The sequence below is a fragment of the Suncus etruscus genome, chromosome 20, assembly GCF_024139225.1.
Source record: "Suncus etruscus isolate mSunEtr1 chromosome 20, mSunEtr1.pri.cur, whole genome shotgun sequence".
NCBI classification, from domain to species: Eukaryota; Metazoa; Chordata; class Mammalia; order Eulipotyphla; family Soricidae; genus Suncus; species Suncus etruscus.
In genome coordinates this window covers 7,091,589-7,235,767 of record NC_064867.1, presented here as the reverse complement: position 1 = coordinate 7,235,767, position 144,179 = coordinate 7,091,589, and the positions used below count along the sequence as shown (strand labels likewise).

The 144,179-nt window shown below is 44.1% G+C and overlaps 3 protein-coding genes across 4 annotated transcripts; 1 reads left to right on the top strand and 2 right to left on the bottom strand.

The window, feature by feature from the left end:
* Nucleotides 1-12,483: 12,483 nt before the first annotated feature.
* TMPPE (transmembrane protein with metallophosphoesterase domain) lies at nt 12,484-17,507 on the bottom strand. 2 transcript variants are annotated; one of them, XM_049766422.1, is made up of 2 exons: nt 17,487-17,507; nt 12,484-14,063 (listed from the first exon to the last, which is right to left on the bottom strand). In XM_049766422.1, the coding sequence occupies exon 2, from the start codon at nt 14,000-14,002 to the stop codon at nt 12,638-12,640; it is 1,365 nt and encodes a 454-aa protein (XP_049622379.1). In that variant the 5' UTR covers nt 14,003-14,063; nt 17,487-17,507; the 3' UTR covers nt 12,484-12,637. The 2 variants fall into 2 exon arrangements, with proteins under 2 accessions (XP_049622379.1, XP_049622378.1); XM_049766421.1 differs by lacking the exon at nt 17,487-17,507 and adding an exon at nt 14,226-14,275.
* A 25,409-nt stretch (nt 17,508-42,916) lies between these two features.
* CRTAP (cartilage associated protein) lies at nt 42,917-68,554 on the top strand. The gene is made up of 7 exons (XM_049766429.1): nt 42,917-43,384; nt 49,071-49,220; nt 52,179-52,350; nt 57,141-57,269; nt 63,119-63,264; nt 63,980-64,063; nt 68,425-68,554. The coding sequence occupies exons 1-7, from the start codon at nt 42,917-42,919 to the stop codon at nt 68,476-68,478; spliced, it is 1,203 nt and encodes a 400-aa protein (XP_049622386.1). The 3' UTR covers nt 68,479-68,554.
* Nucleotides 68,555-78,367: 9,813 nt separating this feature from the next.
* On the bottom strand, nt 78,368-133,799 carry SUSD5 (sushi domain containing 5). The gene is made up of 5 exons (XM_049766401.1): nt 133,606-133,799; nt 118,321-118,498; nt 113,584-113,702; nt 98,151-98,339; nt 78,368-79,914 (listed from the first exon to the last, which is right to left on the bottom strand). Exons 1-5 carry the CDS (start codon nt 133,694-133,696, stop codon nt 78,611-78,613), a joined length of 1,881 nt encoding a protein of 626 aa, XP_049622358.1. The 5' UTR covers nt 133,697-133,799; the 3' UTR covers nt 78,368-78,610.
* Nucleotides 133,800-144,179: the final 10,380 nt, after the last annotated feature.

Below are 144,179 nucleotides of genomic sequence, written 5' to 3'. Positions count from 1 at the left end.
GATCCAGAACCAAAGGTGGTTGGTTCGAATCTCAGTGTCCCATATAGTCCCCCGAGCCTGCCAGGAGCTATTTCTGAGTAGACAGCCAGGAGTAAGCCCTGAGCACCGCCGGTGTGGCCCAAAAACCAAAAAAAAAAAAAAAAAAGATATCAGCAAGGGAACTTCTTCTGAGAATTATGTTATGGGTGATAGTCCTTCCACTGTAACTTTACCTTGTCCTCTTTCTTTGCATCTTTGTTCTCATAATTAAAAATAAAAAATTAAAAAATTAAAAAAATAAAAATAAAAAAGAAACCATGGTACATCTACACAATGGAATAGTATGCAGCTGTCATGAGAAATGAAGTCATGAAATTTTTCTATACATAGATGGACATGGAAACTATAATGCTGAATGAAATAAGTTTGAGGGAGACAAACATAGAATAGTCTCACTCATCTGTGGGATTTAAGAAAAATAAAAGATAGTATGGTAATAATACCCAGAGACAATAGAGATAAGGGCTGGAAGGACCAGCTCACGATATGAAGCTTACCACAAAGGAGTAGTGAGTGCAGTTAGAGAAATAACTACACCAACAACTATCATGACAATGGTAGTGAGAGAGAGAAGTAGAATGCCTGTCTTGAATACAGGCAGGGGTTGGGGGAGGAGAAAGATGGGGGCATTGGTGATGGGAAGGTTGCATTGATGAAGGAGGTGTTCTTTTTATGACTGAAACCTAACTACAAAGATGTTTGTAATCATGGTGCTTAAATAAAGATATTAATTTTAAAAAATAAAGAAAATTCTCAGTGGAGGCTGGAGAGGTAATTCAGTGGATAAAGCATTTTCCTTGCATACTGTGGACCTCCATATACCCCAGCCCTCACTCCCATCCCTTTTACTGCCTATGGTCCCCCACAACCAGCAGTCACTTTTAAGCACAGAACCAGGAGTAGCCCCTGAGCACGGCTGGGTGCGCCACCCCACCCTAAAACAATCCCAAGTAGTGTAACATGCAAACTCAAAGCCCAGAACCCTTTGGCCGGGTGTCTCTCATAATGGCGGGACTCTCACACCTGCACCCCTTGCCTATCAATATGCAGAACAGACTCTGGAGCAGCTACAAGGCAATAATTTTTCTGGCTGTGACTGTGGCTTGGGGCAGGTTTTTGAACAAGGAAATCAACATGGGTGTTGATTCTTTTTGAATGACAGAGGAGAAATCAGGGTATTTGCACAACAATAGAGACATTATTTTATGAAACTTGTTATGGAGAGCTACCTATGTATTTGTGTTTCCATGAGGCTGCAATCTAAGGCATATCTAGCAGTCAACTTAAGCTTCAAGAAATGCTCTTTCGGAGTGACTTCAGGAGCTAGTCAGAGCAGAATACTGCTCTCTGGTGGATAAGAAAGGTAGCCATGGGCAAAGGTATGTGTAGGACAGGACCACATGAAGCCATTTCATTTAGAAAGGTTCCTTTTTTTCCTTTTTTTTTTTTTTTGGCTTTTGGGCCACACCTGGTGACACTTAGGGGTTACTCCTGGCTATGTGATCAGAAATCACTCCTGGCTTGGGGAATCATGGAATGCTGGGGATTGAATCATGGTCCATTCTAGGCTAGCATGTGCAAGGGAGACACTTATGGCTTGTGCCACCGCTCCGGTAATTTCACAGTCTGTGAGATCTTGGGGCTGCTATGAGGTCTTTTTTGTTTTTGCTTTTGTTTTTGTTTTTGGGTCACACCGGCAGTGCTCAGGGGTTACTCCTGGCTCTACACTAGAAATCACTCCTGGCAGGCTCAGGGGACCATATGGGATGCCGGGATTCGAACCACCGTCTTTCTGCATGCAAGGCAAATGCCCTACCTTCATGCTATCTCTCCAGCCCCTGCTATGAAGTAGAAGCAACTATCACAACCAGAGTCCTGGGTCAGACCAGACCTGAAATCCAGAAAAAGCATAGCATATATGTAAGGCTTTTGCCTTGCATACGGCCAACTCAGGACAGATCTGGGTTTGATTGCCAGCATCCCACATGGTCCCCCAAGCCTGCCAAGAGCAATTTCTGAGCACAGAGCCAGGAGTAACTCCTGAGTACCACCGGGTCTGGCCCAAAAACCTAAATAAATAAATAAATGAAAAAAAAAAAAAGATTTGTGCATTCTGGGTTGGATAGAAGAGATTAAAGCATTTGCCTTACACATGATTGATAGTGGTTTGATCCCCAAAATAGCATGTGGTCTCCTGAATACTCTCAGAAGTGACCCCCAAGCACAGGCCAGGAGTAAGGCCAGAGCACAGCTGAGTGTGGCCCTAAACAAAAAAAAATAGTCTGCATTTCATTGTACATAAACTTCACTTTATAAGCAAATAACTAGGAGCCCTATGCATATATTGACCTCTAGCTAATAAAATGAATGGACCAACTGGGAAGACTGTCATGGAAGAATCTAGATGATCACTTTTATTTTTGGTTTTTGGGCCACACTCGGCACACTCAGGGCTTACTCCTGGCAGGCTTGGAGGACCATAGGGGATGCTGGGAATCAAACCCTGGTTCGTCCTGGGTCAGCCATGTACAAGGCAAAGGCCCTACCACTATGCCATCTCTCTGGCCCTGGGTGGTCACTTTTAAAATGCTTCAAATACTCAGCTTTCTTAAAGGTTTCTCTTGGGGCCCAGAGAGAAAGCACAGCGGTAAGGCGTTTGCCTTGCATGCAGAAGGACAGTGGTTCAAATCCCGGCATCCCATAGGATCCCCTGAGCCTGCTGGGGCAATTTCTGAGTGTAGAGCCATGAGTGCTGCTGGGTGTGACCCAAAAACCAAAAACCAAAAAAAAAAAAGGTTTCTCTTAATTAAATGTGGGAAAGATTGAAAGAGGATGATGAGATAAACGAGATGTCTATGATATGCAGATCAAACATGCATTACATACCTATCCCTGGACATGTGATGACATATTATATAGTTCCTGAGAGTAGCAAAGTGATCTCCTAAACCTAGCTGGGGCAAGATCTCAGACACATAGTGTGAAAAGAAAATGCAGAAGTGTTTCCCCAAACCTCCCCACATCTGCTCAGCCTGAGTTCAGCTGGAGTTTCATCATCTGAAGATTCTTGGTGTCCATGACAGTGTCTTAGTGTAAATTCACACCACCAGGCTTTGAGACCTGCTGTGACATATCCTGGAAATCTACAAGCCCAGAGAAGCCTCGACCAACTAGGATGGAGAAACCATGTCATCCCCCCTGGGGCAGACAGTTGTGGAGACCTTTCGCAATTTCCCAGGAGATCTTGTGGAATGACAGCTCTGGTATTCAAAAACTGAGATCTTGGTTTCACTGTTCTTAGTTCCTGTGCTCCTAGATCACTTCTCAGTCGACCTGCACTCAAGCTCTTTTTCACACTCTGCTTCCAGAGTATCTCAGGGCATGAAACGCTGCTTCTCCTGTGAGTCTTACCTGGAATTTTCCTAGAAGTTAAACAGTAACCCCATGGTGACATGCAGATATTCAGTATGGGTATGGACAGAGAGGAAGAAGTTGGCATCTGCAGTAGTCCCACCCTGGAATGGGGCAGATCATTTGTCCAGAATGAGTTTGCTGGCTTTTTTTTTTTTTAACAGATTTAGAAGCTCTGCAGAAAGAGGTTGGTTAACAGTTGGAGATAGTACAAAAGGTAAGGCATATGGTAGAGTCAGGTTTGATTATTGGTATCCTGTATGGTCCCCCAGTCAGTACCACCAAAAATGATCCCAGGAATAAGTCCTGAGCACAATTGGGTATGGCAGAAGAATGAAAGGTAGGCCGAGTTTGCTTCCAGAAACTGCTTATACCAGCTGCTGACATGAGGGGGAGATAACAGGGTGCTGCCAAGAGGACCAGGCAGGGAACATAAAAGTGGGAGCCCCACAACCACGCATCTGACTGCATTTCTCTGCACAGCCCAGAGAAAATGTTGCAGTAGATCAGGCAAGGACCAGCTCCCCCAGAGCTGTTTGGATGGGCAAAGGAGGGCAGAGGAAACATGGTGACCCAGAGCAGGGACACTAAAATCCTGACAAAATTCAGGAGGCTGGGATACCTATAGGTGGTTCTCAATATGTCCTATGAGAATCATCAAGAATTTATGGACATGGGGCTGGAGCGATTGCAAAGTGGTAGGGTAAATACCTTGCATGCCTTGCATGCAGCTATCGGGATGGACCTGGGTTCCATCCAGAGTCCCATATGGTCTCCTGAGTCAGGAGCAATTTCTGAGTGCATAGCCAGGAGTAACCCGAGTGTCACCGGATGTGACCCAAAAACCAAAAAAATAATAAAAAAAATGATGGGTCAGAGCCAATGTGACAGTACAGTGGGTAAGGTGTTTTGCCTTGCACACAGCTGACCCAAGCTCAGTCCCAGCATTCCAAATGGTCCCCCCCTCCAGTCTGCTAGGAGTTGATTCCAGAGGCAGGAATAAGGCCTGAGCACTGCCAGTTGTGGCCTCCAAAAACAAAACTATGTGTGGTATCGAAGCTTCAAAGAAAAGCCACTCCTTTCTTCAGCTCTGGTTCCAAGGCAGTCCCCTACACACAGTCCAATGATGAGAAAGAGGATCTTGGGCCAGGGACAGAGCTCAAAGGGCAGCAGTGCAAGTAGAAGGCCCTGAGTTGGATTCCACACTGATGGCCACCTATGTAGCACCACATCGTCACATCACAGCTGAGCACCTCACCTTCAAGCCTACAGAGCTGGAGTCGCCATATCCCCACAACTCCTGGCTTCCTGCTTGGGGGCTCCCCACCCTGAAAGATAAAGCGAAAGAACAGGGGGGTGGCTGGGTTTTCTCATGGACAGAACCTACGATGACACCCCAGGGACACACACTGAACAGTCCCCTGATCCTTGGACCAGAGAGATGAGATGGGATTGAGGTGCTTGCCTTGTATGTGGCTCATCTAGGTTCAATCCCAGCCTCTGAGATCACCAGGAGTGTGACCTGGGAATCACTAGACATGGCCTCCAAACCAAGGAAAACATAGGAGCCCAATTCCTGCCCAGTGGGACTTGGAATGTGTCCTAAGGGAAGTGGTCAACAATTGCATTGCTGGGTTGTATCAGAGTCCTCCTGATGTGCTCATCATCAGGGGATCCATTACCACTGCTTGGCTACACCCAGATGTGAATGGACTGGCTGATGTGAGTCATTCATCGTGGGAAAGAGTCATTGCAGAGAGAAAGATCCATCCCCTCCCTTTAAAGTGAGGCACAGTCTGCTGGAACTGCAGAAATTCCTGCTCCCTGTGATTCCCAGCCTATTCCCCAGCGAGTCTCAACTCTTTTCCAAGTGGCAGCCTCCATGCCTGCCAGGATGTTCCTGGAAGAAGTATCCGGAGTCCTGTAGGCATGTTCTATTTTGTTGTGTTTTGGGGCCACACCCGGCAGCACTCAGGGGTTACTGCTGGCTCTGCTTTCAGAAATCTCTCCTGGCAGGCTCAGGGGATCATATGGAATGCTGGGGATTGAACCTGTGTCTGCTCCTCCCCGCCCCCCACACCATCAGAGTACCTTACCACTGTGCTATCACTTCAGCCTCAGGCAGGATGTTCTAAATATTTCAAAACTATTTAAAAGGATCAGAGTATGTAAAAGGCAAGGCCACCACCTACAGTCTCTACGTTGCCCTAGGCTAGGGCTTTATTACCCAAGACTGAACTATTATTGGTCATTCTATTGGCCCTAGGCACTCATTCTGTTGAGACACAGATATAAAAACAGGTTTTCTGGGCCTAGAGGTACAGCAACAAGTCTCTGAACCCCACATTTGATAGAAGGAAGGGAGACAGCAAGCTAGAGGCAGGATCACTGGAATATGCTTCTTTTTTTTAAATTTTTTTATTTTTAATTATGAGAACAAAGATGCAAAGAAAGAGGACAAGGTAAAGTTACAGTGGAAAGACAATCACCCATAACTTAATTCTCAGAAGAAGTCCCCTTGCTGATATCTTAACTTTGAACTTTCAGCCAAAGAACATTAAGATAAATAAAACAGAATCCATGTACAATTACTTTGTCCCTCAAGTCCCCAGATTGTAACACATTATAATATTTCTTAACAGCACACAGGCAATCTAAAGCCATAAAACTTACGTAACTCCTTAAACATTAGAGGCATAGTATTTTTTACATTTCCATGTACATGCATATTAGCTTAAGTTAACCTCAAATTTTAAGTGTTTTTTTTTTTTTTTTTAAGGATTAGAGTCAAAGGAGCACAGTAAAAACGGTGTTAGAGTGGCAATTGTTGTTTGCATAGGCCCACCAAAATATGAGGGGCATGGAAAGGAATAACCTTGGCCTAAATACAAAGAGACCCTACCCCTGAAGTTTCCTGGCATAAGACCAACTCTAGGCTCCAGGCAAGTTAGATCGTCCAATCCAAACATTGTCCATAGTGCCAACACACTTTTCACACAGTCTCTGTTGTTGGTATCATGTTTCTGTATTAAAGATCCTGGAATCTGCATATCCTACATTGAAGTCAGGATGTGGAGTGTCCTCTCGTTTCACCTCACCATTAAAGGGCAATGCAGGAAACCCTGTCCTATAAGCAGGTCGTTATTGTTAAGTCTTCTCAGTGTTAAGGGAAGTCTCTTTTGAGCAGGTCGATGTCTGAGCAATGATAGGATCTTCTGTGGTAGAGGATTGCTCCCAGGTGATGTTATAGACAAACCTAGATGTTTCGTGGATGGTTTCCCTGGTTCAGGGGTGAATGGAAAATGCCCTTTCTTCTGAGGCCTGTGCCAGGTCATTATGTCAATGTTCAGGGTGTAAGGTCCCTTTGCACTACAAGATTTGTGTATTCCAATCTCTATTAGATAGGATCTTATTTGTATATATAGTATTTTCCCATTTTAATGTGCCTATGCAAAAAAGGAGCAATGCCACGTGGCATTATTGGTGCATGTGGGGGCCATAAGAACAAGTCCAACAATCCCCATGACATGGTTCAATCATAAGCATTAAACTGGGGGACTCTTTCACCAAAATTCCTTGTTGAACAGCTCATAAAGAGAAGATAAAAAGTGGTTAGAATTGTCACTGTATAAGAGAATATTTAGTAAGACTTATAGTTGTCAGAGAAAAAACACAAAATATTTTAAAGAAATACGTGTCCATTTTATGTCTTTTGAAACAGTTTGGGGTTGTCACACACAATGCACGGCTTTGGTCTGTGATTAGGATGTGCAATACTGAAGTTAAAAGGAGTAATGTGGGTTAGTGATGTTTGGGGCGGGGTCAGAGAGTTAAGGAGTAAAAATGAGCTTTGTAGGGGTGTGGGAAAGGGCAGAATACAAAATGGACATTCTGGATACGCAAAACATAACATAAAGATAAGGAATACTCTTAATACATGCAGTGCATGCGGGGGGGGGGGGGGCGGCGAGGTTTTCCATATGCAAAGTGGTCAGAAATTGCCAGTGACAAACAGCGCAACCGAGCAAATCTCAGCACACTCCAAGTTAGGACCAACCATTTCTGGCCGCCTGGGCTGCCACCCCCGAAGGCCTGGAGGCTGGGGGCAGAAGAGGGGAAGGCTGGGGGCCTATCAAGGCTCCCAGCGCACCCAAGTTAGGGAGAAAGGCCTTCCACATGGGGTCTCCCCCAACCCCATGCCGGCTAGAGCTAGCCTCCAGCTCAAGAGAGGATGGATAGAGAGCCGGAAGCCAGGATCTGCCGTCCTACACCCTGTGCCCTTCCCACCCTAGAGCTGAGGGAAGGGCAGGGAAAGCTTGGGACCCCATCCAGGAGGGACCCCCGACACCCACCTTGTCTGGCCACCTGGGCTGCCACCCCAGAAGGCCTGGAGGCTGGGGGCAGAAGAGGGGAAGGCTGGGGGCCTATCAAGGTTCCCAGTGCACCCAAGTTAGGGAGAAGGCCTTCCACATGGGGTCTCCCCCAACCCCATGCCGGCTAGAGCTAGCCTCCAGCACAAGAGCGGAATATGCTGTTTATTGGGACAGTGCTGGTCAGGGAAACTTCTCCAAGTGGGAAATCCACTTACTAGTTCTAAACTGACCCGTCTGGACATTTTAAGACCCCAGTGGTCCCAGTCTTCAACCCCCAAATTCCTTAACACCTCTGCGGGGGGGGGGGGGGGGGGAGTGTCCCCTATGAGAGAAGTCACCCCATGCCAGGAGGCTTTCCGAATCCTGGATTCCTTACACATGTAAATGATGCTGAAACAACTTGGCATGCGAACTGCCCCTTCTGAATGAACTGGTACAGCGGCAGCAGAGTGAAGCAGTCACAAGTTTATTTCAGACATATGGAAGTCCAGCATAGTATTTACAATGAATGGGGTCATAAAAAACTTATAAAATAAAAACCCAATTCCCATCGAGGCAAATTTCACCTCCCACCCCTCCCCATCTACATACTACATATGGTATAGCAGCAGCATAAACTTGGACCAAATACACACCAGGACCTAACACAGTTCAATAGAGCATCTTTAATAATTGGCTTAGATGATTTCAGTGGTAAAGAAGCATTTCTTGAATAACAAAACATTGAATTTAACACTGATATGCATATAACCAGGTAATGGAACATTCCACATGCTTCTAAATCCTTAGGACAAAAGAGCATAGAGGGGTCAGAGTGCTAGTACAGTAGATAGGGCTTTTGTCTTGCATGTGACCAACCCAGGTTCAATCTCCAGTACTCCTTATAATTCCCTGAGCACTACCAGGTATGTATCCTGAGTGCAGAGCCAGGAGTAAGCCCTGAGCATCACGAGGTATGGCCCCAAAATAAACACACACACCCCAAAGCAAATGAAACAAAAAGAGCATTGTATTTACAATTTTGGGGCAAATTTCTCAACTAAAATGACTAAGAGGAGCTCAGTGCGATATCGGATTCTAGTGTCTTCGAATCCTTCCCTAGAACTCCCAGAAGCTCATATTCTATGAGGAGTCTGTATTTCTATTGTTGGAATGGATATTTTTGATATAGTATGTTCTTATATAATTTTATAATGTTTCTCAAGTAGTTTTTAATAGGAATAGTGATTTCCTAGTAATAGATGAGATTGCAAGTTTAGTCACAGGCTGCTATTAAGTGGCAGAGAGCCCATTCTTTAGGTTGTTAGTCCTCTCAATAGAGAGGAAGGAATGGAGAAGGGGAGAAGAACTGGGAAAGTGGACCCAAACGGTCCATTCAGACAGAGAAAGGGGAGGAATATTTCAGAGAACATGAAAACAACTTTCATTACTCCAGGGCCAAGCAGCTTTCAAACCTCCCAATGTCACTGAAAGGTCATTAAATCAGACTGGAGAAACAAGGTTGGCATAGGAAATGGGGATAATCAATAATCTGGAGGAATCTATAGCCTAGTGGGCTATAGATTAGGCTCTACTGGTGACAAATGACATATCATAAGTGTTATGGAAAACAGTACGAAGCTTCCTCAAATATCAAGCTCCAGGGTTGCAGCAATAGTATAACAGGTAGGGCATTTGCCTTGCATGTATGTGGTGAACCAAGGTTTGATCTCAGGCATCCCATACGGTCCTCTGTGCACTGCCAGAAAGAGTTTCCGAGTGCAGAGCCAGGAGTAACCCCTGGGCATTGCTGGTATAGCCCCAAATCAACCAACCAACCAAAAACCTACAATAAAACTATGATCCCTCAAGCCAATCTTCTAAGTATAAATTCACAAGAATAGGAAACGTGTTAAAGTGGCATTTGTATACCCCTATACTAAGCAGCACTATTCATCATAAATATGCACACACATACGCACACACCTACAAAAAACAAGCAATAAAACAAGTGGAAGCAAATCAAATATCTACTGATGAATGAATGGATAGATAAACAAAAGTGATCCATGCCTAGAAAATTATTCAGTTGTAAACAGAAAAAAAAATGTAACCATGTGTCAGTTACAACATGGATGAAGGCAAGGGGCATTAACTGAAAAGAATCACACGTGATAATACTGTATGATTCCACTTAAATGAGATACCATTAGTAGTGCAATGCACAGAAGCAGAAACTAGAAAAGAGACAAAGATGTAAGTTAAAAAAAAAAAAAAAAAAACTTGGGAGGTCAGAGAGATAGTAAAGTGGATAAGGTGCTTGCACTGCAGGTGGCTGACCAGCATCTGATCTCTGCTACCACATATGATCCCCTGAGCACTGCCAGGAGTGATCCCTGAGGACTGCCAGAAGCGATCCCTGAGCACAGCTGGGTGTGACCCCAAAAAACAGAAATAGGAGTTAAGGGACAAGGTTAAGCTAGCTGACACAAGTTTAATCCCTGGCACCACAAACAGTCCCCTAAGTACTATCAGGAGGGACCCCTGAGCACAGAGCCAGGAAAAGTTCTCAAGCATCATCTGATTTGGCCTAAAACTGCTTCCCTCCAAAATCAAATGACCTCTCCCCAAATGAGGTAGGGTTACAGCAAAGGAAGAGGGATAGGAGAGCAACTTCACTGGGGTCAGGTGCACTAGGTATGAAGTCATGGAGAAATTGGGGAACCAGGGATCCAGGAGAGGTGTCCTGGCTTTGCTGGAGGCCCCCATCTGCAAACATATGTGGAAAAAGGCCTATGGGTTCCTCTCTTGGTTTTCAGTGCATCTGTTTTTCTCCAAACAGACTCCTGGCTTGAAGGGTGCATGCAGATGAGGAGGGAGACCCTGCAGAGCACTGAGGCTTCAAAGACACATTTCATTTCTCCTGAGCATCAAGTTTGGGAGCACATGGTGCTGAGGACTTAGCCCCAGGCTCCCTCTTGTTTCCAGTCCTTGGAGCTCTTTCCCCAGGTCCAATGATAATACTTGCTGCTCACGACTGCTATCAAGACCTCCTCGGTGGCCTGGGAATGAGAAAGGGAACACTAGGATTCTGTGACATGCTGGGTGGACTGGGAGGGGAAGGAAGACAGCCATTCTGGATATGCACCAGGAGAATCTGTGGGGCAGAGGAAAACTAGGTCACGGCTGCAGGTGGGGTCGCTCAGGAGCTGAAAACAAATTAGAGCAAGCCAGGGAGATCTGAGTCTTCTCTTTCAAGGGAGGTTAACTGAGGTTGGATCATGTCAGCAAGAGGCAGGGTGAGGCTCTCCCATCAAAGTGCTTCCTTCCTTTTTCCACTTGCAAGTCAAATGCCCCTTTTGCATATTTAGGCATCCAAACAAAAAACTTTTAAAGAAGGAAGAAAAATCTTAAACCAGCCTTGAGAAGAAGCCATGAATTAAACACACCATAGGTCCAGATATGGCTCAAAGGACTGGGCAGATGTTCTGTATGTGGGAGCTCCAGGTTCCATCCTTGGCACCATACTGGGCACTACTAGGAGCTGCCCCTTGCCCCTTGATCCCAAACACAAAATCAAGCAAAACCCCACAAAGCAAACAAGCATCAGTAGTTCAATCTCAGTGAGTCTGAAAGTAGGAGTCACTTCTAACAACGTTGGGATAAGACACTGAGGGGACAGGAAAGGAGCAGGCTGTGAGTCTGAATTTTCAAGACCTTGTCCAGCTGCCCTTACTTTTGATCTCTCTGTCTTCTCTCCAAGTCTCCAACTAGGGAAGAACTGTTGCCCCAAACAGCCTCCCCTGTCCTCCACCCACTTTCTGACAGCAGAGCTCTTTGCATCACCTAACACTGGCCTCAAGTTTCCACTTAGACCCCAAGGCCCAAGAACAAAGGCAATTATGAACATTGCCGAAGGCATGGAAAGGACAAGCCTCAGATTTCAAAAGGTTTTGTGAGGCCTGAAACATAGGTGAGTGACAGAAATCAAGAAAGCATTCTCCTTGCTATTCTCTCAGATCACCTAGCTCAGTGATCGGCAACCTGCGGCTCCCGAGCCACAAGTGGCTCTATACACTTTTTTTTTTGTTTGTTTTTGGGCCACACCTGGTGGTGCTCAGGGGTTACTCCTGGCTGTCTGCTCAGAAATAGCTCCTGGCAGGCACGGGGGACCATATGGGACACCGGGATTCGAACCAACCACCTTTGGTCCTGGATCGGCTGCTTGCAAGGCAAACGCCGCTGTGCTATCTCTCTGGGCCCCTCTTTACACTTTAATTTGGCTCTTCTGTGTGCCGGGCGGCCGCTCCAGGAGTCAGGACTCTGCTCCTAGCCTCTGTCAGTGTGCACCCTGTGTGGCTCTCAAAATAAATTTCAATTGTGGTTTTGGCGAGATTTGGCTCAGTTGAAAGAAAAGGTTGCCGACCACTGACCTAGCTCCAATGCCCCGTCCCCATAAAGATTCAGATGGGTGATTTGGCAAAGTCCTAAGGAGAGTTGGAAAACACTGAGTCTCACTCCAACACAGAATTCTAGAGGTACTGGGTGCCTCCATTGAGGTTCCCCTCAAAAGAACTCTGCAGAGAGCAGGGATTCATTCCACAGGGGCTACAAAGCCCATGTGTGTCTTCACATGTGGAACTCTCAGTGGCCTCTCAAATGCATAGAACAAAGCAACTGGTTTTTATAGTTGAAGCCCATCCCAGTCATCATTCCCAAAGGCATATGACAGGCATGTATTGGAAGGTCTTTGGAGAAACCTGGAAGCAGGTGAAGACAGGGAGGGTGAAGAGCAGCAGGGGCCGGGAAGAGGTGGACAGGGCAGTGGGGTGAGTTCAGGCCGCCCGCTGCAAGATCAGCTCTGTGATCTCCGCCCTGCTCCCCAGTCTCATGGGGATCCCATAATAGGCCGTGCCTGGGCTGACATAGACAAAGGTGGTCTGTGCCACTTGATAGAGTCCAGCAAAAAAGGGGTTCAGGAGATAAGCTGCCACATTCAAGGGGAAGATCTGCCCAGCATGCGTGTGCCCAGAGAGAATCAGGTTGATATCAGGCCGAGCCTGGAGCGCTCTCTTGGCAGCCAGAGGCTGGTGGGCCAGCAGGATAGTCGTGTGGTCGGCACTGCAGCCAGCCAGGGCCTTCTCCAGATCCATGCCATGGCCAGAGTAGCGCAGGAGGTCCGCTTCGATGTCGTCCACCCCTGCCAAGCAGATCCAGTCGCGATCCTCACTGCCAATGCCACCATCACCATCACTGCCACGTTGGGCCCGGCTGGCAGAAATCTTCACGTTTTCGTTGTGGAGGGGCTGGACCTTTAGGGATTCCAGCAGTGCAAACCAGTTACTGACATCTGATGTGTAGTACTCGTGATTGCCCGTGACAAAGTAGGTGCCCAGGCGGGAACGAAGCCGGCTCAAAGGAGTGACCGCAGTCTGGAGGATGGAGGCTTCTGAATCGCAGAGATCTCCCACAATCACCGTGACATCCGGTTGCAGCCCATTCACCATCCTCACAAACATCTCCATCTTGGTCCTGCCCACCGTGGGGCCCAAGTGAATGTCGGAGAGGAGCACGATCTTGAGGTGGTCCATTGAGGGGGGCAACTGGTGAACAGGTAATGCCACCGTCTTCACAGCAGGGGGCTGGGCCGCATTCAAAAGCCCAGCCACGCTCAGTATGGCGGTCACCGCCACTGCCAGGGCTGGCCTGAGGATCAGTTTCCTGCTCTTGTCCAGGCTGCCCATGACCTTAGTGCTGCGCCAAGCCAGGAGCTGGTAGGCCTGCTCCATGCCACTGAGGGTACAGAGGAAGAAGACCATGATGATGTATGCCCCAAGACACGAATAGGCTACCAAGGAAAAGAGATAGGGCTCCTCAGCCACCAGAAAGAGCGAGGTGAAGAAACTGGAATGGGCCAGAACCAGAAAGGCCACGACAGCCATCTTCCAAAGTTGAAAGTACAAGGACTCTGCAGCTGGGGTATGGCTGAGGTTGCCCACTGTGCCCCGCCAGATGTACAGAGAGCCAATGAGCATGAGCGAGTTGGTGAACAGGGCCAGCTGCAGGCGGAACAGCCAACGCCAGGCCCTGAGTTCGAGACTCTCTGCGAGATAGGAGCGGGAGATGATCATGGAAACGAAGACAGTGCTGGCTGCCAGGGCGGCCTTCACACCCAGGGACAGCTGCCTGAAGATGGCCATTTCCTCTGCTGCTAAGAGGTCCCCCCTGCCAGTCCAGGAGAGGTTTCCAGGTCAGCTCCGCCTGCAACCAGGAACTGGCATCAGCTTTGTGGTGATATCAGAGCCGTGCTGCCCCACTGAAACCTTTGGTTCAACCCACCTAGAATCCAAGCCACTCCCATGCCAAACAGGTACTAACAACTTCCTTTTAGAAAACATTCAACTACAATGAATCACAACTCACTTCCGGTTTGCTGGATGCTTTAAGTGTGGCTCCAATGCAGAGGTAGCTGCTTTATAACAAAAACAACAACATAAATTAATCAGGGACGGAGTGATAGTATAGGAGTAAAGGGATTTGCCTCGTAGGAGGCCAACCCCAGTTTGAACTCCAGCATTAGGCAGGGTTCTCTGAGTGCCTGCCATCAGGAGAGATTCCCAAGCACAGAGCTAGGAATGACCCCTGAGTGGCACCAATGTGGACAATTCCCCTCCTGCAGTCCCCAATTATTTCAAAAGACTAGTTCTTCTAAATATCCAAGCCAAAGTCAACGATAATAGAATCAAGGGACCTAAACTTTAACAATCTAAGGGGCCTGTTACACTGGCAGGCCAGGGGATAAAGGGTGGTGGGATAGGATGCATTCTGGGTCCATTGGTGGTTGACACTGATCATGGGAAGGGTCCTGACTCTGGTATATCTAAAATTCAACTATGAAGGACTCTGTAGATCACAATTGTTTCAATAAAATGAAATTAATTTTAAAAAACACTAGTTCTCAAAGTGTGCTCTGGAGAAACCCTTCCAGGGATTCCTTTTATTTTTTATTTTTTGTTTTTTGGGCCACATCCTGCGACACTCAAGGGTTACTCCTGCCTATGTGCTCAGAAATTGCTTCTGGCTTGGGGGACCATCTGGGACACCAGGAGATTGAATTGAGGTCTGTCCTAGGTCAGCCGCATGAAAGGCAAAAGCACTACTACTGAGCTATTGCTCCAGCCCCTGGGGGTTACATTTTAATCAAAAATCTGTTTTTATTAATGCCAAACAGTGACCACCCATCCTGTTTATTCTTTCATGAAACGACTGTAGAGTTTTTCTGGAAGCTAAGTGACATGAGAAAGGGCAATAGTATAAGGCTAGGAGAATCTGGCTCATTAAGATAGACATGAAAGAATTTTATCAAAATTTGAAACAATGTCACCCTGTACCCCAAAATCCTTTTTTTGGGGGGAGGGACGATTGTTATTTTTCAAAATACATTCAGATTTAAAGATGTTTTTCTTTTTTTTTTTTTTTAGTTTTTGGGCCACCCGGTAATGCTCAGGGGTTACTCCTGGCTATGCGCTCAGAAGTCGCTCCTGGCTTGGGTGACCATATGGGACACCGGTGGATAGAACAGCAGTCCTATGCTAGCACTGGCAAGGCAGACCCCTTACCTCTAGCGCCACCACACCGGCCCCAGATTTTTTTCTTAAATAAGTTACTGTCTTTTTTTTTTTTCGGGCCACACCCGTTTGATGCTCAGGGGTTATTCCTGGCTATGCGCTCAGAAATTACCCCTGGCTTGGGGGGACCATATGGGACGCCGGGGGATTGAACCGTGGTCCTTTCCTTGGCTTGCAAGGCAGACACCTTACCTCTAGCGCCACCTCGCCAGCCCCATAAGTTACTGTCTTAAAGTTTTCTGTCCTTGACTGGAGACAGTACTTGGGGTAATAAGCATTTGCCCTGTAGTCAGTCAGTCAACTAGGGTTCTCTTTCCCGCACCCCTATGGTTCCCTGAGACAGGCTTGGAGTGATTGCTAAGCACAGAAGCAGAACGAAAACTTGAGCAACACTGAATAAAACACAGACACAACAAATAAAATTTGTCTGGCTCCATAACGAGGGCAGTTAAAGTTTGGGAAACCTTGTTCTAAGACAGTGCTTCTCAATAGTGGGGTGTGTCCCCCAGGGGGGCACGAGGCTCCATAAAGGGAGGCGCGTTTGACCTCAGCAAACACTGTCATAACAAGCTAAGCCCCGTGTTTAAGTCTCTGTATGTCTCTGGAGTCGAGAGTTGCTGTGTCCTGCTTTAAACCCCGCTTCGAAAGCTATGCATTGCAAAACGTGCTAATTGTAGCCACTCATCCAGATATCACCTCTGATTAAAAAAATCAGCTCAAATTATTTTATATATTTTTTACAGGTTAAAGTTTTTTTTGTTTTTGTTTTTAAATAGGGCTGGAGAGATAGCATGGAAATAAGGCATTTGCCTTGCATGCAGAAGGACAGTGGTTCGAATTCCGGCATCCCATATGGTCCCTCGAGGCTGCCAGTAGCGATTTCTGAGCATAGAGCCAGGAGTAACCCCTAAGCGCTGCTGGGTGTGACCCCCCCCAAAAAAAAGTTTTTTAAATAAAGATACTATTTATAGTCACGCGGGGGGGGGGGCGCAAAAATGTTTTCTTCTTCCTAGGGGGGCATGACAGAAAATAATTGAGAAGCACTGTTCTAAGAAGTCATGGGGACCAGTCTGCTTCAGAGGGTCTTCAGGTTCAAGCCTGAGAAAGACACAGAGACAGCGGGTGTAAGAATTCCAGGGGTGAGGCCAGCCTCTGGTGTTGGGGGGCCTGGGCAAGGCAATCAGAGTGATCCCTGCACAAATGATAAGAAACATTCACCCAAAATGCTCCTCACCCAAAAACCCCCCAGAGGTGGCCCTCATCTCCTTCCTACTTCACTGCCACCATTCCTTCCAGGTATTCCTCAAGAGAGCAAATAGTTCCACTAACCAGGGGTTCTCAAATCTAGCTAGCCCTCGTGGAGTTCCTCCAGGCCTCCCAGAACTCCTTTCCCCCAAAACTGAAACTAAGGTCATGCATGGGTCAGCAAATAGTTACTGAAATACAAGGACCCGTTTTCCTTCAAGAACACACGAAAAAAAATATTCTCAGCAGCTGCTTTTCAGACACCAGTCATGCTCAGCTTATTATTTCGATGGAGGTGATTGCAAGATATACAATAACTCCGCCTTCTGCACACAGTGACAAGACACTCAACCCATCCATCAAAGTATGTCGCAGTCGGGTCAACCGACCCCAAAGCCACCAGCTACAGCATAGAACACGTTGCAGATTCACCTCCAATCCGCCCCAACTCGAAAAAGCACCGGGGACGCGCCGTAAGGGGATGCGAGGGTCCCCAACTGGGGTCCCCAACTTCTGGGCGCGTCTCTCCACCAGTGCTGGCCAACCCCGGAGCTGAGGGCGCCAGAGTTTGGAAAGCAAGCTCGCCTGGAAAAGCCATCCACACCTCCAAGTTCCTATGGGCAGCGGCGTTTGAGGGGGGCCCTCTCCCGACCCCGAATTTCTCCTCCCGGACGCTCCGCAGAGCGCACGCCGGGCCGGGGAGCCTCTCCAAGTCGGAGCCCCTGGCGCACCCCAAAACCCCGCACTCCTTTAGACCCTTCCCCGTCCCCCTTATCTGGGACCTCCCCGCTGCAAAGCTCTGGGGGTGCACCTGCTCTCTCGGTCCTCTCCGCGCCCCGCAAGTCCCCGGGAAAAGGCACAGCCGGAGCGTCACCCCCGATTGCGCAGCGCAAGGCGGGCAGGGCGCGCGCGCGCTCCGCCCTGCCCCTGCCCCGGACACTGCCTGCAAGTCGCTGGCCGGATCGGGGGGCATCCTGGCACGGTCCCCCGGGGCTCCAGCGCTCCGCAGAGCGGCTCTGCAAGCAAGCCCGGGGCCCTGGTGAGTCCCCAGCCCGAGCCTGGAGATGGGGGGACTTACTTGCAGCAGGTCCGCCGCGCCCGTCTGCAGAGGGCCCAGGAGCACGGGCACCAGGAGCACGGGCCCCAGGAGAGGGAAGAGCCTGGCCATGGTGCACCGCAACCTCTGGCCCGCCACCGGCACCCACGCCGGGCGCTCGGCCTCCCCGGCCTAAGGACCCGCGCCTGGCACCGCCCCGCGCGCGCTCTGCTCCGCTCCGCCCAGCCTCGGGCGGGGACCCGGGGCCCGGCCAGGCGTCACATCGGGAGGGGACACTCTGCGGAGGGCCAGGGCCTAGGGAGCGACCTCTGTCTGTCTGTCTGTCCGCCCCCACCCCCCCGGCTGGGCTGTCAGCACCTTGATTTTTATTTTTGTAACTCTTTTATTCCCCCCTCAGTTACATTTGTACCTTTATTGTTTTTATTTTTGGTTTTGTATTCTTTTAGTTTTGGGGTGACACCCGGCAGCGCTCAGAGGTTCCTCCTGGCTCTACGCTCAGAAATCGCTCCTGGCAGGCTCAAGGTGGGAGGCCCTACCTATAGGAGGCCATATGGGATTCGAACCATGTCCTTCTGCATGCAACGCAAATGCCCTACCTCCATGCTATCTCTCCGGCTCCATTGATTTTTTTTTAAAGTTTTTTGATATCTTTATTTAAGCACCATGATTACATGTTTGTAGTCGGGTTTTAGTTATTTAAAAAAAAAAGCTATCAGGGGCCTTGCAAGCAGCCGATCCAGGACCAAAGGTGGTTGGTTCGAATCCCGGTGTCCCATATGGTCCCCCGTGCCTGCCAGGAGGTATTTCTGAGTAGACAGCCAGGAGTAAACCCTGAGCACCGCCGGGTGTGGCCCAAAAACCAAAAAACCAAAACAAAACAAAACAAAACAAAAACTATCGGGACCATATGTGGCAGGACCAGGACCTGAGGACTTTGGATGTCATTGTTGGGTTCTGAGAGATAAGAGTCAGATCTCTTGGTTTCGCCCTTTAACCTCTCCAAGCTGGTGAGCAGTGCTGTTCCTTCTAGGAAAACTCCTACCTCTGTGGACAGACACCTGGGGGATGCTGTTAGATGAAAAGTTAGTATTAATTAAAACCAGAGCCTGAGAGAGAGAACAGCAGGGAAGGTGCTTGCCTGGCACATGGCTACCTTCCTTCCATCCCTAGTATGGGAATATGGTTCCCCCGAGCTTTGCCAGGAGTGATCCCAAAGTACAGAGTTAAGGGACCCTGAGCATAGTTAACTATGCACCCCCTTGCTAAAGAAAAAAATATCCCAACACATAAAAAATCTGCTTCAGGAGGTGAAGAAGATAGGTTCCATAGGGGCCCAAGCCTTGTCTATTGCTCCAACCCTCAGCAATGTGACAGGGCCTCCAAACCCTCCGGGGGCCCAGGAAGCACATCCATGATACTACAGAACAAATGTAAAGTTGTTTATCCCCACAGAGATAGGGAGCTAACTGACCCACTTTAACACCTCTTTAATCACCACTAGATCTTTAAAAGAACTGAATTTAGCTTACTATGAGAAAGCTTTCCTTGTAAACATGAGTTTCGTTCTCTGTACTGTTGCAAGTCAGCCCTTGATGGGGCTGACTAATGGAGGGATGGAGGACGAGGTCTTTCTCCTCCAGCTCAGAGCAGCGTCTGTCACCCCGTTCAGCCGGGGGTTCTGAGGTGAATGCAACGGGTATAAAGCTAACAGGCAGTCGGGCTTCAGACGATATGAGCGTTATTCAGTGGACATGGCTGAAGTCAAAAGCCCCAGAATCAGCCCTCGAAAAAAAAACCCTGCCTTCCACAGACCCTTGGTTTTATCATTGTTGTGTATGTAAATACTGTCCTACCACCTTCCATATACTACAGGCATGGATGGCATGGCCATAATAAAGGGTTCCTCATGCAGAGAGATAGTACAACACATTCATAAACATATTACAAGAGAAAAAGAGAAAAACAAAACCAATGATAAAATGAAGGGGCTCCTAGGGCAGATATATTCAGTTCCACCAATGGGAAAAAGCTCCTAAGAGACCAAAAGAGGGAAACTCTATCCTTGTCTTCCCTCTATCCTTGGCTGAATCTTTTCACACTTGTGTTCTCTGCAGCACTGTGGCCTAGCAGACTCAACTGCATAGGTATGGGATGTTGGCCTCCCAGGGGTTCAGGAAGAACCCGAGTTTGTCTGAAAATATTTTTGATCCCTCAAACCTCAATGATTCCTTGAAGATTTTCTTCCTTCAGTACTTTGAATTTAAACATTTTATTCCCTTCCTGCCTGTAATGTTTCCTGTAATGTTTGTTGTAGATTATGTGTTGTTTGTGGAAATTTACTTCCTTAGAAGGGCGAGGGAGCAATAGCATGGCTGGTAGGGTATTTGCCTTACACTCAGCTGACCCCTGGCATCCCATATGGTTCCCAGAGCCTGCCAGCAGTAATTTCTGAGCACAAAGCCAGATGAGACCTCTGAGTGAGGCTGAGCGTTGCCCCCAAATAGAGACAACAACAACAACAATAACACAACTGTTGATTACATATAAATTAATGAGTCCCGGTGTTGTTAGGGGGATGGTGAGGCATTTCTCAGACCCTTGGGCCCCAGCCAGTGGGTTTCTGGGGTGTAGAGTGACAACGGAGAAATTCTCCAGGCAGGGAGGTGAAGTTTCAAAGAAATCCAGCAGATTTATCAGGTGCTAAACAACATGTGCCACATGACTTCTGAGCTAAGCAGCCTCTTCCCTGCTGCTCAGCTGCCATCCTCGGTGCATCTGCTCTCTTTCAGCTGCTCTCCATCCTTTCTTGTTGCCTCTCTCTTCTCTCTCTAGTTCTTCTTCTTATCCCCTCTCTCCTCTGGCCCAGGAAGACTCCTCTACTGGCCCATTCTAGGTGTGGGCAGTTCTGATCATTCAGGTGGGATAAACAGGCAGTTGGGGGAGGAATACTCACAAACAACAACAACAACAAATTTATCTCCTTAGATACTCTGAAACCATGAATCTGAGTACAGGTCAACCTCAGACAAGGGAGTTTGCAATTATCATCTTTTTCCCCACCCATTATTCTTTCCTGTCTTTCTGATATTCTTATTATTTGGAGATTATTCCTCTTGCTAATATCCACTCAATATTTGCCTTTGTTGTTGTTGTTATTTACTTTACTTAAAGAAATGCCATCACGGGGCCGGTGAGGTGGCGCTAGAGGTAAGGTGTCTGCCTTGCAAGCGCTAGCCAAAGAAGGATTGTGGTTCGACCCCCCCCCCCCAGCATCCCATATGGTCCCCCCAAGCCAGGGGCAATTTCTGAGCGCTTAGCCAGGAATAACCCTGAGCGTCAAACAGGTGTGGCCCAAAAAAAGAAAAAAAGAAAAAGAAAAAAAGAAAAAGAAATGCCATCACCTACTTGGTAATAAAACATTTGTTTCCAGGTAAATGATAGCAAAGTTATTTTTAAAAAATAAAAATCTCTGGCGGGGCCAGAGAGATGTCATGAAGGTAAGGCATTTGCCTTGCATGCAGAAGGACAGTGGTTCGAATCCCAGCATCCCATATGGTCCCTCAAGCCTGCCAGGAGCAATTTTTGAGCATAGAGCCAGGAGTAACCCAGGAGTGCTGCCGGGTGTGACCCAAAAACCAAAAAAAAAAAAAAAAGAAGGAAAAAAGAAAATGTAGCAAGCACATTTGTGAGAATTATTGCATCTCCAATAAAGTTAATGGCAGAAGGTTTAGTAAGTTCTTGTTAACTGTCCATTCTGGTAAATTGGTGTGTTTCTATAGGGATGACAGAATCAAACAAATGAAGTTGGCCAGAAATTCCAAGCACTATTACTGATCGTGAAGGCTGTGTATATAGCAGTTAGGCTGCTTGCCTTGAATGTGGCCAACCTGAGCTTGATCCTTGGCATCACATCCAAGTCCTGCCAGGAGTCAGGAGTAACTCCTGAAAATCCCCAGGTGAGCCCACCCCCCAAAAAAAGATTAGTGCACATACTTTGCAAGCAGGAGGACTGAGCACTGCTGGGAATGAGTCGCATTCCCAGCATTCTGCTGGGAGTAGACCTGAGAGCAATAGATGTGGCCTCAAAATGGAGCAAAAGTGCCATTAAACCTCTACCCAGCCCACTCCCCTTTTCCCTATTGGAAAGGAAAGTTTAAAAACTCCACGGGTTGATGAGCCTGCCCCAGGCACCTTGTTTCTAACCCTTCAGGTGGACCGGTCTGATGAGGCAGGGTAGTGGCGAAGAAATAATACAGCAAGCCAGTGAGTTCAAGTTTCATTGAGATTGGTCTGCTTTGTGCCTCAAGCCTTTCTCTGCCACGTGCTTCTTTGCCAAGCCCAAAGACAAACTCCTCTCTCTTTTCCACCAGCACCCAATGCCAGGTGGCAGAAAGTCAAATCAGATACACAAGTATCTGTCCTGGTCTTTCTGTCTCAAAGGAAGAGGTTGGGGGAAAAAGGAAGTTGGGAAGGGTTCACCTACCTCCTATGAGTTGCTTTTTGTTTGTAAACAGGGGGCCTACTCCTGGATAGAACTGGGTTTTACCGGCTATAGGTGCATTGTTCAGTGCTCAGGTCAGTGGTGCTGGATTTTCAGTGCCACACCTTGCCTTTGGTGGAAAGGTAGGGGAATTGGTGGCCTCCTACACGCAGAGGGCACACTCCATACTTTAAAAAGCAAGCTTGCGGAGAGAAAGGAACTCTTACTCACTGCTGATGGGAATGCCGTCTAGTCCAACCTTTATGGAAAGTGATAGGGAGATTCCTCCAAAACCTGGAAATTGAGCTCCCATACGATCCAGCTATACCACTCCCAGGGGTGTATCCTAGGAACACAGAAATGCAATACAAAAATCTTTTCCTCACACCTATATTAATTGTCGCACTATTTACCATAACCAGAATCTGGAAACAACCCAGATGTCTGACAACAGATGAGTGGCTAATGAAATGGTGGTACATATACACAATGGAATAGTATGCAGCCGTCAAGAGAGATGAAGTCATGAAATTTTCCTATACATGGATGTACATGGTATCTATAATGCTTAGTGAAAAAAATCATAGGGAGAGAGATAGATGCAGAATAGTCTCACTCATCTATGGGTTTTATGAAAAATAAAAGACATTTTTGCAATAATCCTCAGAGACCAAGAGAGGAGGACTGGAAGGTCCAGCTCACGACATGAAGCTCACCACAAAGAGTGATGAGCGCAGTTAGATAAATAACTACACTGAGAACTATCATAACAATGTGAATGAATGAGGGAAGTGAAAAGCCTGTCTAGAGTACAGGTGGGGGTGGTTTGGGGAGGAGGGAGATTTGGGACATTGGTGGTGGGAATGTTGCACTGGTGAAGGGGGGTGTTCTTTACATGACTGAAACCCAACTACAATTATATTTGTAATCAAGGTGTTTAAATAAAGATATTAATAAAAAAAATAGCAAGCTGAGGGTCAGAGCGATAGGACAGCAGTAGGGTGCTTGCCTTCTACGTGGCTGATCCAGACAGAAGTGGGCTTCATACCAGGTGCTCCTTATGATTTTTGAGAGCATAGCCAGGAGTAACCCTGAGCGTCACCAGGATGGACCCTCCAAAAACAACAGCTCTTTTAATTTGGGGGGACACTTTCTGCAGTGCCTAAGGGTTACTGGAAGCTCCCACTAGCAAAACATGTGCTCCAGTCCTTTCAGCCATCGCCTTGGCTCCAGGGAATTCATAAGGTGGACATATTAGGAGAGAGAAAGAGGACCTTTGCACAATGAACAAAACTGAACATAGGTTAGAAAAGAATAATGGAAGTATGTTAAATGCCCTACGTTTAATAATGGTACTAGGATAATAATACTCAAGTAAAAAAAGCTTAATTCATTTTTTAAAAATAAAATTGTTTCATTTAGGTAATCTGAAAAGAGAGGGAAGAAGAGAACCATAGCCCAATGGATAGGACCTTGCCTTGCATATGGCTGACCTGGGTTTGATACCTGGCATCCTAGAAGATCTCCCACACCCACAGGAATAAGCTTAACATTGTTGGGGGTCTCTCTCTCTCTCTCTCTCTCTCTCTCTCTCTCTCTCTCTCTCTCTCTCTCTCTCTCACACACACACACACACACACACACACACACACCAAAACAGAAGAAATAGGGTAGATAGCCAGGATAATTAGCCAGGGTAGCCTAGTAAAAAAAGAAATTATGGGGCCAGAGAGATAGCATGGAGGTAAGGTGTTTGCCTTGCATGCAGAAGGTCCATGGTTCGAATCCCGGCATCCATTTTGGTCCCCCGAGCCTGTCAGGGGTGATTTCTGAGTGTAGAGTCAGGAGTGATCCCTGAGCGCTGCCGGGTGTGATCCAAAAATAAATAAATAAATAAATAAAAAAGAAGAAAAGGAAAAAGGAAAAAGAGGGCCCGGAGATATAGCACAGAGGTGTTTGCCTTGCAAGCAGCCGATCCAGGACCTAAGGTGGTTGGTTCGAATCCTGGTGTCCCATATGGTTCCCCATGCCTGCCAGGAGCTATTTCTCAGCAGACAGCCAGGAGTAACCCCTGAGCACTGCCGGGTATGGCCCAAAAACAAAAACAAAAAACAAACAAAAAAAAGAATAAAAATAAATAAAAAATAAAAGAAAAAAAGAAAGAAATTATGAACCCCTGAAATACTTAGGGATACAGGGGATAATGTTTGCAACTTACTCTCATATGATATACATATACTCTCATAATGATATACACATACATTCATTGTTTGTGAAACCTGTATATGAGAGTAGGACACAGAGCAATGAGGCAAATTTTAACAGTTGATGGATTAAACCAAGAGCACGCTCTAATTTAGACATCAAATAAAAACTTATTATAAGAACTAAAATGATAATGTCATTCACGTACAGATAAGGGCAGTTCTGCTCTCTAGTGACTTTTTTTGTCCTTTATCCTCATGTCGTCAAGCTGTGCAACCAACGGATGGTGGGTTGTAAAACACTGGGAAGATAAAACTGTGAAATGATTAGCAATAGCTTCCCTGAAGTTCCAGTGGGATGGCTGCTGAGTATCAGGAAGTGGATCATACCATGTGGTGGTCACCTGGGAAGTGGCCATGCTTTGCCTCCATGTCTTTCAAGTTTCTTTTGGGAGTTTGAGATATCTAAAAATACAAACCACACATGTGATTCCACCCAGGAAAAGGAAAGATGACTCTGTTGAAACTCCCTGTGTTGGGCACCAGAAAAATAGTACAACAAGCTTGTACTATTGTACACATGTACCTGGCACATGGCTGACCTGGGTTCAATCCTCAGCACCCTATATAGTTCCCTGAGCCACATCAGGGTGATTCTTGAGCCAGGAGCAATACCTGAGCACCACTGAGTAGAACCCCCCCCCCCCAAAATATTTTTTTTAAATGAGGCTGGGTTTATAGCTTAAAATAGAACACTTGTATATGTGAAGATCTGTGTTTGGCATTGCAACAGAATAAAATGTGGGGGCCTGAGAGATAGCACAGTGGTAAGGCATTTGCCTTAAACACAGGATGGTGGTTCAAATCCCGACATCCCATATGGTCCCCCAAGCTGCCAGGAGCAATTTCTGAACATAGAGCCAGGAGTAATCCCTGAGTGCTGCCAGGTGTGACCCAAAAACCCAAAAGCAATCAACAAACAAAAAGAATAAAATGTGAAATCATAAAAATAAGAGAAAATAAAAAGAAAATATGTGATATCATATAACCCAGAAATACTATTCTTTTTTGGGGGGGGGGTTGGGTCACACCCAATGGCACTCAGGGGCTACTCCTGGCTATCTGCTCAGAAATCGCTCCTGGCAGGGGGACCAAATGGGACACCGGGTTTCCAACCATCTTTGGTCTTGGGCTGGCTGGTTGCAAGTTTAAACGCTCTACTGCTGTGCTATCTCTCCGACCCCAGAAATACTATTCTTAAGCATTTGCCCAACTTATGTGAAGATACAATTCAAGCAAATAATTTCACACCTATGCTCATAGCAGCATTATTCACAATAGTCAAAACATGAAATCAAACTTTATGTCTATCGAGAGATGACTGTATAAAGTGCCTGGGTAAATGTAGTCAGCAGAATTACTGTGGTGAGTATAGTCAGTGGAACTAATTGGCCACTCAAAAGAGATGAAATGATGTCTTTTTTGATAAAATGAGTGGAAGGCAAAGTGTTTATGATAAATGAATTAGCTAAGGAGGACCCACCTGTTACCCCCCACTTAAAGAAAGCACACACCAGACATGGCTTTTTGCCTTCCTGATGCCTTGCCTTCCTCCCAAAGAATTACTTGCCAAAAGGCCCGTTCAGAGAAGTCAATCATTTGACCCTTTACGTGGATTATTGGCTGTAATTCCAACATGGCTGTGACATTACATTTTCTCTTTATTTGGTCACTATAGAAATCCGGCCTCAGCTTTCCTACAGACAAAGAAATGTCAGTACCAAACCCCGCCAAAAGCTCCCCGCTGGCTAGTCTATTTGTGAATCGTATTTCTAGTATAAACTGGCGCCAGCAGCTTGTTTTTCTGAGTCTAGCTCTATAATGGTAAACAATTATTTCTGTCTCCCCAAAAATCTATTTTCCTGCAACTAGATAAACATCATAAATATTTCTATCTCTTTCCTCCTGTTTCCTTGTTAAAGCTGTTTTTCTGCTTACCCAAAAACAATTCCATCACCAACCTCCAACAGGGGTCTTTCTCACCTATAGGATAGTCATTTGATATGTAGATTCTAGGCCTGTTTCTCTATTGTACTGCTCTCCTACTCTTTGTTCTCTCTGACTACACCCTGCATACCAGAGCTTGTGCTTAAAAATGTCATCAGCTGAAAAATAAATCGGTCTCTCGTCCCTTGGACATGGGTCCCCATACAATTCATTTTGTGTGGTCTCATTTATTTCATTTTCATCTTTCATATTCATCCACTTTGTGTACCCACTTATTCCTAGTGAGATTTATCTAACCCACTAAGTTTTTGCTTAGGGACGCTAACACATCTGCAGCACCCGCCAATTACTAGGAGGTTCCACTTATATGTGGAATATAAATAAGTTAATGGCTGGACTGGAGAATCAGGGGTTAAGGCACTTAACTTGCACATAACCAACTCTGGTTTGATCCCCTGGCACTACATACGTTCCCCCCCTCTCCCCCCAGCACTTAAAGCAGTGATCTGCTTTAAGTATTCCCTGAGCACTACCAGGTGTGGCTCAAAAGCAAAAACCAAGAAACCAAAAAGAAAATATAAAATAAAGACTATTGCAGTTTCTGGAGGGAAATGGAAATGATAGTTATTTTGGGGAGTGGAAGGACAGGACAGTAGAACCTTTTTTTTTAATTTTTGGGCCATATCTGGTGACATTCAGGGGTTACTCCTGGCTCTGCACTCAGAAATCGCTCCCGGCTCTGGGGACTATATGGGACACTGGAGATCAAACCCAAGTCCGTCCTGGGCAGCTGTGTGCAAGTCAAATGCCCTATTGCTGTATTATCGCTCCAACTCCGACAGTAGAATTTGGGTGGTGGCTGTGGCGTGTCACATTCAGGGCTATCAAAATCAATGATAACATTTAGATGCCCCCAGGGCAGATAAATTCAGCCCCACCATGGGAAAAAAGCACCTAATAAAGATTAAAGGAGGGAAAATATGTCTATCCTTAGGTGAATCTTTTTGTTGTTGTTGTGGTTTTTGGGTCACACCCGGCAGTGCTCAGAGGTTATTCCTGGCTCCAGGCTCAGAAATTGCTCCTGGCAGGCATGGGGGACCATATGGGACGCTGGGATTCGAACAGATGACCTCCTGCATGTAAGGCAACCGCCTTACCTCCATGCTATCTCTCTGGCCCCTGGATAAATCTTTTCACGCATGTGCTCTCTGCTTCACTGTGGGCCAAGCAGGCTCTACTGCTTAGAAATGGGATGTTGGTCTTCAGAGGTTCAGGAAAAACCTGAGTTTGTCTGGGAATATTTTAAGCTCTCAAACCTGAATGATACCTTGAAGATTTTCTTCCTTCAGAACTTTGAATTTAACATTCTGTTCCCTTCTTGCCTGAAGGGTTTCATGCAAGGTTTGTTGTGGATTTTATGGTTTTGTTTCTCTCTTGCAATGCTATGCAATCTATTCCTCTCTTTGATGCTTTCTTTTTGTTTTTGTTTTTGGGCCACACCAGGCAGCACTCAGGGGTTACTCCTGGCTCTGTGCTCAGAAATCACTCCTGGAAGGCTGGGGGACCATATGGGATGCCGGGGATCAAACCTGGGTCTGTCCCAGATGGGCTGCACGCAAGGCAAACGCTCTACTGCTGTGCTATCTCTCCAGTCTGGTTTATATCTCTTTTGAGAAAAGAGTCAGTTTATGGAGCTAGCCTGACTCGAACATGACTACTGCCTTTTCTAGTTTCTTTAAAAAAAAAATTACAGGGGCCAGAGAGATAGCATGGAGATAAGGTGTTTGCCTTGCATGCAAGGTTCAAATTCCGGCATTCCATAAGGTCCTCTGAGCCTACCAGGAGCGATTTCTGAGCGTAGAGCCATGAGCGCTGCCGGCTGTGACCCAAAAGCAAAGAAATAAAATTGCATATCCGTGTGTGTGTGTGTGTGTGTGTGTGTGTGTGTGTGTGTGTGTGTGTGTGTTCCGTACCCAGTAGTGCTCAGGGTTTATTCTTTTTTTTTTTTTTTTTTTTTTTTTTTGGTTTTTGGGCCACACCTGGCGGTGCTCAGGGGTGACTCCTGGCTATCTGCTCAGAAATAGCTCCTGGCAGGCACAGGGGATCATATGGGACACCGGGATTCGGGATTCGAAGCAACCACCTTTGGTCCTGGATCAACTGCTTGCAAGTCAAACGCTGCTGTGCTATCTCTCCGGGCCCTCAGGGGTTATTCTTGGTTCGGTTCTTATAGATTACTTCTGATGGGGTGATGGGCTTAAGAGATCCCACGTGCAAGGAATTGTAAATACCTTAATCCTATCTTATTTTCCCAGCCTTTACATCTCCTTTCTATAGCCTCTTCTTTCTGATGTCTTCTGTCTTGTTATCAAGTACACCAATTTAAATTTCAGCTTCCTCAATTCTGCTGCTATGACTCACTACTGCATTTCTTAGTTCCTTCAACCCTAACTGAATGAGAAAATGTCTTGCAATAATTTTTCTTCAATCTAAGTGACTCTCATCCAATGCTTAAAAAAAACACCTCTATTTAAACACCATAGCTTACAAAGTTGTCCATAATACAGTTGGTTAGGGCATTTGATTTCCAATACCAGTTCCACCATCAATATAACTTTCCATCATTGTCCCCAGGCATCCCACCCCCACCCTAGGCAAGCACAGAGGGAACTGCAAGTTTCAGATGGTCTGAGAGAATTTGCTATTAAAAGCTCCTTCAATGAGGAACAAATACTCTGAGACATAGCTCTGTAAGCTTGGAGAGCTTTCCTTTGATTAATATGGAAAGCTGGTTCTTTTGTCTATACCTGTCTTTCTACCATCTTGCTCCTTAAAGTCAAGCATTGTTGGCCATCCCCATGCCTTCCATCTCCATCCCTCCAGACTGCAGCCTCACTCACCTGCCCTGGAACACCAGAAATTTTTATATCTTCTCTTTTAGAATGGTAGAAATGGGAAGGGATGGGGCTTTACTTGTGGAGGTGAGAGCCAAGCAATAATACTAGATTTTCCAAACTCTCCTGTCAAAGAAAGGCTGTTTGGAGATGGCTTAGAGCCTGCTAGACCTGGATGGTCTGAATCAAGGGGAATGAGGAATGATTTTTTGTTTGTTTTGGGGCCACACTCGGGTTGCTCAGGGGTTATTCCTGGCTATTTGCTCAGAAATAGCTCCTGGCAGGCACTTGGGACCATATGGGACGCTGAGATTCGAACTAACCACCTTAGGTCCTGGATGGGCTGCTTGCAAGGCAAACGCCACTAACCTATCTCTCCGGCCCCGAGGAATGATTTTTTTTTATTAATGACTGATCATAGTCAGATATGTCAGCAGAGGTCACAGTGGGGTTACGGGGTGAACTCAAACTGATATAGACAAGGGGCAAGATTGAAGAAAAATAAAAAGGTCTCTTTCTTGATCTTGAGGTCAATGTCTCCATTTAGCTAGCTCTATCGAATAAACCTGGAGTTTGAAAACAATATTTATTGAGCTCATGACTGTAGGTCAGCTGAGTGGTGTCATGAGTGTAAGCCTATTATTTCCCCATGCATCTGTGCTTTGCTTGTTAATCTCCTGATAATAGATGATACCAGTGGCCTTGCTCATATCTGTGTAGGTGGCTGACACTTGGGGCCTCTCATTCTCTCCTCCTTGGGCTTGTCACATGAACAGAGAGTTTCCGGTAGCACAAGAGGAGGTGAGTCCCAATGCAAATGAGATATTTGCTACTGTTTCCCTGGCTAGAGCAAATCCTAGGGACAAGCCTAGATTCTAAGGCAAAGAATTAATGTAGTCTCTTTTTGTTTGTTTGTTTGTTTGTTTTTGGACCATACCCAGTGGTGTTTGTAGCTCATGGGTCTGAGAGCAGGGATCACTCGTGAATCACGTGGGGTGCCAGGTTAGCCATGTGCTAGGTAAACAGTTCTGTTCCGAAAAGAGGACACGTGGATAAAATTACTGGTATGCATTTCTTTAAAGAATGGACTCTTTATTTCTAGAGCAGCTGTAGAATTGCAGTATCAGTGGCCACAAGATGTTAAGATTGTTTATTTATTCCATGCCACTGTTAACATCTTCCATAAGAAGATGATAAAGAGTTAAAGAAATTCAATGAAAAAATTTGGTTGTGAATGGCTGTCTTTAACGTTGACTGCCTAATGTATATAACTCAATTAAAGCATACCAAATAACACCACAAGATTTATTTTTTGGTTTAATTTGGGGGGTCACACATACCCTGACATACTCAGAAGGCCACATGGTTTGGGGTGTCAAACTACGTTCTCCCATAGGCAAAGTATGTGCCCCAGTCCTGTAACTAATCTACCTGGCTAAAGCACATTTATTTTTTATTTTATTATTATTATTATTATTATTATTATTATTATTATTATTGGTTCCCCAGGCAGTGCTCAGAAATAGCTTCTGGCAGACTCAAGGATGGAATGCCAGAATGCCAGATGTATGGGAGAATCCGGTTCATCCGGGGTCGGCCTCGTGCAAGGCAAATGCCCTGCTGCTGTGCTATTGCTCCGGCCCCTACAGCACATTTAGTATAATCATGATCCAATGACACAGCATAGTGGTAGAATTTCTGTGGTTAACATCAGGGTTATCTTAGTGCTATACATTTTGTAGCTCTGTCAAATGTGAACCGACAGTTTCTCACACAAGGGGAAATGTCAGCTGTCAACCTCTGAATCTTTAGCCATTTTTTTTTGGTTCTGCTTTTTTCAAAATGTTGCACAGCATGTAGTCTTTTCAAATTGTCCCTGGCACTTTAACATATATATATTTTTTTGGGGGGGGGGTGGGGGGTCACACCCGGCAGCGCTCAGGGGCTACTCCTGGCTCTAGGCTCAGAAATTGTTCCTGGCAGGCTCGGGGGACCATATGGGATGCTGGGATTCAAACCACTGCCCTTCTGCATGCAAGGCAAATGCCCTACCTACCTCCATGCTATCTCTCCAGCACCTTTAACATATATTTTATTATTCGTGCCTTTGGGGCATGGTAACTCAAATCATGGCACTAAATAATAGCATTCCATTGTCTGAAAACATTCCATGTATCCTTGTTTAGTTATTCATTCACCAACCAAAGGACATGTTGCTTGTTTTCAGTTTGGAAAAATTCTGTATATATTCATGAATGGGTTTTGTAGAGACATAACTTTCTTTTTTTTTTTTTTTTTTTTTTTTTTTTTGGTTTTTGGGCCACACCCGTTTGATGCTCAGGGGTTACTCCTGGCTATGTGCTCAGAAATCGCCCCTGGCTTGGGGGGACCATATGGGACGCCGGGGGATCGAACCGTGGTCCTTCCTTGGCTAGCGCTTGCAAGGCAGACACCTTACCTCCAGCGCCACCTACCCGGCCCGAGACATAACTTTCTGAATAAAGCTACTGTACAAATACATGAAAGGTTTTGTTTTGGTTTTTGTTTTGGGCCATACCTGGAAGTGCTCAGGGGTTACTCCTGATTCTGTGCTCAGAAATCACTCCGGGTATGTTGGAGGCCCTTTAACTAGAGAGCAATATGGAGTCCCTGATGCCTGAGAAATCAAAAAGCCTGTTATGTGACAGGTTGCTGGTGGCGCTTCCCCCATGAACCTAAAAAAGAAAAAGCTGACCATAAAAAGAGCCATTACCAGAGGTCAATGGATAAGCAAGAACAAACATGCTATGTAAAGGCTACAAGTTAAGATTAGATCTGTAGCACTGTTAACAGAACAGAGCACCCCAGGACCACTTATAGTAAATGTATAACTCGCTAAAAAAAACCCTGACATATTTGATGTATGGGAATGTTACGGTGGAAAAGTACTGAACCACCCCTTCCCCTCTTTTGTCTGAAAACGTGCTCATGCTTGCTATAAAAAGTAGCCCCCTTTTAATAAACTTTGACTCTTGACGGGAATCTCGCCTTGAGTCCATCAATTTTCCCAGCCCTCTTTTATTTTTCAGGTCGAATCCTCTTCGTGACTCACGAATAACTTTGTGACCCTCATCCACCCTGCGGGCTGGGGTCCCCGGGAGTCGTACTGGCAGGCTTGGGGGACCATATAGAATGCCTAGATCAAACCTGGGTCTGTCACGGATCGGCCGTGTGCAGGGCAAATGCCCTACTGCTGTGCTATTTCTCCAGCCCCATGAAAGGGCCTTTGTATAAATATAACTTTATAGCTACTTAGGTTGGTTTGCTTTTTTGTTTTGTTTTGTTTTAGGATAACACCTGACAGTACTTAGGGGTTATTCCTGGATCTGCACTTAGGAATCATTCCTGGCGGACTTAGTGGACCTTATGGGATGCCAGGGATCAAACCCGGGTTGGCCGCATACAAGGCAGGAGCTCTACCTGCTATATTATCATTCCAGCCCTTGTTTGCTTGTTTAAAAAAAATTACATTTGGGGCCTGGAGAGATAGCACAGCGGTGTTTGCCTTGCAAGCAGCCGATCCAGGACCAAAGGTGGTTGGTTCGAATCCCGGTGTCCCATATGGTCCCCCGTGCCTGCCAGGAGCTATTTCTGAGCAGACAGCCAGGAGTAAACCCTGAGCACCGCTGGGTGTGGCCCAAAAACCAAAAAAAAAAAAAAAAAATTACATTTTAACACCATGATTTACCAAGTTTTTCATAGTACAGTTGTTTCAGGCAATATTATAACTCCAGTTCCACCATTTGTGTGACCTTCCCTCCACTGATGTCCTTAATTTTCCATCCACCACCCACCCATAAATTTGTTTGTGCCATGGGGCCGGGCGGTGGCGCTAGAGGTAAGGTGCCTGCCTTACCTGCGCTAGCCTTGGACAGACCGCGGTTCGATCCCCCAGCATCCCATATGGTCCCCCAAGCCAGGAGCGACTTCTGAGCACATAGCCAGGAGTAACCCCTGAGCGTCACCGGGTGTGGCCCAAAAACCAAAAAAAAAAAAAATTTGTTTGTGCCCCCCCTTAGCAGTTTGTCATTGCTAGGTGGCACAAATAAATTTATATTGTTTATAAGTTTATATTGTTACAACACAAAGGCAAAGTGAGTTATGAAAAAAGCCAATCAAAGTCAATGTGTGAAAATTGCTTTATCTCACATTGGTGTTACTAAAGTCATTACTGATGATTTATTGGGCTGGTTGGTGCGAGCTGAACATTTTCTGTTATTATTTTTAGCATTGAGGCTTGGTGTTCTTCTTTGCACCTTTCCCATTAAATTTAATGTGGCCTTATGTAAAATAAAACTAAAAATTCTACAAGTTGCTGAGTCTGTCCCAGGCACCATGTTTCTAATTCCTTAGGCAGATGGGTCTGATGAAGCAAGGTAGTGGCAGAGAAATAATACCAAGCCAGTTAAAAGATTCAATGGAGTTAGCCTGCTTTTACTTCATGGCCTCTCTCTGCCAATTGCTGCCTGTTTACTATGTGCCCTCACTGCGAAGCCCCAAGCCAGACTCCTTCCTTCCTTCCTTCCTTCCTTCCTTCCTTCCTTCCTTCCTTCCTTCCTTCCTTCCTTCCTTCCTTCCTTCCTTCCTTCCTTCCTTCCTTCCTTCCTTCCTTCCTTCCTCCCTTCCTCCCTCCCTCCCTCCCTCCCTCCCTCCCTCCCTCCCTCCCTCCCTCCCTTCCTTCCTTCCTTCCTTCCTTCCTTCCTTCCTTTCTTCCTTCCTCCTTCCTCCTTCCTTCCTTCCTTCCTTCCTTTCTTCCTCCTTCCTCCTTCCTTCCTTCCTTCCTTCCTTCCTTCCTTCCTTCCTTCCTTCCTTCCTTCTTCCCTCCCTCCCTTCCTTCCTCCCTCCCTCCCCTCCTTCCTCCCTCCCTTCCTTCCTTTCTCTCTTCTTCTTCTTCTTCTTCTTCTTCTTCTTCTTCTTCTTCTTCTTCTTCTTCTTCTTCTTCTTCTTCTTCTTCTTCTTCTTCTTCTTCTTCCTCCTCCTCCTCCTCCTCTTTTGCAGGGGGGGTTTGGTTCACACCTGGTGGCGCTCAGGAGTTATTCCTGGCTCTCAGCTCAGAAATCACTCCTGGCAAGCTCAGGGGACCATATAGGAGGCCAGGGATCAAACCATCCTGGTCAGCCACGTGCAAGGCAAACACCCTACTGCTGTGCTATCGCTACACCCACAGCCTCCTTTCTTTATTCAAACCAACTCCCAAATCCAGGGAGGGGAAAGGTCATGTCAGATGCAAAAGCAACTATCTAGTGGACTTTTATGTACCAGAAGAAGAAGTTAGAGAAATATTCACCTTACCGTCCTACTGCACTGACAGCACTATGAAATTTGCAGTTGTCGCATGCTTACATATGTGACCATGTGCTCCAGGAACTATTGAGTTGATTGATTTGGTGGTTTTGGGGTTTGATGAGGTTCAGTTGTGGTGTTGGGACATTTTTATGTTGGAGGGTATCATGGCTGTTGTTCTCTTTTCTTCAGGCAGAAAGGGGAACCTGCCAGCCTGCAATTGCAAAGGCCCCAGAGTTTTCAGCCCCTTAACCTGGCCACATTTAGGAAGTTTCAGTCACTTGTCTTCAAGATTAACTGCGAAGCTTGGTTGTTTTTATGCTGGAGACTGTCATGTGTGGCTGGGGGCTGTTGTGCAGTCAGATAGAAAAGGGAATCTGCTTGTGCTTTTGGTTTTTGGGGCCACACACTGGCAAGTAAACTCAGAGCTTACTTCCTGTTTTGTGCTGGGGGTTACTCTTGGTAATGCTTGGAGGACTATATGTAGTGTCAGGTACCTAACTAGGTTTGGCTACATGCAAGGTGAGTGAGTGCCTTAACCTGTACTATTTATCTATGCCCACTTTTCAACTAATTTGGATAAATATTGGAAAGATTGGGGATGTTTGATTATATGGTAAAAAGTTCAGTTTGGTTCTCAAACTATCTTTCAATTTTGCATTCCTCACTACGAATAAATGAAAATACCTGTTTTGTCACATTCTTGTCAGCATTTGTTGGTATCAGTGTCTGGATTCTGACCATTCTGATAGTTGTGTACTGGGGTTGTTTTGACCCGTGTTCTTAAAAAAAAAAAAAAAGCCAATGAGGGTCAGAGGGATAGCTCAAAAGGTTGAGCATATGCTTTATTTACATGCAGAAGGCCTGGGTTCAATTCCTGGCACACACAGTCCTGAGTAGCTCCAGAAGTGAGCCAAGAAGAGGGCCAAAGTAGTTCTAGGTGTGGGCCAAAAACCATAAATATCAATGGCATGAAAAGAGAAGCCGAAGTCCAGGTTAGGGTCTTGGAGATAGCACAGGAATATGATCCATAGCATCATGTGGTTCTTGAGCTCTGAGGGCCTCCAAGCACTCCTTGGGGCTGCTGTGTGAGAAGTGGCAGCCTGCCCAGCCCAGAAGGTGGGGCTTCTTGGGGGAGAGAACATTCACAGGCAACTTGTGTTCCTCTTTTCTATGGGAATGGGGGAGTCCCGACCTCCATTGCAGGCAGGGCCAGGAGAGCCGGGCCAGAATTGAGGCTGGGCCTTGGAGGAGAGCTTGTGCCCAAAAAGTATCAGACCTCACTCCTCTACTCTCTAAGCAAGTTGCTGTAAATGTCTCCAAGGGAACATAGGTAGTGAAGCTAGACAACAAAGGAACAAAGGTGGGATATTGACCCCTGACCACTGTGGGGCTCTGGGTGGTAAAAAGTAATTATTAAGACATTGGGAATTGGGAAACTTTTTAAGTTCAGACCTGTAATAGTTAAAATCCTCCAGGGGGGGGGGGAGAAAAAGAGCTGGAACTTTGAGCAAGAACAATGATTTAAATTGATTTATTGTCTGTATGTCAAAGAGGAAACAAATAACTAAGAAAAGTTAGTCATTTTAGGGGCCGGGCAGTGGCGCTAAAGGTAAGGTGCCTGCCTTGCCTGCGCTAGCCTCGGACGGACCGCGGTTCGATTCCCCCGGTGTCCCATATGGTCCCCCAAGCCAGGAGTGACTTCTGAGCGCATAGCCAGGAGTAACCCCTGAGCATTACCGGGTGTGGCCCAAAAACCAAAAAAAAAAAAAGAAAAAAAGAAAAGTTAGTCATTTTAAAAGTTGGTCATTTTATGGTTGTTACAACCATGACTGGACAGTACGCATCCTGGGACCAACAACAACAACAAAAAAAGCTCTAGCCTAGATTTTGGTCTACGACCTTTCAACTAACAAGATCTCCAATTCCAGAGGTCTGACTGAGACAATCGCAACTGAACGGGTCTTCCGGAAACAACGAAAGACTGTATCCCAGGCTCCATCCTAGGAGCAACATAATGACCAAGACCACCACTACAGAAAAGGGATTAAAATGATACTGAAGAAGCAGATCTGCTAGAACCATAAAGAAAGACTTCATCATAAGCTCCATTCCTTGAGCTGTACAGACACCAAGATCTCTAGATACAGAGGTTTGATTTTACCATCCATGACAAAGCAGAAATCTTCCATACACCACAAAAGCACTGAGGGGAGAGTAAATGATCATGCAAGGAGTCTATAGTTAATCCCATGACAGTATACTTCAAGGGTGGAGAAACCCTGTATCTCTTAGGCCAAGGGAATTCCCTCTATAATGTCCCCAATAGTTACTGTGCCTATGCAGGGGGGAAAAAATAATAACCCTTTTACCCACATATATATATATATATATATATATATATATATATATTGATTTTTTGACTTATTTATTTTGGTGTAGATATTGAAGTTGATGTCTCCAATTTTATTTTATTTTATTTTATCTTTCTCTTTTTTCTTGCACTCAACATGGTTTGATTTCAGGACTGAGACTATTGTGTGGTGCTTGTCTTTATTGCTGTAATGCTCACTGGATATTTTATTTGATATTTCTTTCTGTATGGTTGCGGTTTTTCAATTACCTTTTTCCTGTCCTCTCTCAAACTGAGGCTGAAAGCCTCTAGAAGGACTCCGCCCACTTTCAGCTTATTTGATGTTTTACTCCATTCTATTCCTTTTCTTTCCTTCAAACAAAACCACATAACTCGAACTAGCTTCGCCTCTCAAACTGAGGGGGGAAACAAGGGAGGGTACCAGGACCAAACAGATATATGATTACTAGTAGTTAGCTAGACACAGAGGGGACCACTTACTCTAGCAGCCCCCCCGGGGGGGGGGGATGATGGTTGGGGATATGGGTTGCAGGAAGGCAATGGGGGTGAAGGGAAGATAAATTTGGTGATGGGTATCCCCCTGATTCAATGTTAATATGTACCTAAAATACTACTGTGAAAGATATGTAAGCCAATATGGTCAAAATAAAAATTAAAAAAAAAAGTTGGTCATTTTAGAGACCTGAGAGATAGCATGGAGGTAGGGCATTTGCCTTGCATGCAGAAGGACAGTGGTTCAAATCCCGGAATCCCATATGGTCTCCCGAGCCTGCCAGGAGCAATTTCTGAGCATAGTGCCAGGAGTAACCCACACTGCCGGTGTGACCCTCCCACAAAAAAAAGTTGGTCATTTTATTTTATTTTATTTTTTTTTGTGGTTTTTGGGTCACACCCGGCAGTGCTCAGGGGTTATTCCTGGCTCCAGGCTCAGAAATTGCTCCTGGCAGGCACGGGGGACCATATGGGGCGCCGGGATTCGAACCGATGACCTCCTGCATGAAAGGCAAATGCCTTACCTCCATGCTATCTCTCCGGCCCCCAAAGTTGGTCATTTTAAATTCAAGCCAATTGAGCTACAAAAAAGAAGTTTTAAATTTTTTGACTTTAAAGGTATCTAAAAATTAAAAAAATAGTGTGAAAAATGTGTGGTTAGCCTTTTTAGATAATATTGTTAATTTTGTGAGTGTTTATTTCATAACAGTATTGTCAGCAGGTATTACATTTAATATTGGTCATAAGATCTAAAATGTGAAAATGATTTACATACCTTAATAAGTATAATAAAGGACAATTTGGTCCTTTAAGAAAGTCTAGAAACTTGTTTTCTTTTTTTTTTTGGGGGGGGTCACACCTAGCAGCGCTCAGGGGTTCCTCCTGGCTCTACACTCAGAAATCGCTCCAGGCAGGCTCGGGGGACCATATGGGATGCCGATATTTGAACCACCATTCTTCTGCATGCAAGGCAAATGTCTTACCTCCATGCTATCTCTCCAGCCCCAAAGATAAAGGCTTTGATGGGGCCCAAGCGGTTGTGCAAGCAGTAGGGTGTTTGCCTTGCACCTGCTAACCTAGGAAGGACTGCAGTTTGATCCCCAGCATCCCATATGGTCTCCCAAGCCAAGAGTGATTTCTGTTTTTTTTTTTTTTTAGAAAATAAATATTTTAATAAAAACAAAAACAGAATGTAAACATTTTAACAAATCATTTTAATTTAACTGAAGGAAATAAATAAATAAAAATTATATGATTTCCTGAGTAGTAGATCAGAAGAGGGCAGAAGAAACTTAGCATCAATATAATGATATGATGCTCAATAATATTTTATGATTGACATGAAAATTTAATAAAAGATATATTATATATATTCATTACCATGAAACAAAGTAATGAGTAATCTTAAAAGATATTTTATGAATTTCATAATTTTTGTTTGTTTGTTTTTGGGCCACACCCGGTGGTGCTCAGGAGTTACTCCTGGCTGTCTGCTCAGAAATAGCTCCTGGCAGGCACGTGGGACCATCTGGGACACTGGGATTCGAACCAACCACCTTTGGTCCTGGATCGGCTTCTTGCAAGGCAAACGCCACTGTGCCATCTCTCCGGGCCCTTCATATCTGTATTTATAATTAGTTTTTCCTATTCTTTTTTTTAAATAGGTACAAAATTTATTGTTTAGCATTTTATATAAAAAAAAGACCCTTCGGGGCCGAAGAGATAGCACAGCGGTGTTTGCCTTGCAAGCAGCTGATCCAGGACCAAAGGTGGTTGGTTCGAATCCCAGTGTCCCAGATGGTCCCCCGTGCCTGCCAGGAGCTATTTCTGAGCAGACAGCCAGGAGTAACCCCTGAGCACCGCTGGGTGTGGCCCAAAAACCAAAAAAAAAAAAAAAAAAGACCCTTCACCAGTGCAACATTTCCATCACCAATGTCCCAAGTGTCCCTCTCCGTACCCCACACCGGCCTGTACTCTAGATAGGCTTTCTATTTCCCTCATTCAATCACATTTTGTTATGATGGTTCTCAGTGTAATTATTTCTGTAACTGCACCATCACTCTCTGTGGTGAGCTTCATGTCAGGAGCGATTTCTGAGTGCACAGCCAGGAATAATGCCTGAGCGTCACTGTGTGGGCCCCCCCCCAAAAAAAAAAGATAAAGGTGTTAAAAAGAACTATTAAGGGTAAAGCAATTAAACATCAATGAAGGAGGCAGTTCTCTTGAATCTAGAGCAGAAAAAAGCCCCGGATTAACAGCTATTTAAATTACAGAAACCTTCTTTACAAAAAACCTCCCCTCTCTCCACAGTGCAAAATTATAAGGACCCCTGACTCAACCTCCAGGACAAGGGAAGAATAAAGATCATCCTGAAACACTGGCTGACAGCTGTGGCTGTGGGATGACTGGAAAGAAGGAACATCTGATTTATTTGTGGACTGTACTTAGACTATTTCCCAGACTGTGAATTGAGGGTTTGTGGGTTAAACTGTCAGAACCCCTAGACCCTTGCACGAGGGAGGATGATTCATCCTTGTGGCAAGGATAGAGGGGGGAAATATAAGAACCAAGATCCTCCCTACGTCCATGATAAGGACTAAGACAAGCCCAAATCCTAGTAAAGTGTACTTTTTCCACTCCTAGCTGAAGGCAGAGAAAGAGTTAACTCAGAAATCAAATCAAAGTTGGTGTCCTCCAGGAATAAGGAAGTAGGGGTTGAGTGAGCTTGGAAAAAGGCGCCCTTGGCAACCAAAGTTTGAATCAGAGTAACCTTTGACAGCCAGGGTTCAAATCAGAGTACCCCCAGACAACCAAAGTTGAGCCAGAAAAATCTGTGATTAATTAAGACATCTATACACTGAAATGATTGTACTGTTACTGCTTGTGATTTCTATATGAACTGCTTGAAGATCTGAGTCAGGGGTCCTTGCCAAGACCGCCTTAGTTGGATGAGGCTCGGATCTTGGTTAACCCATTAAACTCCCTTTTGCATCTTGCGTTATTGGAGGTGATCTCTGACTCTGACTCGGGTGTCAACTCGAACCCTAACAAACCTAGCTAAAACCCTAAACAAAGGTGTTCCCCCACTTTCCTCTTCCCAGTAAATTCTTCCTTTGATATGTAAAAGCGCACCTGGATTACAGTACCTGGTGGAACTGATTCTGTATGATAAACAAAGAGCAGTTCTGATTTTGAGGGCCACAGAGAGAGCACATGGCAGAGAGGTCATGAGGAAAAAAGCAAACTGACTCCCATCCTAACCCTGGCTTCATCAGACCTGATCATCGAAGGGTTTAGAAACACGGTGCCTGGGACGGTCTCACCACTCGTGGATATTTTTATTTTTAAATGGGAAGTTTCTTGAATTAGACCACAGTCTCCTAGGCTCTTAGAAAAGGCTTAAGGGACTTCCAGGCCTAATGAATGAGTTCATCGCAAATGACTCAGATCTGGGTAGGAAGGATAAAGAGAAAAATGGCCTAAGGTTAGCATTTGAATCAGGATTTATATATCTTTGCAACTTCTCCTAAGTGACTTCACAGTAAAAAACAAAACAAAACAAAACACAAAACCCTCAAGTATTCAAAGCTGCCTTAAAATTTCACGTTGTAAAAAAAAATTTTTTTTTTTTTTTTTTTGGTTTTTGGGCCACACCCGGCAGTGCTCAGGGGTTACTCCTGGCTGTCTGCTCAGAAATAGCTCCTGGCAGGCACGGGGGACCATATGGGACATATGGATTTGAACCAACCACCTTTGGTCCTGGATCGGCTGCTTGCAAGGCAAACACCACTGTGCTATCTCTCCGGGCCCTTTTTTTGGTTTTTCGGACCACACCCGTTTGATGCTCAGGGGTTACTCCTGGCTAAGCGCTCAGAAATTGCCCTTGGCTGGGGGGACCATATGGGATGCCGGGGGATCGAACTGCGGTCCTTCCTTGGCTAGCGCTTGCAAGGCAGACACCTTACCTCAAGCGCCTCCTCGCCGGCCCCAGGTCGTAAAATTTTAATTGAGATTCTGTATTTGACAATAATGGTTCCTCGTGCAAGTAATTCATGCACATACCCATCTCCAAGGTGCCCTCTTTCCTCTTCCAAGGACCCCCAAACCGCTCCCTTTCACAGACCCGTCCCTAACTGGGTGGATTAGTTTTCTCTCTAAATTGCTTTTGAATCTTGGAAGAACGACCCAAGGGTCTTCGGGACTGTCCTGGAGAGAGCTGAACCAGAGTCCAAAGGCTTTCCAGTCCAACAGTTTGCAAAACTCAATCTGAGGGTCCGGGGAGATAGCACAGTAGAGCGTTTGCTTGTCTTGCACGCAGCCGACCCAGGACAGACGGTGGTTCAAATCCTGGCATCCCATATGGTTCTCTAAGCCTGCTAGGGGCAATTTCTGAGCTTAGAGCCAGGAGTAACCCCTGAGCATCACCAGGTGTGAGTCTCTCCAAAAAAAAAAAAAAAATCAACAAAACAAACAAACAAAACAGTCAATGTGACATCAGATTAACTTGATTTCTACCATCGCCTTTCCCATTCAACTGTGAAGTTCTAGCCAGTGGTGTCCAAGTGTGTCCTGCAAACTGGCAGCTTGAGCTGATGGAGACCCTGATATGAGGACCCTGGATTGAGGGGTCTTGGGCTTCCTTCCTTCCTTCCTTCCTTCCTTCCTTCCTTCCTTCCTTCCTTCCTTCCTTCCTTCCTTCCTTCCTTCCTTCCTTCGTTCTTCTCTTTCTCCTTCCTTCCTCTCTTTCTTCTTCCTTCTCCTCTTTCTTTCTCCTTCCTTCCTTCCTCCCTCCCTCCTTCCTTCTTCTCTTTCTTTCTCCTTCCTTCCTTCCTTCCTTCCTTCCTTCCTTCCTTCCTTCCTTCCTTCCTTCCTTCCTTCCTTCCTTCCTTCCTTCCTTCCTTCCTCCCTCCCTCCTCCCTCCCTCCCTTCCTCCCTTCCTTCCTTCCTTCCTCCCTCCCTTTCTTCCTCCCTTCCTCCCTCCCTCCCTCCCTCCCTACCTTCCTTCCTTCCTTCCTCCCTCCCTCTCTCCCTCCCTCCCTCCCTCCCTTTCGCTCTTTGGGTCACATCCAGCTGCGCTCACTTCTTAGCCACCCCTGGCTCTGCACTCAGAAATCACCCCATGGCCGGGCTCGGGTCGGGGGGAACCATGCCCGGCCTAAGCCGAAGAAGACCAAACCCGGGTTCGATCAGATCCGGGTCGCTGAAACCGAAACGAGGGTGCCCTCTGTCCAGGGGGGCGCGCGCGGTGCGGATGTCCAAGGGAGCCCGGTCGCCACCCACCCAGGGGCGGGCCGGGCTGGAGGCCGGGCTCCCCGCCTCCGACGGCGGTCCTCCTCCCCTTCCTCCCCGGGGACCCCGGTGCCCGTTCCGTCCTCCCGATCCGCGGCGCTCCCTCCCTGCCACGGGGCGCGATGGGTCCCGGGGCGCCGCTGCCCGCGCTGCCGCTGCTGCTGGCGCTGCTGTGCTGGCGCTGGCCGGGGGCGCGGGCGCAGTTCGAGCGCTACAGCTTCCGCAGCTTCCCGCGGGACGAGCTGATGCCCCTGGAGGCGGCCTACCGCCACGCGCTGGACCAGTACGGCGGCGAGCGCTGGGCGGAGAGCGTGGGCTACCTGGAGGTCAGCCTGCGGCTGCACCGCCTGCTGCGCGACAGCGAGGCCTTCTGCCGCCGCAACTGCAGCGCGGCGCCCGGCCCGCCGCTCGCCCCCGCGGCCGCCCCGCCCGAGCTGCGCCTCTTCGGGGCCCTGCTGCGCCGCGCCGGCTGCCTCAAGCGCTGCCAGCAGGGCCTGCCCGCCTTCCGCCAGTCGCAGCCCAGCCGCGACGTGCTGGCCGACTTCCAGCGGCGCGAGCCCTACAAGTTCCTGCAGTTCGCCTACTTCAAGGCAAGTCCGGGCCCGGCCCGACTGCCCGTCGCAGGCCCCAGGCCTACCCGCCGCCCAAAGGCCCATGATGCCTGCTGGCCGTTCTCTGCTAGGCCCTTCCTTCCTTTCGTCCTCCCTTCCCGAGGATTTCTCCAAGTCCTGCCTCTCCTCCCCATGCCCGCCCGCCCCGCCTTCATCGAGATGAAGCGCTTTTCCTGAGACAGCATCTATCTATCTATCTATCTATCTATCTATCTATCTATCTATCTATCTATCTATCTATCTATCTATCTATCTATCATCTATCTACCTACCTATCTATCAATCATCAACCTACCTACCTACCTATCTATCATCTATCTACCTACCTATCAATCATCTACCTACCTACCTACCTACCTATCTATCTATCTACCTATCTATCAACCTACCTACCTACCTACCTATCTATCTATCTATCTATCTATCTATCTATCTATCTATCTATCTATCTATCTATCTATCTATCTATCTATCTATCTATCTACCTATCTATCTATCATCTATCTATCTATCTATCTATCTATCTGTCTATCTACCTACCTACCTATTTTCTATCTACCTACCTATCTATCATCTACCTACCTATCTATCAATCAATCATCTACCTATCTATCTATCTATCTATCTATCTATCTATCTATCTATCTATCTATCTATCTGTCAATCATCTATCTACCTACCTACCTATCTATCAATCATCTACCTACCTATCATCTATCTACCTACCTATCTACTTACCTATCTATCTATCTATCTATCTATCATCTATCTATCTATCAATCAATCATCTACCTACCTACCCACCTATCTATATCTATCATCTCTCATTCATCTATCAATCTATCATCAATCCGTCCATCTATTCATTCATTCATTCATTCATCTATCCATCTTTAACCTATTTATAAACCTAAACATCCATCATCTATGTATATATATTTTTGTTTTGTTTTGTTTTTTTGGGAACCCAGCAGGGGTTCCGCCTAGCTCTACGCTCAGAAATCGCTCCTGGCAAGCTCGGGGACCATATGGGATGCCGGGATTCGAACCACTGTCCTTCTGCATGCCTTACCTCCATGCTATCTCTCCAGCCCCCCATCATCTATATCCTTAATCTATATATCCATTCATCTATCTATTTCCTCTATCTTTCTACCTTTATCTATATACCTATCCATCCATCTGTCATCTATCTTTAATCTATCTATATACCTATCCATTTATCTATCACTATCATCTATCTGTCATTCATCTATCTAGATACCCATCCATCGATCTATTCATCCATCCATCTATCTATCTATCTATCTATCTATCTATCTATCTATCTATCTTTAATCTATCTATATACCTACCCATCTATCAATCTATCATCTATCTATATCATTCAGCTATCTATCTATCTATATATATATCCATCCGTCCGTCTGTCCATCTGTCCGTCCGTCTGTCCATCTGTCCGTCTGTCCGTCCATCTGTCTGTCTGTCTGTCTGTCTGTCTGTCTATCTGTCTGTCTATCTAATATATCTCCGTCATCTACCTACCTACCTATCATCTATTTATTCATTCTATCATTCTATCTATCATTCATCTATCTATTTATATACCTATCCATCCATCCATTCATCTGTAGAGTGTTTAGCTTTGTGTCTGGCTACCACGAAGTGCCACTTGGCATCTGAGCGCACAGGCGAGCGAGCTACGTGGAGCGCACAGTTCTCCAGCTGCCGCCAACGCTCTGCTCTCCGCTCTGCCCACAAGCAGTTGGCTGGCTGCCACCTCCTTGGTTCCTGAGAGGGCGACTTTCAGTACTACCAGGGTCAAAGAAAGAAAGAAAGAAAGAAAGAAAGAGAGAGAGAGAGAAAGAGAGAAGGAAGGAAGGAAGGAAGGAAGAAAGGAAGGAAGGAAGGAAAGGAAGGAAGGAAGGAAAGAAGGAAGGAAGAAAGAAAGAAAGAAAGAAAGAAAGAAAGAAGAAAGAAAGGAAAGAAAGGAAGGAAGGAAGGAAAGGAAGGAAGAAAGGAAGGAAGGAAGGAAGGAAGAAAGGAAGGAAGGAAGGAAGGAAGGAAGGAAGGAAGGAAGGAAGGAAGGAAGGAAAGAAAGAAAGAAAGAGCTGCAGTGTTACAAAACCTTTGGCTGTCACCTCCTTGGTTCCTGAGAGGGCGACTTTCAGTAATACCAGAGTGGGTGGGTGGGTGGGTGGGTGGGTGGAAGGAAGGAAGGAAGGAAGGAAGGAAGCTGCAGTGTTATAAAACCTTCAGTACTACCAGGGTGGGTGAAAGGAAGGAAGGAAGGAAGGAAGGAAGGAAGGAAGGAAGGAAGGAAGGAAGGAAGGAAGGAAGGAAGGAAGAAAGAAAGAAAGAGAGAGCTGCAGTGTTACAAAACCTTTGGCCCTTATTTTGGGGACCCACAGGTTAGAAACATGGAATGAATTTAGGATAAAGTTCAGCTTTTGTCTTCAAGAGAAAGTCCTTTCACAGAATTAATTGCTGCTGGGGCCGGAGAGATAGCATGGAGGTAAGGCGTTTTCCTTTCATGCAGGAGGTCATCGGTTCGAATCCCGGCGTCCCATATGGTCCCCCGTGCCTGCCAGGAGCCATTTCTGAGCCTGGAGCCAGGAATAACCCCTGAGCACTGCCGGGTGTTAGGAAATGTAGTGCATGTACTTTTATTTCAATTAAAAATTAAACCTTAAGTAATGAAATGAAATTAATTAAATTAAGATGTTTAAACCTCAGTAAGACCCTCAACTGATATAGTCACAAACTATAATCCCAACCACCCACCAAACAGAAACTGCCAAGGACACCAAAAAGGACCAAGTCCAATTTTATCCAGGATAGGATAGTCTTCTATATTAAGATCCCCAATTTTTAACATTTAGAAAAAGTCATTTTTTTTTTTTTTTTTTTTGGTTTTTCGGGCCACACCCGTTTGATGCTCAGGGGTTACTCCTGGCTAAGCACTCAGATTGCCCCTGGCTTGGGGGGACTATATGGGATGCCGGGGGATCGAACTGTGGTCCTGATCCTTGGCTAGCACTTACAAGGCAGGCACCTTACCTCTAGCGCCACCTCGCCGGCCCCGAAAAAGTCATTTTTAAATTAAATTAAATTAAAATCACATTAATTAAAAATTAAAAATTTTGATTTGGGCCACACCCAGTGATGCTCAGGGCTTATTGTTGGCTTTGCACTCAGTTATTACTTTTGGATGTATTTTTTTGATGCTCAGAGGATCCTATGGGAAGCTAGAATCCAACTCACATCAGCCATGTGCAAAGCAAATGCTCTACCTGCTGTCTACTGTCTCTAGTCTCTGTATTTTAATGACTATAAAAAAAGAGATTCATGGCATAGGTTAGAGTCTGGAGGTAGAAGTGGAAGTGGGGTGATATTTACATAGAACTTTTTTGTTAGGGGCCACATCCAGCAATGCTCAGGGATTACTCCTGGCTCTGCGCTCAGGAATTACTCCTGGTGGTGTTGGGGGAACCAGTGGGATGCCAGGGATTGAACCTGGCTCAGCTGGGTTCAGGGCAAGCACCCTGTTTGCTATACTATTGCTCTGACCCCTCCAGTCTCAACTCTTGAGTAGAAAGAAAGAGGCTGGTAAGACCCCATAGGTTCTACCTGGCCCCTGCTCCTTAGACCAGGTGGTGGTGGTGGGCCTGGGGCAGCGGCTGTGTCCTCTCATTCTAGTGATGGAGGCCAGAGGCCTGAGCTGAATACAGGAGAGGAAGTGGTGCTTTGTTTGGAATAGTGAGTAGAGGAGATAGTGAGTAGAGGAGTAGGTGCAGACAGAAGCCTGACTCCTAGAGTGTAGACCCTCATTGGCAGTGGTTCCTGCCGCCAGTCTGCCTGCCTGTGACTGGTGTCTGGCTGTGAGTTCCCTTGCACTACTCCTGCTTCTGTTTTTCTTTCCTGCTCCCAGGGTCCTGTGGGCCCCAACCCCTTATCAGAGCTTCAGTGGCTTTGAACTTCAAGCTTTGACACTCTAGCTGTGACATGCACACCTTTCCCTCACCCCTTGTTCCTGGCCATGAACTCTACTCTCCCTCACACTCTAGCACCTGCCCCACACAGAACTGACTTTGCAGAGACTTATGGGGCTGGGCCCTTGCTGGGGCCTTCTCGGGCATCTTTTACCTGCGACCTTCTCCTAACCGTGCCTGGGGTTATAGCCCACTGTTTCCCTGATCCTGAGTTGAAAGGGCTAAAATCAAACCTGCCTCCTCAGAAAGTTCTTCCTTGTTGTAAAACTCAAGTCCCTACAATGTTAGCGTCCTGTTTGTTGCCCTGAGCGCCGCCAGGAAGATCCCTGAGCCAGGTGTAAGCCCTGCTGCACAGATCGATATGGTCCAAACAAACCAAACCAAAAAAATAAAAAAACTGTCCCAGAACCACAAACAAAAAGCTCAGGTCCCAAGTCAGAGGCTGTGAAATTCTCACTCTGAGCTCCTCTGAGAATGCTTCTCTGATTTCATTGGCACCTGCTTCACTAGTCCTGCATTCATGACTCTTCCTGTCCTCGATGCTGGGCTGGACGAAACTTTGCAGTCAGTAGTGGAAAGTTTTCTGTAGGGCTTCTTCGAAGGCAACACAATGACAACCCCAAGTCAGCGTGACAACTCAGTGACATTTGGGCATCTGTTTTTCTCTAGCTCAGATTCAGCCTGGATCCATGTCACTTGACTTCCTCTCTGGGCTGCTCACGCGTCACCAGACTGTGCTAGGATTCCAGGTGACGGCATAGCCAGGATGTCACTGGGAACTGGGGGACACAGCTCAGTGACTTAGCACATCTTCCTCTCAGGAGGAAGGTCTTAGGTTAAATCCCCAGCGCTGCCACATGGTCCTTCCTCAGTCCTGACAGTGATATTGTCAGTGAGCATGGCGCTAGAGACAGATTCCAAGCACACTGCAGCCAGGTGTGTCGAAGAGCATCATTGCAGGTGTTTAAGCACTGAGGCAGTACATGTGACCTCAGCAAGCTTAATTCAGTTATGAGGACAATGGAAGGATGATGGTGAGTAGAGAGAAAATGGAGTGGGCCCCTGTGGTAGTTGGGGATATAGACAGGTCTTGTCCTTTTCTGCTTGTCTTTGTTAAGTTCCTAACCCTTAGTATACAGTTTTTCCTCCAGCATTGAAGCTCAGGCCCACAGCCTTGACTGCTCTCACAGGATCTGCAGGGATTCTTGTCACTTTCTTCCTCTCTGCTCACACACCAATCGGCATCCTTCACTTCCCTCTTCTCCTCGCCCCTAAGGATTTTTGTCCTGTGCTCAGTCACTTCAGTGTTTGGGTCTGACACATCCCTTGTTTCACCAGATTCAGAAGTTCTGGTCACCACCTTCATGGTGGAAAGAGAGGAAGGTGTGAATTCATGGTAGGAGAATGTCATTGTGTTTGTGTCATGTAAATGAGATTGTCACTTTGTTTTCGGACGGTCCAAAAGTAGGTGACAGGTAGAAACCTGCTCTATGTTCTAGGGGACAGTGTTTGATCAGAGCACTAGGTTAGTGCTTGACTAGGTGATTTCCAGGAGGAAAAATCAGAATCAGAAACTGGAACTTTCTTGCAAAGGGATGCAAGGGTCACTCATTCTTGTTTTGCAAAACTGCTCCTCCATTGAATGCCTTTTCTTTTTCTTCTTTGCACTTTAGGCAAATAATCTTCCAAAAGCTATTGCTGCGGCTCACACCTTCCTCCTGAAGCATCCGGAAGATGAGATGATGAAGAGGAACATGGCTTATTACAAGAGCTTGCCTGATGCTGAGGATTACATCAAAGATCTGGAGACCAAGCCCTACGAGGTCGGTGTGCATTTTTGCAGTCCGAATTAAGGTTGTTATTTTGGGGGGATTTGGTGACCATACCCAGCAGTGCTCAGGTCTTATATAGTTTTTTTTTGGCCACACCTGGCAATGCTCAGGGCTTACGCCTGGCTCTTTATAAGAACCACTCTTAGTGGTTAGGGGTGACTGGGAACCATATGGGAAGCTGGGGATTGAACCCAGGTCAACTGGGCGCAAGGCAAGTTCTCTCCCTGCTGTACTATTACTTTGGCTCTTCTACTTCTGACTCTGTGCTCAGGGATCAGTCCTGATGATGCTCCAGGAATCACATGGAGCTTGGGATTGACTTGGTTGGCTCTGTGCAAGGCAAATACTTTATTTGTTGTACTGTCTCTCTGGCTCATACTTTATTTTATTTTATTTTTAAAAGCAGCTTCAGGGAGCTGGGATGATAGTACAGTGGGCAGGGCATTTTCCTTGCTGATCTGAGGTTGATCCCCAGTACGCTATATGGTATGTGAGCCCACCAGAAATGATTCCTGAGTGCAGAGAAAGGAGTTAGTTCTATATATAGCTAGGTAGTTGCCAAACACGAAAGTAAAAACAGAAACAAACAAACAAAAAGCAGCTTCATGGAATTAAAATTAATTTTTTGAGTTACAATTTAAGAATTAATTTACAACTTGGTGAATTTGGGGAGTATATGTAATTGCCTCCATTACCATAAGAATCTTTTCATCCCATTTAGGGTGTTTCTTCAAGCTGCTTTGCAGTGAGGCCATTTTAATCTTATTTAATGAACTAATTTACTTTTTTTTTTTTTTTTAAAATTGAGACCAATGTGAATTCCAAGTCTTTCACAGTTGTGTTTCAGTTACATGGTGACAGTGAATTAGGGCTGTTCCCACCACTAGTGTTGACCTCCTTTCGCCATAGTTCCCAGCATCCCTCCGGTACCTCCACCTTTGTCCTCTAGACTGCTAGTGTAGCAGGTCCATTTTGTGTTCAGCTTGTTATAATTTGGGTCTCTGTCTTTCTTTTTTTCTTGGTTTTTGGGTCACACCTGGCAGCACTCAGGGGTTTCTCTTGGCTCCACGCTCAGAAATTGCTCCTGGCAGACTCAGGGGACCATATGGGATGCCGGGATTCAAACCAATGATCTTCTGCATGAAAGGCAAACACCTTACCTCCATGCTGTCTCTCCGGCCCCAGTTTGGGTCTCTTAATTCTACAGTCATTGTCATTGGCTTGGGTATTTAGGGCTGACCATTTTTTTTTTTTCGGGCCACACCTGTTTGATGCTCAGGGGTTACTCCTGGCTAAGCGCTCAGAAATCGCCCCTGGCTTGGGGGGATCATATGGGACGCTGGGGGATCGAACCGCGGTCCTTCCTTGGCTAGCGCTTGCAAGGCAGACACCTTACCTCTAGCGCCACCTCGCCGGCCTCAGGGCTGACCATTTTTATTTCCACTCTATACTCCTGGGACCATTTGGACCTTGGGTTCCATCCTTTTTTTCTTTCTCATTTTCTCAGTTTGTAAGGAGACATATAAATACGAGACAGACCCAGATGATTCATGTTCTATGGTTCTATAAAAAAACAAAACAAAACAAAAACCGGGGCCCTTATCTAGAAGCTATAAATATAAATAAAATTATAAAAGGGAGGGCAGATGTGGCAAGTTTTTTTTTTTTTTTTGCATAAGTGCAGTAAACATTGGGGAAATTAAAAAGAAAAAAAATTTTTTTTTTTGGTTTTTGGGCCACACCCGGCGGTGCTCAGGGGTTACTCCTGGCTGTCTGCTCAGAAATAGCTCCTGGCAGGCACGGGGGACATATGGGACGCCGGGATTTGAACCAACCACCTTTGGTCCTGGATTGGCTGCTTGCAAGGCAAATGCCGCTGTGCCATCTCTCCAGGCCCTATGTTTAATTTTTTAAGTTTACTTTTTTGGTATTTGAATCCTACCTGATGCTCATTGCTCTGCAGTCACTCCTACCGGTGCTTGGAGGATTCTCCAGTGCTGGGATCAAACACAGGCCCCTTGAATACAAAGTATGTGCTACTGGCCTCTTCAGTCTGATACAATTATCAAATACCTGCTACTTCTGGAATTAAACTAAGCAGTAAGTGTTTCCTTGTAAACAAAATAGAAAAAGCTGGAGCAATAGAACAGCGTAGAGGTGTTTGATGTGCATGGAGCCCACCCAGATTTGATCCCTGGTACCATATATCGTGCGTCTCCCCCCCCCCCCCAAGCATTGCCATGTTTGATGTGCATGGAGCCCACCCAGATTTGATCCCTGGTATCATATATCGTGCCCCCCCCCCCCCCAAGCATTGCCAGGAATGATCCCTGAGTACAGAGCCTGGAGTTAAGCCATGAGCACCTCCGAGTGTGGCCCCTAAACAAAACAAAACAAAGGGCCCGGAGACATAGCATGGAGGTAAGGCATTTGCCTTGCGTGCAGAAGGAAGGTGGTTCGAATCCCAGCATCCCATATGGTCTCCTGAGCCTGCCAGGAGCGATTTCTGAGCATAGAGCCAGGAGTAACCTCTGAATGCTGCCAGGTGTGACCCAAAAACCAAAAATCAACAAAACAAAACAAAACAAAACAAAACAGCAGAACTAAAGGAAAATGCTGGAGAGAAGTAGGCCACTGTTGGAATGTGCATTTTTTTCCTTTTTTTTTTTTTTTTTTGGTGTTTGGGCCACACCCAGTGACATTCAGGGATTACTCCTGGCCGTGTGCTCAGAATTTGCTCCTGGTTTGAGGGACCATATGGGATGCCAGGGATCAAACTCAGGTCCGTTCTGGGTTAGCTGTGTGCAAAGCAAATGCCCTACTGCTGTGCCACCACTCTGGCCCCGGGATGTGTATTTTCTTCAACACTGGCCCAAGTGGCCCCTGTGGGGAGGACAGGGCTGTCCCCTCCACACCAGAAACCTCACAGGCCTCTCCCTTGATTTCCAGAACCTGTTCATTCGTGCCGTGAAGGCCTATAATGGCGAGAACTGGCGGACCTCCATCACTGACATGGAGCTGGCCCTGCCCGATTTCTTTAAGGCCTTTTATGAGTGTCTGGCGGCCTGCGAGGGCTCCAGGGAGATCAAGGACTTTAAGGACTTCTACCTGTCCATAGCAGGTATGTATGTAGTGTGTGTTTAATCCCTGATGGGTATGGTAGAGCTGCCGTGTGGGGTATGTGTGTGTTTCCGTGTGTCCATGTGTCTGTCTGTCCTGACAGGACTGGTAGATCTGCCCTATGGACCTAAGTGCCTTCGGGGTGATTAGTTGGTGTTTAGGGTTCCTATGTAGACCCCTTGTGATGTGGCAGAGGCTATGAGCTGCGAACAATGTTAGCTCAATGTTCCTGCCCTGGCCTTAGACCTGTGCTGTATGTGTTGTTCATCACAGATTTCCTCACAGGCATTGGAAAACCTGAAGGGGCCCCACTGAGGGGCTGGGGCTGTGGTGCCAGTGGTGAGGCACATGACACTGAGTCCATCCCAGTCCAGCAGGGTCCCTTGATCACTGTGCCTGAGTGCAGCTCATGACTTTTGCCACTGAGACAGCTTCCTATGTGGGAGCTTTCCAGAACAAAGGTTTAAGAAAAAAAACTCTGACAAACCTTTAAGTCACTGTACCTAAAGAAACTCCTGGAAAGGAAAAACTTCTGATGATTATAAAATCATGTTTTCTGATCTGGGAAGATAGTCCAAGCGCATGTCTCAGCCCCCCTTTGTTTTTTTTTGTTTTGTTTTTGTTTTGTTTTGTTTTTGGGCCACACCCGGCTGTGCTCAGGGGTTACTCCTGCTGTCTGCTCAGAAATAGCTCCTGGCAGGCACGGGGGACCATATGGGACACCAGGATTCGAACCAACCACCTTTGGTCCTGGATCAGCTGCTTGCAAGGCAAACACCACTGTGCTATCTCTCTGGGCCCTCAGCCCCCCTTTGTGTCAGCAGTGTTACAGCAGGCCAGAGCATTGACCCTTTAAGCTTGCACAGCCTGGCTGAATGTGGCCTGTAGTGGCCCTGGAACCCCCTGAACATTGTTTGGGAGTCTCCCACATTCCCTAAAAGAATGCATACTGGACAGTTAGAAAATATAGAAGAGTTAAGAAAGAAAGAAACAAAGGGCTCAGAGATGGCTCAGGGGCAAAGCACCTGCATTGTAGGAGGCCTGAGTGGTTCTCTGGTACCACCTAGGACGGTCTTGGTGGTTTTGTATCTGAAGCTTCAGCTGCTCCAGAGTGCTTCTGATCACACTGCTAGATGTGGGCAAGCCCTGGGCTCCCAAATATGATTCTTGTCAAGCCCTGAAGCTGAAGAAAGATGTGTGAGCACCACAACCAGAAGGTGTGAGCACTACCTGCATTTGTGTGGGAATGTGTGTAAGTATGTGACCCTGAGCAGCACAGTATGAAAGGGCAGGAGGGAGGGGTGAAAGAAAAGAAAACCCACAGTACTCCAAAAGGGTCGGGAGAAGGCTGGAGTGATAGCACAGTGGGTAGGGCATTTGCCTTGCATGCAGCAGACCTGGAACTGACCTGGGTTTGATCCCTGGCATCCCCGAACCTGCCAGGAGTAATTTCTGAGTGCAGAGCCAGGAGTAACCCCTGAGCACTACCAGTGTGGCCCAAAAAACAAAATAAATAGATATAAAAGTCTTTGAAAAAACAAAACAAAACAAAAGGGTCAACAGAGAGTATAGTAGGCTGAGTTTAGACTGCATGCAGGATGTCTGGGTTCGATCTTCAGCACCGCACAGTAACCCCAGCACTGTCGGGAGAGACCCCAGAGTACTGACCCAGGAGTAGTTTCTAAATACTGCCAGTTACAACCCCAAGAAAAAAAATAACAACAAAAAAGCCCTACCTGTTTTGTTTGTCAAGTTTTTGGTTTTTGAGCCACACCTGTCAGTTCTCAATGTTTGCTCCTGGCTTTGTTTTCAGGGACCATTTCTAGAGGGACTCAGGGCACTATGTACAGTGTAGGGGATTTGAACTAGGGCTAGCTGCATGCAAGGTGGGGCTTTTACCCTCTAAACTATCTCTCTGGTTCCTGTATTCCTCCGTTTTGGGGAGGGAGAGAGGAAGCCTCCCACTCATGCTCAGGTCCAGAGGCAGTTCTCACCTAAATGACACAATGTTAAGCATGGAGCTAGTTTGACTTGAGGTGCTGGGTTTACGGGGTCACCTTAGGTTTGACTTAAAATATAAAATAAAAGGGCTGGAGAGATAGCATGGAGGTAAAGCGTTTGCCTTTCATGCAAGAGGTCATCGGTTCGAATCCCAGCATCCCATATGGTCCCCTGTGCCTGCCAGGAGCAATTTCTGAGCATGGAGCCAGGAGTAACCCCTGAGCACTGCCGGGTGTGACCCAAAAACCACAAAAAAAAAAAAAAAAAAAAATATATATATAAAATAAAAGTCCATTTGTTGGGTGAAGCTGCCCCAAGGACTGTGTTTCTTTTCTTTTCTTTTCTTTCTTTTTTGATTTTTGGGTCACACCCAGCAGTGCTCAGGGGTTACTCATGGCTCTATGCTCAGAAATCGCTCCTGGTAGGCTCAGGGAACCCTGTGGGATGCTGGGATTTGAACCACCGTCCTTCTGCATGCAAGGCAAACTTCCTACCTCCATGCCATCTCTCTGACCCTTTTTTTTTTGGGGGGTCACACCCGGTGGCACTCAGGGGTTATTCCTCACTCTGTGCTCAAAAATCACTCCTGGCAGGCATATGGGATGCCGGCAGGATTCAAACCACCTTCTGTCCTGGATCAGCTGTGTGCAAAGCAAATACCCTAGTGCTGTGCTATCTCTCTGGCACCATGTCCCTAGGCCAGTAGGTCTCAAGTTAGAGGGTAACTTCGGAGAAATAATTTACAAGCAGCCAGTTAAACTTCCATCAGAATTAGCTTGCTTTTATTCATGACCCTGCCTGTCATGTGCTTTACCTCACATGTCTTTCTCTGCTAAGCTTCGTGCTGCCCTGCTTTCTTCTCTCCTCCCCACCAGCCAGACTTTTTTTTTTTTTATTATTCTTTATTTAATATAGCCTGCCCCACTCCAGGTGTGGGTAAGTCTGATCATCTAGGTGGGATTAACATCTCAGAAGAAAGCTTAGGTGAAAGGGTGTTGGGGAAAGAATGACATTCAGCAGTGCTCAAAAGGCTATCTAATGTACGTGGGAAGGAACGCTGGTCTTTATCTCCTACCCTACTGCTACCATTACATCTCCTACCCTTGTGCTATTTTCACATTCCAGGGGGGTTATTTCTTGATTATAGAATTAATATTTGCACAGTGTTTTGAACCACTATTATTGTTTTGGAGGGGGCTCCCACACCTGGTGATTCTCACAGGTTATTCCTGGCTCTGCACTCAGGAATCACTCCTGGAGGTGCTCAGGAGACCATATTAGAATGCTGAGGATCGGGCTGGAGCGATAGCATGGAGGTAAGGCATTTGCCTTGCATGCAGAAGGACAGTGATTCGAATCCCAGCATCCCATATGGTTCCCCTGAGCCCGCCAGGAGCGATTTCTGAGAGTAAAGCCCGGAGTAACTCCTGGGCGCTGCCAGGTGTGACCCCCCCCAAAGAAAACAAAACAAACAAACAAACAAACAAAAAAGAATGCTGAGGATCAAACTGGGGTTGGCTGCATGCAAGGCAAATACCTTACCTGCTGTACTATTGCTTTGGCCCCTGTGAATCACTTTTATAAATCCTACAGTTAATATCCAATTTTTTTAATATCCCCCCCCTTTTTTTTTTTTTTTTTTAAAATAATTGATTGCTCTTACTTGCCACATCAGGTTGGCAATGGATCTTGTGTTACCTCCACTTGTGGCTTTTCTTCTGTAAACACACAGCTTTGATTTTCTGGCCTCCTTTAAAATGCTGGTTTCTTTGCTTTATTATATCTTGGAGCTACATTCGGTGCTTCTCATCGTTACTCTTGGTTCTGTGCTCAGGCATCATTTCTGGCTGGGCTTGGAGGACCACATGGAATACTGGGAATAGAAAGCCAGTGTGCTGCATGCAAGGCAAGATCTTACCTGCTTATACTATTGCTTGGGCTCCTGGTTGTTTTCACACCTTCTTCTTGTCTCCCTCTCTCCATCCTCCTGTCAGGTAACTTCAGTTTTGATCAATGTTCACTGATTTGTCTTCTTTTTTTTTTTTTTTTTTTTTTGGTTTTTGGGCCACACCCTGTGAGGCTCAGGGGTTACTCCTGGCTATGCGCTCAGAAGTTGCTCCTGGCTTCTTGGGGGACCATATGGGACGCCGGGGGATCGAACCGCGGTCCGTCCTAGGTTAGCGCAGGCAAGGCAGGCACCTTACCTCCAGCGCCACCGCCCGGCCCCTGATTTGTCTTCTTATTGTGTTTGTCTGTTGATCAATTTTATATACTTATTCTGCTCACATAGGTGAAGTCATCTAATATTTTTCTTTTCCTTTCTGACTAATTTAGCTTTGCATAATTGTCTTAAATTCCTTACATTTTGTTTCAAATAGAAAAAATTTCGCCTAATAAAGAACTAAATAGTATTCCATAAAAAAAAAATTGGTTGCAAAAATAATTTGCTTTTTTTTCTTATTGATTTTAAGGAACTTTTTTTTTCTTTTTTTTTTTTTTTTTTGGTTTTTGGGCCACACCCAGCGGTGCTCAGGAGTGACTCCTGGCTGTCTGCTCAGAAATAGCTCCTGGCAGGCATGGGGGCACCGAGATTCGAACCAACCACCTTAGGTCCTGGATCGGCTGCTTGCAAGGCAAACGCCACTGTGCTATCCAGGCCCAAGAACTTTGTGTTTTAAAGATCAAGTCTTAAGGGACAAGTATTTCATCTGGGGAAATATTTTTGTGTGGCGAGTCAGAAGTATTATGAAAGTGAAGGAAAAGATGGAACAATGATGCCTGTCCTTTCAGATCATTACATAGAAGTTCTGGAATGCAAAATACAGTGTGAAGAGAGTCTCACGCCAGTGGTCGGGGGATACCCAGTAGAGAAATTCGTGGCCACCATGTACCACTATTTGCAGTTTGCGTATTATAAGTGTAAGTAACCCTTTTCTCTGAGCTCTTGGCTGAGGACCTGGGGAGGAACCCGAGGAGGCTTGGGGTGGAAGGGGAGGAACCTGCCTGAGACTGTTGTCAAGAACTAGTTGCTGAGTGAGCGCAAAATGCCGGACAGCTGACTCAGGGTGCAGACTGGGACTCTGGGGCCTCCAGGTAAGGGTTCAGGTTCCAGCTTCCCCCCTGCCCCCGACGAAAGCAAACATACAAACAGATACCATCTCTCTGCTACTGGGTTCTGTATCTCCGCTTCCTCCTCTGTCAGGCAGAGATAAGGAGAGTTAAGAGGACTAAGATCCTAGGATTGTGGAGGATTCAGTGCCAGCTGCTCCTGGTGGACATGCAGCTATCTCCAGCCAGGATGTTGCTCTGTTTCTCATGACTTCTCACATTCCATCTTTCCACTTACTCTGGAGTCCTGCCTTGATTGGAGGGTGGGGTTTATCCATCAGAACATTCAAGTGGACAACAGAAACAACCAGGAGGGAGCCAAACCAGAGTTTAGCTCTGCGCAGATTGGGGCTCTGGTGTGGCTGGCATTTTTGTGCAGCCACAAAGGCAAGGGCAGGAGGGAAGGTCACTGTAGGAACCATGCTCGTCTGCCTTGGTTCCCTGGTTCCAGCTTCATTTCCAGCTACTACTCTGAGAATTGCAGAGGTGGGGTGTGGGGAAGAGGGATGTGGGAGATGACCTCAGCCACCGCAGTCCTGAGTCCTACTGTTGCCATTTTATTCTTGGGCGGGTCCCACCTCCTGTCATAGTGGCCTGCCTTTAATTTGGAGGGGCTCTGTGTGTGTGTGTGTGTGTGTGTGTGTGTGTTGTATTTGAGTCACACCCATCAAAGCTCAGGGCTTACTCCCGGCTCTGAGCTCAGGGATCGCACCTAGCAGTGCTTGGTAGCATAAGGGGTGTCGGGAATCGAACCTGTACTGCTTGCAAATGTTCTACTGGCTGTACTATTGTTCAGATCACCTTCTGTCTTTTCATTCTCTCTTCTGTCCTTTTCTGAGATCCCTGAAAGCGATGCCTGCTAAATTGAAAAGATTAAAAAAAAAAGTATGTATATATTTATTAAATGTTTTTGTTTTTATTGATAGGCAACTTTTTTTTTATAATTTTTTATTTTTCATTATGAGAACAAAGATGCAAAGAAAGAGGACAAGGTAAAGTTACAGTGGAAGGACAATCACCCATAACATAATTCTCAGAAGTCCCCTTGCTGATATCTTAACTTTGAAATTTCAGCCAAAGAACATTAAGATAAATAAGACAGAATCCATGTACAATTACTTTGTCCCTCAAGTCCTCAGATTGTAACACATTATAATATTTCTTAACAGCACACAAGGCGATCTAAAGCCATAAAACTTACGTAACTCCTTAAACATTAGAGGCATAGTATTTTCTACATCTCCATGTACATGCATATTAGCTTAAGTTAACCTCAAATTTTAAGTGGGTTCTTTTTAAGGATTAGAGTCAAAGGAGCACAGTAAAAATGGTGTTAGAGTGGCAATTGTTGTTTGCATAGGCCCACCAAAATATGAGGGACATGGAAAGGAATAACCTTGGCCTAAATACAAAGAGACCCTACCCCTGAAGTTTCCTGGCACAAGATCAACTCTAAGCTCCAGGCAAGCTGGATCGTCCAGTCCAAGACATTGCCTGTAGTCCGAACACACTTTTATTTTTCACACAGTATCTGTTGTTGGTATCATGTTTCTGTATTAAAGATCCTAGAATCTGCATATCCTACATTGAAGTCAGGATGTGGAGCGTCCTCTCCTTTCACCTCACAATCAAAGGGCAATGCAGGGAGCCCTGTCCTATAAGCAGGTCGTTGTTGTTGTTAAGTCTTCTCAGCGTTAAGGGAAGTCTCTTTTGAGCAGGTCAATGTCTGAGCAGTGTAGGGTCTTCCGTGGTAGAGGATTACTTCCAGGTGGTGTTATAGACAAGCCTGGATGTTTTGTGGATGGCTTCCCTGGTTCAGGGGTGAATGGAAAATGCCCTTTCTTCTGAGGTCTGTGCCAGGTCATTATGTCAATGTTCAGGGTGTAAGGTCCCTTTGCACTACAAGATTTGTGTGTTCCAATCTCTATTAGATAGGATCTTATTTGTATGTATAGTACTTTCCCATTTTAATGTGCCTATGCAACTTTTTAAATTAAATATTTCTTACCCATACCTGCCGGTGCTTAGGGCCTCTCTCAACTGGATGTTGGGGATTCGATGTGAGGGATTGAGTCTTGGCTCTGGGATCCACAGCCTAGCTCCAGCCCTCTGAACAGTCTCCCTGACCTTTCATCAAAATGGTCTTTACATGACTGAAACCCAACTACAATCATATTTGTAATCAAGGTGTTTAAAGATTTTTTTTGGGGGGTCACACTTGGCTGCACTCAGGATTACTCCTTGCTCTACACCCAGAAATCACTCCTGGCAGGCTCTGGGGACTATATGGGATGCCAGGATTTGAACCACCATCCTTCTGCATGCAAGGCAAACACCCTACCTCCACACTATCTCTTTGGCCCCTAAATAAAGATATTAATATAAAAATTATCCAAGAGTAGGGCCAGAGAGATAACGCAGCAGTAGAGCGTTTGCCTTGTATGTAGCCGACCCGGGATGGACCTGGGTTCAATCCCTGGTATCCCATATGGTCCCCCGAGCCTTCCAGGAGAGATTTCTTTCCTTAATGATTTTTTTTGGAGGGGCACACCCAGTGATACTCAGGGGTTACTCTGGCTATTCGCTCAGAAATCACTTCTGGCTTGGGGGACCATATGGGATGCTGGGGAATCGAACTGTGGTTCGTCCTAGGTCAGACATGTGTAAAGCAAATACCCTACTGCTAATGTCACTGCTCTGGCCCCTCTTTTTTTTTTTAAACCTCATTGATTGATTTACTGTTTGGTTTTGGGGCCACACCAAAGCACTCAGGAGTTACTCCTGGCTCTGCACTCAGAAATCAATCCTGGCAGGCTGGGGGACCATATGGGATGCCAGGAATCGAACTGGGTCCCTTCTGGGTTGGTCACATGCAGGCAAATGCCCTCCTACTGTGCTATCTCTTGGGCCCCACTAGGAGAGATTTCTGAGCCCAGAGCCAGGACTAACCCTGAGCGCTGATGAGTGTGGCCCAAAAATAAAAAAAAAAGAAGCAAAATTGTCCATGAGCTGACATTTGGAACTGACATTCACACCAGGTCTCCTTGAGGAAGGGAAACATAAGCTTAGTACCAAGATCAAGTTTAACACAGTTGTAGAGATAGTAGGTGGGTAGGGGACTTGCCTTGCATGTGGCCATCTCAGGTTCAGCCCCAGCATCCCTATGGTCCTCTGATCATTACAAGGAGTGATCCCTGAGCATCGCTGGGCAAAGGTCAAAACCCAAAACAAACGTTTTACAGAGATGCCCTTCCCAGAAGTTTTCTTTCACAGCCCCTCAAAGGAGGTTTGCCAAACTATGGTAACACTGGCTCCAGCTTGTTTGGTGTTATTGAGGAAGAACAAGATGGGGCTGGAGCAATAGCAGAGCAGTAAGGTGTTTGCCTTGCACACGGCCAACACAGGATAGATCCCGGTTCGAATCCAAGCATCCCATATGGTCCCCCCAGCCTACCAGGGGCGACTTCTTAGTGCAGAGCCAGGAATAGTAATCCCTGAGAGCTGCTGGATGTGACCCATAAAACCCAAAACAAACAAACAAATTAATTAATTAATTAAAAGAACAGGAGTTCAGTTCTCAAATGTTTACATATATGCCTTTCAGAGGCACTGAAGGCCTACCCAATTTTCATAACTTCATTGTAGTTTTGAGGGGATAGCTTTCTCCTAGGCAACATTTTTTTTTGTAAGTAGTTCTATTTTTTAAAAAAATATGAGTAACTGTTCAGTTAGATGTTTCAAAAAGGCTTCTTGTAGCTCACCAAAAAACTCAGAGCAGTGTAGAGAAAATATCTGAAACCTCTCTTTGTCTCCGTACCTCCCTTTCATCCCATCTGAATGTTTTGCTTCTTATTCATTCATACTCGGAAGAACGCTCTTTCAACGAGAATGTAGAAATTCTATAAAACATTTATTATGGGAGATTTAAATAGTAGAATTAGTTCTTTGAGGCCCATTAGTTCAGTTCAACATTCATCTGCATTTTATGCAATTTGGGCTCATAGAGGAAAGACTCACAGAGGGATTAAAAACACAAGATAGTGTTTTAATTTCATGTGCATGAAACTCTGTGGAGTTTGGCTGAGCTGACCCACCCTCAGGCTTTCCAACCCTCTGGCCATGGCTAAAAAAACAGTATGCTTTTAGCTGGAGCTGTAGGTCATGCATGAAATAATCCAAACCAGTTCTGAGGATGAAACAGTATAGTCTTGCAGTTTTCTACCTCATATCTCCCCCAAACTGCCTGCCAGAATTGTTTTTATTGAGTTCAGAGACTACCCCTGGGTGGGGCAGTAAGTATATAATAAGGGCAGATAGCTCAGACTAACTTGGGTGAAACCAAGTTGTAAACAAACAGATACAAAGAAACCAGGGGGCCCAGAGCAGTGGTGCAAATGGTAAGGTGTTTGCCTTGCATGCACTAGCCTAGGATGGATCGCAGTTTGATCCCCTGGCATCCCATATGGTCCCCCAAGCCAGGAGTGATTTCTGAGCACATAGCCAAGAGTAACCTCTGAGTGTCACTGGATGTGGCCCCAAAAAACAAAAGAACCAAAGAAGCCAGGTATGATCTTGTTTTGGGTAAAATAAGGTGTAACCTAACAGTAGATAAATTCCTTTTGCTCGACATAGTACTTTTTTTTTTTAATTTTTTTAATCATTTTTATTGTGACCAAAGTGAATTACGAATGTTTCACAGTAATATTTAAGGTACATAGTAGATATGGTCCTTTTCTGAACATCCGCTTCCTGGAATTACAGGCAAACCCCGTGAGTCAAGTTCCATTCTTGGAATTGGCTTAAAATTGTGGCTGGTTTTGGTTTTTTGTAGATTCTATAGACAGAGGCTAATAAAATGAATGCTGTCGTTACAGAAGATGACCACCAGGTGGCACGCTTTAGTCATATGCGCACTTCCATTCCCTGTGCCACTTTGGGCAAAGATGATGTTTCTGGAATGGGTTGTTGGGATGGGATATGCCAGAATGCCAGAAAATAATATCACCTTTTCCTCTCCTCACCCTATACAATCTTTTCTGAAGGTGCTTCTTCAGATTGAGGGGGGACCCAAGGGAAGTTTTGTGTGGAAAGAGCAGCCTCCAGGGTATAAAAGGGCAGAGGTGTGTTTTTATCGCTTTAGTCCACAGTCCTGTACTCTTTGGGTTTTCTGGGTTTGGTGGAGCTTAGATCTGAGATCATTGTCTCTAAGCTACTATAAAGTCTCCTGTATTCCCTCCTAGATCCCAGTTTGGGTAGGGATGCGGGGTGGTTTCATGCCAAGGGGTTAAATAGGTCTTTCTCCGGAGGAAATGCTGTCACTTCAACCTGGGCATCAGGCTGCTGTGGAGACACTGCTTGCCCTTTGCTTGTCCCCTCAAGGTGTACTTGGGCTTGGGGCAGTTTTATTTTTAATATATTGATTTAAACAACTTGATTACTAATATGATCGTAGTTGGGTTTCAGTCATGTAAAGAACACCCCCCTTCACCTGTGCAACATTCCCATCACCAATGTTTGGGGGAGTCTTGAGGGAGATTCTGTAGAGACTTAAGACAGGAGAGGGTCTTATGACTGGGTCATAGCCTTTGGCATGACGAAGGTTCTCTTCCAAGTGGGATGGCCTTTGTGGCCAGGGTGACTTCCAGTTCTTCTCTCCCCAGTGAACGACCTCCAGAATGCAGCCCCCTGTGCTGTGAGCTTCCTGCTCTTTGACCCCCATGACAAGGTCATGAAGCAGAATCTAGTGTATTACCAATACCACCGTGACAAGTGGGGCCTTGCTGACGAGCACTTCCAGCCCCGACCGGTAAGAACTTGGCCCCTCTGGAGAAAAGTTTCCCCCTCTCCTGTGGTTTTTCTTTTGGCCTCCACCATGTTCCTGCTTTCTTCAACCTCAGGGAAAATGGAGGTATGATTCAATGTACGACACAAATCACCTTCTCAAGAATACAGTTTATTTTTGGTTTTTGGGCAACACTTGGCAGTGCTCAAGGGCTATTCCTGGTGCACTTGGCGCCTGGGAGTTGTTTCCAGTGGAGCTCAGGAAGTCCTGGGGATCAAACCCAAACTTCTTCTGTGCAAAGAAAGCATGTACTCAGCTCTATGAGCCATTAGCCCAGTTCTTGACATGTGTAAATCATTGTGTATGTGTGTGTGTTTGCCTTTTTATTTTTAATTATTATTATTATTATTATTATTATTATTATTTTTGGCTTTTGGGCCACACTGGTGATACTTAGGAGTTACTCCTGGCTCTGCACTCAGAAATTGCTACTGGCTTGGGGACCATATGGGATGCCGGCGGATCAAACCAAGGTTCTTCCTAGGTTAGTCGTGTGCAAGGCAAACGTCCTACCTCTGCGCCACCGCTCCGGCCCCTGTCTTTTTATTTTCTTGGCACAAAGTCGTGCAAGAAATACCACTGGGTGGTATATTCATCACTCCCCCCCCCAGATAAATCCAGAGACTCTATTTCCCCTCTCCTCAGTGTTGGTCATCTCAGCTCTTCTTTGTCTGAACAGGAAGCAGTTCAGTTCTTCAATGTGACAACACTCCAGAAAGAGTTATATGATTTTGCCAAAGAGAACCTCATGGATGACGATGAGGTGAGTGTCTGTGCCCAGTACAAGGGGATGCGTGGCTCCAGTCTCGGCTGAAATCATGGCCCATGCAGTTGTCTTTGACCTGTAAAACAGTACCTTGAGAAACACAGTTTCTGGGGTGTTTTCTGAGACACAGAACCCAGCTGGGATGAACAGACAGAAGTGGCAGGCTCCTCAGCGAGGATGGAGCTGCCAGGGACTCCCAGTAATCACCCATTTTTTGGGGTCTGTTACTGGGTGGTCCTAGAGAAACTACTGGGTCAGTGTTTGTGGGTCTCTCTCTGGCAGTGCTCAGGCCTATATGGTGTGGGGTCTTGAACGGGTCTCCCATATGCAAAATCTGGACTCCAGCTCTTTGTATCTTTGTACTCTTTCAATGGGCCCAATCATTACGTTTTTTGTTTTGTTTTGGAGGGAGAGGGCTTCCCAGACAGTGTTCAGGGGTCTAGGGGCCCCACCCATGATTTTCCTGTGAGAGTGATTTTCCTGTGAAACTGATGGTGCTGGGGATTTTTAGGGCCACACCTAGTGGTACTCAGAGGTTTATCTGGCACCAGATATCAAATCAGGATCGGGCACAGGTAAGATCTGCATCTTTACAGCTTTCCATCAGCAAGCCCCTGAACATCATTGGGTATGGCCCCCAAACCAACCAAACAACCAACCAACCAACCAACCAACCAACCAAATCATCCAGTCAGTGTCCGGAAGACATCCAGGATGCCTTACCTGTCTTTCTGATTCTTTATGGGCAATTGAGTCGCTTTTGCTGGCTGTGACTCATTTTTATCATTCTCTGGTCTTGCTGGAAATTCCCAAGTCTCACTCAGCTCATTTCCTTTGGACAAAGACCTCTCTGGCTTGGGTGTGATCATTTGGGGAAAGGCAGCCATGGTTGGTGAAAGTACTGAGAAGCATTTGGAACAAAACAGAAAATGCTTTCTGAGATGGCAGGAACTTGCCTGCTGGGGAGCTGGAGGTGAGCTGGGATCTATTTCTGTCCTGGCCCCTCCCTCTAGATGAGGATCTGGGAGATGAGGCAGGTCTGTGAGCTGCTGCCTGATCCCAGAGTCTCTGAGCTTCCCTGTTAGTGCTTTCCACTGCTCTAGTTTTTAGTGGACCCTCTTTCCTCGGGGACTTTATTTTCTTTTTGGTTTGTTTTTCGGGCCACATTTTTGTTTTTGTTTTTGTTTTGTTTTGGTTTTTGGTTTTTGGGCCACACCAGGTAACGCTCAGGGGTTACTCCTGGCTATGTGCTCAGAAGTTGCTCCTGGCTTGGGGGACCATATGGGACACCGGGGGATCAAACCGCGGTCCGTCCAAGGCTAGCGCAGGCAAGGCAGGCACCTTACCTTTAGCGCCACCGCCTGGCCCCATCAGGCCACATTTGGTGACGCTCAGGAGTTACTCCTGGCTATGCACTCAGAAATCGTTCCTGGCTCGGGGGACCATATAGGATGCTGGGGATCATACTTGCGTCCGTCTTGGGTCACTGGCATGCAAGGCAAATGCCCTACTGCTGTGCTACCACTCTGGCCCCATGTACTTTGCTTTCTATGTATCTGTTTGCCTGGAGTGGATCCATTACATATTTTTGTTTACCTTGCCTGAATATTGGGTCTCTCTCTCTCAAACAGTTTAATGTTGTCCTGAGACACTCCATGTGGTATGCTGGGTTGATTCCTAGTACCACACAGGGTCCCCGAACACTGCCAAGAGTGACTCCCAAGTGACAAGCTGGGAGTAGCCCTTGAGCATCACCTGGTTAAAAAAAACTATAAACAAGACAAGTTTGGGTTTAAGTGGAAGAAGTACTTTTAAGGGGGCTGCAGTGATAGCACAGTAGGAGGGCCTTTGCCATGCATGTGGCCAACTCAGGACAGACCCAGGTTAGGTTCCCGGTGTCCCATATGGTCCCCAAGCCTGCCAGGAGCAATTTCTGAGCACTGAGCCAGAAGTAATCTCTGAGCGCCACCAAGTGTGACCCAAAAAATCAATAAAGTAAAATAAATAAAATAAAAATAAAAATAGGGGCCAGAGAGATAGCATGCAGGTAGGGTGTTTGCCTTGCATGCAGAAGGATGGTGGTTCGAATCCCAGCATCCCATATGGTCCCCCGAGCCTGCCAGGAGCGATTTCTGAGTGTAGAGCCAGGAGTAACCCCTGAGCGCTGCCGGTGTGACCCAAAAACCAAAAATAAAGAGTTCTTTATATGGTCTGGTAATGTTACTTGTCACTTAGATGAATTGCAGATATTTTCTTGAAATCTGTGTTTTACCTTTCCCCCCTCCCCCTCTTCTTCCTCTTCTTCCTCTTCTCTGCGTTTTGGGCCACACCTAGCAATGCTTTGGGGAACTCTGTTCTTGAGGGTTGCTCCTGTCAGTGCATGGGGACCAAGCAATACTGGGGATTGAGTTTGGACCTCTTGTATTTAGAGTATACTCAAGTATTTACTTATATATAAGTAAACTGGTCTAACTTTCTTTTCTCAGAGACTGGATTTGAGTTTCACTCAATGCTGCTAAAACCTTGCTCCTGGAACCTCTTTCCCATCTTTCTGATCCTACATTTTCTTAGGTTGTTGACACTAGGCTGGGACTCCACTGAATGTCCTAGATACAAGTAACTTAATGATTGAAGCTTGAGAGACTGGAGAAGAAATAGTTACCTTCATATATCCAACCTGACTTCTCTCCGTTAACACCCCATATGGTTCTCTGAACCTTGTCAGGAGTGATACCTGAGTACAGAGCCATGAGTAAGCCCTGAGCACTGTTGGGTGTGAACCAACAATTTAAAATTAATAATTGAGACTTGTCAGAGGGTTACTCTATCTCTAAATAATGGTCTGTCTTCTTATCTATCTCTAAAAATGGTCTATTTTAATTATTAAATTATGGTAACTTAGGGGACAGAGAGATAACATACAGCCAACTCAGGTTTGATTGCAGGCATCCATAACAGCCCCTGACATTGCCAGTAGTGATTTCTGAGTATTTCAGGAATAATCCCTGAGCATTGCTGGGGTATGGCCTCAAAACAAATAACAACAAAAAACAACTAATGACTTGAAATAAACTATAACACAAAATAGTAAAATTTTCAGCTGAATCATTCACATGTCAATGGGGCATGCTATCAGCTGTATTAATACAATTTAGCTACTGATACTTTGCATTAAATAAACTTAATGTAGTTGCAATGTTGGTAGGAATTCCAGAATCTTTGCACACTAGTTAAAATAGTCAACAGAGGCCAAAAGTAGTTTTAGAAACTTTATACAACCAGCTGAAATAGATGCTTCTAATTTCAGCTTCTGACGGTTGTTTGGAGGAAAGTCGGAAAGAAATAGATTCTGGGCCATAGAGTTCAACAGGCTTAAGCACAAGCTTTGCAGGCAGGACGTCTGGGTTCTACCCCACCACTGCACAGTTCTGTAGCTACTGCCAGCTGTGACCCCCAAGTCAATTGAGGAGTAACTCCTACCACTGCTGGGCATGGCCCCAAAAATGGAAAATGAAAAGAAGGAAAGATATACATTCTAAATTACCGAAGTGGTTTATGCAGTGCTGACAGGTAAGAACAGAAATGAGGGGTCGAAAAGAGCCGTGCACTATGCAAGACAGAGCTTTCTTTGGTCTCACTGGAAGCCCTAATGCATGAATTGTACCATAGATGTGTCTCTGTGTATGTATGTATGTATGTAAGACATACTCTGGCACCATGTGGTGCTGGGGATCAAGTCTGGGTCTCCTACATTCAAAACTTACACTCTGACCTGTAAGGCCCCTCCCCTCTCCCTGCCCTCCTTTTCCTCATTATTGGTTTATTGGCTTTTAGATACTAGTGGGGTTGGCAAGCATGCCCATTCTATGGCAGGGCACTGCTGCTGCTTTTTCTCCTCTTCCTCCTCCTCTTCTTCCTCTCCTCCTCCATCTTCTCCTCCTCCTCCTCCTCTTCCTCCTCCTTTGGTGAGGAGAAGTGCCCTTGCCCCTGGACCTCAAAAGGCCCCAGACTGTGGTTAAAGCAGAAAGGAGGGAGAGAACTAGCATTCCTGTGTGAACTGATTGGGAGGGTGATACAGAAGAGGTTCATAAGCATGATTTCGCCATGGACGTTGGACTGACTGCCCACTCTACGAAGAGCATCTGTGTAGAACTCAGGGCACTTGACTCCAAGTTAATCTGAGGTAGAAGTTGGGAGTGGTCAGAGTGGGGTCTTGAGACCTGGGGCGATGTGTAAAAAGGCTCTGCCTGCCTGTGAAGGCAGCTGGCAGGGCTCTTGGAGAGACTTTTCGTCCGTCCCAGCAACTGATAGTCAGGTGTCCCCATAACAGACCCTTAATGGAGTGTCTTATCTTGCAGGGAGAGGTTATAGAATACGTGGATGACTTCCTGGAGTCGGAGGAGACCCACTAGGTGATTGGAGACTTCCCTGGATATTCTGGAAACACAGTCTTTGCCTTTCTTTCTTCAATAGCCCACGTTGTCGATACCTCAAAGTCTTCTCTTTCCTCTGTGAGGTGGAAGGAAAGCCACCATCTCTCACTTTACATGCATGGGGTGAGCCTGCCTTTCTGTGTCCACATCACCTGTCCATCTTTGCCCTTGTCTCCTATGTCCACTTCCTTGTTCTCGTCTCCAGCTCCATGTTCCTCATGCCCACATCAATCTGGCCCCTGTTCACACTTGTCTTCTTTGCCATTTTGGGCAGGAGCACTGTCTCCATGTTTGTTCCCCTGGGGGAAAAAGTCAGTATTAATTTTTAAGAAAAGTATTTCTAAAAGTGCTGTGTGAAAATCTGCTTTGGCGCTCCTGTAATTCCAGACCTTAGTGTTCTTTCTTCCCATCCCCTGAACCAGAAAAGATGGTGGAGGACAAAAGACTGTAGAGGTACACTTCCCCCTTAAAATGATCTGTCTACGACCTGTCCTGAACCATATCTGGAACCCACTGAAAAAGAAGTAGACCATGGGTAGACCATGCAGTGTACAAAATGAGGCTTTTGCCTCTTGGCATCTTAAAATCATTGGTCAGTTCTACTGGAGGAACTTGCTCAGATCTTATAAATCTAAGAGCTGGAAAAAGATGAAAGGAAAAAGTATAGTTTCATTCATTTCTCAACAAGTACATCTTCACTCACTGTCAATAATAAATATATTTTCTGATGAAGTCTTGCTCTGGGGAAAAATATCTGCTATGTGCTAGGCATTGGCTTGACCACTGGTGGTGCTAAAAAGACCTGCATGGATACAACATTCTGTAAGAAGAGACAGGCAACCAATGAATAAAAATAAATGTGAGGTTTTAGCAGTTCATAATCACAATGAGGAAAAAATGAAAAAAGAAGGGAAGGAAGTTGCAAAGTCTAGAAGATGACTTACAGCTTCTGTAAGTAGGTAATCTCGAGCTATACATGGAGCTCAGTAGCAGAGCATCTGCCTTGCATGTGTAAGGTCCTGGGTTTGAATCCCTGGCACCACAGTTAGTCAACCCATAAATCAGTGGATCAGGGAAGGCCTCACTGATGTCACATCAAAGAGAGATTCTAGCCTAGGAAACAGACCTCGTGGAAAAGTACTCCAAACTCATATTCATATTCGTAGGAACATCAAGTGGATCCCCTACCATAGATAGGGTCATGTTTGGAGTGATGAAGGAACAGCAAGGGGACAAGAAGTGGGCAGAAAGAAGAATAAGGAGAGAAGGCGGAGGCTTAATTGGATTGGGTGGAATAAAGTCCCCATGAGCAACGGGTAGAAGCAAATAGACCAGCTAATAAGCTACTGCCAAATTTTCGGCAAGGGGGATACTGGCTTGGATCTGGACTGCAGTAATAAAGGAGGTGATGAGAAGTGGATCAACGGGCACATTTTGGCAGAAGGGCTCAACAGGATTTGCTGAAAGATTTGACAAGGTAGGTTAGAGAAATAATTCGAACCTCAGGGTTTTTGGACTGAATAATGAGAACCCCAGGTCTGCCACTTACTGATGTGGGAAAGATGGGTGAGTAGCTAAGCCAGAAGACTGGCACAGAGCGGGCTGTCTGGGTTAGGAAGGAGGATCTGGTTGAAAATAAAACGAGAGGGGCCGGAGTGATAGCATAGCAGTAGGGTGTTTGCCTTGCACGGGGATGACCCAGGATGAACCTGGGTTCAATCCCCGGCATCCCAATTAAACCCTATTTTCTGAATGCAGAGCCTGGAGTAACCCCTGAGTGTCACTGGGTGTGGCCCCAAAACAAAACAAAAAGGAAAAGAAAATGAGCATTCTCTTATGACAGGTGTGGAAGCAAAACTGAGATGATGACCTGAATGCATATCATGCACTGGGGCTGGGATGTATTCAGAAGCCCTCGAAGACCACTCTAAGTCTAATTCTATCTGTGGAAGGTTTTTCAGAGAGCAGGAGGGAATCTTCAAAGCAAAATCTGGTTTGCTAAGGACAGTTCTTTCTCAATGCCCAATGGATGGGCGCATTTTAGGGACCATGAGGTACTGGAGATCTAGTGTAGGGCTTGAACGTACAAGGCTTGTCCTCTACTAGTTGAGTCACAACCTAAGAGCATTTTTAGAAGGGGACAGCGGCATTGGATGCAACCACACAGTCAGGTGGGAGGTGAGGGGAACTGCCATTATGGGCTCAGGGAAGGTGATCTGGGAAGAACCCACAGCACCCCAAGCATGTAAATAGGGCTTTATAACTGCTGCTGGCTGGTTCCCTGAGCAGGTACTTTTAATTTCAAGCAAGTGGAAAAGGCCTAGGACAGCAGCTGGGAAATAAGAAACACACCAGTAAGAGTGAAGAGCATGGGGCCAAAGTGGTTGCCCAAAAAAAAAAAAAAAAAAAAAAAAAAAAAAAAACAAAGTGGTTGCCCAGTGGTAAATAAGGCATTTGCCTGGCACGCGGCCAACACAGGATGGACCCTGGTTCAAATCCCGGCATCTCATATTGTCCCCCGAGCCTGCCAGGAATGACTTCTGAGTACAGCAGAGCCAGGAGTAACCCCTGAGCACCACCAGTTATGACCCCCCAAAAACAAAAAACAAACAAAAGGAGTGAAGAGCAACAGTTAGGAACAGAGAAGGGACCACTAAGAATGACAGTTGGAAATGATCACTCTGGAAGAGAACAAGGTGCTGATAGGGGGCAACGTGATTTGTATTATACCCTTTCCATAGCAGTATTGTAACCACCAGTATTGCAAACCATCACACCTAAAAGGAAAAGGTGGGGGGGATAAAGAGATAGCATGGAGGTAGGGTGTTTGCCTTGCATGCAGAGGGACGGTGGTTCAAATCCCAGCATCCCATATGGTCCCCCGAGCTTGCCAGGAGCAATTTCTGAGCGTAGAGTCAGGAGTAATCCCTGAGCACTGCCAGGTGTGACCCAAAAACAAAAACAAAAACAAAACAAAAAAAAAAGGAAAAGGTGGGGTGGGGGGAACAAAAAAGTGTCTGCCATAGGCTTGGGGGGGTCAGGCAGAAAATTGGGGACATTGGTAACAGGAAATGAATGCTTGTTTTCAACAGAAAGGCCAGCTCCAGCAAACCTTGGAGCTCTGAATCCAGGTTTCTTTTGGAGTCTCTAGGAGCAGGGAGCTGACCATAACCCCCAGGAAAGAGCCTAAAGCACCACTTATTTTTGTTTGTTTTGTTTGGGGGCCACATCTGGAGGTGCTCAGGGGTTATTCCTGACTCTGCACTCAGGAATCACTCATGGAAGACTCAGGGAACTATACTCTCAGCTGGTTCAGCCACGAGCATGTCAAGTACCCTATCTGCTCTATTATACCTCCTACTCTCCTTAGGCACCTCTTCGAATCATTCATACTCAACATTTAGCTTGCAGGGCTGAGGGAGCTTCTTTTGTTTTGGGGTTCATTTGTTTGTTTTTCAGAGGGCTTATTCCTGACTCCGCACTAAGGGATCGCTCCTGGGAACGCAATGGGATGCTAGGGACCAAACCCTGCTTGACCACCTGCAGAGCAAACCCCTTTACTGCTGCACTATTGCTCCAGGACCTTTAATTTTTTTTTTTCTCTTAGATTTTTAGGTCAGACATGGCTGTACTCAGGGGTTACTCCTGGCTCTGTGCTCAGGATTCGCTCCTGATTTAGAGGCCATATGTGGTGCTGGGAATAGAACTGAGTGGAAGGCAAGTGCCTAAACCAAAATGTACTAGGTTTCTGGCTCATATGTTTCAAGGGGACTTTTGGGAGCTAGAGAAATGTCTCAGGCTGAGGGTATGCATTTTTTGCAAATGTGAGATCTAGTTTTTTTTTGTTTTGTTTTGTTTTGGTTTTGGGGCCACACCTGGCAGCACTCAGGGGCCACTCCTGGCAGCACCCAGGGGCTACTCCTGGCTCTGCACTCAGAAGTTGCTTCCGGAAGGCACGGGGGTACCATATGGGATGCCAGGATTCGAACCACCATCTGTCCTGGATCTGCTGCGCGCAAGGCCCTACCACTGTGCTATCTCTCTGGCCCAAGAGAGACCAAGGTTTGATCCCAACACCAAATAGTTCCCCAAACACAGAGCTGGCAAGTAGCCCCCAAGCACCGTGGGGTGTGATCCTAGAGTCAAAAACAAAACAAAACAAAAACACAACAACGAGTAAAAGGAACTCTGACTAAAGTGCTCCATATAAAAACATATTCAAATAACAAATAATGTCCCATAGCTACTGTTTGTGGTTTTAATGTTTTTGCAGTCCACTAGAAAATATTGGCTGTAAGAAGATAGCTTATGAGAGTAAGGCCACATTTGATCACTTTTCTTTATGTGTACTGTTAGAATTGCTCCTTGCTGTCCATCTTCTACTATACCTAGATTCGGAATTAAGCTTGATGCTTAACTGCTGAAATGGCTAGAAGGTTTCGGAGGTCCCATAAGCCCACAAGGGTTTTAGAAACTATCTGCAGAGGATAAAGGGCACGTTTGTGCCTTTTTTTGGGGTTTTACCATTATATAATCACTGCTGCTAACCTATTGGGGTCACCTCGAAAAGCCAGGAGAAACCACCAGGGCCGTCTTTGGCAATGAGGCTTTCAGGAGATCTCTGATTTTCATTTTCGAGCACAAAAATTTTATTGAGCCCAACTCAACGGGCAAACAGAAAATGATTTCTTAGGCTGTCGATGGGAAAGGGTTTATTATGACTGCCGGTGGAATAAACAGAGGCCAGTCACTGCCCACATTTATGGAAATAAGGTTTTTAAGTTTTAAAATGTGAGCTATAAACCTAAGCTACTTCAGTTTGAAAGAAAAAAAAAAATCAATACTTAAACTGTGGGGAAAAGGTGGCCCGGAGCCAGAGAAAACCTTCTCACTTAATAGTGTTTGCGCATGGGGCGGTGGCACAGTTTGTAGCGAGGTACTGAGAAAAACCCACAACCAATCCTTCATTGCAGCTGTCTGAACTCTTGATCATCTGCCATCCCTCAAACAGCGACTTCTTTTTTCTGCTAAGTCCCAGCTTGAATGACCTAGTGTGGAGAGTTTCAACTCTATACAAGAGGGGGAAGACAGGGAGGAAAGGAACCTTAAATAAGCATCAGCCAAAGGTTTTGTGCATTGGGTTTCCTGTGCCTGCAGGAAACCGGTGAGGCACTTCTCTTCCCATGGCTTGGATCTGTGAGGAACGACCCCACTTTGCCTCAACTGATCCAGTCCTGGGCCCCACACAACTGTCTACAGCTGGGCATTGTGCCCTGGTGGAGAAGCTCCCTTCCCAGACATATGGATCTCCATATTTCAGCACCTCTCCCTGTCTCTCAGGTCCACACAGTTATATGTCTTCCATGACTGCCGAATGAATGAGTTGACTCATTCCTCCTGGAGCAGAGTGGGTAAGATACTGGCATCTCTTCTTACAAGGAAAGAAATAGAACCACCTGGTCCATGACATCCATGATCAGCTCCTGAGGCTCCATGGCCATAAAGGGGAGTGGCCTGAGGTCCAAAAGATAATCATGGCTATGCCTTTTTTTTTTTTTTTTTGTTTTTGTTTTTGGGTCACACCTGGCTGCACTCAGGGTTATTCCTGGCTCTGTGCTCAGAAATCGCTCCTGGCAGGCATGGGGAATTGTTTGGGAAACACCCTATCGCTGGGCTATCTCTCCGGCTTCATGGCTATTACCTTTTTACCTCCCTTTCTTGGGTAGGGAAGAGATATACAAACTGACTCTTGGAAAATCATTGAAAAAAATGGTTTTGAAAAATGACTGTAAGGGTTCAAAGAGATAGTACAATGGGTAAGGGGCTTGGCCTGTACACAAAAGACCCAGGTTCAGTGCCTGGCACCCCATGTAGCTTCTGAGCACCACCAGGCATGGAATAAAAAACAGAACAAATCATGTTAAACATTTTTTGCTTGTTCTTTTTTTTTTGGTGGGGTCCCACACTCAGCAGTGCTCAGGGCTTACTCCTCTTTTTTTAGTTTTTGGTTTTTAGGCCACACTTGGTGGTGCTCAGGGGTTACTCCTGGAAGTACTTGGGGACCATCTAGGATGCTGAGAATTGAACCTGGGTCAGCCGTGTGCAAGGCAAATGCCCTACCTGCTGTACTATTGCTCTGGCCCTTCAGGACTTATTCCAGATTCTGTGCTCAGGGATCATTCCTGGAGGGACTCAAGAAACTGGAGGGTCAGAGATGGAACTTGGGCCAACTGCATGCAAGACAAGTTCTTTATCCACTTTTCTAACTCTTCTCTCCTTTCCCCCCAATACCGCTGCTTTTTTTCTCTTTACTGGTCAGGGATGTCTTTAACACATTTAGTCATGAAGTCTGAGCAGAGGGTGAACCTACCTCCTCCAGGGAACTTCCAGAGGCCAACACAGTTGTCTGGGCGAGATAATGAACTTTCAGTAGCCACAGGGAGAGCTAAAGGATGGCTTCACTCTGTAGTAAAGGGGATCTGGGTGGCCTCAATGGTGTCCCGACACTGGGTCACTTGGGAGGCCTGGGGTCCTTGTGCTCATGGAGATACGAAGGAACTTGAGGCAGACTGGATTGCTGCTGACAGCTTCTCAGTTGTATTTCTCTGTTTGCTCCTCCATCCTGCTTTGTGCTCCAGAGACTTGACTCCCAAGGTTCATTTTGTCCCTCCACTTTGACTACCCATGGTTGATGGGTTGCAAGGCAGAGAAGAAGCATAGTTTTGCTTCTTCCGGGTCAGGGTTGGGACAATGGCAGCCTTCCTGAACCTGAGTTCCTGTTGGCAATACCTTCTGATTGCCGGAGCCCTCCTCTACTCCCCAGCAACCTTTCAATACCCTTTAATGGTCTCTTTTATTTTATTTATTTATTTATTTATTTATTTATTTATTTATTTATTTATTTATTTAGGGTCATACCTGGCAGTGCTCAGGGGTTACTCCTGGCTCTATGCTCAAAAATCGCTCCTGGCAAGCTCAGGGGACCATAATGGCTGCCGGGATTTGAACCACTGACCTTCTGCATGCAAGGCAAACACCTTACCTCCATGCTATCTCTCTGGCCCTTTAATGGTCTCTTATTCTTCCTATGCTTTTGTGATTTGATCCTATTTAATGCCTCCTTTGAGCATCGAGTAAGTTCAGATCTCTTGGGCCAGTGCATCTCACACTTCATTTTATTTACCGACTATTATGTTAAATGCAGATGCTGAGCCAGCAGGTTGGGCTGGGGGCACACATTCTTCATTTCTAATAAGCTCAGAAGTGGTACTTGTATTGTGGGTCTGGAAACCACACTGTGAGTAGTTTGAGTGGGAATGAGGAGGAAAATGAGGAGAAAGGAGGCGCAGGAGGAGAAGTAGGGAGAAGAAGTAGACTCACCTAAATTTCTAAATTCTTGCTTTAACAGGCAACATGGTAAGAAGCTTAAACAAAGCTATTTTTCTGGTGTGTGTGTGTGTGTGTGTTTGTGTGCGCGCGTGCGTGCTATACTTGACTGTCTCACAGGGCTTACTATTGAATTTGTGCCCAGGGATCACCTCTGGCCTGTTTAGAGACAATATGGGATGTGGGGGACCAAATCTGGGTTGGCAGCATGTAAGGAAAAGGTCTCACCTTGTGCCTTACCTTAACTACTATCTCTCTGGTCTCTTAAACAGAGCTCTTAATGATGTCAGATATTAAGACATGATTTTCAGGTTTACTGAAAATAATTTTTTTAATGTATTTGTTTTTTGGGCTCTACCCTTCAATGGATATGAACTTGGGTTTGAATCTGGGTCTGTTGTGTGCAAGGCATGTACTATTGCTATGTACTGTACTATTGCTATGGCTCCTGGAAAATAATTTTCTAAAAAAAATTTACCTGGTACAATCAAGGTATAATAAATGACATTATGCAACTGTTGGAGAAAAGAATTATTTATTTTAAATATTTCAGAAGCTTTGTGTTAATGGTCGCTCCTCCCTGCCAATTTTCATGAGCATTTTCCAGCCTTAAAACATGCATCCCAACATACAATTTAGGTTTACAGTATTGCATCATTCCTTTTCTATATGGATTTTTAGATCCACTGACATCAATTTAGATGACACCAAAGCAATCAAAATTTAAATGTATTGGGTTTATTTTTCAGTTCATATCTTTGAAATATATTTACATGTATTAATATATTGGTAAAAGTTATTAATACACTTGTATTAATATTTCTTATTTTTGTGTTGGCATTAAGTTGGTGTTCTTAGATTGTTACAATAATTGAACAGTGAACAACATGATCTCAATGACTGAGATGAAGATTATCTCATATAGTTAAAAATAGAAAAGTGATTTTGGAAAAGATTAGAAAAGAGCCTAATGTGTAAATACATACAATCTATGACTTTTATTCTCTTGTGTTTCACTTCGGATACACGCAGAAAGCGCCTCACTTCTGTAGTTCAGGTTTGATTTTGCGTAGCAAGGCATTTCAAATGCTACCTCTCGATCGTCATTTGGCCTAAATCTAGGACTTGATCTTTCTGATGCTATATCATCTTTCTGGCTCATCTGCCTATCCCTTTTCCAAGGACTATGCCAAAAAGAAGTGACAGTGTAGAAAATATATTTAAAAATTTTTTTTCTTTCTCAAAAAAAAATGCCACCAATAAGTATCCCATTGTAAAAAAGATCAAGTCACACAATGCTTGAGGCTCTGATAAGGAATGTATTGCCTTCACTTTTCACCACTGAAAGACTATCTAAGAAGGTGAATTCTATTAGAAAAATAGTCCATGTTTCTGCATCAGTACATGTGAGGCCACTGACTAGGGATGTCAGGGCTGCAGAGGGCAAGTGCCTGCAGCCACATCTCATTTCTGTGCAAGACACAGGAGTGCCTTGGTGTCTGTGCCTCTAGCGTTGCAGCTGCCCTCAGAGCTCCTGAGTGATGAGATAAATAAATGATTCTCAGACTGATGTCTCAGAATAATCTGGTTGTCCCCCACTTATTTCTGCTCCCTAAGACTATGGTGGCACTTGATCGTGCACTAGGCATTTGCATGACTAGTAAGTCCCTCAGGTTGTGTTGATGCTACAGGTCTCAGGACCACCATGCTTCATGGTCCATTGTCATAATCTGAATGAGGTGCTATGAATTGGGCAAGCTCCAGAGCCAGGATGTGTTCATCCCGGATTCGTGCTGTGTTCATGGTGTCAGATCATCCATGATAGAGTGAAAACTGGGTTGGCCTAAATTGTTTTCTATTCCTTTGTGATTCCTCTGCATCTTTGTGACATAGCTCCCCATTGATAAACTCATCCTTGGCTCTCATAGCAAGAATTCTAAGACATTTCTAGGCATGCACTGGTCGAAGACAACGAGGCCACTGCTAGAATGAGGGAGACAATGCTTTTAGGCAGAAAGGAGCCCTCCTTGTGGTTCAGAAAGGATGGACTGTCACAGAATGGAGGCAACCAAGGTGAGTACGGTGTAGTGCTGTCCTCTTCTCAGTCGGTTCCCCACCATTAAAACATCCATCTTATATTCATTCCCATCTCAAGGAATTATTGAAAAACAAAACAAAAAAACAAAGATAAAAGCTTCTAGACAATGTTCTGGATCTTGGAGGCTCATCCACCCTCAGCAACATCAACCCTAAAAGGAAAGTATTTATCATTCCTCTCTTACCATCCTTCCAACCATGCAATCGCCACATCCTAAAATAAAAACACTGCTCTCAGGGGCTCCGTTGAGCCCATTTATTGGGTAATGTTCAGGTCTCAGAGTCAGTTACTTCCTTCTTGGAAAAGAAGAGGAGGAGGAAAGAGCGTGATGAAGCAAGAGGTGAGTTCTGACCCCCCCATTGGAACGAGGGCCCAAGCACAAGGTTGGGATTAGTGAAATACATCCTAGATGGTGGAGGAGACAGTGTTGTGTAGGAGGGGGCACCCAAGCCTTTCTGCCCCTGCCAGGAGCCCCCATAAGCACTTCTCAGCATCTGGAACACAGACCTGAGAAAAGAAACAGAGGAGCCCTTTCTGCCGGGGCCAGTTCCAAGTGGACGACGAGTGTTGCTCCATGTGGCATGCACACTGCCAAGTGGCTCTGGGTGTTCTCCCTCGGGAGGTGACTTAGACCTTTTCCATCTCGATCTGCTGGTGGTAGTGCCGGGCCTGCCTCTGCCCGACGTTCAGCTTGTACACGGAGCTCTTGTGCTGGCACTTGCGGTAGCCCCACACGGCTCCCACCCCTGCCAGGAGCAGCAGCAGACACAGGACGGTGACAATGGTTGCGATGATAGGGCCTCGGCTGAGGTGGGGACACTCATCCCCAAAACATGGCTTCAAGGTGGGCAGCTGCTCTTCACTTGCACGGGGGCCTGGGCCTTCCTGCTCCAAGAAGTCCTCCGAGAGCAGGTAGGGGAAACTGTCCTGCCTCTCAGCTGTGGTGCTTTCCACTGGCAGCTTTGTGGCTGCCATGATGGTCGAGAGGACGTGGTGAGGTATCTGCCGAACAACGGGGCCTGTCTCCAGGGCAGGCTTGGTGAGGGTGAGTTCCGAGGAGGAGGACAGGGTGGCCACGGGAGACTTCTGGGTGGCAAACCTCCAGGGGACAGTTGACGGGTTCAAGTCACTGCTCCCCTTTCTGGAACCTGTAGTTTCAGATATATTCATGGGGCTGAGGGGCAAAGTTTCTAAACTGAATGTCTGAGATGGGAGAAGGGAACTATGGGTCGTGTCCACTATGGTCGTGTGGGTGGTACTTTTGGGCTTCTTGATTTCCACAAGGACGGGCTGGCCGCCAGTAACTAGGACACTTTCTTCCAACCCTACTGAGCCATCCCCCTTGTCCCCATCCTCCTCCTCCTCCTCGGCTCCTGCCTTCCTCCATGCCATATCAGTGACAGGGTAGCCATCTAACCAGGACTCATCACTGCTGCTCACCATCGAGTCTCCAGCCCTGCTGTGGTCTTTCTTGCCCACAAATGGCCCTGAGAAAGTGGCAGCACTATCTGAGGTCACCTCCGCCTCCAGTTCACTAGTGGCCAGTGTCAAGCCGCTGTGATTGTCTCCAGCAGGAAAGTGTTTTTTGGTGTCGTCCTCCACCTCCTTTTCCAACGAGGGCTTGTGGAAGGTCTCCGAGGGAAACCAGTACAAGTACTTCTGGTTTAGTTGGGACCCTGGCAGGGCTGTGGGGACGGTGCTTCCAGCTCTGAGCCAACCTGTTGTGGGGACAAAGGTGGAGCCCTGGGCCTTGTTTTCTATCCCTGCAGAGGTAGGGACAAGGCGATCTCCTTTGGGAGCCTCCTCAGATGTCTCTCCCTGGCTCCTGTCCTCTTCCTCCTCTGTCCGGGAATCCTCCATGAGCTCTCGAAATGACACCGATCGATCATCAGGGAAATTCTCTTCATAGTCAATGTGTGCCTCAGCTTCATCTGGAAGGGAAGGGGGGGGGGGGAAATCTCTCAGAGCCAGTAGAACACAAGAAAGGAAAAGAGGGTAAAGAGAGATGGAGAGGGGAGGGGAGGTTGGGAGAGGGAAGTGGTGAGGAGAGGAGGGGAGAGAATATAGGGGGGAGAGATAGAGGGGGGAGGGAGAGAGAGAGAAAGAGAGATGATAGAAACATTAAATAAAACTTCCATAAAATGTTTTGTTTATTCCAGGCAAACCCAACAGATCTACACACACACACACACATACACACACACACACACACACTTATAGTTAAGAGTTAAGACTACAGTTATGATAAAGTTACACACACACAGTTACAGTTACAGGCTAAGAGTTTATCATGAACACTGGGTCCACAGTCATCATAAAACATTTTTAATATTTCTATGTACCAGGCATAAGCAGAAAATAAATAACTGCAGAAGTTTCTACAATGTAAAAAACCATTTGCCATAGCATAAAAAATTAAAATGCTTAAGTGCAAAAGCTCACAGATGTGGGCAATTTCTAAATGGAACGGTGGCAAATTTGCTGAGCAAAATTAAGGGATACCACAATAGCTGAAAAGATACGCCTCGTGTGAATAATAGAAGGCTCAAAATAGGGGCCGGGCGGTGGCGCTGGAGGTAAGGTAAGCCTTACCTGCGCTAGCCTAGGAGACGGACCGCGGTTCGATCCCCCGGCGTCCCATATGGTCCCCCAAGCCAGGAGCGACTTCTGAGCGCATAGCCAGGAGTAACCCCTGAGCGTCACCGGGTGTGGCCCAAAAACCAAAAAAAAAAAAAAAAAAAAAAAAGAAGGCTCAAAATAGTCAATAAAGCTATAACTGTCCCAATCAAGCTATAATAGATCTAATACACTCAACAAATATCTCAGACTTTGAAAGATGATATATATATATATATATATTAATGAAAATGTAAAGGGCTAAAGTTATAGCCGTCAAAGAAAACACCCATAAAATGTTGAAAAGACGTACGTGTCCTTTTTATGCCTTTTGGAATAGTTGGGTGGGTATTAACTCCAGGGCACCACTTTGGTTTGTGACTTAGGACTACAGTATTTTTAATACAGAAATTTTCTTATACAGTGACGATCCCCCCCCCTTTTTATCTTCTCTTTGTGAACTGCTCAATATGAAATTTGGTGTAAAAGAATCCCTCAGTTTAATGTTTATGTTTGAACCAAGTCATGGGTATTGTTGGATGTGTTCTTATGCCCCCATATACTCAGATAATGCCACGTGGCTTTATTTCTTGTTTGCTTAGGCACACTAAAACGGGAAAATACTATACATACCAATAAGTTCTTATCTAATAGAGATGGGAACACACAAATCTTGTAGTGCAATGGGACCCTACACCCTGAACATTGACATAATGACCTGGGCACAGGCCTCAGAAGAATGCATTCTCCATTCACCCCTGATCTAGAGAAGACATCTACAAAACATTCAAGGTTGTCTATAACATCACCTGGAGGCAGTCCTCTACCAGGGAAGACCCTACAGCTGCTCTGACATTGATCTACTCAAAAGAGACTTCCCTTAACACTGAGAAGACTTAACAAGACCTGCTTACTGGACAGGGCTTGCTGTATTGCCCCTTAATTGTGAGGTGAAACTAGAGGATACTCCACACCAGCCTGACTTCAATGTAGGATGTGCAGATTCCAGGATCTTTAATACAGAAACCTGATGCCAACAATAGGACTGCGTGAAAAATAAAACTGTATTGGCACTACTGACAATGACTTGGATTGAATAAACTAGTTTGCCTGGAGCCTAGAGTTGGTCTTATGCCAGGAAACTTCAGGGGTAGTGGTCTCCTTGTATTTAGACCAAGGCTATTCCTTTCAATGACCCTCATATGCAAACAATATTTGCCACTCTAACATGTTTTTACTGTGCCCTTTTGACTAACCCCCCAAAAAAACCTCTTAAACTTTTGATGTTAACTTAAACTAATATGTATGTGCATGAATATATAAAAATACTATGGCTTCAAAGTTAAGGAGTCACATAAATCTCATGGCTTTAGGTTGCTTTGTGTACTGCTAAGAAATGTTATGTACTACAATCTGGGGACTTGTGGACAAAGTAATTGTACATGGGTTCTGCCTTATTTTTCTTAATTTTTTTTGACTGTAAGTTCAATATTTAGGTGTCAGCAAGGGGATTTCTTCTGAGAACTCTGTTTATGGGCGATTGTTCTTTCACTGTAACTTTACCTTGCCCTCTTTGTATCATTGTTCTCATAATTAAAAATAAAAAATAAAAAATAAAATAAAATAAAATAAAATAAAATAAAATAAAATACTGCATTAAAAAAAAGAAAATGTAAAGGGCTAAGAATGGAGGAGGCGGGGCTGGTGAGGTGGCGCTAGAGGTAAGGTGTCTGCCTTGCAAGCGCTAGCCAAGGAAGGACCGCGGTTCGATCCCCTGGCGTCCCATATGGTCCCGCCAAGCCAGGGGCAATTTCTGAAGGTGTGGGCCAAAAAAAAAAAAAAAAAAAAAGAAAGAAAAGAAAAGAATGGAGGAGGCAATCTTTAAAAAGAAGAAACAAGCTAGAAAAGGTACACTGGAAGATGACAAGGTTTACTATAAAAGGAAGTAATTTTTATTGGGATGAGAGTTTGCCACCCCTGGTAGTGCTCATGTCTTATTAGTAGTAGTAGTATTTTGATTTTTGGGCCACAGCTGGCCACACTCAGAAGTTACTCCTGGCTCTGCACTCAGAAATCACTCTTAGCAGGCTCAGAGGACGATATTGGATGCTGGGAATTGAACCCAGGTTCGTCCCAGGTTGGCTGCATTCAAGGCAAATTGCTGTGCTATCACTCTGGCCCTATTATTATTGGTTATTATTTATTATTATTATTATTATTATTAGTTCAGTGCTCAGGAATCACTCACTCATAGTGGACTTGAGGGACCATATAGGGTGCCAGAGATTCAACTTGGATAGGCCATGTCCAAGGTCAGTGCCCTGCCAAGCTGTACCACCACTCTATCTCCTCATATGGGAGTCATTTTGAAGACTATAGTATTGATTCAAGGAGACATAATTGCTTTATATTAACATTAAGAACTGCATAGACTAGAGAGATAACATAATGGTAGGGCATTTGGCTTACATGCAACTGACCTGGGTTGAATTCCTGGCATCCCATATGGTCCCTAGAGCAGTTCCAGGAGTAATTCCTGAGTGCAGAGCCATTAGTAACCCCTGAGAAGTGCCGGGTGTGGCTTCAAAACTCAAAAACAAATAACATTAAGAGTTTCTGTTTGTCAAATGCTTTCATGAAGACAGTTAAAATGTAAGCTGAATTGGAGATAAACTCCAAAGAACTGATATCCAGTATTTAATTATGAATAACTCCTACAAATAAAAAGTAGACAGAGGGGCCGGGTAGGTGGCGCTGGAGGTAAGGTGTCTGCCTTGCAAGCGCTAGCCAAGGAAGGACCGCGGTTCGATCCCCCGGCGTCCCATATGGTCCCCCCAAGCCAGGGGCGATTTCTGAGCACATAGCCAGGAGTAACCCCTGAGCGTCAAATGGGTGTGGCCCAAAAACCCAAAAAAAAAAAAAAAAAAAAGTAGACAGAGAAGTCATCGAAAAGCTGGCAAGATATCCGAATCAGCCTACCTCCAAAAAAGATATCTCAGTAGTCATTAAACACACAGATTCACTAGTGTGATAAAAATGCTACTTACAGTTATATTATGATATCATCCCATAGCACCAGGATGGCTAAAATTAAACAGATTGACAGCTAGTGTCGAAAATCATGTGCATGTGGAGATGGTGGTGGGAGTGCGATTTGGAACAGCCACTATGAAAAGCTGCCTGGGCACTGCTACTAAAATGGAACATATGCAGGCTCTGTTCCTAAATATATACTTCATGGCTATGTGTGCATCTGGGTACCAAAAGGCAGGCAGGGAAATGTTCCTAAGAACTAGAACTGGAAGCAGTTCAAATGTCCATGAGCCGCAAAGCTCACACATCATCTTCTATCTGTACAGTGGAATTCTGCACATCAATGAAAAGGAACCAACCGCTGCTTCCCACAATGACAGGGATGTATCCCACAGCGCATTGTTAAGTCAAGGAAGCCAGGCACAAAAAAAGCACGTTCTGTGTGAGTTTATATTTAAAAAAAAATTAAATAGTAGTTCTGCACAATGCAGTCGTGCCCACTTCTGGGTATTTACTCAGAAAATACAAAAACACAAATTGGGAGAGATTTGTGGTGATTGCAGCATTAGTTACAATAGCCAAGAACTGGAAATAATATAAGCGCCTACTGACAGTTAAATGGACAAAAAATGTGGTATATATACACACAGTAGACTACTGCTCAGCTCTGAAAAATAAAGTCCTGAGCCAGGATTTTATTCAAAGGGCTGGAAACATGCATTACATACAGAAGTCCCAGGTTTGATCCCTTGCACCATATGGTCCTCTAATCATTTCCAGGAGTGATCTCTGAGTTCTGTCCTTGGCTATGACCCCCAAACCAACCAACCAGCCAACCAACCAACCGAAAACAGCTGAAAACAACATAGATGAACCTAGGGGGAATTACGCTAAGTGATTTAAACTAGATGGAGAGAGACTCACACGGTGTGCTATATATCTCTAAAGAAACAGATGATCAAATAAGATGAAAATAAATTGAACTTTCCCCAAAACCATATGGAAAAAAAAGGCACCTCATTTTGCAACTTGGAAAGTGCGTATGCAAAGACTTTGAAAGCTAAGGTCAGAATAGAATGTTGCGGAACCCCAGGGTGTATTTCTGGGCTCTGAAACTGAAGCCATTTGGCTTCTTTATAATGGTCTTTGAGGAATAACACTCTGTAGCTTGATGACTGAGTGACTTAGAATGATAAAACGATAAATTCCTTTCTGATCTGCTTCTAAACTTTCAGCCCAAAATGAAAAGCAGTGGATGAAAAGCAAATATTGCTGATAAATGTCAATAGTGTGTAGACCATGTGCCTCACAAATAACAGCCAGTCATTATTCCAGGGGACCTTTTCACTCCATGGTATGCACAGATTCTCAGACTGAAAGCATATCAGATGGTTGAATTATTCTTATGGGTTTTCAGAAGTCAGACATGAACTTAGAGTACTGGCCAGGTTTCCTTCCTGCACTCTTTCAGTTCACTCAGACCATCTCTTTCCTCTTCCATCCTCACCCCAGGCATTGCACTCATCCACTGCTTCGTTCAGCAAACTTCCCTGAAAACTATTTGGCATTTCTTGGACTGGGGCGGGGGCCGGTAAGTGTGTGTCATGAACAGAACAATCTACCCTGGCTTTCACGGAGCACATAAAACAGGAGCTCCTGGTCCTGAGACCGATCATCAGGTTAATTGCAAAGCATTTGAGTGTCTGTTCTCAACTATCATGCTGGATAAACATTAGGCTTGAGACTGGAGAGATAGCTCAAAGGGCTAGAGGCTTTGAGAGCTTTGCATGCTGAGAAAATAAGGGGGAAACGTGTAATCATTCACTTTCTACATCTTATTCCAGAACCACTGAGAACTAAGGTTGATTTTGGACAGTCTGGTGAGATAGGACTACAGGACAGGACCACTTTGAGAATTGGCCCGGAGAGATAGCACAGAGGTGTTTGCCTTGCAAGCAGCCGATCCAGGACCAAAGGTAGTTGGTTCAAATCCCAGTGTCCCATATGGTTCCCCGTGCCTGCCAGGAGCTATTTCTGAGCAGACAGCCAGGAGTAACCCCTGAGCAACGCTGGGTATGGCCCAAAAACAAAAACAAAAACAAAAAAAAAAAGAGAATTAATTTTCAGGAGAAGATCGGGCAGAGACCCACAACACCCACCCCACCAGCAGAAAACTCAGCAGTCCTTGTTCACTGCCACCATCTTCCCAGCTCCACAGGAAAATAATGGCCGCTGAATTTCCCAGGTAATCTGAGCTGATGACCTTTGTGGCATTCTCAGAAGGGGGCTGAGGCAGATTCCCCTTTCTGCATGAGCTAAAGTAGCCGAACACCGTATCCTATATCATCACACAGAAATGGGCTGGCTCCGTAACTTAACTTTATCAAACTTCCAATCTATCAAATGATATATAAATCTATCTATCATCTATCTATCTATCTATCTATCTATCTATCTATCTATCTATCTATCTATCTATCTATCTATCTATCTATCTATCTATCTATCTATCTATCTATCTATCTATCTATCTATCTATCTATCTATGTATCTATCTATGTATCTATGTATCTATCTATGTATCTATGTATCTATCTATCTATCTATCTATCTATCTATCTATCTATCTATCATCTATCTATCTACCTACCTACCTACCTATCTATCTATCTATCTATCTATCTATCTATCTATCTATCTATGTATCTATCTATGTATCTATGTATCTATCTATCTATCTATCAATCATCTACCTACCTACCTACCTACCTATCTATCTATCTATCTATCTATCTATCTATCTATCTATCTATCTATCTATCTATCTATCTATCTATCTCCTGGAACACCTGGCTACATATGACCACAAGACACCTCAATATCTTATAGTAGTGTCAGCCCAGTGGTATCACAGGAATCTGATAAGAAAGTTCCATAGTAATCTACCAATCTTAGAGAGCCTAAAAGTAGCCCAGAGGCTCAGCTAGCAACATACCACAGTCCCATAAATCCTTAGACACTGACTTTAGTTATACCGTGGAGTGAGATAGTAATCATTTCAAACTGACTCTTATTGATCTAAGTTTCGATGATTCCATTTGCCTTTGTGTTGTCACAAACAATATGAAGTAAATTTGTGCCTGCATGGGGGCAGGCTCTGGTGGTGGGTAGGAGTTTAGGGGGGTCAGGTGGTATAATTGATGTTTGAATATTTAATGCTGAAATGTCTGTATTATGAACAATTTGGCAGATCATGGTATAATAATAAAAAATTGGGAAAAAAGAGAGAAAATTGAAAAAAAAAAGGTTGATATCGAGCACAGGGCTTCAAAAGAATGTTTTCCAATTTTCTTAGAGCTGTGGAGCAGCACCAGACAGAAGAGCTGAACATCATTGCTTCAAAACACGAATGTCGGGCCAGAGGTATGGCTCAGCAGTAGAGCACAGGTTTCATATGCCTGAGGCCTTGGTGTCAATTTTCAGTCCCCAACAACAAAAATCACTAACAGACAATGGGCCCTTTACTAAGTTGCTGAAAGGGATTACTTATAACTCTCCTCTCCTCTGAAAGGAAGAGGTCACGGTTGACCAACTCATTGCCTACAAAGCCATCCCCACCCATAGCAGACTCCACACAGACTCTCACCCTCACACACTGGGGAGCAAATTTGGCTCCATTCTGGCCCTTGAAGAACATTCTTATCTCCCCAGTCTCCTACTCCCCTCAGCTTGAAAGTGATCCCTGGTAGAAATCCTCTAACTGCTATTGCTGACATGCTTATCTGAATCAAGCAAAGAAGAGGTGTTTCACTATCAAAATTGATTCCTAATATAGAGGAACTTGGCACCCACTTAGATCTGACTGGTCTTGTATGCCTCCATTGTGCTACCACTAGTTTGTTTTATATTTTAAAAATTGCACCGTATGGCATCATAGAGAAAAATTATTATTTATTTATTTTTGCAAAGCAATATCCATTTGCCAGCTGTCTCCCAGCATTGCTGCTATTGAGTCTGAAGGAAGCTGTGTTTTCCGGGGGGAAACATAGCTCTGCTCATAGACAAGAAGACAGAAGCATGTACATAATTTTTCCTCAAGAACTCTCGGCCTATGCGAAGTTGCACTCTATGAGCAATGGAAGATCTTTTATCACAGGCTATTGCACTAAAGATGATTTCTTTGTTGTATCTTTATATCCCCAAGATTTTAACAGATTTAACAAGTGCCAGTGGCTCTGTTTTCTCCCATGGAATGTGGGTCCTTTCTAACCCTATCTTTTTTTTTTTTTTTTTTTTTTTTTTGGTTTTTGGGCCACACCCAGCCGTGCTCAGGGGTTACTCCTGGCTGTCTGCTCAGAAATAGCTCCTGGCAGGCACAGGGGACCATATGGGACACCGGGATTTGAACCAACCACCTTTGGTCCTGGATCGGCTGCTTGCAAGGCAAACACCGCTGTGCTATCTCCCTGGGCCCATCTAACCCTATCTTGCACACAGCCCAACACTATCTCTATGTCCATCCAGGTCATCAACTGTACGTAGCTCACTGACAGGTGTGTATAAATAAGTGGTCCCCATTGTGCTCAAACAACATGAGGAAAGGAACCAACATTTGCAATTTGCCCAAGACCAGCTGGCTTGTGTGGGCACATCCAGGTGGGCAGTAGGTAGGATGCTTCTGCTCTGCTCTCATGCTCCATTTTCTCCTCTAACCCCCTGAAGATGCCAATGTTGATATGACCCATGCTAAAGAGATTTAACCCGAACAGCATCCCAGAACTAAAAAGAAAGTCTGTGTTCAAAATACTCAACATTTCAGCACCTCTGTGTACTGATACTGCTCTCCATTTTACATTTCAAACAATTCTAGTTCCATGTGTTTCTTTGTTTTTGTGCTGTTGGATTGATTCTTCTTTCCTTTTATTTCCTTTTTCCTCACTATATCCTAGACCCTTTAAGCATTTCTTAAGAAGCATAAGCTAAAGTCAATCATTGGGGTCTATTCTTTGCTTCCCTTGAAAATATCTAAGTGTGGGCCCGGAGAGATAGCACAGCGGTGTTTGCCTTGCAAGCAACCGATTCAGGACCAAAGGTGGCTGGTTCGAATCCCGGTGTCCCATATGGTCCCCCGTGCCTGCCAGGAGTAACTCCTGAGCACTGCCGGGTGTGGCCCAAAAAACAAAAACAAAACAAAAAAAAAAAAAAGAAAATATCTAAGTGTTCCAGCTGAAACTGCATTCTGTGTTCTTCCTCCCAGGTGCTCACACAGATGAGGAAACTCCCCAGTTAAAAAAAAAAAAAAGTACATGCACACAACTTGGTGTATTGAATAAGATTTAAAAAAAATTTCCTTCTCCTTCACTGTTACTATTGCTGTAATAATTGGGGCTTGGAGTCAGGTTGTGTCCTGCACCTATGTGTTTGCATATGCTTAGTTACAGGGTGGCTGGAAATTGCTTATGGCATCAGTGATTGCTGATAACAGCTGTCAGGCTCAAACAGCAGAGCTACCTGGACGGAGCTTGCTTGGCAATGCAGGACACCAGGGATTTGAACTTGTGATCAAATATTTGCAAGCTAAGGTACAACTTTCCTGTCACCAATACATTTCAATTTTTTAATTTATTTGTCGATTTTCATTTGTGGTGCTGGGCATCAAAATCTCATGCACAGGCAACAGATTGTCTACTGCTGAGCTATAGCCTCAGTCATACATTGTGTGTGAGGGCTTTATTGATTATGAGCCACACCCAGCAGGGTTAGGGGGCTATGCCTGGCTTTGTACTTTTCTTTTGTTAGTGCTTGGAGAACATTGGGGTACCTAAAACATTGGGGCTTCCTGCATGCAAAGCCTGTGCTTCAACAATAGTACTCTCTCTGGCTCTTATTTTTTTGCTTTTATTTTCCCCTTGTTATTGTGTGTGTGTGTGTGTGTGTGTGTGTGTGTGTGTGTGTGTGTGTGTATTTGTGGTGTGTTTGGAATCAGTGCCTCATGCACACAAGGTATATGCTTTGCTTCCATCCCAGAATATTAATTTTGAAGGTTGAAGTTTTGGGACCAGATTCGGCAGTGCTCAAGACTTCCTCCTGGCTCTACCCTCAGGCCTCACTCTTGGCAGGACTCGGCGAACTCTATCGATGCCAGTGATCGAATTGAGCTTGGCCACATGCATGGCAAGCGCCTTACTCTCTGTACTATCTCTCTAGTCTGAATTGGAATCTTTGAAATGAGAAAAACATACTGCATATTAGGAAAAGTTTTTCATAATTACACGTTGAAAAAACCCAATATATTTTAATAAATTAAAAAAATAACTATCAACTGCTAATACAGAAGAGCCTGGAGCAGAACAAAGAAGGGCAACATGGCTAAATTCCTAAGCCAGCCTGATGCTTCAAAAGCTATACTGAGGGCCCGGAGAGATAGCACAGTGGCGCTTGCCTTGCAAGCAGCCGATCCAGGACCAAAGGTGGTTGGTTCGAATCCCGGTGTCCCATATGTTTCCCCGTGCCTGCCAGGAGCTATTTCTGAGCAGACAGCCAGGAGTAAGCCCTGAGCACCGCTGGGTGTGGGCCCAAAACCAAAAAAAAAAAAAAAAAAAAACCCCAAAAACAAAAAAACAAATAACAAAAGCTATACTGAGGGCTGGAGATGGGATATGGCTCTCAAGTGGTCATCCCTGAATTTGTTCCCTAACACTGCAAACCTCCTTCTGATCCCTCTTTCCTCACAAGCATTGGCAATTATGGTCCTTATTTTTTTGTTTTTGAGTTAGACCACACCTGGAGGAGCTCAGGAGTCACTCCTGGCTTTAAACTCACAGGCTTTAAACTCATGGCAGGCTTGTGGGACTATTTGGAATGCTAGGGATTGAACCCAGGTCAGCTGCATGCAAGACAAATGCCCTACCCACCGTGATATTGCTCTGGCCCCCAATGGCCCCTATTTAAAAAGCCTGAGATTGGGGAATCCATAATTTCTTGAGAGAAAAAAAATGGGTGGAGAGAAACAAACTAGCAAGTACCAGGGTTGATTCTTCCTGATAGGACTCAGATAGTGAAATAACTCTTGATTCACAGTCAGTTCTGAAGAGAAATAGAGCCAGGGATTTTCTAACCAACAAGAAAACAAATCTACTCTGCCCGGGAGCAGAGTTAATCCTTCTAGCTACTCATCATCTGGGTGGAAGGAGAAGTATGGAAAGGCAAAGATCTTGACCAAAAAGAAACAACTGTTTCAGGAATAGAAAGAATCATTTCCCATTGCTTCTCAAGAAGTTTTTTTAAGACATTAGTACTGATAGTACAGAGGGTAGGGTGCTTGTCTTGCATGTGGCTTAACTAAGTTCGATCCCCAGCACCCCATATGGTCCCCTTGACCCCACCAGGAGTAATTTCTGAGTATAGAGCCAGAAGTAAGCTCTGAGCACGACCAAGTATGGCCTCAAAACAAACAAACAAACAAACCAAAGGACAAAAGTAGCAAAAACAAAAGCAAAAAGAGAAACTTCATAAGAAAGAAAAGCCTGAAGATAAAAACACAAAGAAAGGGTGCTAAAATAAGATGACATGGAAGGGAAGATTTCTAACTCCAGGAACCAAATGAAGACAGAACTAAAAAATAAATCAAAAACCACAAGGAACAGAGCCACCCAGGGAGTACAGGAAGCTGAGGGGAAGACAGGAAGACGCTTATTCAAGCATCATTTCGAACCTCCAGCAGAATAAATTCATGGCAAAGCATGTGCCAGCACAACAAATGAAAACTTCCCTAAACCAAAGGCAGGAAAGTATAAAAGTAGTCAGGAATAGCAAACTTCAAAATATCCTCAAGCCTGAAAGGACACTTGTCAAAAGAAAAAGTGACACAGTCCCCATGAGAGTGACTCTTAAGTGTTAGAAAGTCAAAAGTACCAATCCTGAGTGCTTCCTGTGAGGAAAAAAAAATGCATGTATGCATTCATGCATGTGCCTCAAAGCTTTAGTGAGGAAAGAAGCAAACATAAGCAAACATAAGGGCCCATCCAGGTGTCACAGAACAAGAACACACATACCTCCTTTCCCCTAATTTGAAACACAGGACAGCAGCCTGTAAGCTGGGAGGAGAAAATAGAATAGTAGGTATTTATTTTGACTACCTAGTGACAAAGGTATTCATCTTTCGTTTGTTTGATTTTGATTTTAAATGACACATGGTAGTAATCAGGGATAAATATTCCTGGCTCTGTCCTCAGGGACCACCCCTAGCACACTTGGGACCATACAGAATGCACAGAATCAAACCTAGGTCAGCAGCAGGCAAGGCAAACATCCTACCCACTGGACTGTCTCTCTGGCCCCAGATGATAAAGGAGCTCATTTGAATATCCAATGGTCACGCGAGACAGTAACCAAGAATCTGTCACAATGACAGATATACCTGAAAATATCGCAAGCCTGGTTTCTCCCTTATAAAGAATAGTTAAGCTTGTTACTCCCTGAATTTCCACCAAAAACTTCCATTATGCTCACATAATGGCGACATCAGCTCTTTGTCTTGTGAAGTGCTGTTTCTCCTACCTCCTCTCTGCTTGGTTTGAGTTGTTCTCTCCAGAATCACCCAGGCATCCTTTCAAACCTCTCCCTCCCTGATGATCCCCTGAAACATGAAGGAATGTGGGGTGCTTCTGTTTTAGACCAGTAAATACAGAAAATATACATTGCATGAGTTCTCTTGGCAAAAGCCAGGCCATTCCCTCTCCTATGCCTGACTTTTTTTTTTTTTTTTTTTTTTTTTAACTATTTAAGGAGGGCTTTTGGAAAACAGAAGCATGCAAACAAGACAAGGGAGGAGTCACTGACTGGTGGAGACCTGCTATCTCAGTAGACTTGTTCAGGAGCTTACACACAGGCCAGAGTCCAGAATCCCAGGCCTCTCCCCCAATTCTAGCCTTCATCTCTTTTCCATGTTGCTGCCTTTCTGGAAGACGCATACCTTCTTATTTTTCTTTCTGGTCTTGGCTACACAGTCATTAAAAATAGAAGTTTTTAAAAAGACAACCAGACAAGCCAGAAATAACCACTGGTTCAATGACCCTCTGAACAAATATGGCCAGAGTGACAGGGAAATTCTAAATGTGGTTTTTTTGCTTCATGCTTTTTCTTTTCTCTCGGAAGCTAAGTCCAAAAGATGGAGTAGATCAGAACTGGAAGTCCATTGAAGAAAAGAAAGTGGCTTTAGAGATGAGGGAAAGGACAAAGGAGCTTGCTGAGGATTTCCAAGGGCCTTGCTTCCCCCAATATCCTGCTCTCTGGGTGGGTCAGCAGCTCCCAAGCAGGCACACAAACATAGGAGATATGTCATAAGGAGTTTTACATTCTCTGCATAGTCATGCTCTCTAGCTCCTTTCTGTACCTCAGTTCTTCCAGTGGCAAACAGGAGCATGGCCACTTCTTTTAGGTTGTGAAGAGTCAATGAGAGTGTGAGGGGTCCAAAGGGGACAGGTGCACCGTGGATGAGTGAGACTTTTAGGACCAGGCTTTTGAGACTTTTGGGAGTTCAGAAGACCCCATGTCATGTACTGAAGATTTTAACCTTCCTCAGACTAGATCTCTTTTTAGTCCCAGGGCCACATGCACAGCAGTCTCTGGAAAGCACCACCACTGCTCTCCAGAGTCTGAGATGCCTGCTGGCAAAGACTAGCTGCTCACCCATGGACCAAGTGGTTCACGCCATAGATTCCCTCTATGACATGCCTTTGGTCTGAGAGTCAGCGTAACTCACGCAAGAGAGCCAAGCACAAAGCCCTTTTGATGTTTTTTTTGGGGTAAGAGACTGCAAGTCTCCTCCATAATCATGAAGGGCAAGGGGAAAGAATGAAGCATGTAGGGGAATGAGAAAGAATTCAGCGACTACTGTGTCACACAGGTCTCCTTCCAAGTCAAAGCACCTACAGGGAGTTTGGGGAGCGACTGATTATTAACTTCCCTTTCATTTCACAGGAGTCACTTCTCAGTCTCTACTTCTCTTCAGCCTTTCCGTTGTTATTTAATTCAGTTTAAGTATTTACTTTTTGTTGTTGCTGCTGTTGTTTTTGGAGACACACAGCAATGCTCGGGGGGTTATTCCTGGCTTTGCATTTAGGAACCACCCTTGGGTGGGTGGTCAGGTAACAATAGGAAACGCTTGCGATCAAACCCAGGTTGGATGTGTGCAAGGCAAGCACATCCCCCACTGTACTATTGCTCTGGTCCCTGTATTTCTTAACTTTTTTTTTTTGTCACACCCTGCAGCGCTCAGGGATTACTCCTGGCTCTACGCTCAGAAATCACTCCTGGCAGGCTCGGGGGACCATATGGGATGCCGGGATTATAACCACTGTCCTTCTGCATGCATGGCAAATGCCTTACCTCCATGCTATCTCTTCGGCCCCTGTATTTCTTATCTTAAAGTAACAAAAATCAACAGGCTGTAAGATGAAACTGGCTAAAAACCCTAAACAAAGGTGTTCCTCTAACTTCCTCTTCTTCCTCTTTCCCCAAACCTCTTCTTTTGGTATGTAAAAGCCAATTTGCTGTACTCAACCTTCCCCCTCCTGGTATGGGGAATTAGTTTGAATAAAGAAAGGAATTCTGATTTTTGGCTCAGGCAGACAGAACATGAGACAAAAGGCCATGAATGCCATTTTCATCCTTTCCTGATTGGCTTGGTATTATTTCTCTGCCACCACCCTGCTTCTTCAGACCTGTCCTCCTGCCTAAGGGCTTAGAAACATGGCGTGAGGGGTGAGATCATAGCTTGTGGATTTTTATTTTACACACACAAACAAAACAAAAAAAATCATTCTGATCTCTTGAGCATCTTCCAGCTCTCCCCTTGGTCTCTTGCTTCCTCCTCTTCAAGAAAAACAGGCATTCAAGAATGAAAGTCTGTCTATGTTCTCTCTCTTCCCCACTCCAATGCATTCTTGAATTCACTGTTGTGAGATGCAGATTCCTCCAAGACCCTCATTCCCCAAAGACACATTGGACATATAAGACCTTCAGAACCTTCTTACACTGTCATGCCAATGCCACTCTTTAGTTTCCATTGGCTTGGTTTCTGTAGCCATCAAGTTCATTGACACTTCCTCCATCTGGCAACGCACCATTTTTTTAGTTTTGGTGACATCATTTTTACAGCTTTCCCACCTAATGGCATCACACATTGTCTATCTCTGGTATTTGAAGCACCTAGTTTACTAGAGTTTCCTCATGTTAAGACTGGGATAGTTTGTTCAGCATTAGGCACAGCATGTAGGGTCCTGCCAAATGAAAGGGTGTGGAAGAAGGAATAAATGACTAGTGGGTTGATACAAGGAAGAGATGTCATCCTGGGGCCCGGAGAGATAGCACAGCGGCGTTTGCCTTGCAAGCTGCCGATCCAGGACCTAAGGTGGTTGGTTCGAATCCCGGTGTCCCATATGGTCCCCCGTACCTGCCAGGAGCTATTTCTGAGCAGACAGCCAGGAGTAATCCCTGAGCACTGCCGGGTGTGGCCCAAAAACAAACAAACAAAAAATACAGTTCTAGGGGCCGGGAAGGTGGCGCTAGAGGTAAGGTGTCTACCTTGCAAGCGCTAACGTAGGACGGACTGCGGTTCGATCCCCTGGCGTCCCAGATGGTCCCCCCAAGCCAGGGGCGATTTCTGAGTGCATAGCCAGGAGTAACCCCTGAGCGTCAAACGGGTGTGGCCCAAAAACCAAAAAAAAAAAAAAAAGAGAGAGATGGCATCCTAACCCACATGATTCAACTTCAGAATCTGGGTTTGACCCAGTCTCCTAAAATGTCTGTTCTCCAGTATGAAGCAAATCCATAATCAGAGAGATCTGATATTCCTTGGAAAAAGTAGTATGCAAAAGGCAGTGAAAGAAACTTTTTTTTTTGCTTTTTTGGGCCACACCCACTAACACTCAGTTAGTTACTCCTGGCTATGCGCTCAGAAATTGCTCCTGGCTTGGGGGACCATGTGGGGTACAGAAGATTGAACCAAGGTCTGTCCTGAATTGGCCACATGCAAGGCAAATGCCCTATCGCTATGCTATCAATTTGCCCCCAAGAGTGAAATTCTTTTTTTTTTTTTTTTTTTTTTTTTGTGGTTTTTGGGTCACACCCGGCAGTGCTCAGGGATTATTCCTGGCTCCAGGCTCAGAAATTGTTCCTGGCAGGCACGGGGGACCATATGGGACGCCGGGGATTCGAACGGATGACCTCCTGCATGAAAGGCAAACGCCTTACCTCCATGCTATCTCTCCGGCCCCAAGAGTAAAATTCTTGAGGGAAGTGATTTTTGTAGGACGCATAGACACATGTACTTTGTTAAATCTAGAGAATTAAAACAAACAAACAAACAAAAAACTGTAGCTGTTTGTGCCCTCAGCCAAGTGGAGAAACCCAAATTCCTGCCGAGCAGCTGAGAGCTTGGACAGTCTCTGCTTTGCAGTGAGAAAATAAACACCATTTCAGACACACAAACCCTGCATTTAGCTCCCATTTTGTCAGGGCTAGTAAACAGTGCATTTAGCTGGTGGGTGTGGCTCTGGGCGAGAGTGACTTCAGTCTCAAGGAGGCAAGCCATTTCCTCAACCTCCTCCTGGCGAGCCTGGGTCCTTTTGGAGGGGACACAGGCAACACACAGGAAGTTGGAGGCTTAGCTCTGATTTTCTGCAGCAGGTGAAAGATCAGAATTGGCCAAGTGCTCCAGCCTGCCACAAAGCAGAAGAAAGTTGGAGAGAGTGCAGGAAGGTGACTCAAAGTGGCTATTATCCAGTTCTTCTCCCAGTCTGTAACTTACTGTTATGGGTGTGCAGCAAAGCATATATACAGACACACTGGAAAAAAGTCTTCTTAGAAGTTTTTGTGACCATTTGATAGGACATTTTATTATGTAATTTAACAAAATAGTTTTAACGTATGGAATATCATTGTTTTAGTTTTACATGAATTTACTTTAGTGTTTACTAAAGTGTGTCCATGACATACATGAACATATATACACATGTAATATACATGTAATATATTGCATGAATTCACTTTTACTAAAATGTGTCAGTGACTATATATATACATATACATATATGTATTTGGATTTTTTGGACCACACCCAATGACGCTCAGGAGTTATTCCTGGTTTTATGCTCATGAGGCAGGCTCAGGAGACCAAATGGAATGCTGAGGATTGAACCTAGCCAGCCAGTGCAAAGCGAACACCTACCTGCTGTGCAGTGAACCCACATTTTGTCCCCCAGCACCATAAATTGTTCTCTGAGTCCTGCCAAGAGTAATCTCTGAGTGTAGAGCCAGGATTCCTAAACACAGCCTGGATATAACCCCAAACCAAACCAAACAAAAAAGAAAGTTTTTATAAAAAAGAAATCCCATATTATAAAAATGATAAAAAAAAAATCAATGATAGATGGGGCCGGAGCAATGGCACAGCGGTAGGGCATTTGCCTTGCACAAGGCTGCCCAGGATGGAACTGGGTTTGATCCCCAGCATTTCATATGCTCCCCACACCCCCAAGCCAAAAGCGATTTCTGAGTGCATAGCCAGGAGTAATCCCTGAGCATCACGAGGTGTGATCCAAAAACCAAAAATAAATAAATAAATAAATAAATAAATAAATAAATAAATAAATAAATAAATAAAATAAAATAAAAAATAGGGGCCGGGCGGTGGTGCTAAAGGTAAGGTGCCTGCCTTGCCTGCGCTAGCCTTGGATGGACCGCGGTTCGATCCCCCGGTGTCCCATATGGTCCCCCAAGCCAGGAGCAACTTCTGAGCACATAGCCAGGAGTAACCCCTGAGCATTACCGGGTATGGCCCAAAAATCAAAAAAATAAAAATAAATAAATAAAAAAAATAAAAAATAAATAAAGTCAATGATAGAAAAATGAGTAAAATTTTAAATGTTACTGAAGAGAAACCAGATGTTTGTCTAATGTGTCTAGAAAAGTGACTATTATAAATCACCACAGACCAGCCACCAGATTGGCCTAAATGTCAGAGTGTTGCAATCTGTAGTTGCTGAGGAGGCTGTGGCAGAGCTGTCTCGTACAACTGGAGAAGTGGCAACTGATCTAGAGATGCTACAGAACTCCAGAAGTGCCACCAGAGTAGATACACGCCTCCACGATGGGCCAAACTGAGACTAATACTCCATGGAAAACAGTGCTTCATTCCAAGGATGTGAGATGGTGAGGGTAGAGTTCAGTGTGACAGACACCACAGAGCGAAAAAGCTATTGTCCATCCCAGAAAGGAGAAATGAATGGTGGGGGGCTGGAGTGGTGGTGCAAGGCATCTGCCTTCCTCGCACTAGCCTAGGACGGACCTCGGTTCGATTCCCCAGCGTCCAGTATGGTCCCCCAAGGCAGGTGGGTGGCCTGAGAGGTGGGGCAGAGCACACAGCCAGCATTTGACTGACTCCAAGCTCAGCTCAGGGCAAACGCTCTCTTCCATGGGGCCCAGGTGAACAAGTGAAGCCCTGTGGGACACTCACCTTTCCCGCAGGCCTGCACCAGGCCATACCACTCCCCACAACTGTTGCACAGCAAGGTGAAGGCTGTCTCTCTGCGGCCTGTGACGTGACCTGGGGCGCATACGTACAGCAGCTCGTCCCCCATCTCCAGGCCAGTGCGTCCCTGCAGGATTGTGTGTGGGAATGAGGGTGGGTCTCCACACGGCTTCTCTGTGGAGAAAGAAGCACAGTCAACTCCAAGCTCTCTGCCTGGAACAGCCTGAAAACACCTTCCCTTCCCCAGATACTCGCTGTGCCCTGAGCAGGGGCAGCAGGCTCAGTTTCCCCTTTACCCTGGCACACAGGACCTGGCATGGGTGAGCCCTACAAAACAAAACACAAGCTCATCAAGGGATAAATAGGCTATTATTTTGTATTTCATTTTATGTTGGTTTTGAGGGGCACTCCTGGTAGTGCTCAGGGATTAAAATGGAGTCAGCCACCTGTAAGACAAGTACCTTTATCCCTGTACAATCTCTCCAGCCAGGACTTTGTGTTGTTTTTATTGTTGTTGTTTGTTTGTTTTTGTCACACCCTGCGGTGCTCAGGTTTTACTCCTGGCTCTGCACACAGAAATTGCCTCTGGCAGGCTCAGGGGACCATTTGGGTTGCCAGGATTCGAACCTAGTTTGGCTGCATGCAAGGCAAACACCCTCCTGTGCTGTCGCTCTGGCCCTCATAGAGATGTTCTTAACATTTTCTTTTCTCTAGCTTACCTTAGCATAAGAAAATGGTATGCAACACATATAATGTAGAAGATATATGTTAACTGAGAGTATATGTTATTGGTGAACCTCTGATCAACACTAAGATATTTAGTAGTATGGGGCCCGGAGAGATAGCACAGCGGTGTTTGCCTTGCAAGCAGCCGATCCAGGACCTAAGGTGGTTAGTTCAAATCTCGGTGTCCCATATGGTCCCCCGTGCCTGCCAGGAGCTATTTCTGAGCAGAGAGCCAGGAGTAACCCCTGAGCAACACTGGGTGTGGCCCAAAAACCAAAAACCAAAAAAAAAAAAAAGATATTTAATAGTTAATATTTTGGAGACTCAAAAGTTATGCTTAGATTTTTCACTTTATGAGGGTTGATGCTCAACCTCCAAGTGGTTCAGTGGTCAACTGTACTCAGCTAAGGGAAAAGTGACTTTATTAAAAGCTAGAATGTGGTAGGCCAGAGAAGATGACTCTATCTTTCTCACCCTTAACCCTGATGTCACAGTTTGCTACGTACAAAGAAAGACATATAGAATACAGACTATCAAACAGACACACTTGTATTATCTGTCTTCTACATGTATCAGGATATACAGCAAAAGAATCAAGTTCTGGTCCACGAAGGGAGGAGCCTGGTCCCTTCTGAGCATATTTGCACATGGCTCTGCTGTGGCCATGTACCATCCCACCCAGAACAGCTCCTGAGGGCTCCTCAACAGGTGAGCTAGACCCACCCTGAAAGGCAGAGCCAGAGGAGGCCAGCCACTTTGCTTCGCAGCGGTGCACATCTCCTAGCCATGAACCCCAGCAAAACACATAGAAAACACCACACAACAAAAGTGATGATAGGGAAACAACACAAGCCTCCACTATACATATAGATAAAGATGGCAGCTCTGGTGACTCTAAATTAAGTGCCAACCACTTATTTAGCCTCTCAGATATGGAATTTAGAGAAGAAATATGGACAATGATCATACAACTCACAGAAAGCATGGATCGAGCTGAATGAAACACAAATAAGAATCAAGAGGATATGAAAATAGAAATAAGAAAACTCCAAACAAATAACGGGACTGAAAAATGTGGTAGGAAAAATGAAAACCTCACTGGAAAGTCTCTCCAACAGAGTAAGAGCAGTTTATTCAGTCAGTGAGCTGGAAGATGAGATGCATAACAACTCCATATATCAAAAGAGAATGGAAAAAAGCCTTAAAACAAATGAACAGACAATGGAAAAAATCCTCACAGAATATGAAACACATGAAAATAGAAGTCTTTGATAAACTCAACAAAAACAACATAAGAATCATTGGAGTCCCAGAGACCCAGGAAGAAAATCCCCAGGAAGAACCAACAGTCAACAGTCTATCATTGTATAGAAACTTCCAGAACTAAAGAGTGCATGCAACCAAGTCCTGCATGCCCGAAGAGTACCAGCTAAAAGAGAAAGCACTTCAAGACACATCCTAGTCACAATGACAAATCCCACAGATAGAGACAGAATACTGAAAGCAGCAAGATCCAAAAGGGAAATTACATTCAAAGGAGCATCCTTAAGATTTACAGCAGACCTGTCACAAGAAACCCTCAGGGCCAGAAGGCAGTGGTGGGATATAGGACAAAAAATCTAGTTCTGTGTATCTTAACATACACAGGATTATGTCATATTTATTCATAAGTACCTGCCTTAAAAATAAACTAGGATTGAAGAGATAGCTCAGAGGGCTGGAGTGCAAGGATTATATGTGAAAAGATTCAGCCTTGCATGGTTCCCTGAACACTGCTAAAGTGACGCCTGAGAACTGAAGTGGGAGTAGTCCTCAAACACTGTCAAATATGGCCCCAAACAAAACAATCACAGAAAGCTAATAATTTTAGAGCAGTTTTAGGTTACAGAAAAATAGAGTAGAAAGAACATACACACAGTCTCTCTTGCTAGCAACATCTTGGCCCACTCTGATTCATCTGCTCAACTGATAAGCCAACATCAATCCATCAATATGCCTCAAATTCCAGAGTTTACATTTGAGTTCTGACAAAGGAACATTATGTAGCTACACCATTGTAGTATCAGACAATTTCACTGCCCTAAAAATTTATAGATTCATCCCTTTCTGACCCCATGTCTATCACTAATTTTAATAATGTCTCTATAGTTTCCTTTATATAAAAATGGAAGAGGGTAATTGGGTCATCGATGCTCAAGAAACACTTTTGGTGGAGCTTGAGGGGACATATGTGGTGACAAGGATCAAATTGGGATCAGGTAAATTCAAGAAAAGAGCCTGTTTTCCTGAAATATCTCTCCAGTCTCTCCACAATTTTGGTTTTTCTTTCAGAATGGAAATTAATTGGAACAATAATGGTATGTGCATTTGCATATATGCATTTAAGGTCCTTCGGTGCCTTTTTTCTCATTTCTTTTTAGCACTGAATAATATTCTATTATCTGGATGTATCTGTTTATTTATCCAGTCACCTACTGAAAGATGTCATGGTTGCTTGTAAGTTTGGGCAATTATTAATAAAGCTGGTATAAACATTTATGCATAGGCATTCGTGTGGACATAAGTTTTCAGTTTATTTGGGCAAATACCAGGAAGCGTTATTACTGGATCATATGGCAGGAACGTGTTTAGTTTGGGAATAAGCTCTCTCTTAGCCTTCTTTACATGAGTGAATAGGTCCTCTTTGTCAAATGTGAAATGTTTCTTTTTTTTTTTTTTTTTTTTTTTGGTTTTTGGGCCACACCCGTTTGAAGCTCAGGGGTTACTCCTGGCTATGCGCTCAGAAATCACCCCTGGCTTGGGGGGACCATATGGGACACCGGGGGATCGAACCGCGGTCCATCCACTTGCAAGGCAGACACCTAACCTGTAGCGCCACCTTCCCGGCCCCGTGAAATGTTATAGACTAGAGTGGAGTGGAGCAGAGGTGGCCCTGTATGCCAGTCTTCCAAAATGGTGGCACTGTTTTTCATCTTCACCAATGGTTGGGACTCTGGATGCTCTGATAGATGTGTGGCATTTTCTTATCACTGTATTCACAAGCACTTTCCTGATGATGTGGATTATTTTTTATTTCTTACTCACTGCTACATATCTTTTATTTTTAGAATGATAGGTTTTTCTGGTCTTTACCATTTTTTGTTATAAATCTTGAATAAGGTGCTTATTCAGCTCTCTCACCAATTTTTCAGGTGAGTTGTGAATTTTCTCACCATTGACTTTTAAAATCTCTTTATGTACATTTTGCATAACAGTCCTTTACTCTATGTTTTTTGTGAATATTTCCCAGCCTGGGGCCTCTTCATATTTTTCTGACACAGACTTTCACAAAGCAGACATTTTAAATTTTTTGGGGGGGTCACACCCAGCAGCGCTCATGGGCTATTCCTGGCTCTACACTCAGAAATCGCCCCCGACAGGCTTGGAGGACCATCTGGGATACCGGGATTTGAACCACCATCCTTTAGCATGCAAGGCAAATGCCTTAATCTCCATGCTATCTCTCTGGCCCCCCGACATTTCTAATATTTAAGGCAAAAATCAAATAATCAATTATTTATTTCATGGATTGTATCTTTGTTAATTCATCTGAAGAATCATCACCATACCAAAAAAAAAAAAAAAAGACCGAAGTTTTTCTCTACAGCATCTTCTGGTGTTTTATAGTTTTAAACTTTACATTTAGTTCTACCATTATTTTTGGAAGGATGGTGCTGTCAGAGGTTTCTCGGGAGAATATATGGGATGCCAGAGACGAAACCCAGGTTGGTTGCATGCAAGGCAAGTGCCCTACCCACTGTATTATCACTCCAGCTTTTCTTTTAGTTTTCTTTTGCTCTACACGTGGTCTCAAGGTTAACTCCTGGCCCTGTGCTCAGAAATTACTCCTGGTGAAAACCAAGAAACCATATGGGGTTGCCTGGAATTGAATCTGGGTTGGCTACATGCAAGACAAGTGCCTAACTGCTGTACTATTTCTCCTGCCCCATATACTAAGGCTTGAGATTGGATAGTATTAGTTCTCTAACTTTGTTTATTCTCTTTCAATACTGAGTTAACTCAAGGACGAAGCAATGGCCCGCACTAGCCTAGGACAGACTGTGGTTTGATCCCCTGCGTCCCATATGGTCCCCAAGCCAGGAACTATTTCTGAGTGCATAGCCAGGAATAACCCCTGAGTGTCACTGGATGTGGCCCCCCCAAAAATATCAATACTGAGTTAACTCTTCTGGGTCTTTTGTGTATCTGCATAAACTATGGAATATGTTTGTGCCTATAAAACATGTGTTGGAATTCTTACCCATGAACATGGAATATCTCTAATGTATGATGTTTTTCATTAGAGTTTTGTATTTTTGTCATTTAGATCTTGCACATATTTTGTTATATTTAAGTCTCAGGATTCCAATGTTGAGTGGTATTATAAATGGTGTTTTATATTTGAAAGTCCATATGTTTGTTTTCTGGTTCATTGGAAGAAACAGCTTTTGTATATTCACTTTGTATCATCCTCCTGTAATATGAGATGACACAGAAAAATTACTTATCTATGATGTTTTTCTTGAAATGACTTGATTTGGTTTTGGTATGAGGGTAATATTAGCTTCATAGAATAAATTAGATAGAAGTCCCACTTCTAATTTCTGAAAGAGGGTATACAGAAAAGACATAATTTCATTCTTTTTTGTTTTGTTTTGTTTTGGGGTCACACCCGGAAGCACTCAGGGGTTACTCCTGGCTCTATGCTCAGAAATCGCCTCTGGCAGGCACAGGGGACCATATGGGATGCCGGGATTCGAACCACCATCCTTCTGCTTGAAAGGCAAACACCTTAACTCCATGCTATCTCTCCGGCCCCCATAATTTCATTCTTTTTCTTTTTTTGTTTTTTTGAGTACTCAGGGGTTACTCCTGGCTCTACGCTCAGAAATTGCTCCTGGCAGGCTCGGGGGACCATATGGGATGCCGGGATTTGAACTACCGGCCTTCTGCATGCAAGGCAAATGCCTTACCTCCATGCTATCTCTCCGGCCCCCATAATTTTATTCTTAAACGTTTGTCAGAATTCACCAGTTAAACCATCTGTGCCTGGCCCTTTCTGTTTTTGGAAGATTTTTAATGACTGATTCAGTTTATTTCCATCCATTCTCTTTCCACATTAGCCCTATAATCTAGCTTCATCTTTTGAGAGACCATATTTTAAAATATGTTATTTTATCATTAGACATTCATGTTGATTCCAAGATTTCGCCATTATAAATAATACTACTGGGCAGGAGTGGTGGCACAAGTGGTAGGCGTTTGCCTTGCATGCGCTAAGCTAGGACAGACCGCAGTTTGATCCCCCGGAATCCCACATGGTTCCCCAAGCCAGGAGCGATTTCTGAATGCATAGCCAGGAGTAACCCCTGAACATCACTGGGTGTGGCCCAAAACCAACAAAAAAAAAACCAAAAAAAAAAACCAAACAAAAAATAATACTACTATGAGGAATCTCTCAAGTATATTTTATATGTATCTATTTTTGTCAGAATAAACTATGACATGTGGAATTGCTGCATCAAAATGATAGTGATCGCTTTTTCAATCTCTCCCATAAAGGAAATACTTTTCTTTTCTTTTCTTTTTTTTTTTTTTTTTTTTTTTTTTGGTTTTTGGGCCACACCCGGCGGTGCTCAGGGGTTACTCCTGGCTGTCTGCTCAGAAATAGCTCCTGGCAGGCACGGGGGACCATATGGGACACCGGGATTCAAACCAACCACCTTAGGTCCTGGATTGGCTGCTTGCAAGGCAAACGCCGCTGTGCTATCTCTCCGGGCCCAAGGAAATACTTTTCTATTAAAATTTTGTCCTCTGATTTTTTTGTATTGGAAAGGCTTTGCAGGTAAGTTACCCAAGAAGCATTTTTTTCTTTTGAATTTTGGTCCACACTCTGCTGTGCTCAGGGAAGAGTCCTGGATCTGTGCACAGGGATCACTCTGGTGAAGCTTGGGAGACATATATATTTTTAAAATATTCTCAAGTTGGGCCCGGAGAGATAGCACAGCGGTGTTTGCCTTGCAAGTAGCCAATCAGGACCAAAGGTAGTTGGTTCGAATCCCGGTGTCCCATATGGTCCCCCGTGCCTGCCAGGAGCTATTTCTGAGCAGACAGCCAGGAGTAACCCCTGAGCATCGCCGGGTGTGGCCCAAAAACCAAAAAAAAAAAAAATATTCTCAAGTCATAAAGTAGTACAAGGATTAAGCACTTGTCTTATGTGGCTGACATCAATTTGATCCTCCCTAAGCACTGAGCCAAGAGTAATCCCTTGGGGCCGGAGAGATGGCATGGAGGTAAGGCGTTTACCTTTCATGCAGAAGGTCATCGGTTCGAATCCCAGCATCCCATATGGTCCCCCATGCCTGCCAGGAGCAGTTTCTGAGCACAGAGCCAGGAAAAACCCCTGAGCACTGCCGGGTGTGACCCAAAAACCACACACACACACACACACACACACACACACACACACACACACACACACAAAAGAGTAATCCCTCACCACTACTGGGTGTGGTGCCCAACCCACTATATGTGTGTATGTATGCCTATACATACATGTATGCACATCTATACACATACAGACATATAGCTCAAGAGCCCAAGAACATACCTGGCAGGTACAAGGCCTCAAGTTCAATTTTCAGCACTATATGCCTTCTTACACTGTGAGGTATAGTCCTGGTGTCTCTCAACACCATTGTGCCTGAACCCCAAAACATCAGGCGCATGATACAACCAAGCCAAATATCACTGGGAGTGACCCGATAACTCCTAGCATTGTTGGAGAGCCTGCCTCTCACCCCCCCCCCCAACAAAACAAGACATACTGATCAAGTTAAAAATGGAAAATACAACTTATGCCTTAACTTACCTGATCTGACTGTTGTAGTTTTGGTTTTAACTTTCTTAGCAAGTCATGCTATGCATGTCCTTTAACACGAGAGATTTATGTTTTAAAATTTGTTTTTTGATTTACTTCTAGGCCATATCCAGCAGGGATTATTCTTGGGATGGGCTTGGGGGACAATCTAGGGTACTGGGGATTGAATCCAGGTTAGCTGCATGCAAGGCAAATGTACTATTGCACCAGACCCTTGTTTTAAAATTTTGTAAGGGTGGGACTAGAGAGATAGTACAGTGGATAGGGCCTTTGCCTTGCATGTGGTCAATCTATCTTCAATATCCATGATCCCATATGGTCCCTTGAATACCACAAGGAATACTTCCTGAGTATAGAGTCAGGAGTATTCCTTAAACATTGTTGGGTGTGGCCCAACTCCACCGCTTAACAAAGAGAAAAAGGAAGGAAGGAAGGAAGGAAGGAAGGAAGGAAGGAAGGAAGGAAAGAAAAAGAAAGGAAGAAAGAAAGAAAGAATTGCATGAGGGTTATCAGTGCAGTGCCAGGCATGCTCTGGAGGCCATGCAGTACCAGGCTCTTTGAGAACCTCCCCAGCTGACATGAAAATTTGGTTGAAGAAACTTTGACTTCAGTAAGTCAGCACAGAATGTAGTGTTTTTAATCAGATCTACCTTGACTGCGTAGCCTGTCTTTGACCCTGACTGTATCACCATGTGACAAGGAGAGCAAAACAGTCATTGAGAAATCATCAAATCCAGGGGCATCCTCAATGAGCAGAGTGATCTCTGAGCGGGTCTTGAGGACAATGAACCAAAGCTATCAGCCTCAGTCAGGCAGAGAGTTCAGAATTCCAGCTGGAATGGTGGTGTCCAAAGCCTGTCTTTCTTCATCATCCTCAGCTGCCTCTAACTCCTATTGGATCCTTTGGATGTTCTAGACTTTTCTCCCACCAAGATTGAGCTCATTGGAATGGAAGATTCTTTATAAGCACTATCAAAGAACCAATTTGGACTCAAAGCCTTGCTCAGCTTGGTCTGTCCAACACAACACCTAGTCCTTGGAAGGAAGACCAGAACCAGAATTACAAACTGGAGAGTAGATCAAAGGCAATTTCTGGCTTCGTTCTCGCCCTACCAGACCCTTGAGATCATCTCTCTTAATTTCCAGAGACATGGGCTCAAAACTTGGCTCAGGAAACCCATAATAAGGTTCATGAGCATCTGGGTACATATTCCATATGTTTCTGGATTTCCTACAAACGTTCAAGACAGGAAACACTCTGCTTCATAGCTGGTGTGCTTTCAGAAGCTCCAGAACAGCAGTCCCTTGTGTTCACCCAAGCATGTGTGTGCCAAAAACCACCGCAGATCCAGATGCAAACTGAATTAGTTCCTTTCACTAACCTCCCCATTTTGAACTTCACAGAAGTACTATGGAAAACAGCTGGCTGTAAACCTCAGTCCTCTTCTCTCTAGGGACACTTACATCTAGGCAGTCTTTGCTTGTCACTGCTCCATGATTTTGAAGGTGGGGATTGTGGTCTGTGGATTTCTCAGAACTTACGAGCTTTCAACAGTTTCAACAGAAAGAGCAATTTCTATAATTTCACCTTCAAAAGAGTGAATATTGAATAAGAGAACTTTCTATCCAACAAATTGAATAAAGTGTAACTCACCCTTTTCAATTAAAATGGCAGTTTCTTGCCAATTCGTCCTTCTTATAACCAGTATTTGCACAGTTTAGAATGCCTCTTAAAGGCAAGTATCTCAGATTTGCCCAGATATACCTTGAGCCAGATGTTCTGGACTGACTGAGTCTCTATGAGCAAAGGCACAATGGCTGGCCTGGAATGAATTCCTCTATAGCTATTCACTGAGATCTGTAATATATCCTTCTTATTTCCTCTGTCTAGTCTCTTGGTTTGCAGTGTCCCCCTTTTCTTTTTTTTTTTTTTTTTTCCTTTTTGGTTTCTGGACCACACCTGGAGGCGCTCAGTGGTTACTCCTGGCTCTGCTCTCAGAAATCATTCCTGGCAGGCTTGTCCCCCTTTTCTTTCCTTTCCAATGATCCCCATGAAACAATATTTCCCAAGTTTCACCTCAAATACTCTTGACTCCCTACTCAGAGAGGTCTCCCTTTGTGTCATCAAAATGAATTCATCTCTGAGGGTGGAGAGGAATCTTTATCTATCTAGCCATCCCTCCTTCCATCCTTCCATCCCTCCATCCTATCCTCTATCCACCTATCTTTTCCTCTTCCCTCTTCTTCCTCCACCATTTAACCACAGCTGTATCTGGGACATCACAAGTCTGAACATTCGACAAACCCACTGGCGGATGCCAGTTAATGGAAATCAACTCTGATTCTCTATTCTCCCTTGGCTACTACTATCAGCTGTTCAAAGCACTGTGACTAAAATATTTATTTTTGGTTCTGGTTTTGTGGTCATACCTGGCTCTGCACTTAAGAATCACTCTTGGCAGTGGTTGGGGACCATATGGAATGGCAGAGATTGAACCCAGGTCGACTTTGTGCCAGGCAAGCACCCCACCCTATTGCTCCTGTCCCTAAAGCAGTGTGATAAATATACTTCAGTTTTGTTATCACAGCTGGAGAATGTCAGCTGTTACCACAGCTGAAGCACATCCTGTCCGGGCTCATTTAGTGGTGTCTAGGACTTATTTCTCTGGCTCTGCACTCCTGGAGGGCTTGGAGAATTATGTGTAGGGCTGAGGATCAAACCTGTGTTGGCCATGTGCAAGGCTAATTCTTTTAACCACTGACCTGTTGGCCCTAACTCTCTTCATGATGGAACAAAGGAAGTGAATCATACTATTTATTTTTTTGTCAGAAATAGTCAAGAGCTACGAATAGACTACGAATAGGGAGGAAGTGGAAAGTGGGGCTATCATGAGGAGGGAGGGCTACTGGGGAAGATCAGGACAGCCTATGCTCAGAGGCAGAGAAACAGCGACCCACCCAGGGTGAGCCCTAAGGAGCAACCAGCAAAGGCACAAGGAACCTTGCAGCCTCAGACTTTAAGCCAGCTAGCTACCTTCCAGCCCCAGACAAGTTGTCAAGAGCAGTAGAGCCAGTGATTCCCGGCGGAGGCAGCTTAATTCATCAGCATTCAGCTGCTTAAAAATAACTTCACTTATTAGTTTAAGTGAGATCACCATGGGGCTGGAAACTTTCAGTCAGTGAAAAGAAAATACAGAGAGGAAAAGGAGAAAAGTCTACATTTTGGGAAGAACATTGTTTCCAAAAAGAAATAGAGGAGGAAGTTGCTGGTACATTCTTTTCCTGTTTCCCTTTTGGGCACCTTGGGCCCCAGAGGTCTGCATTTTCAGGGGCAGGGAGCTGGCCTGCTGAGTCTTCCCATTGCTAGGACCAAAGAGAAGCAGTGCTGTGTGCCAGGGAGCCTCCTCAGAGAAAAGGTCAGATGGGGCAATAATGTAGCTGCGGACAAAGCTGCTATCCTGATCTCAGCTCCTGTAGAGAACACACATGGCTTCATGAGCGTGTGTGGGCATCGTCCATGTTCTTTCCACAGGATCAGCAGTCAAGGACCAGTGAGCTCTTTCTGGCATTCCTCCTGCTTTTCGAGAAAGTTGACCCCACCTTGTAGGCATGCATCTCAGGCCCCTTTCTTGGTCAGCAGGAAGCTTCCTCCCAAGCAGGCCCTGATGAGGCCAAGACTTCAGGCTTCTATTCCACACCCAGTCAGCCCTGCTGATCTGGGGCCCAGAGAGGACCTAATTGCTCCAGAAACAGGACCCAAAGGGTGCCCCTGTTCACCCTCATGAACAGTGTGAGGAATTTTCTTCCTAGGCTGTTCCTCCATGACTCAGTATTTTTTGTTTGTGATGGGTGTTTTATTTGGATCCTGGGGACTCAATCCAGGATCTCATAGTTGCCAAGAAAGCATGTGTTCTACCATTGAGTAATATTGCCACATCCCTGAGAGTATGTGGTCACTGCTGCTTTGGGTAGATCAGGAGGCCTTTTAAAAATGTTAATTTTCATATAATTTCAATGTTACTGAAAAATTGCAATGACAAGCAGCATCTAGAATGCTCTTTACGTAGAAAACCAATGAATCCTATTTGCTTCATTATTCTTGATCCCTTCCTTTCTCTCTTCCTCTCTCAGATTATTTACATTCATAGATGGAATGCTGGGTATTGGATCCAAATGGGTTGCATGCAAGGCAAATGCCCTAACTGCTGTGCTATCGCTCTGGCCCCTGAAGTACTTTTGTTCTTCATAAACAGCCATATGACCAGTATGCATATCAGAAAATAAAGATACTTCTCTTATAAATAACTATGGTACTATTACCAAACTCAGGAAATTTAAACATTGATATACTACAGTTATCTATTCACTATCCCTATTCAGAGTTCATCAGTTGTAGATCTTTTATGTTTGCTTTGCTTTAAGGTCACAATTGGCAGTATTGAGGGATTAACCCTGGCTTGGTGGTGCTCAGGGGACTATATGGGGTGCCAGAGATAGAACTCAGGTTGATCTGCTATCCTATCTCCAACCCTTCTTATAGATATTTTCTCTTGCTCCAGGATACAATCCAGGATTACAAGTTTGTTTACAAGTCTTTTTAGTCTATTTAATTATTATTATTATTATTTTAATATTTATTTATTTTTGTTTTTTGAATCACACCCGATGGCGCTCAGTGGTTACTCCTGGCTTAGTGCTCAGAAATTGCCCCTGGCAGACTTGGGGGCCCATATGGGATGCTGGGAATTGAACCACTGCTCCTCCTGGGTTGGCCATGGCAGGACAAATGCCCTATGGTTGTGTTATCTCTCCGGCCCCTATTATTTATTTTATTGAAAAATTGTGATCAACAGAATCTTTCATAGTTGAATTTGAGTTATACAATGAGTCAGGGCCCTTCCCATAACCAGTGTCAATTTATTTTTATTTTTTTTATAAAACATTGTTTTAATATGAAAGAATGGCCTCCAGAAGAAGTTGGGGGTGCATCTGGCTTGGAACCATTGGTTTTTAGTCTACTTTAATTTAGAACAGTTGCTTAGCCTTCCTTCATCTTTTTAATCCTTGATAGTTTTTAGAAATATAGGTCTGCCATTTGGTAGGATATTTCTAAATTTGTTTGGCTATTTTAATAATTTGATTTGAGTGATTCATTTCTGGCAGGAATACCACTGAACTGAAGCTATGTTCTTCTAAATGCAATATATCAGGGAGCACATTACATTGATTTGCCCATTATTCAATTTCAGTCAATAATGGCTATAATCTTAGTATCTGATATGAATATCTCCAACTCAGGCTTTATGTACCATAATTGTGGGCAAAGGGGGTACATACTTGCATGTACACAACCTATTTAAAGGCTTGTGATATGGAAAGCCTATGTTAGCATAGTGGATGTTGAGAAATCGCCTCATTACCCAGTCAACAACCAGTTATGCTACCTGAGAAGCATGACCTAACCAACAGTTGACTGCTGATCATGAATGTGTCAGAAGAGAAATTGCTGACCCCATAGCTCTATGATTAATTAAACAGTTGTATTTTGAAGCCCCTGCAGTTGGTGTGTTACATAGTAAAAGTTAACTTCATCTTTATTACAAAGAGGCCTCAGAAGTCTGAGAGATCCATTTGAGATCACTGAAAAAACAAGGTCATACTGGTTTTCTCTAGTTCTGTCTTCCTCTCAGAGAATGGAATCTTTGAATATGTTTGGAATTCAAAGGATAGTTTCAATGTTTAAAGAAACAGACTGGGGCTATAGTTCCTCCCAGGTCTTTGAGAGCAAGGCCACATCCTTCAGTTGCTTGATAGAAGACTACTAACATACCCTGGCATAGAAATTAGCAATTGATGGTTTTCTGCAGGGAGACCACAACAGAAGAGCAGCCTAAACCAGTCAACATCTAAAAAGCGCTAGCCAGGGCCTAAGGGTTCACTACACATCTTTCATGTACTAGCTTCTCTGATTCCTTCTTAGTGATAGAATTGGTGTCTCTACATCCTCAGGGTTTGTATTTCTAACAAGTTCATATGTTATTTCTCATTCCTAGAGAGATTTGGGACAAGACAGCATATTAAATTCACATGAAAGTTAAAAAAAAAAAACCAATGTTAAGAACATAAGAGATATCAGTATTTCTGAAAACTTCCCAGATGAGACAATAGTCTCTAAGCTGATTTCAAGAACTTATCTGTAAAGAGCTAAATTTTTCTCCATTTGTATGAATGCCTCCTCTCCCTGACACCATTGTGATAATGAAAGTTGTCATTTTGTTCGGTGCATAAGACATGCTGCCCAAAGAGTCCTTTATTGTTTTCTCCTCATCACTCAGTTGATTTATCAGAAGGATATTCAATTTTCCTTCTTAGGAGAAGTTTCCTCAATCCTACATATTTTCTTTTGGGAGAAAAGAAGCATACTTTCTTTCTTTCTTTTTTTAATTTTAAACTTTATTTATTGATTGATTGATTTTTGGGAAACATCCGGTGGTGCTAAGGGGCTACTCTTGGCTCTGTATTCAGAAATCGCCCCTGGCAGGCTGGGGGACCATATACTTTCTTAAAGCATACTTCCACCAGAAAGAAAGATTACAGAGTAAGCCCTATCAGTCAACTTATCATTTGCTGGCAGGTGTCCCCCTATAAATCTTAGAAAGCTTTAATATTCCCAAGCAGCTGTACATACCCTTCTGTCCCAGTGGTACTCAGACTATGAGAATTCTTTGCCTGTGAAATCCAAACCTAGAAGATACTAGGAATTTATATCTACTGGAAGCACCCCATAACCAATGGCAGATAAGTACAACTCCCTCACTCCTGGCCAAGAAAATTGTGATGTTTGCACTATTTCCAGAGACCTTCTGTGGGGTTGAGACAGAATTAGTTTTCATTCCACTCTTCCATAAACTTTGGTTTGTATGAAACCTTTGATGGTTCCCAAGTAATTCCTGTCCATTTTCCTCATATGGGCTTTGCTTTGGAAGACTTCCTGGTAAGTCATCTTCAATGAATGGGTTTTCATCTCAAGGTTTGCTTCTAGAAAATGCAATCTAGGGTGTTGACATCCAAGTGTTCAACTTGTAAATTCCTAACAAAGAATCTGGTACTGAATTTTTACTGGGACCACAGAGAAAGACTTTGGGGTTAGACAACTTAGTGTGTCTGGAGCCTATAGTTGGTTTCATGCCAGGATACTTCATGGGTAAAGTCTCCTGTTTTGGGGCCAAAGGTATCTCCTTTCTATTTTCCCCATACTTTGCCTATGCAAAACAAACAAACCTGCCACACACACCTTTTTTTTTTAATTGGATTTTTTAAATCTCTTATTTTTTAAATTGGGGCTCTTGCCTTTTTCATAGAATCTTGGGACACAGATTATTTTACCACATATTCCTGCATTTTTCTATAAAGCTAAGAAAAAAGGATCAAAGAAAGGGTGGGGGCCAGAGGCCAAGTGGTCTTGGATGCATTGGTGGGGAAATAAATAAGGACAGAAATACAAATCTAAGCCAAAGTCAACAATAATAGAATCAAGGGACATAACCTTAAACAATCTAAACTCAAAGGGCCTGTTACACTGGCAGGCCAGGGGACAAAGGATGGTGGTATAGGATACAAACTGGGTCCATTGGTGGAGGGAGGTTGACTCTGGTGGTGGGAAGGGCCTTGACTCATTGTATATCTCAAATTCAACTCTGAAGGATTCTGTTGATCATAATTGTTTCAATAAATAAAATAAAAAAAAATAACAACAAGGAATATGGTACTGACCTTCATCCTTAATGCAAAGAGCATTGTATGTACTTCCAGGAACTGGATTGCTCTCAATTCTCACATCAACAGCTCTCAAGACCTGCTGTTCACCATTTCCCTTGCTACATATGGTTGTCCTGAAATAGACAAAGAACACACTGGGTTAGGCTAGGCCAATAAATAAATAAATAAATAAATAAGTAAATACATAAAATGGTAAAGCAATTATTTTGTTGTTAGTACTGAATTAGTACAGGCTTTTATGATTCAGAGGTTTGAGTTTGAAAGCATTGATATGAAAATTCTCTTCAACAAAGGCTTATAATGAAGAAGATATAACCATACTGGAGCTGAGGTCATATATTTCAACTTAAGTTTAGAAGCAATACCTAGATAATCACTTTAAGTAACTGTTTATATCATGAAATTATGCTTTTTATTTTATTGGTTTCCTTCTTTTGGGGAAGTTTGTTTTGCTGCTCGACAAATTTTCTAAAATGGAGAATTAGGTCTTAACATTCATTCCTTTCCTTATTTTTAAAAATAATATCTTTATTTAAGCACCATGATTAAGAACATGTTTCTAGTTGGGTTTCAGTCATAAAAAGAATACCCCCTTCCTCAGTGCAACCTTCTACCACCAATGCCATCCATCTCCCTCCTTCCCAATCCCTGCCTGTCTTCGAGACAGGCATTCTACTCTCACTTATTAACTTTTTTTTTTGGTTTTTGGTTTTTGGTTTTTGGGCCACACCTGGTGACGCTCAGGGATTACTCCTGGATATGTGCTCAGAAATCACTCCTGGCTTGGGGGACCATATGGGACACTGGGGATCGAACTAAGGTTCGTCCTGGGTCAGCCGCATGCAAGGCAAGTGCCCTACAGCTGCGCTACCACTCCAACTCTGACTTATTAACATTTTTATTATAGTTGTTAGTGTAGTTATTTCTCTAACTGCACTCACCACTCTTTGTGGTGAGCTTTATATTATGAACCGATCCTTCCTCTCTCATCTCTATTGTCTCTGGGCATTATTACAATAATGTCTTTTGTTTTTCTTAATTCCCACAGATGAGTGAGACTATTCTGTGTGTCTCTCTCTCCCTGACTTATTTCAAACAGCATAATAGATTCCATGTATATGCATGTATAGGAAAATTTCATGACTTCACATTTTTGTATTGTGTTTTTGTGTTTCTAGGATATACCCTAGGAGTAGTATAGATGGATCATATGGGAGTTCAATTTCCAGTTTTTTGAGAAATCTCCATATTGTTCCTTTTCTAACCATTGCATTTCTTTTCTAATGCAAACATTTATTTCAATCTAGATTTCCACAGATATATCATATAGTATAGCAACCCACAAGCAGAGTATAGTTTTAATATTATTCAATTGTTTATCTAGCTATTTTTAAATTATAATGTACTTTATGTCTTACGATTATTTAGGGGTTATCTTTTTTTTTTTTTTTTTTGGTTTTTGGGCCACACCCGTTTGACGCTCAGGGGTTACTCCTGGCTATGTGCTCAGAAATTGCTCCTGGCTTGGGGGGACCATATGGGACGCGGGGGGGATAGAACCGTGGTTCGTCCTATCCTAGCGCTTACAAGGCAGACACCTTACCTCTAGCGCCACCTTCCCGGCCCCAGGGGGTATCTTTTATAAACCACAAAGAGTAGAATCTTAAAAGATTCACCTGACAAACTTTGTTTTCTCTATAGATCATCCAATTTATAGTTAACTCAATTACAGGTCTCTCTGAAATTCAACTTGCTATCTTATAAAAGTGGTTTCTATTTAGTAATTTAATTCCTGTCTTTCTCCTATTTTGGATTATTTGAAAAAAATTTTTTTTATATTCTCTTTTCTGGATGCTTTATAATGGCTACTCCTGGAATTACAACATGCCTCCTTGACTTATTAAACTTAACATTAGTTTACCCTCTTATCCAATAACAATTTAAAATAAGCTATTTTAAATAAATAAAATGAACTATATCAACATAGTTTAAAATACTTTCTGACTTACATACAATTTTTAGTATTTTCATTTATATAATACATAATTTCATACTTTTCTACATCTCTACTTTCTCACTTGTAATTATTTTTCTCCTGCTGAAGGAGTATCCTATAGAGGTTCTTTTTAGTTGATGTTGTTATTTTCAGAGCGCTCAGCAGTTACTCCTGGCTCTGCACTGAGAAATCACTCCTGGCAGGCTCAGGAGACCCTAGGGATGCCAGGGATCAAACCCAGTTGGCCACATGCAAGGCAAATGTGCTACCTACTGTGTTTTAGCTTCGGACTAATTATAGTGCTGTGTGTGTGTGTGTGTGTGTGTGTGTGTGTGTGTGTGTGTGTGAGCGCATGCATGCAAGCATTTTACTTCTCTCTCTTTTCTTTTTGGCACTGGTTTGCTACTGCTAAGGAAGGGATACCATGCATATCATGTTATCTCCTTTTAGCACCCAGTTCTTGTCCAAAGTGATTATTTCCAACTATCATTGTTACAGTGCACTGTTAACTAACCTAATTGCATTCACCACTCTTTGTGGTAAGCTTCCTATCATGGATCGATCCTCCTAATTCCCATCTCTATTACCTCTGGATATTATTATCATAGTATCTTTTCTTTTGTGTGTGTGTGTGTGTGTGTGTGTGTGTGTCACATCTGGCAGTGTTCAGGGGTTACTCCTGGCTCTGTGCTCAGAAATCACTCTTAGCAGTGTTCGGGGACCATATGTGCTACTAGGGGTTAAACTTGGGTAAATCACATGCAAGGCAAACAACCTATTTGCTTTTAAGAAAAAAACTGTGTTTTAAAAAAAAACAGCTATGGGGGCCGGGCGGTGGCGCTGGAGGTAAGGTGCCTGCCTTACAAGCGCTAGCCAAGGAACGGACAGCGGTTCGATCCCCCGGCGTCCCATATGGTTCCCCCAAGCCAGGGGCGATTTCTGAGCACATAGCCAGGAGTAACCCCTGAGCGTCAAACGGGTGTGGCCCAAAAACCAAAAAAAAAAAAAAAAAACAAAAAACAGCTATGTATTATTCCGTTGTGTAGATGTACCACAGTTTTTCTTTTAGTCACTGATCCATTCACTGCAGGAATATTTCTATGTGGCCTCCTTCTGCAGCTTGATAATCAGACTGCAGGATAATCAGACTTCTCACTAGCCATTCTTATCAGTGAGAGTAGCAGAAATCCTGGTCTATTTCTCTGACCGAATCTCAGAAGTCATGTGGGATTATGGTTGTAGGCCAAGGTCCTCCTATGCAGTCTCTGATTTAATGGGAAAGGTCAGGGGGTCCACTTTTCCATGAGAAACATGTGAAAGAACTCATGGCTCTATTTTAAAGCCTCCATACTTTTTCTACATGTAAATGCACAGGAAGATGCACAGAGAAAAGAAGATAAGGAATATATACCAAATAGTTAAGAGCCATTACCTCCAAAGTATAGGAGAAGAGAGAATTTTTTATTTTTTATACAGATCTGTATTATTTGAAATTTTAGCAAGCATGATTAGTGCTGCAAATTAAAAGGGCAATTCAAAAACAATAAAGAGAGATATGATGAGAAATGGACAGGATTCCAGAACAATTTTGGTTTTATTTATTTATTTGGTTGGTTTTGTTTTTGGGCCACACCCAACAGCGCTTGGGGCTTACTCCTGGTATTGCTCTCAGAAATCACTCGTGGTAGGCTTGGGGGACCATATGGGATGCCGGGAATTGAGCCCGGGTTTGTCCAGGGTTGGCAGCGTGCAAGGCAAACACCCTACTGCGCTATCTATCTAGCCCCTGGTTTTATATTTGGGAGAAAGCCATATTTTACAATGCTTGGGGCTTACTCCTGGTTCTGCACTCAGGGCTTAGGGAACCATGATGGGTGCTGGAGAGCAAATGTGGGTGGCCATGTGCAAGGCAAATGCCTTATACACTGTACTATAACTCCTGGACCTTCCAGAATAAATTCTTTTTGTAAAAAGTCTAAATTAAAATGTTCTGGAAGCCGCTGCCTACTCTACCTTGCCCATCCTGGCACTAGACAATTTATCTATCTTGAACAGAATAATTTTTTTTTAAACTGAATCATCATGAGTTTCAAAATTATGAAGTTATTCTTTTTTTTTTTTTTGGTTATTTTTGGTTTTTGTTTGTTTTTTTGGGTCTCATCCGGCGGCACTCAGGGGTTACTCCTGGCTCTGCCCTCATAAATTGCTCCTGGCAGGTTTGGGGAACCATATGGGACGCGGGATTAGAACCACCATTGGTTCTGGATCAGCCACTTCCAAGGCAAATGCCCTACCTCTGTGCTATCTCTCCAGCCCCAAATTCTTGATTTATTTTTAATCATACTAATCTCTTCACCTGTGTCCCCAATTCCCTCCCTCCCTCCCTCCCTCCCTCCCTCCCTCCCTCCCTCCTTCCCTCCCTCCCTCCCTCCCTCCAGTCTTCCTCTATGGCTTGCCTTTTATGCCTACTTTCAACTTTCCATCTCCTTCAAAGTCCTATTGTTCCTTTCTCTCTCCCTCAGTCCCAGTCTCTAGTGGCAAATTTCTTACTGGAAACTATTTCTCAGGCTTATTGTTTCCACTGCCTTCGGATATTTGTTATTCTTCCACCATGTTTCTTTATGTCCTGCATATGCCTGAAGGATAATTGTTGCACCTTCCTGCCCATTAGAAACCCTGAGGGGTATGCAGGATTGGGTGGGAAGGAGAGCTCTGTCCCAGTTTGCCATCCTTACCCAAGGGTGCCATCTGCCAGCCAGCCCGTGGTACACACTGAGAAGGCGCAATCTTGGACCACCCTCCGCAGCTCATCGGCTGACACCAGGTGGGCGCCTCGGTGCTTGCAGGAACTCCGAGCTGCCTCCAACTGCAGACCCAGAGAGGAGTTGGGAGACTCCAACACAAAGAGCTTTCCTGAGGAAAGACAAGCAAAGGCCATTTTGAGGGTCCGGGCACATTGAATCTCATAAATATCATGTTTGACAAGGCACCTGTCAGAACCAAATACTTCCTTACCTGCAGACCTCAGCAATTCCTCACTTTGCTTATCTCAGGGACTGGGTGATGATCATTCTACTAGAGTTTTCAATCGACTTTTTGGTTTTTTTTTTTGTTGTTTGTTTGTTTTTAGGAAAACCAGTTTCATCATCTCTTCACATTTTTTCAGTTACATGGGTGTTTGTATTACCCAGGTCCCTAAAAATACTGTCTTGGGGGGAGCTACATTGTTTGGTATTCAATGCATTCATTGGGAGCCAATGCATACCTTCCGCCAATGCCATCCCTGCAGCGTCTCCATCCTCAGAATGGAGGATCCTTTCTTCCCTTGTCATCCTTTCTTCCCTTTTAACTGAGAGAGACTATTAGACCCTCCACATATAGCTCAGATGTTTGCTATATGAATCCTGGTCTGGACAAGGTGACAGTGACCATGTCTGGAGCATTTGGTTTCCCTAAACACATCAATACATGGATATGTAGAAGATCTAAATGAGGTGTGACTGAAAGGGCCATAGAGATAGCACAATGGGGAGGTCACTTGCCTTGTTATGACTATATCTTTAACACTGCATATGATTCCCTGAGCACCATTAGGGTGATCCCTAAGTGTAGAGTCAGGAGTAAGCCCAAACACTGCTGAGTGTGACTCAAAAACAAACAACTAGCTATACCACTCTTAGGGATATACCGTAGGAACACAAAAACACAATACAAAAATTTCCTCAGCATGCCTATATTTATTGCAGCGCTATTTACAATAGCCAGAATCAGGAAACAATCCAGATGCCCGACAAAAGATGAGTGGCTAAAGAAACTGTGGTACATCTACACAATATTGAATACTATGCAGCTGTCAGAAAAAAAATGAAGTCATGAAATTTTTCTATACATAAATGGACATGGAAACTATTAAGCTGAGTGAAATGAGTCAGAGGGAGAGAGATAAAAACAGAATAGTCTCACTCACCTGTGAAAAATAAAAGACAGTATGGTCATAATACCCAGAGATAATAGAAATGAGGGCTGGAAGGATCAGCCCATGATATGAAGCTCACCATAAAGAGTGGTAAGTGCAGTTAGGGAAATAACTACACTAACAACTATTATGACAATGGTAGTGAATGAGAGAAATAGAATGCCTGTCTTGAATACAGGCAGGGGAGGACAGAGATGGGGAGCATTGGTGGTGGGAATGTTGTACTGGTCAAGGGGGTATACATTTTTATGACTGAAACCCAACTATAAACATGGTGCTTAAATAAAGATATAATTAGGCCTGGAGAGATAGCACAGTGGCGTTTGCCTTGCAAGCAGCCGATCCAGGACCAAAGGTGGTTGGTTCAAATCCCGGTGTCCCATATGGTCCCCCGTGCCTGCCAGGAGCTATTTCTGAGCAGACAGCCAGAAGGAACCCCTGAGCACCGCCGGGTGTGGCCCCAAAACCAAAAATAAATAAATAAATAAATAAATAAAAATATAATTGAAAAAATATAGCTAAACCAAACAAAAATATTGTAATGGATAAAGTCAGATAGAAGTGCATGCTAAAGTAAAGTTCCCACCCACAAGAGCTCATGGCAGGAATCCAGCATTCAGGGGAAGCACCGGAGCATCATCCAGAAATGGAGGAAGCCAGGCTTTAGGAGGTTCTATCAAATTTATGTAAAGGCAGGGAGAAGACAACACACTTAGAATAAGAAATGTTAAATTTCCATCTGTTCGCTAAGCTTTATAGATTAAGATACTTAACTCATCTGAAATAAAATTATGATGATAGGTATAAAAATCTTCCAAATTTTCAACAAAGGTTTGAATACAAATGCTTGATAAGCATTATTCACAGAGTCAAAACTGTAAACAACCCAAGTGCTCAAGAATAAATGACTGGATTATGATATGCACAAATATATATACATTTATTTATTTATACACACATAATGAAATACTACCTAAGAAAAGATGAAATATTTTTGCTGTTGGACAGTAAAAAAAAAAAGCAATTTGTTATTACTTGGATGGAGCTGCTTTTTGGTTTGCTTTTAAACCTACCCTACTGTGTTTAGACTTACTGCTTACTCTTCATGTAAGTATCACTCCTTTTGAGGTTGGACTGCCATATGGGGTGGTCAGGATCAAATCCAGGTCAGCTGCAGGATAAGCACCCTAACCACTGTACTGTATTTCTGGACCCTATGTGGATAGATCTGGAGAGTATAATGCTAAGCAAAGTCAAAAGGAAAGTGACAGACACAGAATGATCTCTCATGTGTTGGTTATAAAGAATCTTAGAAAGGGAATAACAAATGCCTAAAGGCAACAGAACTGATTTCCAGTAGGAAATTTATAGGGGTAAAAGGGGAGGGACCCTGCGATAATGGGGACATTCCAGTGAAGGGTGTGGTACTGCAATGTTTTATGTATGAAACTCTATTAATAATAGTTTTGTTAACCTCAATGTCTAGGATAATTTTTTAATGCAAGATAAAATTCAAAGTAAACCTATCTTTGGCTGTTAGTGCCCTCTTAGAATTGGTCTTAACAGTCCTTTGACTTGGTATACGACCTGATGATTAGACTTGCAGATGCCCTCCCAGGAGAAAACATTCATGACACTTTGCATTAATGGTATTGCTGTAATTGGGGGGAAAGTTGTAGAATTAAACTGAGGTTTTGTTAACCAAAAGCATTAAAAAAAAAAAAAACCTTCAAGAGTCAAGGAGTCTCACAGGCTTTTTCCTCTTCATCCACAAAACACAGAAATATATAAAGCAGGAATCTGAAGAGTAAAACCAGTGAGCAAGGATAAGCAATACATTCTACCCTTCTTTTTGAGGGACTGTTGGAAGGGTTCCTAGGAACTTGGGACCCTTTTGTTAGTCTTCATTGAAAACTATAGTTCTGGGGCCGGGTAGGTGGCGCTGGAGGTAAGGTGTCTGCCTTGCAAGCGCTAGCCAAGGAAGGACCGCGGTTCGATCCCCCGGCGTCCCATATGGTCCCCCCATGCCAGGGGCGATTTCTGAGCACATAGCCAGGAGTAACCCCTGAGCGTCAAACGGGTGTGGCCCAAAAAAAAACCAAAAAAAAAAAAAAAAAAAAAAAAAAAAAAGAAAACTATAGTTCTAATGAACATTAATATCTAAGAAAGTTTGAGCCATAGATTTAAAGAAGCCTGAGACCGACATTTGTTCACCTACATGGCAAGAATATGTGTGAATCTCTTCTGGAGAAAGACACCCAGAGAATCAATCCCATGCATACAATTTTTAAAGACAATAACCACCCAGAAAAATGCAGTCAAAAGTACAAGGAAACTAGGCATTTCCATGAATGACAAATGACATATGTAAGAAGTTGCAAAATTTGACATAAAATTATACTATTAGTATTAACATATTTATAATACCAGTGGTAAATGAATATGCAATAGATATTTGGGTTGGATTTTTTGGGGGGCCACACCCGGTGATGCTCAGAGATTACTCCTGGCTATGTTCTCAGAAATTGCTCCTTGCTTGGGGGACCATATGGGACGCCAGGGGATCAAATTACAGTCCGTCCTAGGTTAGCGAGTGCAAGGCAAATGCCCTACTGCTTGCACCACTACTTACTCTTGGCATAGCCAGGAGTAACCCCTGAGCACTGCCGGTGTGGTCTCCCCCCCAATAAAGGCTCAATACATGCATATAGGAAGCCCAGATTCAATCTCTGAAAGGGCCTGGTGCCCCAAGGACTTCCAGAAGTAACTTCTAAGCATAAAGATGGCTGTATTTAAAAAATAAGAAACAGAGAACAAAAATCAATAAAGTGAAAAGACAATCATGGGACAAGAAGAAATTTGGTAAAAGATATAGTTGATAAGAAACTTGTATAAAAGGTCTCACATACTCTTAGCCTACTAGGGAAGGATATGAGGGGACATCTCTGTGATATTGTTGGGACTAGAAGAAGTTAAACATGTGATCCAAGTGGGAAGGGAACAATATGAAAATAATATGGAATAGACCCAGAACTCAAGGACAACAAATGAAATAAACTGACTTTAAAATAGGCAAAGAAGGAGTTGGAGAAATAGTACAGTAAAGGATATTTGTCTTATATCTGGCTAAACCCAGTTCAAATCCCCAGTTCCCAGCACCCCAGCACCCTCAGAGGTCTCTCCTGAATACAGAGTCAAGATTAATCTCTAGCATCATTTGTGGTGCCCCACTTTTAAAATAATAAATAAAGAAATAAAAGGACAGGGGCAAAGAAACTTAAAAAAATTCTTGGCTTCACTGCTCCAAAGAAGAGATAGAAATAGCTAATAGGACATGAACAGACGACCTCTGCCACTAATCTTTATGAAAATGTGACTCACCAAATTGAAGTAATGACTACATATACATAAGGATGCTCATTATAAAAGATATTAGCCAGGGGCAGGAGAGATAGCATGGAGGCATGGCATTTGCCTTGCATGCTGAAGGACATGCATGGTTCAAATCCCAACATCCCATATGGTCCCCCAAGCCTGCCAGGAGCGATTTCTGAGCATAGAGCCAGGAGTAATCCCTGAGTGCTGCCCGGTGTGACACAAAAACAAACAAACAAAAAATATCTTAGCCAAAATATCATGCTTTTGTGAAGATGTGGGGATGACAATCCTACCCTGCATTGTTAATAGGCATAATAAAATGGTATAGGTCTCCTGAAAGATAAAATGGTGCTTCCTCAAAAATCAGAGAGAAGTTGGAGTGATACTAAGGAATGTGTGATGCTTGCCTTGCACACAGCTGACCCAGACTTGATCTCCAGCATCTCATGTGAATGATGCTGGAGCCCACCAGGAGTTATACCTTAGTGCAGAACCAAGAATTACTCCTGAGCACTGCTGAGTGTGATCCTCCAACATAATCCCAAAAATAACTACTCAAAATCATACATAAATTGCCCTATGATTCAACCATTCCACTTCTGAGTATATACTCCACAACTTAAAAGATCAGGGATGTGGCATAAGTGATAGGAAAAGTAGACAATCTTGCATGTTTGAGGTTCTTGGGAGCATGGAATACTTCCCACCAATAGAGGGTGTAGCTTTTTTTGAATCCCAACCATTACAAGGCACTGTCAATAGTGACCAACCCGGAAAAAAAGGTAAAATGAGGGACCTGGACTATATTTGTATGTATTCTAGCAGTATGATTCATTATAACCATAGGTAGGAGCAACCAAAATGGTTATGACCATTGACAGCACAGTGAAATAAATTGATATATAGATACAGTGGATATATTCTTCTCTTTAAAAGAAAGGAAATTTAATTTTTGGGATTTTATTTTATGGTATGTGACTCATCATAAGGGCAAATTCCTGGCCATGCTGGGAAGTCATGTGGTGTTAGAGATCAAACCCACAACTTGTGCTATATCACTGGAACCACACCTTCCAACTCCAAAGGAAGGTAATTTGACACATACACTATGAATAAATTATGAAGACTTTGTAGGCAGTGGGAAAAAGTCAATCCCCTCCCCCCAAAAAAATCCCAATGCATGGTTCCACTTAAAATGAGGTTATTAGAACAATCAAAATCATAGTAAGAATAATATATTTTTCAGGACTTGTGGGAAGGGGGTATAATGAAGAGTTATTAGTTATTGGGTAGAGTTTTAATTGGGGAGATGAAATAAGTTCTAAAGAGGGATAGTAGTAATGCATCTATACAACAATGTGAAAATACCAAGAATAAATACTTGAAATGTATGACTAAAATTGACAAAATGAGAGCACAGTTTTTAAAGAAAATACATAAATGCCAATTAGAAAAATGAAAGAACATTCAACATTATTAGCTATGATATAAAAAATACCCACAATGAGATACTTCTTGTAACTACTATGATGACTGTAACAGGTAATAAATGATAGGGAGAATTACACAAACTAACTTATAAAAATGCTGCTAGATCTATAAATTGGTTGCACTTTTTGGAAAATCATCTCACTGTTTTTCTTTTAAAAATATTTTGGGGCCGGGGAGATAGCATGGAGGTAAGGCATTTGCCTTGCATGCAGAAGGACGGTGGTTCGAATTCTGGCATCCCATATGGTCCCCTGAGCCTGCCAGGAGCGACTTCTGAGCATAGAGCTAGGAGTAACCCTGCCGGGTGTAATCTCAAAAAAAAAAAAAACCCAAATAAAAAATTTTATAGTGGGCACTGTGGTTTGCAAACTGTTATTAGCAAGATTTCATACATGATCTATTTCAGTACCACACCCACCACCCATGGCGTACTTCCCTTCACCATTGTTCCAGGGTCCCTCACCTACTCTCCCACCTCTAATAATAAGCCTCTTCCTGAAGACAAGCTCTAGTTTTTGTTTCTTTTGAGCATTTGTTATTACCCTACCCTGTTTCTTCATATCCCACATATAAGAGAAATCATCCTCTGTCTATATCTGGCTGTTTTTCAAATGATTAGACATAGTGTCACACATATCCTAGTAATCATGCTGCTGACTAAACACTCAATAAAATTGAAAACACATGTTTATATAAATCACAAAACTTCTATGTGAATGTTTCATAACAGAATCAGTTATCATAGTAGAAAAAAAGTAGAATCAATCGAATGATCATGATCATCCATGGATGGATGGATAAGCAGAGTATGGTATATCTATGTGTAATATTATTTAGCAATAAAATGAAGTACTAATACACACTAATGGTGGCTGAAACTAGAAAACAAGTCAAAGAATAATAATAAAGGTCCATATATTGCACAATTCCATAAACATGGAATGTCCAGAATAGGCAAATTCACAGATACAAAAAATAGATTAATAGTTACTTAGAACTTAGTGTGGGGGGAAGAGGGAATGAGGAGTAAATGCTGATGGCTACAAGGTTTATTTTTGGTTAATGAAAGAGTTCTAAAATTGTGTGTGGTGATTCATACTTCTGTGAGTATACGAAAACCCACTAAATCACATACTGTAAATGAGATAATTGTATGGCAAGGGAAGTATACTTACAGTTGCTACTTTAAAAGGCATTGTTGGGCCCAGAGAGATAGCACAGCGGCATTTGCCTTGCAAGCAGCCTATCCAGGACCAAAGGTGGTTGGTTCGAATCCCGGTGTCCCATAGGGTCCCCCGTGCCTGCCAGGAGCTATTTCTGAGCAGACAGCCAGGAGTAGCCCCTGAGCACTGCCGGGTGTGGCCCAAAAACCAATCAATCAATCAATAAATAAATAAATTAAAGGTGTTGTTATGGAAAGATGGATTCTCCTAGGATGGCAGTTATTTCATCAGTATTATAAAAATTTTCAACACAAATAAATATCTCTAGATTATTATTCCGATTATTTTGATTTGGGGGCCACACCAGAAATGCCCAAACTTTACTCCTGGCTCTACACTAGGGAATCCCTTCTGGTGATACTCAGAGAACCATGCGGGTCAACTCTTGTTGACCATGTGTGAAGCAAGCCTTTTAACTACTGAGTTGCCACTCCAGTCCACCGACATCTCTAGATTATAAAGAAGAAATTATTCTTTCTTTGCATCGTTGTTCTTATAATTAAAAATAAAAAATTTATAAAAAAAGAAATGATTAAAAAAATTCAAGGGAAAAAAGAAAATTCACAGTGCTTAAAAATAACAGTCATTATCTCTCTGGTACAGTGGGATAATGGGATGAAACAGATAAAAAAAAACAAACAGAAAGATTAAAGATACAAAATTAACAGACTACACCTAAGAATCATTTTCTAGTAGCACAGATGGCAGAATTCTGCAAAAAACAAAACAAAACAAAACACCTTCAAAAATACCTGGAAGTACATATTCATTTTAGACACAAACAGGACACTTGTAAAATTAATTGAGCATTAAGCTATGTATTCATATATAAATGCATAAAATATGTAAAAGAATTCACATCTAAAACATTTTAAAATATAAAAATATAAATAAGACCTAAATCATCAAAGCACATTTTAAAAATCACAACACACCTAGAAACACAAAAATACAATTCAAAAATTCCTTCCTCATACCTATATTCATTGCAGTGCTATTTACAATAGCCAGACTCTGAAAACAATCAAGACGCCCTTCAACAGATGAATGACTAAAGAAACTGTGATACATATATACTATGGAATATTATGCAGCTATCAGGAGAGATGAAGTCATAAAATTTTCCTATACATGGATGTATATGGAATCTATTATGCTGAGTGAAATAAGTCAAAGGGAGAAAGATAGACACAGAATAGTCTCACTCATCTATGGATTTTAAGAAAAATAAAAGACATTTTTGCAATAATTCTCAGAGACAAAAGAGATGAGGGCTGGGAGGTCCAGCTCACGATATGAAGCTCACCACAAAGAGTGGTGAGTACAGTTAGAGAAATAACTAAACTGACAACTATCATTACAATGTGAATGAACGAGGGAAGTAGAAAGCCTGTCTCAAATACAGGTGGGAGGGTGGGGAGGTGGGAGATTTGGGACATTGGTGAAGGTGGGTGTTCTTTATGATTTTTTTTTGTTTTTGGGCCACACCCTTTTGACTCTCAGGGGTTACTCCTGACTATGTGCTCAGAAATCGCCCCTGGCTTGGGGGGACCATATGGGATGCTGGGGGATCAAATCACGGTCCGTTCCTTGGCTAGCGCTTGCAAGGCAGACACCTTACCTCTAGCGCCACCTTCCCGGCCCCGCGTGTTCTTTATGTGACTGAAACCCAACTATAATCAGATTTGTGATCAAGGTGTTTAAATAAAAATATTAAAAGGCAAAACACAACACAAATAATCTAACATTGTTTTGTGTGTCACTTATTTATTAGGATCTAAATGTTCAAATTCTTTTTATAATTATTCATTAAATCAATCTTTAAAACATCTCAATGGCATAGGTGATTACATTATTCTTACTTATAGTTAAGATTTAGTATTAGAGGTTTGTCTAAGATCATACAGTTGGTTACAAAACCAGGCAGTTTGGTTCTATGGCAGTAAGCCTAACTTCTGAGTTTTACTGTTTTTCAAAAACAAAGGACTAACTAGGAAAACCCCCTTGTGTATGTAAATTACAAAATATACTTCTAAGGGAACTGTGAATTCAGAAGAGAATCCACAATTAAAATTGTGACAAAAACTTGTAGAAAAACTACAGTAGCATTTGAGAGAAATTTATAGCCGCAAACACTATAATACAAAAGGACAATGGCCACAAATTAAAAATTTAGTTTCTACCTCAAAAAATAAAAAGACAAAAGAACATAAAACTAAAGATTCTAAAGAACTAGAAATAAGGAAATAAAGACAGAGCAGAAACCAATGGATGAAAACCAGATGTACAATAAAGAAATTAAGAGTCAAGGTCACTTCTTTTTAATGAATGACAGAATAGATATCCCCTAGTCAAACTGAGGAAAATGAGAGAAAATAAAAATTGCCAATAAAAGGGAATATTACAAAGAATTCCATAGAAACTTGGAGAGATATTATGAAATTATTACATTAATATTCCTGTACATTTGACATTTTAGATGATAAGCACTTTTTGGGGGTTTTGATTTGGAGCTAAACCCACTGGTTCTTGGGTTTTACTTCTGGCTCTTCATTTGGTCCTTGGTGGGATCAGGGGATCATATAGGGTTCCGGAGAGTGAATATATGTTGGCTATGTGCAGAGCAAGAACCTACCTGTTGCTGCCGGAGCAATGGTGCAAGCGGTAGGGCACTTGCCTTACACGCCTTAGCTTAGGATGGACCACGGTTCAATCCCCCAGTGTCCCATATGGTCCCCCAAGCCAGGAGCAATTTCTGAGCACATAGCCAGAGTAACCCCTGAGCATTACTGGGTGGGGCCAACAACAACAACAACAACCTGTTGGACTATTGCTCTGGACATATTATTTTTAAAAAATTGGATTAAAAATAAATAAAAAATATAAATATTCCTTCATCTACTAAAGAAATGTAATTCAGAGGGTCAGAATGATAGTAGATTGGGCAGAGCATTTTCTGCATTTGCTTACGTGGCTGACCTGGGTTTTATTCACTGCACCCCATCTGGAATGCTAAACCCTGCCAGTAAATAATTCCTGAGTACAGAGACAGGAATAAGTCCTGAGCACTGTCAGGTATGTCCCCAAAACAAAACAAAATTTATTTGCCATTTAAAATCTTTACATAAGAAAACCTTAAAATACAAGGGACCTCCTTACCCAAAATAAAAATCAACACAAAAATCTCCAACTTATTTTTCAACTTATTTTATTTTATTTTCCAACTTATTTTAGGACGATTACAACCCTATAGCCAATATTTGGCAAGAAGATCACAAGAAATAAGTTATAGATAAATATACTTAATGAATATAGATTCCAAAATAAGTTATAGATATAAGTTATAGAAATAAATTATAGATAAATATACTTCATGAACATAGACTCCAAAATTCAAATCAATTTTTCTTCCTCCAGTCTCAATTCTATGTCATAACTTCTCATAGTAAAACCTTTCCTCTGGATTCCACCCACTGACATGCCTTGAAAGACTATTTTACACTGATGAGAATTTTCTCTCCAGTCCAGATCTATTTATGTTACGCCACCCTTCCCTTTCTTACCTGAACAAGCGAAATAGAACTTGTTCTTTTTCTATAAACCTTTATCAAAGATTGCCCTGGTTCCATATGTTCTTTCTATAACACCAGAGGGTAATCTTTCCAAAAATCCAAATCTGATCAGTCATTCAACTGTTAGAAAACATTTAAAAGATTACTTTCCAGGCCCGGAGAGATAGCACAGCGGTGTTTGCCTTGCAAGCAGCCGATCCAGCACCAAACATTGTTGGTTCGAATCCCGGTGTGCCATATGGTCCCCTGTGCCTGCCAGGAGCTATTTCTGAGCAGACAGCCAGGAGGAACCCCTGAGCACTGTCGGGTGTGACCCAAAAACCAAAAAAAAAAAAAAAAAAAGATTACTTTCCTTTTTTGGATTAAATCTTGCCCCAGAAAGCCCCACATCATTGGACTCTTAGCAATTTCCTTAGCATCATCTCAAACCATTTCCATCCTGTAAACTTGGCTCTAGCTTTTCTGTTTCTTATCACATGCTCTATTTTTTTTCTTGGCCACTCACAGTATTTGTATCTATCTCTATTTGTCTCTCTATCCTGACACACACTAATCCTTCTTTATACCCAGTTAATATTCAGTCACCTTTCAACTCCTCCTACACCAAGTTAAAATCTTCTAGAAAGGCTGAGAATATGGCTCAGATAATATATAATGCATATTTCTAGCAAATGCAAGGCTGTAAGTTTGATCCCCACCTCTGGGTGCCTCCCCTCTTACCCACAGAACCTTCAGGCCTTCACCGCCTACAGTGAATCTACAACTATATAATATCATGGTGCTTCAGTACTTTTAATTCTGCATTTTACTGATGTAATTATTCACTTAGTGATTACTTCCTCCATTGAATTTTAAGTTCACTAATAGCAAAGACCCATTTTCCATTACCATTCAGTTCCCGACAATGAAACATATAGTAGAATCTCACTATAGTACTCAATAAGTTAGCTGTTGAATTAATGACTACTGCAAAAGTATTTTAAGTGTATAGTAGTGTATCTTTTCATGTATGAGATGCAAAAGTAGTAAGTCAAAAGTAAACTAAGTGGAGCTGAGAGATCATACAGTGGGTAATGTGCTTGTCTTGCATGCTGCTGACCTGGCTTCGATCTCTGGCACCGAAAATGGTCCTGTGTATCCTCCAGGTGTAGTCCCTGAGCATGAAGTCAAGAGTAAACTCTGAGCATAGCTGGGTGTGATCCCCCCAAAAAAGACCAATAACAACTAAGTAAGTGATTTTTATTTGACTTGATGGTATAGACTCATGCATTACTCATCTTTTGAAAGAATTTTTGACCAATTCTGTTTCTACAAATGTCATGCCTGTAACACCTCACAGTTCAGTGAAACTTTTCTTTCTTCTACTCCCATCACTGTAGGTCATACAAACTAAATAAGGAAAGCAGTGGCCATTGACCATACATTTGGTAAAGAAAGGAATCCTTTCATAATACAGGTTATAATTTCTCAATGGCCTTATTATAAAGTTGAAATGTCATGAGTGGAGTTTCCTATAATTCTCCATTGGGAAAGAAGGAAGAAGAAACAGAAGGCGAGGGAGAATTGGGCATTTCTGGCAAGCCATAACAAAATATGCTGGGGGTGCTTGTTACTTTCTTCTTAACCACTCTTCCTGCCTTTAGTTTTCTTTAATTCATATCAAACCAGATAGACACCAAATATTTATCAAATATTTATATATACATACATATATATATACATATATATATACACACACACCTGGCATTCAACTTAAAGTGTTATGAAAGAGTGAAACTAAACCTCTTGGATTGCAGAGTTAGTTTTTTCTTGGGGGTGGCACACCAGTGGTGCTCAGGGGTTACTCCTGGCTCTGCACTAAGAAATTACTCCTAGCAAGCTCAGGGGTCCTTGCCATTTACCATATGCCATACCAGGGATCAAACCCGGGTTGGCCGCATGCAAGGCCAAGCACTCCAGCCCAGCACAGATAGATTTTATTGTTTTTTTTATTTTTATTTTTTATTTTATTTTATTTTATGGTTTATTTTATTGTTTTTTATTTTTATTTTTTATTTTATTTTATTTTATGGTTTTTGGGCCACACCTGGCAGTGTTCAGGGCTTACTCCTGGTTCTGTATTAAGGGATCACTCCTGGATTCCTGGGGCCGTATTGGGTCGAACCAGTCAGCTGCATCCAAGGCTAATGTCCTATCTACTGTACTGTCTCTCAGGTCCCTACAAAGATAGTTTTTAAGGGAATGAAAATGATGACAATAGTAAGCACTGTTAGAAAGGCAATGCTTGCTCTAATTTATTCTACTTGCATTCCTTAAAAATCAAAACTTAAATAAAAAATTTAATTTTCATGTCTTAATGAAAATGATGACAGTGAAGAATAAAACTGTTAGCAGACATGTGGTTTATTTTTGGGTAAGGGAAATGTTAAGGATTAGATTGTAGTGATGGCTGTTCAACTTAAAACACTCATTATTGATGAGTGGTAGTATTTTAAATTTTATATTTATCTTCTAGATAGGGGCTCCCACCTTTTTCATGGAACCTTGGGACATGAGTTACTTTGTTTTACCTCATATTTCTGCATTTTTCTATAAAATTAAGAAGAATAAAAGGAAGAATAAAAAGAGTGTGGGGGTCAGGGGCCAAGTGGTCTCAGGTGCATTGGTAGAGCTAAAATTAAATTTGCTAGCCAAAGTCGACAACAATAGAATCAAGAGATCCAAATTATAAGAATCTACACTTAAAATGGGCCTGTTATACTGGGAACATTGGTGGAAGGAGGTTGTCACTGGTGGTGGGAATGGCCCTTATTCACTATCACTGTCTGCCTGAAATCCAACTAGGAAGGACTTTGTAAATCACAATTGTTTCAATAAAAACTTTAAAAATATTAATGATCTCTGTTGAAAAAAAAACAAAAAAACACCCTCTTGAATCTGAATGCCTTCATGAAAGTAATTAATTGTACATTAAAATAATAATGTTATGTGGATCATGACTTACTAAAGACACTAACAGCCTTCAAAATTTAAAAATGTTCTCTCCACTAACGCTCTAAAGATAAGGAGAAATATTGTGTGAGTCCTTAAATAGAAGCAAAGAACCCATCAAGTGGCAGCTGGCACAAAAAGTGACCCTCAATTCTAAGATACTGTGTGAGATGTTCCTTATTTCGCCCTTTCCCTAATCATCAAGCTTCTTTTTATTTTTTTCTTCAGTCTTCTTAACCTCATAATGATGGCACAGTTACATTTTTAAAACAGAAAGACTCCTAAAGATAAAAACACCCCAAATCCAAGGACCTTACTCCTTCAGCAATCGAATTCGCCCGTTTCCAGTCAGTCTAGTACAACCCGTTCACAGATGTGAGAACCGGCTTCTTTTCTTCCAGATTTGACAAAGCCGAGCCCCCGAGGATTTGGTTCCAAAATCCAAACAAGACTAAATTCACTTTAGAAAATCAATTCATATTGGGCTCTGATCCTGCTCATTTAAGGGAAGCAAGCATGGCAAGCTAAATCTGGCTTCAGAACAAACACAGAGGCCTGGAACCCGTGAACTGCAATCGTCTAGCTGCCGTGGGTTCCGTTCCCCCATTCGCTGCCCACTCTCCACCGGGAGGCTCTTCTGGTCCCTTCACCAAGCTAATTCTGCTTCCATATCTTCCTAGACCAAGCCAAGACACAAGAGTCCTCTGAGCACAACATGAATTATAATATGTGTAGTTGTTTCTAGGCCATACACAGTTCTGTGCTGTGGGTCGTTCCTGGCAACACAGGGAGCTCCTTAACATACTGGGACCCAACCTGGGGCCTCCAACTCGTTGGGTGCAAAAGCTCTAGCTCTCCTTACTCAATAAGGCAGAGATGGGAGGCCGGAGCGGTGGCACAAGCGGTAAAGCATCTGCCTTGCATGCAGCTGATCTAGGATGGGTCTGGGTTAGATTCCCGGTGTCCTATATGGTCCCCTAAGCCAGGAGAGATTTCTGAGCGCAGAGCCAGGAGGAACCCCTGACCGTCACGGGTTGTGGACCCCTCCCCAAAAATAAACAAACAAACAAATAAATAAATAAATAAATAAAGCAGAGATGATCTTTCTCTGCAGGGAAGCTTGGGGGGGGGGGGAACGGGACACTCCAGAGGAGAACCGTTATCTCGAAAATGGTAGCTCCAGACTGGGGAATCCAAGACGCGCGCCCCAGGTAGGAAGACTAGGGGGAGGGGTGCGGAGACTTTGGGGCCCTGGCCGTTCTGGCTGGACGGGGGGGAGGCGGTCTCGCCTGGTCCCCTTTCCAGGCTTTCTCATTCCCGGACTTGGGCACGGGAGGAGCCCCAAGCGCCTGGCACCTTCCCACTCGTCCCGGAGCGTCGGACACTCACCCTCGGCGCGCACCGCGAGGCGATGGAACCCCAGTAGGAGAAGCGCCGCCGCCCAGAGTGGGCTTCGGGGTCCACGGCCCTGAGCATCCATGGGTCCGGTCCAGGCGGCGGCGACGACTCGGGGTGCCCGGGTACTGCCCGGACGTTGGGCACCGCTTGTCGGGGCGCACTGCTCTCTCCTCTGGCCGCGCGTCTCTGGCGGAGCGCACCGGAGCGCGCGCGGAGAGGGAGGAGCGCCGAGGACCGCGGGAGGCTGGGGACACCGCAGCCGCGGCGTCGGGGGGCCCCCCAAGTCCCGGGGGTCTGAGCCCTGGCGCCGGGGAGGCGGCTGGAGCCGGGCTCCGCCTTTGTGCAGCCTTGGCACCTGGAGAAAGCGGTGCCAAAAGAGGCTGCGCCGAGATGCTGGGAGCAGGGAGGCGGGGAGAGATGGGGGACCCCAGCTGGGAACCCCTCCTCTGTCCCGGGACCCGCGGCCAAACACTGACGCAGTCCTGGAGGCCGGGCTCCTCCTGCCTGGAGGCCCGCGGGGAAGGGCTCCCGACTTGGTCCTCCTTCGTCTTTGGACTGTCCTAGAGGAGAAGAAGAGGACACCCAACCGTGCGCAAATTCGTGCCAAGAGGTGAAAATGGGATGGGTAGACTTTATTCTGCCCCCCCCAAGTCCTCCTAGGAAGCCCTCCCCTCCGAAAAGCCTTCCCCAAAGTTCTTTGGGGGGTACGCGCAAACTTTTTTCCAGGAGCGCAGGGCGCGCAGGTGGGTGCGCTCTGGACTCGAACCTCGGTTTCTGAGCTGCTGACCTGTGGCTCCCGGCCCGGCCACCAGTGGGATTTGCTGCAACCTGATTGATTCAACCCTGACCGAGGGAGGGCTTTGTGCAAGAGTTTTTTTTTTTTTTTTTTTTTTTTTTTTTTGCGTGGAGTGAAAAAGATGAGGATGCTTAGAGCTAGTGCTCTAAGGCCCATCACAAACCTCGTCCAGTTTATCCTTGGACAATGGGACACGGTGCACCTGTTGGGTACCCCTCTCGGAGAGGAACCCCGAGGGAGGCTCCTCAATCGGGAAGGCCCCCAGACTTCGGACTCAACCAGTGATTGGAAATCAAAGGAACAGATGACTGTCTTCACGACGCAGTTGGTCTTAGGCCTGGGAAGATTGCTTACTATGCTGATGTTTGAACTCACCTCCGTGGAATTACAGGTGCCATTTTTCAGATCACGTAATTTGGGGGTGGGGAGAAGGGGCGGTGATAATTTTCAGTCACTAAGATGTACAATATTGTTGATGGGATTATTGCTACCTCACACCCAGCACCGTGACACCTCCATCTCTTCCACCCACTGGCGATGGTTTACATGTCCCCTATTTCCGGCACCCAGCCCCCACTAAGCAAACTTGGTTCAACAGGCAAATTGTAGGCTCTGTATCTCTGACCATTCATGTTCCCTTACACACAGAGGAGAAATCATTTGTATTTGTCGCGAATCGTGCCGGGCGACTCATTTCTCCCAGTCACGACAACTCCACCCATGTAGCAGTGAATTGCAGGATTTCATCTTTTCTAATGGCTGAGTCGTGATTGGAAGTAGTGGATTTCATTGTGTGTATATACTATTTATTTATTCACTCATCTGTTCTTGGGGACTTGTTTCCATAGTTTGGTTAGTGCGAATGGCAAACACTGCAATCAATAGAAATAACATATCTTTATGGATTAGCGTGGCTTTCCTTTTGTTCTTGGGGTGGATGCCAAGGAGTAGAGGCACTCAGATAATTTTGAGTATTTTTTCTTTTGTTTTTGGGCCACACTCGGCGGTGCTTAGGGTTTGCTCCTGGTTCTGAGCTCAGGGATCACTTCTGGTGGGGATTAGGGGGTCCTCTGGGGTGCTACGTGTAAGGCAAACTACAGTTCAATCCCTAGCATCACATATAGTCTCACTAAGCACTGGAAAGAGTAATCAGTCCCTAAACACAGCCAGGAGTGGTCCTCAAGCAAAAATAAATACAAGTAAAAGATAGATACGCTGGATTGTTAAATCTAGAAACTTGACAATCAGTCATATGTTATTATAACTGAATTTATTTAAGTCTCTTCTGTCTGACAGCTACCTAAGAAGTGAGATTTTTACAGGTCTGGGCTGGGGAGATCTTTTAAAACCTGGCTATTGGGCCCGGAGAGATAGCACAGCGGCGTTTGCCTTGCAAGCAGCCGATCCAGGACCAAAGGTGGTTGGTTCGAATCCCGGTGTCCCATATGGTCCCCCGTGCCTGCCAGGAGCTATTTCTGAGCAGACAACCAGGAGTAACCCCTGAGCACCGCCAGGTGTGGCCCAAAAACAAACAAACAAACAAACAAACAAACAAAAACCTGGCTATTGCTGAGGATGGAAGAAAGGAGTCAGAAGGCACCTGCAGTATCTACACACTATTCTAGAAGCTGTTCCTAATACCTTTTTTTTTAGGGAGCATACCTGATGGTTCTCAGTGGTTACACCTGGCTTTATACCCAGGAGTTAGTCCTGAAGGCACTCGGGGGACCATATGGGGTGCTGCAGATAAAATCCTTGTAGGTCACTTGCAAGGCAAGTACCCTACCTGCTGTACTGTTTCTCTGGCCCTTCTAATACTTTTAGACTAGTGAGTCAGTTGGATATTACTACTCAGTGCTAATAATCTTAGTATTCTGCTTATTGATTAATTTGGAGGGCTCCAGCAGCATGTGACTAAATAATATCTCCATCCTCCCCACAATTAAAAAAAATTCTCTCCCCACTTGTCTCATCCCTTAGTGTTGTTGTAGTTGATGATGATGATGTAATGATGCTACTGCACTTATACCTGGATGGCACACTCTCTGAGAGCTGCACATCAAGCTGTGGGGCTTGCACTGATGCCATTGTGAGCCTCCAGGTTTGACTCCTCTAAGAGAGATGCTTGAACACGTTGTGGTACACACTGGCCTCAGTAATTAACTTCTTTTACTATTTAATCATTTCTTTACTGCTCTTTCTGTTTCAGGCTTGGAGTCACTGGTAGCTAGGGGCTGCTATTGGCTCTGTGTTCAGGACTGACCCCTGACAATGCTTGGTTGTGGGGGACCATATGTGGTAACAAGAATTTGAACCCGGCTTGGTAGGATGCAAGGAAAAGGCAAAAACTCTAGGGTGAAGCCACCAACACACTGTCTTGGAGACGGTGAGGACACAAAGGAGCTTTTTTTTTTTTTTTTAAATATATGTATTTTTTATTGAAACACCATGGTCTCAGGTTGTTAATAATACAGGATTCCCCCCCCCCCCCCCCGCAGATACAGTCATACAATGTAGAACAACCTTCACAACTGCGCATTTCCTACCACCAATGTCAACAGTTTCCCTCTCATCCTTCCTGATGCTCTCTTCCCTTCCTCTCATATTCCCCACCTGCCTTTGGGGAGGCATTTTACTTCACATTCTCTTTCTCCCTTTATCCAACCCCCACCTTTTTCTTTTTTGACACTGTGGTTTTACTACTGCAAATGAAGTTGTGCCATGAATGTTCCTTTAGATCCTTCTCTTTTTTGTTTACTTTTTTGTTGTTTGGGTCACACTCGGCAGCACTCAGGGATGACTCCTGGCTCTATGCTCAGAAATTGCTCCTGGCAGACTCAGGGGACCATATGGGATGCCAGGATTCAAACCACCATCCTTCTGCATGCAAGGCAAACACCTTACTTCCATGCTATTTCTCCGGTCCTAAATCTTTTTTCTTTTCTTTTCTTTTTTGTTTTTTTGGGCCACACCTGGCAGCACTCAGGGGTTACTCGTGGCTCTATGCTCAGAAATCGCTCCTGGCAGGCTCAGGGGACCATATAGGATGCCGGGATTTGAACTACCGACCTTCTGCATGCAAGGCAAACACCCTCCCTCCATGCTATCTCTCCGGCCCCTTCTCTACTCTAACTGTACGCTGCTTTTTGTGGCAAATTTCCTAACATATACTGGGCCCTCTTAACCCTCATCTCTATTGTCTCTGGATATCATCCCCACACTGTCTTAACTTATATCCCACAGATGAGTGAGATTATTTTATGTTTACCACTCTCCCTCTGATTTATTTCACTCAGCACAATAATCTCCATGTCCAAGCAAATTTTATGATTTTTTTCCTAACAGCTGCATAGTATTCCATTGTGTATATGTACCACAGTTTCGTTAGCCATTCATCTCAATAGGGCATCTTGGTTATTTCCAGAGTCTGGCTATTGTAAAGAACACTGCAATGAATACGGGTGTGAGGAAGGGATTTTTGAATTGTATTTTTTGTGTTCCTAGGGTAGGAGTGGGATATCTGGATCAGATGGGAGCTCAATTTCCAGTTTTTTGAGGAATCTCCATATTGTTTTCCACAAAGGCTAGACTAGTCAGCATTCCCACCAGCAGTGAATGAGAGTTTCTTTCTCCTCACATCCCCTCCAGCACTGATTGTTCTTGTTCTTTGCTATGTGTGCTAGTCTCTGTGGTGTGAGATGGTACCTCGTTGTTTTGATTTGCATCTCCCGGATGATTAATGATGTGGAGCATTTTTTTCATGTGCCTATAGGTCATTCATATTTTTTCTTTGAGGCAATGTCTTTTCTTTTCTTTTCTTTTCTTTTTTTTTTGGATTTTGGATCACACCCAGCAGTGCTCAGGTGTTCCTCCTGGCTCTACACTCAGAAATCACTCCTGGCAGGCTCAGGGACTATATGGGATGCCGGGATTCGAACCACCGTCCTTCTGCATGCAAGGCAAATACCTTACCTCCATGCTATTTCTCCGGCCCTAAATCTTTTTTTCTTTTCTTTTCTTTTCTTTTTTTTTTTTTTTGGGTCACACCTGGAAGCACTCAGGGGTTACTAATGGCTCTACACTCAGAAATCGCTCCTGGCAGGCTCGGGGGACCATATGGGATGCCGGGATTCGAACCACCGTCCTTCTGCATGCAAGGCAAACGCCCTCCCTCCATGCTATCTCTCTGACCCCTTCTCTCCATTTTTTGATGGGGTTAAATGTTTACTTTTTCTTGTTCAGCTCTGGAAGTACTTTATATATCTTAGATATTAGCTCTTTATCAGATGGGTATTGGGTGAAAAGTTTCTCCCATTCTGTGAGTAGGCTTTGTATCCTAGTTAATATTTTCTTTGTAGAAGCATCTCAGTTTTATGTAGTTCCATTTGTTTATCTCTGCTTCCACTTGCTTGAAAAGTGGAGTTTTCTCCTTGAAGGTATCTTTAGTATCAATGTCATGGACTGTTTTGCCTATGTTTTCTTCTATGTATCTTATGGTTTCAGGTCTGATATCAAGATCTTTAATCCATTTTGATTTGACCTTTGTGCATGGTGGTAAAGAGAGTTCTGTGCTCACCTTTTGCATGTAATTGGCCAATTTTACCAACAGCACTTGTAGAAGATGCTTTCTGTGCCTTATTTGTATTTATTACCCTTTTATCAAAGATTAATTGGTTGTATACCTGGGATTCAGTCTCACAGTACTCAAATCTATTTCATTGATGTGAGGGTCTGTCTTTATTCCAATACCCTGCTATTTTAATTAATATTTCTTTATAGTACAATTTAAAGCTGGGGAAAGTGATGCCTCCCATCTCTTTTTTCCAAGTATTGTGTTAGCTATTCATGGGCATTTACTGTTACAACTGAATTTCAGGAGAGTTTGATCCACTTCTTTCAAAATGTTATGGATATTCTTGGAAGGATTGCATTAAATCTGTACAATGCTATGTTAAGCATTGACATTTTAATGATGTTAATCCTCTAATCTATGGGCAGTGTATATGTTTCCATTTCCTTGTGTCCTCTTATTTCTTGAAGCAGTGTTTTATAGTTTTCTTTGTATAGGTCTTCACTTTTTAGTTAAGTTGACTCCAAGGTACTTAATTATCTGAGGCAAAATTGTGAATGGGATTGTTTTCATAATGTCTCATTCATTTTGTTCATAATTTGTATATAGAAACAACATGGATTTTTTTAGTGTTAGCTTTTTAGCCTGCCATTTTACTATATAAATCTACTGTTTCTAGGAACTTTTGGGTAGAGTCTTTAGAATTTTCTTCTTTTTTTTTTTTTGGTTTTTGGGCCACACCCGGCAATGCTCAGGGGTTACTCCTGGCTGTCTGCTCAGAAATAGCTTCTGGCAGGCACGGGGGACCATATGGGACACCGGGATTCGAACCAACCACCTTTGGTCCTGGATCGACTGCTTGCAAGGCAAACGCCGCTGTGCTATCTCTCTGGTCCTGAGTCTTAAAAATTTTCTAAATATAGTATCATGTCATCTGTAAACAGTAAGCACTTGACTTCTTTCTTACCTATCTGGATGCCCTTGATACCCTTTTCTTGCCTAATTACTATGGCAAGTACATTCAATAATATGTTGAATAGAAGTGGTAAAAGGGGACAACCTTGACTTGTGCCAGATCTTAGAGGAAAGAATTTTAGTTTCTCCCCTTTGAGTGTAATATTTGCCACGGGCCTATGGTAAATGTTCTTGACTATATTGAGAACAGTTCCTTTAATTCCCATCTTATTGAGAGTTTTTTATCATGAATGGGTGCTAGACCTTGTCAAATGACTTCTCTGCATCTATTGATATGATCGTATATTTTTATTCTTCCTTTTATTGATATGATGTATTATGTTGATTGACTTGCATATGTTAAACCATCCTTGCATCTCTAGGATGAACCCTACTTGTTCATGGTATATGGCCTTCTTGATGAGCGTTGGATCCGATATGATAGAATTTTGTTGAGGGTCTTTACATCTGTGTTAATCAGGGATATTTAGACCAATATTCCTGATTATTCTTTATTCTTTTTTTTGGTAGCACCTCTGTCTGCTTTTGGTATCAGGGTGATGTTAGCTTCATAAAAACTATTGGGAGTATTTCTGTTTCTTTAATTTCTTAGAAGACTCTGAAAAAGATTGACAGTGGGTCTTCTTGAAAGGTTTAAAAGAATTAATTCTCTAGTGATTCCATCTGGGCCTGGGCTTTTGGTTTTTGGAAGAATTTTGATAATCACTTGCATTACCTCAATAGTGATAGATCTGTTCAGATATGCCAGATCATCTTGGTTCAACTGTGGGAGAGTATAAGAGTCCAAGAATTTATCCATTTCTTTCATGTGCTCTCCTTTCAGGCATAGAGTTTCTCAAAGTAATATCTGATTATACTTTAAATTTCTGTAGGGTCTGTAGTAATCTCTCTTTTTCATTTCTATTCAGTATTAAGTTTCTCTCTCTTTCTTTGTAAGAATTGCTAATGGTTTGTCTATTTTGTTTATTTTTTTTCAAAGAGCAAATTCTTGCTTGTGGGGGATTCTGCATAGTTTTCCCATTGTGAACTGAAGCATGGTACTTTTATTAAGTACCATTTTTTTTTTATTAAGTACAGCTCCTTGACTGGAAAAATGTGCAGCCATGGAGCAAAACAGAGTGGCTGTCCTCCTGCTGGTTTCACACTCAGCTGAACTCTAACTTGGGATATATCCCCCCCAAACTCCACCTATAACCAACAGGCAGCTGAATTGGGTTCACTTATCTGTTTGGAGGTTAATCTAATACCTGTCACTGCTCTCGGCTGCTCTCTACAAAGGAACTTCTGATGCCACAAAAATGTTTGAGATATTGATGCGGATTCTGGTCATGTAAGGTCATTAAATCATTGTCAGGTTTGCTAAGCAATGTGTTGCTAGTTGATTTTCTGTTATTTTGTTTCTGAACATTAGGTAACTTGTAACTCAGGTTGACATCTACATTGTTGTGTATCTACTGGAAGGACATTACTGAAAAAAAATCAAAGTTATTACATGGCTGTGTGGTCCAGGAATAAGCTCTGTGGCTAATATTATAGCTACTGTAATTTTATGTGGGTAAATATTATAGCTGTTGTGGGAGCATGAGTTTGTTTGCCAGGGCTTCCAGAAGAACAAGAAGGTGGAGGGAGGGAATCCAAACTTACTCCAAATATTCCTGAAGATATCATTTCAAATACCAACATACCTGGAGTTTTTGGTATCTTTGCAGAACTCCAGTGTTGAGTGGTGAGGCTGGGCCATCGGTGAAGAAGCAGTTGGGGGTGGGGTGCAGCTTGCATGACTCAGGCATGTGCTCCTCTAGTTGTATGTAATGCACTGCAGTCCCCAATTGAAAGCGGCCTTGAATGTGAAAGATGATCAGTGTCTTGTCTCATTTTTCATTATCATATTCTGATGTCAGGCAACCAATTTCTTTTTCTCTTTTCTTTGGGGGGAGGAAACACCTGGTGACTCTCAGGGGTTACTCCTGAGCTCAGAAATTGCTCCTGGCTTGGGGGATCATATGGGACACTGGGTGATCGACCTGCGGTTCGTCCTAGGATAGCGCTTGCAAGGCAAAAGCTCTACCTCTTTGCACCACCACACCGGCCCCCCAATTTCTTTTTTTAAGGTCAGTTAGGTGGAATGATCAATGTGCTGAATTAAGTGAAACATCTTATAAGGATAGCAAGAAGTTGGGATTCTAGAGATAGGATAGTATAGTATAGAATAGTGCAGTACAGTGTAGATAGATAGATGATAGATAGATAGATAGATAGATAGATAGATAGATAGATAGATAGATAGTATTGTATAGATAGTATAGTATGAGTAAGGCTCTTTCTTGCATACAGCCAACCTGAGTTCTATTCCTGGAATTCCATATGTTCTCCTGAGCCCTCCAGGAGTGAATCCTAAGTGTAGAGCCAGGAGTAACCCCTGAGCATTGTTTTGCAAAGCAAAACAAAACAAAGAGTAACAAGGAGCAACTCACTCTTGTCTCTAGTCATGGTGAAAAGGCATTAGAAGTCCTTGCCAGTCACTCTACTTACTAGGCAATTACTTTTAGTCATCTTTAATGTTGATCTTTAACCACCTATTTGTGGTTCTGTGCTGGTCTGCAGGTGTAGAAAGGTGTAAAACACTGATCTACTACTTTGTTCTATCTGTGAGTCTGTGGACTGTTTTACAGAACAGGAGCTGGTCTGTAGGTGGCAAACAACTTAAAAATACTTATCTTTGGATGCATGAGTATAGCAGTCAGCAAGTCAGTGGGAAAAGTGGAATACTATTGTTTAGATTTATGTGAAATAAATGCAGAAACTAGAGACTAAATGGGTCAGAGTAATAGTACAGTAGATAGGGCACATGCCTTGCATGTAGCCAACTTGGGTTCAATCTCCAGCATCCAATGTAGCTACCTTGAGCACTTCCAGAGGTGATCCCTGAGTGAAGAGCCAGAAGTGAGTCCTAAGCAACACTGTATGTGATCTCCAAAACCAAAAATAATCAAATAGATAAATAATAAAACAGATTTGGGCAGCCCTATCTTGAACTACTAGTACATAGCTAGTTTGGTATGTCTTGGAGGAGGAAGTACTTGAGGTCCAGGGGCCACTTCCAATAATATTTGCCTGGCCTTAAAGGTCTAACAATTTAGTGCTGGGGTCTAGTGTATGTTGGAGGCCACCAGGGTTATGACTGACAGTGGCTGGGAGGCCATTGGGTGCTGTAGATTGAACCTAGGGTCTTGTTTATACTAAGCATGTGCTCCAGCCATTTAGACCATCTCCTCAGCCCCTTTGTGTATGGTTTGACTATCATTCTGCTCCACAGAATGATCATTTTGGCATAATGTAAGTCTACAAGTATTTGTGTTTTTTATTTTGTTGGGTAACTTTGCATATTGTAATAACTCCTTTTGATAGCGATTAGTTTAAGAAAGGAAAGGCAGAGTGCAGGGAGATGGCTCAAAGGGTTGAAGTCCATGCTTTATGTGCAAGAGTCCTGGTTTCCATAATTGAGCACTGGGCACAGAACACTTTCAGATGTGGCCTTCCTCAAAAAATAAATAAATAAATAAATAAATAAAAAAGAGAAGAGAGATAGAAGAACATCATAAGTGAAAATGTAAGTGATGTTTTTTATTTCTATTTTTAAATTAAATAAAACTTTCACTGAGATACACAGGTACAAAGTTGTTCATGAGTGAGTTTCAGTCATACAATGTCCAACACCCATCCCATCATCAGTGTGCATTCCTGTCACCAATGTCCCTCCCCCATTCTCCTACCCTGCTCTCCCATCTGCCTGCCTCTATGGCTATGTTTTTTCTCTCCCTCTCTCTATCTCTCTCTTTCTCTCTTTCTCTCTCTCTTCCTTTTAGATACCATGATTTGCAATATAGCAAACTTATTAAAGGGGTATCATACATATCACTTTACCTTTTTTTCAGCACCCAGTTCTTCCTCAGAGTAAACATTTCCAACCATTGTCATGGAGGTACCTTCTCTGTCCTAACTGCATTCTTCCACTATTTTCTTATTTTTTATTTTTGGTTTTTGGGCCACACCCAGGGACACTCAGGGATCACTCCTGGCTCTGGGCTCAGAAATCAGTCCTGACAGGCTAGGGGGACCATATGGTATGCTAGGGATCGAACAGGGTCCCTCCCAGGTCAGCTGCATGCAAGGCAAACACCCTACCACTGTGCTATTACTCTGGCCCCATAGTTTCATTTCTTT

Bases quoted from the DNA above. Each gene is read 5' to 3' on its own strand.
- TMPPE (XM_049766422.1), bottom strand. From the start codon at position 14,002: ATGGCCATCTTCAGGCAGCTGTCCCTGGGTGTGAAGGCCGCCCTGGCA.
- CRTAP (XM_049766429.1), top strand. From the start codon at position 42,917: ATGGGTCCCGGGGCGCCGCTGCCCGCGCTGCCGCTGCTGCTGGCGCTG. The intron at 49,221-52,178 runs GTCGGTGTGCAT...CTTGATTTCCAG, and splicing joins TGGAGACCAAGCCCTACGAG to AACCTGTTCATTCGTGCCGT. The intron at 52,351-57,140 runs GTATGTATGTAG...CTGTCCTTTCAG, and splicing joins CTTCTACCTGTCCATAGCAG to ATCATTACATAGAAGTTCTG.
- SUSD5 (XM_049766401.1), bottom strand. From the start codon at position 133,696: ATGGATGCTCAGGGCCGTGGACCCCGAAGCCCACTCTGGGCGGCGGCG. The intron at 118,499-133,605 runs GTGAGTGTCCGA...GTCTTTCCTCAG, and splicing joins CCTCGCGGTGCGCGCCGAGG to GAAAGCTCTTTGTGTTGGAG. The intron at 79,915-98,150 runs GTGAGTGTCCCA...CTTCCCTTCCAG, and splicing joins GGTGCAGGCCTGCGGGAAAG to ATGAAGCTGAGGCACACATT.